The sequence below is a fragment of the Lissotriton helveticus genome, chromosome 3_1, assembly GCF_964261635.1.
Source record: "Lissotriton helveticus chromosome 3_1, aLisHel1.1, whole genome shotgun sequence".
NCBI classification, from domain to species: domain Eukaryota; kingdom Metazoa; phylum Chordata; class Amphibia; order Caudata; family Salamandridae; genus Lissotriton; species Lissotriton helveticus.
Window position 1 is genome coordinate 680,462,085 of NC_136061.1, and position 144,179 is coordinate 680,606,263.

Genomic DNA, 144,179 nt, shown 5'->3' on the forward strand with positions numbered 1-144,179 from the left:
TGGACATATAGTAGATCATCTTCTTTTTGTCCATTATGTATATTAGCTATGTTTTCGGCCTCTTTGGTTTTTGGAGCCTTCAGTACCCCTTTGTGAACGGTTCTTCTGAATATAAGGCCCCAATGATATTATCACTGGAAATGATGGGTGGATGTTTAGTACTAGTTTCAAGTATGTCATACCCTGGACGAGAGAGAGCGTCGGCCTTCCCAAGTTGCCTACCAGATTAAAACTGGATAATGAAATTGAAGTTGATAAAAAATTGCGCCGACTGCAATTGTTTCATCGACAAAGCAATTGTGCCACTTCTCAAAAGCAATCCCTGTCCCCAATGGAGTAATTCTATTCTGCAGGACTCAATTTATGGGGAAAAAAGTGACAGAGCGTATTTGACTCCTTATCTCCTGTGACAACACTCTACCTACTGCTATCTGAGATGCATCTTCCTTCAAAATAAATTGTTAGGAGAGGTCTGGGTGTCATAGGATAGGAATGTTAGTGAAAGCTGTCTTTAGGTGTTGAAAAGCCTCTTCAGCTTCCTCCGTCCATTGGAACCTCATCCCCCTGGATAGCAACTTAGTGATAGGAGAAGCTGAAAGCAGACAAATGGTCAATAAAATACTGATAAAAATTACTTTGTACTTCCTTAACAGATCAAGATTTTCACTGTGTGACAGCCACTACGTTTTGCGGATCCATGCTAATTCCCTCTGCAGATAACACAAACTCCAAAAAAGAGCGAGAAGGAACATGAAATTAGCACTTCCCTAACTTTGCGTATAGTTTGTTTTCTTTAAACCTCTTCAGCATAGCTCTAACATGATTCTTATGTTACAAGACAGAAGAAGAATAGATTAAGATGTCATCAATATAGGCAATGGCACAGACAACTAAGTATTCCCTCAAAACTTCATTACTAAAAAACTGAGACGCAGCTGGAGCATTGCAAAGACCGAAGGGCATAACCAAGTATTCCTACTACCCAAATTTAGTACGAAAGGCAGTTTTCCATTTGTCACCTCCCTGTGCTTCCCTCCTAGGTCCAGCTTGGTAAAAATCTTGGGTTCTTTCACTTGATCGAGAAGTGAATGTATCAAAAGCAAGGGGTATCTTTTTTAATAAAATCGATATTTTCAGATGTGCTGTGACCTGGAAGAAACAGGTAAGTGAACCGATGGCTGGAAGTTGTAGAGCTAAACACTTAAACGCCAAGCAGCTTCCTGCAGGTCATTGACACCTTTAAGCTGGCCGTGCTCGACCCCCCCCCCATATCCGGTAAATGGATTGCGGCAGGCGTAACACAGTCAACCAGGTTTTTTCAGGTGGCCCCTATGCATTGCCCCTCATATTTGGAAGACACTGTTGAAATTGGGTAAACCAGATACCTGGATGTGGTGGGCGAGAAAATCCCTAAGGTATTTTAGTCTAGTGTTCACATTACAAGCATAACTGATGTTTGAACATTGCCGGTGGAGTATCTTGTGGAATATGTTGACAGTTGTTTGTGATTCTGGTGAGAAACATGCTTGAGGAAACCTGTGCTGGAGACTCCAACTCCACTACCCTATTTACTAAAATGTTTTCAAATTAATTGCAGTATCAGACTTTCAAATCCTTACAGGTGAATGGTGCCTTTATGTAGAAAAATTCTCATCTAACCTGTTCTTTTCCAGGATTAAATAGATCCTTTGTGTCCCTTATAAGGGGGTGGGGTAATTCGCATACCCTCCTTCTTCCTCATCCTGTTCTACTTTTCTGTCTTGATTGTGGAGAGACTGAACACCCCTCCACTCTTTTCTATCCTACTCATTATTTGTTCTTCCCCAATCTTCTTTCACTGCTTTTACTTTAGCTTAGGTATCTACCTCTGCCTGTAAAACTGTCACCTATACCACATACCTTAATATCTGTACTCTGTCTACACCCTAGAATCTCTACCTACACCATAACACTTCTTTTCATGCCTATAACTTAGTATGTTTACCTATACTCTAGTATATTTACCACACTGTATAATCTACCCGGACCCCCGTACCTCTACCTCTGCCTATCCACTAGTACCTGTATAGCTGCCTACCAACAACATAGCTCCTCAACCCTTATCTATACCCTAGCACATTTACCCTACCTACAGCCTAGTATTGCTATCACAACTTTACTACTCTACCTCTGCTCCTGCCTAGGACCTCTTCCTTTACCAAAACGCTAGTACCTGTATATCTGTTTATACTTTAACCCTTCTACCTACACATGAGTACCTCGAGCCTACATAAATCTAAGTACTTGTCTTCTGGACTATTCCCTCTACTGATAACCTAGTACTTCCACCATTAACTATGACCTAAAACCTCCACCCCCCCTCTTTACGTAGTTCTTATAGGTATCCCTGTTTCCCTCTAATTCTACTTCTTCCTTTGCCCTGATGCCTCCTCTGCACCTACATACATGCTAATATCTCTACCACTGCCTTCACACCAGTGCCTCTGTCCATATGTATACCCTGGTACCTCTTCTCTAACATATATAATAATATGTTTAACCCTGCCTTCACACCAGTACAACTATCCATATCTATACCTTGGGAGCTCCACCCCTATTTATACATTAATACCTCTAAACCTGCCTTCACATTAATTTCTTTGGCCATATCAATACCCTCCACTCCTTTCTATACACTAGTACACCTTACTCTTCTTATAATCAGCACGGTTACCCCAGCATATACAAAAGTACTGCTTGCTCTGCTGTCTCCACTCTAGTACCTCTCACCTCTATCCACAGACTGGTAATTCTACCTCTGCATATGCAATAGTACCTGTTCCTCCTTCACTCTAATTTAATCTTGCCTCTTTCCTACTTTCTTGTTTTCTTTTGTCATATTCTTGTCTCCATTTTGGGTGTCCATTGTCAAATTTCTTAACATTTTCTAAGTAAAGGGTTTTCTGCATATGGGGTAGTCTTCAAAATGGAGTCCACTACCCTGGAGTTTTCAACCAGCGTTTTCCATCTTATTTTTTCTCTGAAGTGAGATTAACCCATTGTGCTTAACACCTTAAGTCCAACACACCTGAAGAACAAAATTAGGGGTATATTCACAAGAACGTGCGATAATCATTGCCAAAATAGGTTCATGCAATTTCACACATAGCCGTCTATCGGGGAAAATAACTCTGTGTCAACGTCACATTCTCAACACGGCGGTAACATGTGATAGTTTCCCCATAACGCGTCAAATGTCTGCGATAACATTACCGGGACGGCGATACAAATCCAAACCCCAAAAAATTTGCGTTGGGCCCAACTGCGATAAAAAATCAGTAGTAAGCAGCGCTAGGCCTGCAAGTCCCACAAGTCAGGCTGCAAAAAACTGCATAAAAGCGGCAACAAAAAACACAAACAGAACACAAACAACTGTGAAGCACCATGGAGGTTGCTGAATCAAGTACAGAGGTCAACCAGAACCTCACAAGCTCCACGGAGGACCAGTCTGGGACCCCGGGATTAGGAAAGGGCAAGGAGAAGGAAAACAGGATCCCGATAACGGAGGTGACACTGCCACCATCTAATTGCCATTGGTGAAAAAGCACTAAATGTTGCACTTAGTTTTGTCAGAGTGATGTGCTAATGCAGAGGAGTAACATGCACACAGGAAATCTGTTTAGGAATTACTTTGTTTGCACATGCTGTGCCTGAGGTCATTTTGTCCTGTCCCATGATTGCTAAGGACAGTCCCAATGTGATGTGCTCATGTGAAGAAATTGTTAATGATATTGTCCCTCCGGGCTATTCCTGCTGCACTGGGGTGTGGTCCACCTGCCTCATCCTCATCATCATCGTCCAGTGCATCTGGGACATGGATCCATGGGGCATTGGTACGCATACATATGTTGTGCAACACACAACATTCAACTATCATCTTGCACACTATTTGCGGGCTGTATAGGAGTCTTCCACCTGTGATGTCCAGGCACCTGAAACTTGACTTCAGCACCCCAAATGAGCACTCCATAATGCCCCTGGTGTGTTTGTGGGCTGCATAGTACTGTCTCTGGGCCTGAGTGTTCGGGGCTCGGAGGGGTGTCATCATCCAAGGGCAGAGTACATATCGTTGATCACCTGTGACAGGGGAGAGAAGTGTGTCAATCGGTGGTTCTGCATTCTGTGTTGGCAGGCTTATTAGTATATTGGTGTGTGATGTGTGGGACTTTGGGATTCATGTTTGACATGTCTTGCATGTGGCAAATGAGCAGCATCCATGTGTATTACGTTGCCTCACAGCTGCTCCTCACTCTGCCCGAGCCTATTTACTTGTGTGCACTGCGCGGTTGCATCACTTGCACTCCTAAGACACACCATTGTCATGACTGTCTGTGCATGTCCACAAGCCTGACAACAACACTGTGATATTGGCCGTTGAAGGTGGTCGGCCATGTGTTTGTAGGCCTATGGTCAGGATATGGCAGACACAGAGACACATGCAGTAGTTGCTTTGGTGGCCATCTCGGAAGTGAACCACGCCCTGAGCCCCGGGCTATTAATTTCCACTCCTACGCTGGCCCAGCCCACTCTGCTTACGCTTACAGGGGACGACGACATAGCTACATGCCTGAGGTAACATAGTTTCATCCACTGTCTATGACATTACATACACCAGCAGTAAATGTCCACATGGACATGTCTGTGCTCAGCATACTTGAGTCTGTCTGGCACATCACTGCCTCACTTGGCATTGTGTTCATTCTGATTCATGGGTCATTTGCCTCCTTTGAACATAGTTGGTTTCCACCTCTCACCACATCCTGGTATTGTGTGGCAGAGGTGCCATGACGTGGATGGTTTGTCTACATGACTGGCCCCTGTTACCACAGTTTCTTGTGTTGTCGTGTCTGGTAGGTGGGCATGTTGTTTGGCATGTTGTATGTGATGTTGTAACGAGTACATTCCCACAGTTGTGAGTTGCATGATTGTGGAGTTGAGGTGTGCTCATTTGGTACTTACCAGCCAGCAGTGTATTTTCATAGGTGCCATCCTCGAAGCACTGGTGGATGATGGACTGTCGGAAGATGTAGGAATCATGCACACTGCCTGGGTAGTTGGCTACGACATTGGTGCAGTAATTGTGTGCAGTGTTGGCAGGGGGCCCAAGTAAGACATGTGTGCAGTCAATTGCCCCCAACATGTGCAGGAAGCATAAAAGCCTTGCTTGGTCTACAGCTGTTCCTGCGCAGTGTGGGGGAAGTGAAGGTGCTGGGGTACCAAGCTGATGATGGCATCCAAGACATTTGTGATGAACTTTGATAGGGCTGGCTGTGAGACTCCTCCGACTCTGGTGGTTGCTAGTTGGAAGGTACCAGAGGCCAACAGGTGCAGCACAGCCAGCAGCTGTGTTGGTGGAGGGTTGTTGGTTGTCTGCTGTGTTGGTACCGTCAGCTGTGGGCAATGTGGGTCACTGGCGATTTTGGCAGTTTGCATCAGCTTGAGAATGGGACGATGAATATGTCACCACTTTTGCGGCGCTAAAGTGCCGATAACTCGGCGATAAGTACTTGAGAATATGCCCCACAGTGTGTTGAGATTTTAATCATTCTTCTTTTTTTTTTTTTTTTTTTTTATATATTGCACGAAATAGACCCGAAGATATCAGGTATCAGAGCGCTTTACATAGCACCAGTTTCGTTACACGAGGACACATTCATTTTTGTCAGGCATAGGGAGATTAAGTGATTTGCCCGGAATCACAGGATTGAGCGTCGTTGCCAAGACTCGAACCTGGTTCCCCAGCTTCGACGTCAGCCGCTATAGCCGTAAGGCTACATCTTCTCCATCTTCTTGTACCCTTTCATCAAAGCTTGGTAGCAGACATGAGAAGAACGTTTCAAGGTTTTGTCATGGGACATATCCACATTAATGACACTGAGATGTTTTCTAGAACAGCAGTTCTTTGTAGTACAAATGTACCATGACACCCGAAGTCACGATTCCGGAGATCGCTGCAAAACGTTTCTATGAAATAATATTCAGCTGCTGGCACAAATCTACTCATGTTGTTAATGCTGTGGCCAATTTGGTAATTAATTCACAGATTATGACTGATGAAAGTCACAGTATGTGTCTGTCAGATATTATGCCTGTTTACGGTATTTGATGGATTTACTAATCCAGATGGGTGACTAATGGCTGTTTGTTACAAAAGGCCCTCTCTGCAGGGTCACCCCAGATGTTTTGTTTTCCCCTATTGCTGAATTCCATTTTGTTGGCTTTAGGACTCTGTGCTCTTTATCACTGCTAACCACGGCTGAAGTGCTTGTGCACTCTCCTTAAAACAAGGTAGAATTGGCTTCTTCACGAACGTATAAATCCCTAGTAAAGTGGCATTACATGTGCCCACGTTTGGAAAAAGGGGGACCCCTACACAGCTAGTATAACTGCTATACGTAGAGCTGAAATAGTTTTAGGTAAGAAGTTTATAGCTAGCATCTAATATATGAGCCAACTAATTTTAGGTGAACACTAATCAGACAATAGTAACCATATGCTAAATTATAGAATAACCAAAAATAGACCAAAACTGTTATGTAATTTTGTAAACAAATTCATATTTTTAAATTTTGTTTAAGAGTTATTTTTCTTACAAATAGATATTTATACATTAGTTTAAATCCTTTTCTTTTTTATACAATGAAAATATACAGAACTAACTTAAGACAAAATCCTAAACTTACTACTTTTGGTATTCACAGAAGTTAGGATTTTGTCTTAAGTTTGTCTTAAGACAGACTTAAGTTAGGATGTTGTCTTAAGTCTGTCTTAAGTCTGTCTTAAGTTTGTCTTAAGACAAACTTAAGACAAAATCCTAACTTCTGTGAATACCAAAAGTAGTAAGTTTAGGATTTTGTCTTAAGTTAGTTCTGTGAATCAGGCCCACAGTGAACTGTGCAATAGCAATCAATAATATCAGTGCATCAAAATATTAAATCATATATTCCATAAACATATACAATTCAGTTTAGCACAAAAAGGAAAAGAGGGGAAAAAAATAAAGGAAAACAAACAGAGTAATTGAAGATAAGGTCGATGTGTCATTGATGTGGGCAATGCGGAAGATAGAAGCTACGCGTGTTTCGGCAACTGCCTTCATCAGGTGACCGTCATTTGCAATAAAACAAAATGAATAAAATTTGAGACCGTAGGCCTTTTATCTTTGTTCATAAACATAAAATTACGTGTGGTGCAATCCAACCGATGCCTTAGATACTGCCAGATATATGGATAGGATCGATTTCTCTGAAAGAATGGCGGTACGATTCTTGCGTGTATACGACCTTCTATTATCTTTAATTTAACAAGCTGGAGGTTTCAAATTCTTCTTTACATTCTTAAGCATATGTGCACGAAACCAACACGCAGCCTCTTCCTTCGGTCCACGCCATGAAATGTTCAATTGAACATTTAATGGCTACAACACTAATCAGACATAAGGTTACTACTGTCTGATTAGTGTTCACCTAAAATTAGTTGGCTCATATATTAGATGCTTGCTATAAACCTCTTACCCAAAACTACATGTGCCCAGGGCCTTTTTAACAAATGCTACTAGTGGGCTAGTGATTGTGCGACCAACTGAAGTAGCCCTTTAAACATGTTGCAGGCCTGCCATTGCAGAGCCTGTGTGTGCAGTTGTAAACTACCATGTCGACCTGGCAAGTCAAACCTCCTGCCAGGTCCAAACCTTCCATTTTAATACAGATAAGTAACCCCTAGGGTAGGCCCTGGGAAGTCGAGAGGGCAGGGTGCAATCCATTTAAAAAGCATGACATTAACTTTTAGGTTTCACATCTCCTGGTAGTAAAAAAACTCCTAGATTTGTTTTTCATTACTGTATGGCCTATATCTGCAATAGGATAATATTGAGATTATCTTACTACATTTTATAGGTGAAGATATAACTGGTTGACATTTGATGTCTCTGGAATCCTAATTTAAAATTCTAACTCATGGTGAAGTTGGATTTTAAATTACAATTCTGCAAATGCCACTTCTGTTCTTTTTGCATTTGTCACCCTAAGTGGAAAGGGTGTGCTCAGATGTGACTCCTGTGCTTGCTATGCCACCAGATTCAAGCTGGCCTAGCTGATGTGGAGGAATACCCCGAAACTGGTCTCAGGATGCTTGTTTCTGAACCAGGGAGAACATGGGAGGACCTGGCCTGGCAGTTAAGGATGCACTGTTCCCATGGGGAGGAGGGTCAAGACCGAATTGCACACAGCTGGGTCTAAACTGGAATGGCATGACATGCAAAGAAACAATGGATTTCACCCCGATCTGTGACTGGGGGTTAATGTTTGATTTCTTCAGCATTCCGTCCATCATCTGTTCTTTTTGCACTTCTGGAAAGTTGGAATTTTATTGCCTTAACCATTTGGTGCCTGCAGCCTGTCTCTGATCACATGACTGGATGTAGTTGAAAGTTGGGCTGTGTGTATTCCTCCTAGACATCCACACACAATGGGATCTTTGGTGTGACTGAGTGTGGTTATCACTGGTTATCACTGACAAGATGGGAGGGAGGAGCTGGGTCCAGCCTCACTTACACCCGAATGGGCTGTGTCCTTTCCCCAGTAAAAGGGCTGCAAAGCCCCTGTAGTTAGTCTGAAGCAAGGGCTGGCAAGCCAGGGTATCTGTGCACTTCCAAGGAATGACTCTAGAAGCTTCTCCCCACTTCAAAGGCACATCTGTGTATAAAAGAAGTACCTCGGACACTACCACTTCAGCACACTTCTGGACCTGTGGATAGTTTGTCAGGAAGAAGAACTGCTGCTGTGCTGCTGAAAGGACTCTGCTGAACTTCTACTCTGCTGGCCTCCTGCTTTGCTCCGCTGCCCTCTTGCCTGGGTGAGAAGGACTGGATTTGCATCTCTTGAACCCAGAGATCCGCCAAGTGCTAGATGTCTGGCCTCCTTATCTGTAGACTCAGTGACAACAATCTTGCATATGAACCTGTACTCTGCCATCTTTGAGTCTTCCCTGCCAAGTGGCGCGACCCCACTTCTGGACCCTTCGTAAGGTGCTTACCAGTGTACCCGACATATCTTCTCTGCTGATCGGCATGTCCTCTAGCCGAACCTACACATCTTCTCGGTTGAAATGTACATCCTTGGCTGAACTGATGCATTGCTGCTGCTCGGTGGATTGGGCCCAGCGCACATGGTCCACATCGCCCTCCCAGTATTCGGAATCAGCGCCTCCCCGATGGCACAGCGCATTCTCGATCCTAGTCCTCGCATCCATTATCGATGGCAGCTCTACAACGACGCAGCCTTGCAGTTCCTCAGAACTGACACATCGCCAGCTGTTCATCCTCTATCCCAGACTTCAAATCACAAGCCCGATCAATCGGATCATCAACCTCGATGCAACAAGACCTCGCACCGCAGCCTTACTGCATCTCCAAACTGACCCATCAATTTGACTGCACAATGCTACTTTGTCTCAGATCCACGCAACACTCCACAACCAGGTTTGAAGGTACTTCGTTCACTGGGCCTAACCTGGTCCCTGCAGCCGACCTCTGCTCCATCACTGTCGGCCTGAACTTGTGATTGTGTCCAGGTCCAATGTGGCCAGATATTCCTTGTTGGTGGGCGCCTTTTCGCTTTTTGCTGATATTTTACCCTAAAACTATAAATTGTGATATCTCTGTTTTCCCTTGTTAATATTGGAAAAGATGATATCAATGCATGTCATGACATACGTATGTATAATAACAAACTCGCATCACCAGTGTTAAAATCACCCAATATGACTTCCCCCTCAACCCGAGTCAGAAGTACGTGGCCATGCAGGCCCTGTGACCTAGGCCTGAAGCAACTGATAGACAGATCACAGATGGGGTGACATGTAACCCTTAGACAAATGTGTGAATAGGAAAACCCAGATTCATCCACAGATACACAGAGACACAACAATGGTCTTAGGAGATTGGCCTCAATAAAACATGTTTGACCAGAGGGGCACTTGTTCCAAAAATACTCAGGGGCTCATTAGGATGGTGTAAACCGGGACCGTAAGCCATGCATGCGGCGGTCCTGCACACCCGATCAGAATACGACCGCCACCATGGCAGTCGGATCTTGATATTTAACATTGCGGCGGGTGCTGCTGACAGCAGCACCCTACGTAATGCTAAAACAGCATGCTGTGAAATGTTGGGGGATACCATGGGTACCCCTCAAGTGCACCCTCGCCTCCCCCAACACAAGGGGGCCCCACAACCGGCCGCCAAACCCAATCCCCGCCAGCCTTTCCATGGCGGTTCCACCGCCATGGAAAGGAGGTCTACAGCCAACATCGCCTGTAGGGCACCGCCGCCATATTACAGACGAAGACCACTCTACTAGGCAATCCTAAGGATTGCCTGTGGCGGTTTTGTGGCGGACGATCTTTGCGACCCCCACAGTCGCAGTGATACTCCCCCTGCCATCCTAATTTGGCGGGGGAATCGTGGTCGGAGGACGGAAGTGGCAGTCTTTCCTCCAACCTAATAAGCCCCTAAGTCAGGAACACTTGCGACAATTAGAACACAGCTTGTGCGCTACACGCAGTAATTACATGTCCCCCATGCCAGACATTTGGACATGTATCCACTGACCCCACATTGTGTCAAAGCAAGGTCGAGACCCACCTGCGCTTTGTATCAAAGGACCAGATTTATGGTCCTGTAACTGGGCCCAGATTTCTGTCTCTAAAAGAATGTACAAATGACTTATGATGCCTCATGTAATGTATAAAATGACGCCCAAACCAATGTGGCCCCAACTCTGTTGCCTGCTCTCCTGGCTGCTGTGTTTGATTCAACCAACTGTTTCTGTTTGCCAAACATCTCTTGCCTTTTCTTTTATCAGTGTAAATTCACATTCAAGCAACATCTGGCGAGTCAGATAGGAGAGATTGGTTTTTCAAGTCTGACTGCAGCCTAAGGAACAGGACCCCACCCATACGGATTCACATCTGTGCAGCAAGAATGATGAGCAGACGCCGCAATTGATTGGATGTTCTGTTGAATCTGAAGGCAGAGGACTGTCCTGAAGCCGCCGTCAGTGGGTAAGAGACTATATCTGGTCCTTAGTCCCACCATTTGGCGCATAGCAAACTAGGAAAAATGGAAAAACCTAACCTGAGTGCCCATACACTAACAGAAACATGACTCATTGCCTCTTTTATATGTCCGAGCTGAGTAGTCGCAGGGCGCTCACAGAGGTCACCTTTTTTCGATAGTCAGCACGAGAGGAAAGGTGAGGGGTTTTTAATCGCTTAGACAGCTGAACTTGACACAGATGGTATTACTGTCTCTGAGTGTGATACAGGACCACTTAGACTGCTGGGCATGACAAAGATATGCTTTTCTCTGGGTTTGATACAGGGACCGCTGGTCAAGATACAGAGGGTTTGATACAGGGGTGAACACCTCTCCACTTGCACTCTTGGGCGTGACACAGATGGTACGCATAGAGCCAGCATCTTGATCCTAATTCTTTTGTCTAAAAGGGTTTGCTCAGTATTACCTGTCTCTAACACAGGTAGTGTCTGAAATAAGTGGGAGGTGATATTTGCTTGGACCACTGGGAATGGCACAGATGGTACACTAAGCCCCTGGGGTAGTTTGTGCTTGGCCAAGGAGGGCCTGTAGTTGTCAAGATATTCCTTCTTATCAACATAAATTGTTGCTGTCTTTTTCCCAGAGTTGATAGTGGCAGATTATTGGGCGCACTTTGCCCCATGTACCGTGCAGAGCCTCCCCTTGTCATCGGGGAGCATGCGCTTTGTGCAGGTTAGGATTTATTGAAAACTCATTCTTTTTTCTTTCTATCACTTTTTCTCTTTTATTTCCAATGAGGTTTCTCAATTTATTAATTTTTGATGTGGTGCTGATAAACTATTGCAACGGTGATCTATGTTGAATGCTGTGTCCTTAGGATACGGCAACAGGCACCCCCTAACTATCCCAGCTGGAAGTGGGTAAAATTCTCTCAGAAGAGTTTTGACGAAGCACTTACTAAAGGAGGGAGGCCGGGTGGGCTGGACGTGGAAACAGCCAGTAGTAACCTCGACAAGCGTATTATAGAGGCACTGGACTGCACTGCCCCACTCTGTTTGGTCAAGTCGGGTCGCCGCACACATAGAACGGCTCCGTGGTACAGCGATGAGCTGCGGTTGGCAAAGTCGGAATGTAAGCGCACGGAGAGGCAGTGGAGGGTAGCCTTTTCGAGCCAAACCAGGCAGGCTTACTTAGTGAAGAGGCGGGCTTACCATGGGTTGATTAGGAAATCGAAAGCAGCCTACTATGCAGAGAGGATTAGGGAGGCGGAGAATTCCGCAAAGGAACTGTTCAAAATTTATAAATCCATCTCGGTAGCTAAATACTCCGTGGTACAGGGGGATTGCTCGTTGGATTCGTGCAACCGTGTTGCGGATTACTTTGCGGAAAAAGTCGCAAATATCTAGCTATCCTTCCCTGCCCAAACCACAACAGGGTCTGAGTTTGTTGAAGCTACTGGGGAAGCTAGGGGACAGCATGGTTTAGTTAACCTCACTACCCCCCCTCCGGAGGCACTCATACAGATCTGCAGATCGGTAAAGTCTGGCTCCCCGAGGGATCCTGCATCACCCAAGCGGCTCCTTGAAAGCCTGGGGATCCTGCAGCCCTATATTAGGCATCTGTTGGATGTATCTTTTAGGACTCACACTGTACCCATAGGGTGGAAACAGGCGGTAGGACTCCCCCTACAAAAGAAGCCGAACATCAGTTTCGAGAAATTGGAGAACCGCCGCCCCATATCACTCCTACCCTATATGGCCAAAGTAGCGGAGAAGGTCGTGAACATCCAGCTGATGGAATTTGTGTTGGAGGCGGCCCTCCTTCATGCCACTCAGTTTGGATTCCGGCCTCGACACTCCACCGAGTCGGCCCTACTCATGGCAGTCGAGACCATTAGACAGGGGGTGGATGAGGGCCAAACCATGGCCCGGATTCTGCTGGACCTAAGCGCAGCGTTCGACACTGTAGCACATACCACCTTGCTACAGTGTCTGAATGGAGGCAGGATCTCATGCGCTGCACTGAAATGGATCCAGTCCTTCCTGGTAGATAGGGGTTTTCAGGTTAGGCAGGGGGACTGCTATTCCAGAGTGGTCAACTTGGGTCAGAGCGTTCCACAGGGTTTGTCCCTGAGCCCAACCCTATTCAACCTGTATGTCTCCCCGGTGGCTACCATTGTGGAGGGCCATGGGCTGCGCATAGTGTCCTATGCTGATGACACGCAGCTGGTCATCTCCCTATTGCGCGCGCCGGGTCTTGCTGCGGACAGTTTCAGAGCTTGCATGCAGGAGCTTGCAGCCTGGATGTCCTCCAACTGCCTGAGGCTGAACGGCAGCAAGACAGAGGTGCTCGTGGTGGGGGGGGCGTCTGTGTGAAATTCAGCATGGTGGCCACCCTGTCTGGGGTTGGCACCGATACCTTGTCAGGAAGCCAAAAATCTTGGTATCTGCCTTGATACTGACCTGACGTTTAGGCCTCAGATTAACAGAGTGGTGGGGGTGTGTTTTGGTGTCCTGAAGGGCCTGCGGAAGGTTCTTGAGCTCCTACCCACGGAGGCCCGAAGGACGCTGGTGCATGCCCTGGTAACAGCACGATTGGACTATGGCCATCTCCTCTGTCTGGGGGCCGCAGAAAGGAGCCGTGACCGTCTCCAGAAGTTACAGAACGCCGCGGCCCGCCTGGTCTTGAGGTTGCCTAGGAGATCGGCCTCGAAGGCAGCGCTCCGAGCTCTTCATTGGCTGCCAGTGAGGAGTAGGATTAAGTTCAAGGCTCTGTGTACGTGCCACCGCATCATGGGCGGTAAGGCACCGGTGCCATTACAGGACCTTGTTACTCGCTATGAGCCGCCCCGAGCATTGAGATCTACTGGCTCTGGGTTACTGAGGATCCCCAGAGTGAGAAAGGCTCGCATGGGGGGCAGGTCCTTCAGGTTCTTGGCTGCGAAAAGCTGGAATAAACTCCCGCTGGAACTGCGCCTAGAACCTTCAGAGTCTAGATTTAGGGGCAGACTTAAAACTCATCTTTTTGCTCGGTAGACTGGTGCTGTGTCAAGTTTCGAGGGTTCTGCCGCTACCACCCACCATAGCGCGGGGACACTCCTTTTGAAACCACAGGAACCTCGATAGGAGCAGGGCACTAGTCCGCATGTAAGAACAAGGTTGAAATGGTTTGGTTATTTCTGGTCTTGGACACATTTCTGTTTCATTAATTTTACAAAAATTACAGGTTTGGTTGTTCTTAATAGGAAACAGAAATTATAAAATGTATCGAATTGTATTTTATGGTCACTTTGACTAGAATGACTAATAGATGATTGAATCACGTCATCATACCGGTAACAATTTCCAGACCACTTGTTTGGTTGCTGACGATTGTTAAGGTAGCTTATTGTGTGTATAGGGATAGGATGCACTGTTTGAATCAACACATGGTCTGGCAACAATAAGGTTCATTGGCCCATTCTAAGATGGCTGCCATGGTGAATGTCACTTGACTCGCTAACCAGGAGTTTTGCTCAATTTGTCAGGTATTTTCTTTGATGCCTTTAGGGGATTTAATATTTTTTTTATGAACCTGGCACTAGACCGAGGTTAAGAAATCAATCACCCCTGTTTAGAATTGTTTACTATTTACTTTTAAGACACATGAGACCTAACTGCACTTAGTTAAATAATGGAAACATATTAGAGTATTCAATGTATTCTGTATTTACTGGAATGCGGAGTACAGTTGCAAAAGGCACAAATGTCCTATGTATATGTTTCCTTTATGTTCGAACAATTAATTTTGACTACTTAGTAATGGCTGCCATTTTCAAAGTCATGTGACTTATTTACAACGATGCCTCGTTTGTGTCTATTATTTAAATATGCCGTAATTGACTTGATGGTTACCGTTTGATCAAGACACAAGTTTGTGTCGAAACGTGTAGCGTTACCAAAGAATAAATTTTGCAGCAAAGACCAACCTCGGAGTGTGCGTTTGCTTTTACGCAACTTTTGGATTTTGTATATATATATATATATATATATATATATATATATATATATATATATATATATATATATATATATATATATATATATATATATATATATATATATATATAAATAGATATATAGATATAGATATATAGGTGCCCCAATAACATAAAATCTAATAAAAAACATTCTATTATAAAATAAAACATTAAAGTCTTTAAAAATCTGCAAACTTAAATTTCCCACTACAGCCAGGGCAACAGTAGGGAAAGTGTTGGATAGCGGAGGAGTAAAAATTACTATTACCACTCCAATGGGTGCAACAGTAGGGAAAGTGTTGGATAGCAAAGGGATAAAAATTACTATTCCCATGCCAGTGAGTGCAACAGTAGCAAAATAATTGGATAGCGGAGGGTTAAAATGTACTATTTCCACTCCAGTCAGTGCAACAGTAGGAAAAGTGTTGGATAGCCGAGGGGTCAAAATTACTATTCCCACTCAAATGGGTGCGACAATAAGGAAAGTGTTGAATAGCGAAGGGGTAAAAATCACTATCAATCCCACTCCAGTGAGGGTAACAGTAGGGAAAGTGCTTGATAGCGGTGGGGTAAACAATTCTATTCCCACTCCAGTGAGTGTATCAATGGAGAAAGTTTTGAATAGCTGAGAGATAACATTTACTATTCCCACTCCAGTCAGTGCAACAGTAGGGAAAGTGTGGGATAGCGCAATGGTACAAATTACTATTCCCACTCCAGTGAGTGCAACAATAGGGAAAGTGTTGGATAGTGGAGGGGTAAAAATTACTGTTCCCACTCCAATAAGTGTAACAGTAGGGAAAGTGTTGGATAGCGGATGGGTGAAAATTACTATTCCCACTCCAATAAGTGCAACAGTAGGGAAAGTGTTGGGTAACAGAGGGGTAAAAATTACTATTCCCACTCCAGTGAGTGCAATAGTAGGGAAAGTGTTGGATAGTGGCGGAATAACATTTACTATTCCCACTACAATCAGTGCAACAGTAGGGAAAGTGTTGGATTGCGGAGGAGTAACAATTAATAATCCCACTCCAGTCAGTTCAAAATTAAAAACCAATAAAAAGGCTCAACAAGCCTTTAATATTGCCTGACTGAGGGACCGCTACAGCACGTTCCAGGACAGCATTGCCAAAAAGAAATTCAAAAACCAAATAAATAAACAAATATATAAATATATAAAAAATTAAAATACAAATATATTCAATATTTAGAAAAACATATTGTATTGTTAAATACATATGACAAATACCTGCAAATATTATATTAAATAATCAAAAAAATAAATTTCAAACAAATAAATATTTTTAATTAGAAAATATTTAGAAACAAAACCACTTATTATTACATACATTCAGTCTTATTTTCTACTCTATAACACCACACAATTCATAACCCATATCTAAATTAAAAAACATTTACTTCCATAATAAACATAATTAATTACCAATTAAAGAAATATTATTAATTAAAAAACGAATTAAAATTCATAAAAGTTAACTTTCCACACTTTACCCCTATTATCCCCACAACCCACATCTGAAATGAAACTGTAAAACAATAATGTTGCTATTAAATCTTTTTTTCAATAAAAAAAATAATAGTATTTAACAACTAATTATTAAGTAAGTACAATTAATGTACTCCCCAAACTTTACCACAATAAAAGTAAAACCCATTACCCTAATTAAATATCAATTAATGAATTAATTAATTTTAATGATCAACTAATTATTAACTAATTAAACATAAATTACATTCCACCCTTTACCCCTATAAACCCCACAGCCCACACCTAAAATTAATTACACAATTTCCATAATTATTTTCAATAAATTAATTAATATCAATTAACAACTAATTATGAATTAATCAAAAATAAATTATGTCCCATCCTTTACCCCTATAAATCCCACAACCTGCACCTAAAATAATTACACAATTACCATAATTAAGTACCAATTAATTCATTTATTTTTATTAACAATCAATTAATAATAAATTAATAATACATTTCTTCCCACAATTAACACTATACAAACTCAATTAAATATTAATACATATAAATAATCATGAATTTATTATATTTAAATTACTTCCCACCCTATTCCCCTATAAATCCACAACCCACTATTGAACTAAAATCCTCAAAATGTAATAAAAATAAAATTGATAACTACTAAAAATGTAACACATATATTAAAAAACATAAACAATTATTATACAAAACAATACATGACATACATTTAAAATATATACTAAAATACATAACACTGACTAAAAATCGATAATTTAAACAACCATATTTTGCAAATGATATTAACGACTTCTACTTTTCTTAAAACAGAAGTTCTTACCTTAAAATCGATATTCTTGACCACGGTATTCTTGCTGTCGATATTTCTCTGTCACTATTATTTACCATCTATATCCAAGAGGCAGTGGAATGCTTTTTATAGAAATCTGTTCAAGGGGACCTAGAAAACAAGTCATGTTCATCAACAGCCAATGTGAGCTCAGTTTCTGCTAGAACCTAAAATACAGAAGCTTGGAAATGATGGAGCGGAGAAGTGGGATCACTGTATACAACACACTTGGTTATTAGCATTTACATCACACATCTGTTTATTGCACTATTCTTGCTGTCGATATTTCTCTGTCACGATTATTTACCATCTAGATCCAAGAGGCAGTGGAATGCTTTTTATAGAAATCTGTTCAAGGGGACCTAGAAAACAAGTCTTGTTCATCAACAGCCAATGTGAGCTCAGTTTCTGCTAGAACCTAAAATACAGAAGCTTGGAAATAATGGAGCGGAGAAGTGGGATCACTGTATACAACACACTTGGTTATTAGCATTTACATCACACGTCTGTTTATTGCACTAGACATACTTAAACAACTTAGAAGCGAATACACAAAGAACAGTGGCAGCATTTCCAGTGGTCTACACAATAAAGCATTTTAGTGCTGTATGCTCATCACAGAAAAAATGAAAATTTTTAGTCCTTGGCACTGCAACTAGTTGACGTCCTTAGGATCCTGCCTTCCCATGCCTTATAGAAGCTCTTGTCCTGTCTTATACATACTCCCAATATGATGCTCTGTGTTCCAAGCTAAGTAAGTATGCCACTGGAACACTTAGGGGTCTATTAGGATGGCGAGCGGCGTGCTGCGACCGGCAGCCAGTGGTGCGGTGCTCCTGCACCGGCAATTAGGATGCCACTGCCACGGCGGCTGTGGCATACCCCATCAACAACATTGTGGCGGGCGGTGCTCACTGCACCACCCACCACAATGCCGTGGATGCACCTTGTGCATTTGCATGCACAACGTGGCAGGCACCACGCGTGCCTGACACTTTGTGCATGCAAATGCAAGGGGGTTCCATGTGCACCCCCAACACCCTGGGGGGCCGCAACAGGCCCCCATATTCAGGCACCGAATGCCTTTCCATGGCAGCAACGCCGCCATTGGAAAGGCATTACTCCACCTGTATTGTAATATGGATGGCGGTGTCTTGCAGACACCGCCACCATATCCAGCACCTTTTCTGCCCGGTTGACTCGTCGACAGGCAGAACACCGGCTGACGCTCTTTCCATCCGCCTGGGTCCCCCCGCCATTGTAATATGGCGGGGGAAATGGGAGGCGGGCGGCAGATAATGGCGGGTGGGTGCCACCGCCATACGGGCGGTTGCAATCCGCCCGCTGTTATAATAGACTCCTTAATTTCTATTAAAAAATGCATTTTACTATAGCCACTTCTTCTTTTTTTCCTGTGAACAATAAATATGTATGTGTGGCTTTATATGCATTTCAAAGGCTTCTTGAAGGTACACCAGACTTTTCCAGATATGCTCTACTGCAGCGGTTCTTAACCTGGGGTCTGGAGACCCATGGGGGTCCGCGATGCCTACTCAGGGAGTCAGCAACTGCTTTGAAGTAATGTTAAAAGATTAATAAAGAGTATGTAAATAAAGAATCAAAATGTAAAATTAAATATTTTCAAACGTTCTGCAATTGTGAAGGAATCTGAAATTGGAGGCTAAAAATGAAGTTGGCATCCTCAGATTCTTTGAGGGAGCAGTGCAAGTGCATCAAACAAAGTATAATATGGACGATGGGTGGCTTCAACTGAAATTGGAAAAGCTCCGTCCTTCCCATTAAAATTAAAATGTGTTTTTTGTTTTAAATATTTGTTTGCGAATTAATTAAACTATGTCATCATATGTGTATTAGTTTGATGAATGCTTGTTTATGTGGCTTTGCATGTTGCTTCGCAGTTAAATGAATCAAAATTGCTTAAGCTCGAGTTGCCAAATTCCAATAATGACTCAGTAGGGTTCTTGGATTTCCATAATGACTCATGGGGTTCCTGGATTCAAATAATGACTCAGTGGGGGTCCCCGGATTGCAGCGATGGTTAAGTGGGGTCAACAGAAGTCAAAAGGTTAAGAACAACTACTCTAGTGCATGTCTTTGTGAATTTAGAACAGTTGAGATAAATCTTAGGTGCTCAGGACATATTCAAATGTTCTTTGGGTTTGAGCAAAAGTCTTTTTTCAGCTGTCATGTGCGAGTAATTAAGCAAATATATATTTACACCTTAAAGGCCGGATAAGATTCACTGCCCAAAGAGTTTAATGAGTGCTTGCTTCTATTTTACCTTCTTAGGCAATTTGGTATAACAGAAGTGGACGCAAACTATTGTATGGCTCTACTGTAATACTCTTTACTGAAGCACGAAGTTAGTGCATCTGTGTCATACAGTAGATGTTCTCTCATTTGCATAGTGGTGTGGCCCTGTGCAAATGAGAGAATACATTTAATAATGTGCTTCTGTCTGTTAATGATGCAAGTGCACACGCAGAGTCCTGGAACCTGCTGAATTTGTTCCACACTGAAAACGCATTCACCCAAGCACCTGGCGGCCACATCCTTGTACAGAGAAAGTGCAGTTATACACTGTCCTTTCCTGGTACCCCTCCTCAGGCATTACACATTACACAAGTGCCCTTTTCTGGTACCCCATCTCAGGCATTACACATTACACAAGTGCCCATGAAGAAATATGGAAAGCGCAAAAGGGCCATGCTGTTAGTGTTGTGCTGGTGCCTGAGTGGACCCTGGAGGATCCGTCCCATCAAAGTGAGTTTAGTGCTAGACTGCACCCAGTCTTGTGGGGGACATCGGGACCCAGACTCAAGGTTTGAGAGATTCACCTGCACAGTAATAAGGGCTGTTTCATATCGTGCTGCGCACCGTCTGCTGCTTTGGGACTGAGACAGGAAGATACTCAGACTGGGAGAGACAGTATGGCAAAACATACACAACCAGGTCAGACAGAGAGACTAGAGGACTGACAGTAAAGCCACAGTATGAAGCAAAACTATTGAATATCAGCTGCGCAGATTTGTCCATCATTGTTCTTTAGCTCACTTCACCAACGAGTTCAGATACAGCTATATGCAAATCAGTCTTGACCCTGTGCCTCACGAGAACAGTCCAGCCCGAACTGCCAAGCCAGGTCTTCTCTGGACCGGAAACAAGCATCCTGGGACCGGTTTCTGGTTAACACCCTTCATCAGCCAGGCTACCTTGAATCCAGTGGCAAAGTGAGCAAGGTCCCCACTTCTGGGTATACCCAGCCAACTTAGGGTGAACAAAGCAAACACAAGGAGATGATGGACGGGGCTCTGAAACTTTTCAGACACTCACCCCCAGTCACATATCTAGGTTGAATCCATCATTTTTCTTTAGCTCACATCGCCACCCCAGTTCAGACCAAGCTATATGCAAATCAGTCTTGACCCTGTGCCTCATGGGAACAGTCCAGCCCGTATTTCTTTCTTTAACCACTCTTTCCGTATTCCAATCTTCAATATTTTTCACAGAAAGATTCTCTCTCGTGATCCAGATTTTTCAAATTATGAATTTGACAAACCTGGATCATGCGTCGGGCAAATAGGTCGTCAAACTGCTCCGAACCACCGTGCTTTGCCATAGCAAGTGAAGGTATATTTATACCTTGAAGGTGTTTAGTAATGCCATAGTTTGACGTAAAGTCGGGTCTATGAACGTCATAATGAACCACTGGGGTATAGTTGTTCATAGTAAAACTAACTGAGTTCTTGGAGAAATCAATATTCAAGTAAGGGAAAGTCCCTAACGGCTTAAGCAGGTTTTCCAAGAAATCTGTATTTGGGTTGCATGTGCTATGCCTAAATAAGGGCTTCATTTATATGCCTATATAAGGACAGGGTGATTTGTACCTATATAAGGGCATGAATCGGGAAATCCATTGGAATCTAAAATGATACACAACACCTCCATCCCATGTCTCAGATTCCGTGCCTCTGTACATGGTTTTAAGCAGTGCGTGTCCCATAAAGGGACACGCACTGAGGGGCTGCTTTACAAAAAGGAAATGTTCTCTTGTAAGAAATGCTGTGGAGGCACGTGCCACCAGCCAGCGTTAACAAAGTGCAGCCATCTTGTCCCCTGAAGCAACTTCCACTTTGCGAATTTGCTAGCACCGGTGGTTGAGTGTTGGTACCCTTTCATGGTTTGACCCCATGGCTGGGGTCGCAAACCACTTATTAGTGGGACTTACAGATCGTAGGAGAACACTCCTTGCATGCCCCTTCTATTTTCAAGTCAAAATGGGTAGCATACGCGATTATGCAAGTCTAAAAGACTTCTGACTCTGGAAAAGGCTGCATTCAACTAGCGACTTTGTGGTTGCAAAATAGGTGATTTTGCTAATGGTAGGCTTTGCAACTGTAAAATCACTAGGGGGCACATTTACAAGCCACTTGCGCCAACTTGGGCCACCATTGGGTCACTTTTTATAACGCAACTCTGGCCCAAACAATGCGGCCAATTTACAATGAGATGCATCTGCGCCAGGTATTATGTTTGCAGGCTAGGCTTTACCATACAAAAAGCCATGTAGGATTGACGCAGTGAAATTTACAACATTTCACTGCGTCATTCTACACCTTCTATACTTCAAAATCCCTACGCCTGCTCAGACCAGGCATATGGAATGACCCAGGGCTTGTGGCACATTGCTGGAGTTGTGTCACTTTCATGAGCAACTCCACCGATCTGTCACTTTTGTGCCTACAGATACGTCAGTATTTCTGACTCATTTGTTAATCCTTGCACCATGGAGCACTGTATTGCGCAAGGGCATCTGGTACTGGCGTAAGGAAACTGACGCATCTATGCAGTTGCGTCAGTTCCTTGTAAATCTGCCCCAATGTATATTTGGCTTATCAGCACATCCTTGAATCGGAATAAGTTGTGACAGATTATGGTCATAAACCTGTCTGCCTCGAACATTTTGAAAAGGTTGCTTTTGAAGAAAAGCGGGGAAGATAAAACAAATATGTTTTTTTTCAGGCTTTCACGAGTAGCTGCCTGACAGTAGTGATTTCGGATGCCAAGCAAGTATGCCAATGCTGGGTCTGCTGTCCTGGGCTCATATCATGGATGAATCTTGAAGGAAAAATAATGATAATCTGTAATATGTATTCCACTTTTATTCATAAACCTCTATGAAGAACATTTGTGTATACATTTTCCCAAACAAAATGAAGTACTCACTTGAGCGACCTCGGAAGGGTGAAACGATGAGTTGACCATGCCAGGATTCAAAGCTGTGAACTGAAGATCACACACAGATCACAACAGTAAATGCTCAAATCACTCTGCAGCCTGTCAGGGGAAATGGCTTGGCCTATCCATCCCAAAGGGAGATCAATGCATGCATCAAAGAAGGCACCAGTGCAACCCCCACAAGGTGGAACAGTCCACAACAATGAGAGAAGTCTGAGGGGAGGGACGGGGATTGCAGCGCACAAGCATTATCAAAGCCAATAGGTCTCACCTTTGATACCTATTGTCTTTGTCAATCATTTTTGCTACGCTGTATAGCGTCCCTGATGAAATAAGAAAAAAGCAAACTACACATGGTCGACAATGTAATCGTGTAGATGCACATACCATGCTTGCACACGCCCATGAAATCACACTGCATTTTTTTTTCATTTTATTTGCCTAATTGAGTTGGATTGACTGATAAAAAAAAATAAAAAAAATCAAGAAAGCAACTTTAGAAGAGCTGGTAGGGGGAATAGCATAAGTAGTTAAAAGAGATCGCCGCCACCTAAAGTCAAAGCTACCACTATTCTGTAACTTCCAACCACTGTAAATCAAGATACCACTCTGTTATGCCAATGTAGTTCAACCAAGTCCATGTACACTCGAGGATCATTTCAGGTTCAACCTCACAATGAGAAGTCATTTTTGCTCGTTTGTTTGTTAAGTAGTGAAAACTCCAACACCCAGGTGAGGGGAGCATCAAACTGACACAGAGTTCAACATTCAGTGGTCCATGTCAAGTGAGATGCGATCCCTCACTGAGATTTCAGTTAAGTTGATGCATGATTCTGGGATTCTTCATATTAGTGCCATACATGGTTCTGCAGTATCTCACCTCGCTGTAGCAAGGACGGTATGGGTCTCTGCAACCCCCACCCTGAAACCTCTAGCACCGACCTGGTCAGATTGATGCTCACGACTCACCACACATGGGCTTCTGTCAAGCGACAACGCACCCAAGTGTGGGGAAGGGATCACTGTAAGCACCCCTTGCCCATCTTTGCATGTGCAGAAGGAGGCAGCCAGGGGTGTGAGTAGCAAATATGAGCTGAATTCATTATCCCATTACCAGCACTGAAGGAAGACATCCTTAGTGGGAGCAGCTAATACGTCACATACGCCTAGAAAATGACGAAGCCACAGAGGCCACATCATCCCTATTTATCTATTTAACTTTCCTATCTGAAATGGACCTGTAGATTTAAAAAACCTGTTGCCAGAAGTGTTTTTCCTTGTAACAACATTTTCATTTTAAAGCGGGAGAGATTGAACCAACACCAAAGGCAGCAGTGGCGGCTGCCGCCTATCTAGGTTGGTAGTGCAGGGGGTCAAGGAGGAGGAGGGTTGGGTAATAATATAAAAATAAAAGAAGATGCACCTGCCGCTCTGCTCCTGCTGATGCTCCTGGCTGCCTCGTTGCTCCTCTCTTCCGGCCGGATGTGGATAGGCCTCAGAGAACAGGTGTGAGAACATCCACTGCTACATCGCGTCTGACTGTCATACATTCTAACACTCACAGAATATAGAATAACTTAAACGTTCTAAACTCTACAATCTATTAAAGACACATTACTACATATCCCTCTTCTTTATTAAAAACATACTCTTATCCTCCCTCAAATAAAATGAACAAAAAAACCATAAAATAAGATTAAAATCAAATATAGGTATCACAAATGTAATCTTCAAGTTTTCTGGGTTTAACAATGTTCCTACCAAAACTGCTAACTCTGTCAGTGCAAATAGAAGAACTCTGATTTGCAGGCAAACTGTAAATTGCATTATCATTGCACGAATCTGATCTTTGATCAGACCCAATGTCAGTGGAGACAGGTACTTTTTAATTGTTGGTATGGTCAATGGTAATCTACCAATACTTGTCTTCCCAGGAACCAATTTTAGAACTTTGAGTTTTTTCACAAACATTACCTATTTTAACTATAGCTAATTTGCTTATATGGTAAATAGATCCATCTTCTAGCTGCACAGTATTTCTGTGTACTTTGACAATTTTCCTAGGTTCACCAAATCTGTTTTCTCCTTTCACAACCTTTCTACTAGAATTCACTCTTACCCATTGTCCTACATGAACATTAACATTCCTGACTCCATATTTATTGTCAATAAACTTTGTTCTTCTGTTGAGACTTTGCCATGCATTCTTTTACGTCATTAACGTCCCATTCAATTTTGTTCATCCAACCCGGATTGACCTTGGAATGGGGAACTCTACCTCTCATGATACCGAAAGGACTATGACCAATCGAATCATGTATGGTGACCCTGTAACTCCACACCATTTTCATTAATTCTATCTCTAAATCCTTCTTATTATGCATAGCCAACTGCAGAACACCTTTAATAACTCTGTTTATCCTTTCCATAACAGCATTTCCTCTAGAATGATACAGTGCTGTGAACGTTTGATTAATACCAGCATATTCCAGAAACGTTTTCATTTCTAAGGACGTAAACTGAATGTATTGTCAGTAAGTAAGGATTTAGGGATACCTTCTCTCAGGAAAATATTGTTGAGGAATCTGATAACAGAAGGAGTGTCATTTTTTGTAACAATTTTAAGTATAAGCTATTTTGAAAACAAATCCATTAATAAAATAATATATTTTTGAGAACCATCAGTCCCTAACACAGGCCCCATTATTTCTAAAGCCACATCTTCCCACGGTAAATCAGGACAAACTAAGGAACTTAATGGAGGATTTAAGGTTTTCTGAGACTTGTCTGCCGACACACACTCCGTACACGATCTAACAAAACGTTCTGTTTCAATGTCAACCTTAGGCCACCGATACAGTGATTTAATATTGCGTTTAGTTCGAGCAATACCAGGATGACCTTCATGACATGGAGAAATTATTTTGTTTCCTAAAACTGACGGTGGAATAATTTTTTCTCCCCTTACCAAAAACGTTCCCTCAATACCTAACTCATTTCTCACTTCCCAAAATGCTTTGAGTTCACCAACAAGGTCAGGTTGATGCATTCTTCCCAACCATGTTCAACACAATGTTTTACTTTTTCTAAAACAGTATCATTCGATTGCGCCTTCATCCATTCTTTTTCTTGCAATCCCTGCCAATTTTCATCAACAAAAATTCCAGCCACGCACACTTCATTCCAGAGACTGGTGTAAATTTCTGTAAGAGGTAAAGACAGTCTGCTGAAAAAATCAGCAGTGACATTCATTCTGCCAGGAACATATTGTACCTTGTAAATAAAATCTTGCAATCGCATGGAAAGCCTGGCTATCCTAGCAGAAGCTCCTGATAATCCATCAGTTGTTAACACTTTAGTGAAAGGTTTATGATCCCTTCTCACAGTAAATTCTCTTCCCCAAATACATTTTCTAAAGTGCTCAAGGGCCCATACACACGCTAGAGTCTCCCTTTCTATAACCGAATACTTCTCTTCGGTGGGAGATAAAGATCTTGAAGTGAAAGCTATCACAACCTCACTTCCATTCTCATTGTTTTGGGTGGGAAATGCACCCAGACCTTTCCCACTTGCATCTGTAGTTAGAAGGTAGTAGCAGAAGGATTAAATCCTTTCAAATTGGAAGCTTTAACAATAGCAGATTTAATTCCTGAAAAGGAAGACTGACATTTGTCTGACCAATCAAACTTACTTTTGTTCTTAAGTAAAGAACGCATTTCATGAGTTTTGTCCGAAAACTTTTCCACAAATTTAGAATAATCTGCTAAACGTAAACATGAACGAAGTTCATCTTTGTTATGTGGTGGGGGAGCTTTGGCTATTGCTTCAATAAGTTTATCTTTAGGTTTAATGCCATTACGACATATCACATGACCAAGATAAGTTACGTTGGATTCCTCAAACTTGCATTTGTTAATTTCACCAGTCAAACCCTTTTTATCAAGCACTTGCAAAAGTTTTCCTAAAATGTCATCATGGTGTTTTTTTGACTATCCCATGATTAATATGTCATCTTGAAAAAATACAACGTCTTGAATGTTACCAAATAGCTGTGTCATGAGTCTTTGAAACACAGCTGCCGCCGATGCCAACCCAAAGGGTATTCGGCGAATTTTGAAGCATCCAAAAGGTGTGCAAAAAGCAGTCAAGTGTTTACAATCAGGATCTAACATGATTTGGTGGTAAGCTGAGGATAAATCTAACGTGGAAAACCACTTTGCATCCTTGGTTAAAGATAGCATTTCATCAATGCGAGGTAATGGGAATTGATCAATGATAAGATTGTTGTTCAATCCCCTTAAATCAATCCATAAGCGGACTTTGCCGTTGGCACGTCTTGCGACGACCAATGGAGATATCCATTGGGATGACTCTACTGGTTCAATGATATGTGCGTCTAATAATTTATCTAATTCTTGTTTTACTTCATCCCACACAAAAAACTGAATATTTTGTGTTTTATGAATTTTGGGGATAGCATTTTGTTTCAACCTAATGGAGTGAAATAATCCTTTCAACTTCCCAACTTTTCCGTTGAATACATTAGGAAATTCTTCCAAGACCATTTTCTTTATAACCTCAGATTCACATGCTACTAAGACCTGTTCTGGACTATTAGGGTCCAATATAATGTTCAGTTTGCATTGGTCTTTCCATCCAAGGACAGATGGTCCATCTTTGGCTTTGTACAGTTTGCACAAAGCAGTTCTGCCCTTGAATCTGAAAATTAGCTGTCTAAAACCAATAATATCAATTTTCTCACCAGTGTAGCTTTCAGGATGAATGTCAGGTGATTCCAAATGGTTTCCAAAGGTGGAACAGAAATGGTGTAACCACACGTTTTCAGCAATGATAGTATAAGGCGAGCCAGAATCTGCTGCCACCTGTAATGATACACCACCAAAGGAAACCCAACATAAAGGTTTACTGTCTTTCATCTCACCAGAAATGTTCAGGACAACTTTCTTTTTTGTGTCACATTTAACTTTGACATCATCATCCCCATCATCTGAGGAAGATTCCTCAATATCACTCTCTCTCACTAAAGCAACTTTATTATTTTTCTTATACATTTTACATCTGCATGCTTTGGCAAAATGACCAATTAATCCACACTCTAAGCATTTGGCAGAACGTGCTGGGCCTTTGTAATACTGCGCAGAGTGTGAGCTGCTACCACAACGATAACAGGAATAGTTCTGCTTCTTGTTTTTTAAAGAACTATCACTTTTCTTGACATCATTTTTATCAAACTATTTTTGTATGTTTGAAAGGACTTGCCCTAACTTTCAGAAATTTTGTTAACAGAGTCAAAAGGAAACTTTTCTCTTTGGCGAAGTTCCATCCTTTATAAACACTGAAATCGACTAAAGAGTCAGATTCCCATGATGGCGTCACGTTAGGGTCATGACCAGGGTGGTGACGTTAGCGCGCTTAACCACGTACAGCACACCCTAACGACGCGATGAACAGAACTTCAAAGAGTATGCAGATTGCTGCTCGAGTCTCAGCAACGTTGAACTCAAAGGTAAACAATGCGTGTATAGGCGGTTAACTGTCGGGTGTTCACAGGTTAGTGATGGATTACAAGAAATGTTTTTTAAAATGCTTTCAGTATGTCCCAAGATAATCCCCTTACCCTATTGTTTTAATAGGAGCACAAACTCATCCGGTGATAATTTGCAGAAAATCCAACTGCCGTAAAAAAATGTAAACACCGTAGCTGACTTTAATCCACTGGAAGCAATCTGGTCCACTGGAAACGGATCAGCGTGAGTCCTTCGAGGTTGCCACTCCGCGTCACCAAATATGTAAAGTTCACAAATGCCAATGAAAGTAATTCTTGTAATTTATTGACAACCTCGGACAGCACAGGTGTTGAGGTGTGAGCACATCCACTGCTACACTGCGTCTGACTGTAATACATTCTATTATAACACTCGCAGAATATAGAATAAATTAAACGTTCTAAACTCTCCAATCTATTAAAGACACATTACTACAAATAGCAAAAGCCAAATTCAATGGTAAGCACGGCGAGGAATGTATTCCTAGGTCAGCTTACAGCATGCCTCAAAGAGTTATTTCGCAACCAGACCGCTGTGCTGTCAGGTAGACTTGGGCCCAAAAACATAGGCAAACTGTATGACAGCACAGCAGTACATGAAATGCACTATCGACAGCCTGCACCACTTCCAAAAGTGCATGGAAAACAGTCCATGGAATAATGTGAACAGTGCTGCAAGTCTTCAAAACATCCAAACAAACTAAGAACAGTCCAGCATAAATAGGAAAAAGTGCTGCAAGCATGGAAAACAGACAGTCCAGCATATTGGAAAACATTGTTGCAATGGTGGCTGCAAATCAGTCAAACATGCAGAAACAGTGCAGGACATATGGGCACCAATGCTGCAAGCCTGCAACCCGGCTAATGAAACCTGGAAATCAGTCCAGCATTAATGCAAGCTTTCAAATCGGTCAAACAAGCCAAAAGGATTCCAGCTACATGGGAGACTGTGAGTATCTTGTAATTCAGCTAACCAGGCATGGAAAACAGACAAACTAGTTAAAATAGTTCCAGATAATATTGCAAAATAGTCCATCAAAAAAGTCAAACAAATTAAACAACGATTGTGAACAGTCTACTGAATCTGCAAAACAGTCAAACAAAAGTAAGAAACAGTCTAACCAGTCTGAGAAAATGAAAGAAGAAGTGCTGAAGAAGTCAGACAAGGTATAAAATATAGTCAAATAGTCATGAGAAGCAGTCAAACACCCATTGCAACCAGGCATTGGAAACAGTCACTCATCCCAGGGAAACCATAAAACATGTGAAGAAAAGCCAAATAAGCCTCAGGAAAGTCAAGTAAGAGTATAAGGCAAGCCAGCAAGCAACTAAAAGCAGTTAAGTTCACCTCAGAAAGCAGTTGTCAAAAAACAGAGTAACGAAGGGTGAGAAATTAGGTTGCTGGTTTAAGAAGTGTGAGTCCTACTCAAGCAGAAGCTACAATCCTTGTCAGCGTGAACCGCAACAGTCACTAAATCGACCTGTGCTTTACCGGCAGGTAGCTTGGCACTCAAGCAGCCAGGCTTAACTTAGAGACAATGTGTAAAGAATTTATGCAGCACACAAACAGTAATAAAGTGAAAACTCAAAAAGAGCAAAATGTAATAAATTGACACCAGAATGACAAAAATCAAATCAGTGGAACCAAAGAAAAACAATTTCAAAGATTTAAGTAGACATGTTGACTAAAACCACAATGCGCCACTCGCGGTCATATGGTCGTGCTAGACCAGGGTAAAGTCACAAGTTCAGACTGTCCACGATAGAGCGCCGGCCTGACACAAGGATCAGCTTAGTCCTGCAGCATAGGTTACCTTCTCAAAGTCCTGTATGTAGAGTACAGTTCACGGTGGGGTAGGACCCGAGGAGCAGGGAGAGCATTACAGATGGTTGTCGCTGTAGCGTGAAGAGCAGGCCTGTCATTTGTGGTCACTGGGGCTGTCAAGGCTGTAGCACAAAGTGCAGATCTTGGGTTGCCGGTTGTTGCAAGTGGTTGTTGTAGAGCAAAGAGTTAGGGTCACAAGACCTTTGTATTGGTGTTTTCATAGGTGCCTAGGTCTTGCCATGAATCAGCATTTTCGCGATCCCATAAATCCCAAAATTTCAGGATTCCTCCCTTAACTTCAGAGCAGTGTACTCTGATGCCAACCAAGGGTCCAAGACCTGGGGAAGCGCTTCTTGGGGATCTGGGGCTCACTCCTGCAGAGGTAGCAGGGCTCAGGCAGGTCCAGGTAGGACCAGGGTAGCAGGTTAGCTGGGCAGTTGCAGGGAGGCATCTGGAGCTTGTTATGTCACTCTAGATCTGAACAGGAGGTCATTCAGTTGACCCTCGGACTCACTTCAGATAACCTGGGATGAATGGAGCAGGTCCAGTCTTCCTATTCAGACAGCAGGGAAGGCCTCATAGAGCAGGGCAGTCATTTGGCAGTAGGGCAGTCCTGCTTCTGTAGTGTCCACAGGTGAAGGATTTGACTGAGGAGTTGGTCTGAGCGTCCAATATTTATATCTGGTGCCAGCTTTGAAGTGGGAGGAATTTCAAAGTTTACCCCACATCTGGTTCTTGTTTTTCTATCCTTCCCCTGTCCAGGTCCAAGTATGTCTGGAGTCACAAAATGCTAGTGTGAAGTTCTTTGTGTGGGTGCTGAGGGAGCTCCTTTGAAGGGCAATTGTTGTAGTGACAGCTCCTCCCCTCCCATCAGGTCAGGAGATGATGGACCATCCTGCCAACATCAAGTCCCCCTTTGGTGATAATGTCTGGGAGGAACACACAGAGGCAACCTACACCTGGATACAGCCAGGAGGCACTAAATGATTAGTATGAGAAAATCCTAACTTTCTAAAAGTAGCATTTTTAGAACTGTGACTTAAAATCTGACTTTACCATTAAAGGGGATTTTAAATAACAACATATTAGAGACCAAATATGATAGTTCCAACCGTTCCCAAACAAAAGTTATCGCTTATTAAATGTAATAAGATAACCCATTGTTATCCTTTGGGAGAGGTAGGCCTTATAGTAGTGAAAACCTAATTTTAGAGTTTTTCACTATCAGGAATTGTAAAAAATAAAAATTCATGTCAAACATTTTTAATACACTGCACCCTGAACCATGGACTGTTTAAGGTCTAGCCTTGGGATGATTTATATGTATTACAAATGACTTTTGTTTTGACCTGCTTCCTCCTGCTTTGCTGAATTGTTTTGTTGATCTCTGGACTCTGCACACTTCACCACTGCTAGCCACTGCCAAAGTGCTTGTGCTCTCTCCTCTGAACATGGTAAATTTGGCTTACATCCGATTTACACCATAAACAACAAGAGCGAGAAGTGGTGGCCCGTTCATCTTCCCAGCCAAAATCCAAAAGAAACAAAGTGAGAACAGTTCATCTACCTATTTGTCGTTCAGTTACTTCCAGTCTTCTTCCTTCTATTCTTCTGATGTCCTTCAAGGGCTTTGAACCCACATGGTGATCTAAAAGAACCCACACTCACCTTACCTATTAGGTGATATGCTTCATCATTGGGTTCCCACACTGGTTGCCGAATGCCGCTAGGATGTGCTTTGACACTAGATTACTGTGGAGCTGGTATTTTTGGGGTGTGATTCTGCGGATGTGAAGTGGTGATTTTAAAAATGGACTCGGGAATCCCTGTGATCCTTCGTATTGCAATTTTATTTTGAAACTCTTTAGGGGTTCCTGGTCAATATTAAAAATAGTGATGGATATGCCTGTATAATTAGTTGGGACCATATATCCTTGTGGCCATATTATGTGGTCTACATGTTTAAGCCACTTATAGTAGCTCAGAGAGTCAATGTGGCTTTCTTCAGGAACAAGTATTCGTTAAAAATGCACATGTACTAAAGCATATAAAAGCAAGGATGTCTGAAGTCAATACTTACAAACTCCTCACGATTTTCTCGGCTACAGTACGTCCTATATTGTCTCTTGTGAAGATAAAACATTAGAAGGAAAGGAAGACGAGTAGGTACCAATAGGTATAATTAATGATTATGGGCTACGACGTGCCTTCCCTTTGAAGGCCCATTCAATAATAATTTGTCCAGAAAACCCTAGAGAAACCTTATCAATAGAGGCGTAAACAAACGTTAACAATTGTGTTAAACAGGCCGTGTTCCGGGCAAACAGGAGAAATTCCAAGGATACACTCATTTCCAAGGTAGATACACACACTGATAAAGCATGTCACCCACTAGGTAGGCAAATGAGGGTTCTTTTAGAACACCCTGTGGGTACCAAGCCCTTGAAACACATGAGAAGGGATTGAAGGAAGAAGATTGGAAGTAACTGAACCACAAATAGGTAGATGACCCGTTCTCAATTTGTTTCTTTTGGATTTTGTCTAGGAAGACAAACAGGCCACAACTTCTCCCTCTCTTGTTGTTTATGGTGGATATAGCAGCATACAGCTGTGAGAGTACTTAAGAAATATTGGATGCAGGATATCCAGTAATAGGAAGAAAAGGTTCAATTCCCATTAAAACTTCTAAACTGAATATTAATAAAGAACTATAAAAAGTAATGACGGAGAATCAAGGACTTACATTCATGGACACTGATGTAGAGAAAATACTGTCAGGGCCACCGTTGTTAGCTGATTTGAAAGTGGCTCAAAGAATAGCACAGACAAAAGACTGGTAAACCCTGACGAAACAGAAGGGAAATAGGATTCGGACCATGTTACATGGAGTATTTATGACAGAGTATTTGAGATTAGGTACAGCACCAAAGAGGTTAATCATAACCAATGCCCCAAGAATCTTTCTGGTTGACACGTTATTCAGAAAAGACTGGGCACAGATAGTGTGGCAATGTACCCGGGACTGGCTGATTTTAACCATTAAGACAGGAAAAAGACTATCCGACGCTTGGATGAAATCAACAAAGATATGATTCAATACAAGGACAATGTGACCCAATCCAAAATCCAAATATTCCAGAAATACTTAAAAATGTTTTCCTTTGAGAAAGTGTACCCCCTATGTGAGACCGGACTTCACATCACCAACCACAGAGGGTTACACATCAGATAATTACACCTCATATGATAGCTCATCAGACACAGGGAGCTGGTCCAGTGAAGAAAACTGCAGACTAAAAACAAGACACAGAAAAAGAGGGAAGAGATGGCAATCCCCAAGGGCAGGAAAAAAACAATTTCAGAATCAGATGGGAGGTTTTCAACAGCCCTTCTATCCACAATGTCCGCCACCCCAATATTTTGGCTGGGGTGTCCCGTTCAAGAACATACCACCCGAGGGCTTCCCTAAGATGCAAAGACCACCTTTTTTATGGAGAGCAGGAAGAGGACGAGGAAGGAGAAGATGAGAGAACCGGGTACACTGGGAAAAAGACCAGCAGAGAGTCAACACTAGGAGCATGTCCATAGGTGCCCAATCAGGAACAAGCAGAAACCGGACATAATAACACATCTATCTACCTAGACCCTAACAGAAGCACAAAAAGCAGTCCTTAACAAAGGTCCTGTCTGCATTGCAAACTATCAGAATTCTTCAGGAAGCTAAAACTAAAAGCCTTCTTTGAAAAACAAAGAACTTCACAAGAATCCCTCCAAAAAGGAGACACAGACTTGAGAAATAAATCTAACTTTTAGCCTCCTTCTTCTGGGATGCCTTCAGAAATAATGTCCTTTGAACAATTTGTGTATACAGAAATTTTGAAGGTTAACAAGAATTCACATGAAGTTTATCAGAACATGACAAAACAGGAGAGACTGGTGCTAGAGGAACTGAGAAATCAAACACACCTTGTCATAAAACCTGCAGGCAAAGGTGGAGGCATAGTTCTCCAAAATGTCGAGGACTACAGACAAGAATGCCTATGCCTCCTCTTGGATCAAAAGAACTATAAGACTATCCAACTGGATCCCACCACTAGACTAAAGGCAGAAATAAAGAATTTGGTGGACACAGCTGTGAAAAGGGATTGGATATCGAAAAAAGAATCAAAGTTCCTCTCTATTGACAACCCAAAAATGCCCTATTTATACACTCTTCCAAAAATTCATAAAAACTGAATTCCTCCACTGGGCAGACCAATCGTCTCAGGAATTGGCTCTTTGTTAGAACCATTATCACGGTTCTGCAATTTCTTTTTGAAGCTGATAGTATAGAAGACGGGAACCTACCTTAAGCACACTAAAGATCTACTCTCCACACTTCATGAGATGAGATTTGACAACACTACCCGCACCTTGCTATCCCTGCATGTTGAGAGCTTGTATACAAGTCTATCCCAGGACGCCATTTTGGGAGTCTTGAAATACACTCTGGATCAAGTAGATTGGAACTTTATGACACCCAAGTGTTTTATCTTGGTATGTGTGCATTTAGCACCAAAAGAGAACCACATCCAGTTTGAGGATAAGATTACTTTTAAACATTTGGGTCATTGATGGGCAGTACATTTTACCCCATTGCAGTTTGTCTGTATGTATTTGATTTCGAGACAAAATACATTTTTCAGGAAAGTAGCGGATACAAAAACAACAAACATTTTTGGATGCGCTCCGTCCTGGTAATTTAGAAAGGAGATGACGTCTCTGTAAATGATTTCCTATGCTGGGTCAACACATGCGACCCTAATTTGAAATTCACATACTCAGCTATCAAGGAGTCCATCACCTTCCTGGATGTCACTATTTATGTGGAAGAAGGCACCCTTTGTACTAGAACATCCCAAAACCTACAGATAAGAATACCTTACTGAAGTTTGATTACTTCCACCCAAGACACTTATGGGGGAGAACCTACCGTATGGGCAGTTCTTGTGAGTTAGGAGGAACTGCAAAAACAAAACAGATTTCACAAAACAGGCAACAGAGCTAAAAGAAAGATTAAGGGACCGGGATTGCCCAGAACGAATAATCAAGAAAACCAACAAGAGAGCTAGGAACTAAAATAAGCAGGGCCTCCTTGAACAAACCGCAAGGACTGAAAACACAATCCCCCTGACTTGTGTAACCACCTACAATCCAATCTCCAATGAGCTGGGAAACCCCCCTATTTTTCTTTAAGAAAAAGCAAGAAGTATTTAGGATATGCTAGTGAGAAGTAGACCCCTCACTCCCACTATAGGTAGTGAAAGATGCACATTGAGGAGCCTATGGGGTATACCGGAAGTAACAGGACATCACCCCTGTGGCAACTGCAATGGCTTCCATCCAACCAAGACCACTAAATCCTTACACTTGGAAAAATATGGACACAAAGAAAACACACAAACTGTAATTCAATGGGAGGAGTCTACATGATAACCTGCACATGTGGACTGCACTATGTGGGGATGATGACAAGGAAGGTGAAGACGCAGATAAATGAACACAGAAGCAACATCAGGTGCAAAAGGAACACAACAAAATTAACAGACCATTTCATCAACAAAGGACATACTTCAATTGATATGACTTGGGTGGTAAGAAAACAACTGAACAAAGGAGACAAGTTTGAAAACTGCCTATTCGAAAAAGAACAGCACTGGATCTATCAGATGTCTACAAATAAGGTCAGGTCAGATTGATAACACCCCCTGGCACAGTATCCTACAGAAATAAACAGTATGAGATACCACAGGAATGGACAACAATTACATGTTCATGTATTCTATAAATATCAGTAGAAGTATTTAACCCTGTGTGCTCGGATGATACAGAAACCAAGCAGTCCTTGAATAGAATCACAGAAAAACTCTAAGTATCTCACAAAACTGCCATTGATAAAGAAAAACATATAGCCAATTATTTTATTGATCACAACACCTGCCATTGCCATTGACAACCAATGAGAATCCACAAAACCCAGCACTGCCGCATGGGGAAGGGAACCCTAACTGAGGTTAATCAAAAAAACATAACACTGAGACATGATGAGATCAATGAAGAGATATGTTGGGGCAGCCCTACCCTAATACTATACACGTCTCCCACGAGCAAAACCAACTTAGGTACACCGATAAGCTACACAGCTCTAATACAGCTCTGAGGCCTCCTGGGAAACACCAATAAATTTACCAACGAGGGTCAAGACAAATTTGCTGTAATGTACCCTATACATCTTCTAAAAATCCTAAATATCCTAAAAATCCCTTGATAAATGGAGAGAGTAATAAAAAATGGACGATTATTGTTCGGCATGTTCCCTCAGGCACTAAGATGTATTTGGCAGAAGGGGAGGCGGCTCCTCTTACCAACCCCTTGGAACAAACATGAACCATTTCAGCATGGCCACAAAATACTCTTGTGCCCTGACAGCGAATTCCGAGAGGGAATGAGCTCTGATGGATGATTCAACGAAACTACGGTTACCAGGAACCCTTATTCGGAATTCCTCTGGCTGAGGTGCGACCCGGTTGACAGTGGGACCTCACCTTCGTGGGGTTCGGTTGGCTGTACCTTTTGTTGTACTGGTCCCATTCCATCACAAGCCACGCCCGCAAATTGGAGCCGGGGCCCGCCCTTGCGGGGACTGGTTGCATGCGGGGAGGCGACGCCTTACCAGGAAGTCAGATCGGTCCCAATCAGGAAGCATCTTTCCCTATATAAAGAGAACTAAACACAAAAGGCCATGCACACAGGGAGGCGAGGACGGATCTAGGTACCAAGGACGGTGAGGCTATATATCAAAGTTAGTGATATGGGGGGAGCCTGAGCCAGGAAGATAAATTCCGTGCTGTGGGGATCCGGAGGTCATTTACCTGTGAGTTTTTTTTAATCCCTCTTTCTGGGGCTCATTACAGAATGTTGATTACAGAAGTTCACTTCTGAAGCAGCACCCCATGAAGAATGTCATCACGATTAATAATGGTAGCGCATTAGCCTTGTCACACTTCCTTACAATTCCGGGCACACTCCCTATAAGATTTCATGGGGTGGAGAGTTGCTGACTCTGGCATGGGCACTTGTGATGGCACAGATACCGTATTGGGCTGAGAACACTTCATGGAGTTTGCATTTCGGCTTGAGGTGTCTAAATGCCTGGATGATCCATCCCCATAGGGCATTCTGAATGTGTCAGTATTGACGATTGTGAGTGTAAAAACAAACCCCTCTTTTAACTGTAGAGAGTGAGCGTGAATACCCCATTGCTTCAGGTTTTGGGATGATTATGGGTGCAAAGGGAAAATAAAAAAATAGTCTCAAAAATTTGAATATGGTGCTTGTGTTGATTACGAATGAATATGAACATCTCTCTAACAGTGTGTGTATCTACCTTGGAAATAAGTGTATCCTTAGAATTTCTCCTGTCAGCCCAGAACAAGGGCCTGTTTAACACAATTTTGAATGTTTGTTTACACTGCTATTGATAAGGTTTCTCTAGAGTTTTCTGGACAAATGATTATTGAATGGGGCTTTGAGGAAAGGCACGTTGTTTCCCATAATCAGTAATTATACTTATTGGTACCTACTTGTCTTCCTTTCCCTCAAATTTTTTTTTTCTTCACAGGAGACAATACAAGACATATTGTAGCCGTGAAAATCACGAGGAGTTTGTAAGTATTGAAAACAGACATCCTCGCTTTTGCATGCTGAAGAAAGCCACAATAACCCTTTGGGCTACTATAAGTGGCTGAAACATGTAGACCACATAATAAGACCACATAATAAGGATATATGGGACCAATTAATTATCCCAGGCATATCCATCACTATTTTTAATATTGGCCAGGAACTCCTAAAGACTTTCAAAATAAAATTGTGATACGAAGGATCACAAGGATTCCCAGTCCAATTTTAAAATCACCACTTCACAACCAAGGAATCACCCCAAAAACCCAACTCTGCAGTAATCTAGCATCATAGCACACCCTGGGAGCATTTGGCAACCAGGGTGGGAACCCAATCATGAAGCATGTCATCTACTAGGTAGGCGGTGAGGGTTCTTTTAGAACACCCTGTTGGTTCCAAACCATTGAAACACACCAGAAGGGATAGAAGGAAGAAGACTGGAAGTAACTGAACCACAAATAGGTAGATGACCTGTTCTCACTTTGTCGCTTTTACAACTAATTTACACATTTGATTTACTTTTAAATCCCTAGTAGAGTGGTACTATAAGCACCCCGGGCCTGTAAATTATGTGCTACCAGCGGGCCTGCAGCACATATTTTTCAATTAACTGACATAGCCCTTCAAAATATGTCTCAGGCCTGCCATTGTAGCCTGTGTTTGCAGTTTCAAACTGCCATTTCTACCTGCCAAAATAAACCTTTTGCCAGGCCCAAACCGTCCTTTTCATTACATATGTCATCCCTAGGGTAGGCCCTGCACAGCCCAGGGGGCAGGGTTCAGTGTAATAAAAAATTTCCTGGTAATAAAAAACCCTTAAATTCTATTTTCTCTACTGCAGGGCCTAACTCTCCCATAGGATGACATTGGGTTAACTAGTTGTTTTAGTCACAATTCTGAGAATGCACTTATTGAAAGTTGGCAATTTCTTGTCCCAACCATTTGTGTCTGCTGCCTGTATCCTGGGTCACATGACTAGCTGTAGCTGGCAGGTGGTCTTGGTGTAGTGCTACCAAACTGTGAAAGCAGGGTCATAGGTGTTGGCAGAATGGGCCATCTCTTATTTGAGGAGGGGGGGAAGCTGTCAGCGACCACACTTGCACATCACCACAGCTCTGCCTGAGGATGCTCACACATAGGGGCCGATTAGGATGGCGGTTTTTCCGCATCCTCCGGGCCGGCGGAAGTGTCCGCCGGCCTGGAGGATGCGGAAAAACCGCGGCGGAGACTCCAAAGACCCACCGCCAAATTAGGATGGCTGGTGGGTCTGGAATTCCGTCCGCCGCTTTTCCGCCGCGGTCGGCTTCCGACCGCGGCGGAAAAGCTATAACATGGCAGGTGGTGTCTATGAGACACCGTCCGCCATATATGTTGGTGTAAATATGCTTTTCCACGGCGGCTTTTCCGCCATGGAAAAGCATACGGACATTCACTTTGGGGGCCCGTTGCGGGCCCCCTGGGTGAATGGGGGGTGGGGGGTGCACATGGGGGGTACCTATGGTACCCCCCTGCATTTGCGTACACAAAGCAGCAGGCACCGTGCGGTGCCTGCCGCTTTGTGCATGTAAATGCAACACATGCATTTTTAACATTGCGGCGGGTGCAGCTTGAAGCTGCACCCGCCGCAGTATTAAAAATAGAGGATGTGACCGCCACCCTGGCGGTCACATCCTAATTGCCATGGAGGGACCGCCGCTGCCCATGCGGACGGTCCCTCCTACTCAGGGGTGGCGGACGGACGCAAGTCCGTCCGCCATCCTAATCGGCCCCATAGTTTGATACTAGTCTATTGTGACCCCAGACTATCTGGGGACAGGGCAGGGCAGCAGAAATTTCCAAGCACCACTGGGGTTGGAAACCTCCCGAATCTTCTCACACTTCAAAGTGAGCACCAGGTATAAATATTAGACACTTAGACCCAACTCTTCAGTACACCTCTGGTTCTGTGGAAGACTCAGAAGAACTGATGTGCTGCTCTGCCAGAAGGACTGCTACTTTGCTGCCCTGCTGCCTGAGTGAAGGACTGGACCTGCATCTTGATCCCATGGTCTCCAGAGTGACTCCAAGGGCCAGCTGGCTGGCTTCCTGATGAGAAGTCTCAGGGACAGAACAGGCTCCAGCCATCTTGAACCTACCACCCAGACTCAGTAGTTTGTGAGTTTTGTCCCCCAAGTGGTGCAACCCCAGTCCTAGACACTTGGAAGTGGACCTGAAGGTGCTCTGCCAACCCAGCTGTGGGCTTGTGGGCAGAACAGATGCAGTGCGACGCGTCTCCTCGCAACTGCACTTCAGAACCACTGCTGTGTGACGCATCCTCGACACAAGCCTCCACATCACAAGCCCCGCGTTCACAGCCTCCTTGACAACAATGCATGACTCCGCATCGGAAGTTCAGTAGCTTCTTTGGAACCAGTCGGTGCATGACGCAGGACTTCATCACAAGCCCCTCATGGACTGCATCCTCGACGACAATGCAGGACCTTGCATCACAGCCTCGCAGCAACTAGGAACCACCGCTGCGTGACACGTCGTCAACGCAGGATCTTACAACGCTCTACAACCAGGATTCAAGGTACTCTTTTTCAGTGGGCCTAACTTGGTCCCTGTATCCGGCGCTCCTTCGCGGTTGGTCTGATCTTGTGACAATGTCCCTGATTGGCGCAACCAAATATCCTGAGGTGGTGCCTTGTGCTTCTAGGCACTATTTTCACTCACATCTTTTAAATTGCATATCTACGGTTCTACTGAGTGGATTTTTATCTTTTTGGTGTTAAATAATTTCTTACATTTTACTCTATCTTTTTTAAGATGCTGCTAAACTCTGCTGCTTGTTTAGCCTTAATGTCTACCTCTTTAAAACTCACTTCATGAGCCAACAATATGTCTTTTCTTTAAGGCTCTCTTTGCAGCAGCACCCTCCTTTGCCAAGGATCTCTCTGCCTCAGTATTCCTCTCCTCTGCAGGTCTCGGGGTGGATGCCTCCTCTATTTTCAATGTTGCCATCTGCAGTTGGAATGTCCTCTCTGCTTTCCTTTCTGCCAGTTCCTCTGGGGAGATGTTGTGGGCTGAGATGCTGCCGCCAGCCCTGGATCTGACCCCTCTCTCCTCTGGGAGCACAAACAGGGGGTTGTCATCCCACCCTTTATATACTCCTCTTCCCCAACATCCACTACTTTCTCTGTAGCCTGTAACTGATGGACCTCCCACCAGGTTCTGAGGGCATTCTGGCTCTCCTGCTTTTTGGAACCCTTGTTTGCCGGAACCTCCCTTGAGAACCATGCTTGCTGCAGGCAAAGTCACAGGTGCACAAAGTCAAGTGGAACAGAAGAGAATTGGGAAAACACAAAAGAGGCTAATCAAGGAGAATATAAAAAGAGACTGAATCTGGTATCATATTATATATATGGAATTTTAGTGTTACACAAAGCAACTGAAGGGCACTGCACAAAAACAAGTACTGAATCCTAAGACTGAATACAAATGTGAGAAATTGGGTTCTTGGTTAAGAGGGTCTTGTAAGTCCTCAAGCAACAGCCACACTCATTGTCAGGGTGAACCAGCAGGGCTCATGTAGGTCCAGTCGCAGATCCAGGCAGACCGAGGATAGAAGGTAATCTGGGCAGTTCCTGGGGGTTCTCTTGAACTTTTTATGTCCCAGTAACTCTGAACAGGAGGTCAGTCAGCCTTGAGATAACTTGCGGTAGCCTGGGATGAAGGCAACAGGTCCAGTCTTCCCTCTCAGACAGCAGGGCAGACCTCGGGCAGCAGGGCTGTCCTTCTTCTGTAGTATCTATGGGTACAAGAGTATACTGAAGAGTTGCTCTGAGGTTCCAATATTTATACCTGGTGCTAGCTTTGAAGTCGGAGAAAATTCTAGACTTCGCCCCACATCTGGTTTGGGAATTTCATTCCTTCTTTTGCCCTGGTCCCAGGATGTCTGGAGTCACAAAAGGTTAGTCTCTAGTTCATTGCGAGGGTGATAAGGCAGCTTCTCTGAAGTGTGGTAAGTGGCAACTCCTCCCCTCCCATCAGGGCAGGAGATGGCCCGTTCTGCCAACACCCCGTCTCCCTTTGTGATACCGTCTATAAGGAATACACAAAGGCCAACTGCCTCTAGTCATGTGACCCAAGATACTGCTTGCAGTCACCAAATTGTTAAGACTAGAAAATGCCAACCTTCTAAAAGTGTAATTTTCAGAATTGTGACTTAAAATCTGACGTTACAATTAAATAGGGTTTAAAATTACAATTCTATAAGAAACCAACAGTACAGTTCTACCTCTTCCCAAACAAAGGATATGAGTTATTAAATGTAATAAGGTAATAAGGTAAGAATGATTTGCATATAGCTGGGTCTGAACTGAGGTGGCGAAGTGAGCTAAAGAATGATGATGGATTCAACCCAGATCTGTGATGGGGTGAGTGTTGCAAAGGTTTCAGTGCTCCGTCCATCATCTCCTTGTGTTTGCTTTGTTCGGTCCACTAGTAGCGTTTAACTTACAGGCCCTGGATACATGCAGTACAACTTTACTAGGGGCCTCCAAGTAAATTAAATGTTTCAATTGGGTGTAAGCCAATTTGGTCATGTTTAGAGGAGTGAGAACAAGCACTTTGGTACTGGTTAGCAGTGTAAACGTGCAGAAAGTCCTAAAGTCAACACAAACAAATTCAGTAAAACAGGAGGGGAGGCAAAAAGTCTGGGGGGAAACACACCAAGAATGTTGGGTCTAACACCATGTTCGCCTGCGTAAGAAGGGATCGCCTCCTAAACATGCCCTTTAGTAAAAGGTAGTTGTGAATGGTGCAAGACTGGACCAGGAGTGGTGAAGACTCCTATAAACACTTCCAACAACCTGGAGAAGAGTTCTAAAGAGGCACGGATTCTAGCATTGCAAAGCCTTTGTACAAGTCTTGGTAAGCTGACAATCAACGAATTAGGTGCGGAGTTGATCGGGCATGCATGTGCTAAAGAGCAACTGTTGAATGTTACTTTGTGCTTCTCATTAGGATTTACTTCTTTAAGAAGCTTTGCTGGCAAGGATTCAATAATACTTATGAAAAAATTGCATGCCGGAAAAAATCCTGTTGGAGCTGGTTGCGTAAGTTGGACGGATCCCATCAGAAACCTGAATGCATGTGTAGCTATTTCTGGAGAAGTCTCCAGCATTTTATTACATAATAGGCGGAGCTGGTTGGAGCTTGGAACACCTTGTGTTTTTTTCACCACACACCCTGTGCATGTGGCACACCCTGTGGGTGCGCACAAGGCCACAAGTCTTTGTATCCATGGGAAAGAATTCATTGAATCCAAAGTATGCTCTGTCTCAGTGCCACAGGAGGTCTGCGGGCGAAGGAAAAGGCTTGTCTAGGTACATTGTAAGAGCTACCTTGTGATTTTAAAATCTGGAGAGTTCACATGTACATGTAGCAGATCAGGGTTGCCAATATGTATGCCCCCTCCACTAATGTGAGCTGACATTTCTTTCAAGGTGAATTCAAGAAGTTCAGATTAAGTTCTTGTTTCCAACGCAAAATCATGACTTAACATTCTTAGAGCAAAACTACCACTAATGTGGGGGGTAAAGAGGCAACACATGACCTTGGCATGAAAAGAGCCTTGGGTGTTGGCTGGGCACAGCTAAATGCAAAAGTAATTTGTGAAATAGCTGCTTTAGCTGGGAGGTGAATGGTGAGGCAGAAAGGAGGGCTCTCCATGCCACCTGGAGCAAAGGGCTCAACTGCTTTGCACAAAAAGCAGACTTGTATATATTTTCAACAAATTCAGTGACACTCTTTGAAAACCAACTTATTCACCAGTTCTGATTTTGACGCCAAGTCACCAGGACGAGAATGACGGAGTTCTCCTTGACCTACTGGTGGCACTTAATTAATTCCCACGTCTCATTGACTGGGTGGTCATCGTTGTAGGTGAAACCCGGGCACCCTCTGTACTTCAGCTACTGGACACGTGTGGATGTTCAGGCTCTCTGACATCCTTGCATCTACACACAAAGAAGGGAAGAGACGTACATCTCCTTCTCTTTCCTCCCTATATATGAAATCTTGTACACACAAAAGAGGGAAAGGAGGAAATGGGAATATTCTGTAAAAACAAAAATATCACATAAAACAAATGCAATGTAAGTGCCCTAACCCACTATCCTATCCTGGGAGTCAAAGAATAAAGATTGTTTAGTCCATCCCTGAGATAGTTTAACATGTCTTCTTCGTTGTCTTTTTGTTCTGCTCAGTACATCCCTGTATACATGTATGTATTGTCTCCACCATATCCCTTAGCTCCATCCCAGGCGTTGGTCTGCGCAGGGATGTTGTACAAGTCATAGGATAAGCATATCACTACAAATTGCTGAGGGCACTTTTTAAAAAACATTGCGTTTTATCTATGTGATATTTCTGTTTTTACAGAATATTCACAGTTCCTCCTTTTCCTCTTTTGTGTGTACATTCTTGCACCTTGACCAGACTGGAGCCTCCTACATCTTTTGCCATCACATGCCACTCTACCGTTGCAACATTATGATGTGCTGTGCTCTAATGGTTGTGGAAAAGCTGGACGCAACGACGTGCCCTGGAAGATCTACTTTAGAGAAGCCACTGTGCTCTTCTACAAGCTTGATTGTAGCAATGATTATTAGGAGTTGTCCGATTGACTGGGTCATAGGAGTATTGTGTACTTCGTCCACATTGGGAATCGGGACTCCGGTGTCCAGTGGAGCAGGTAGACAAACAATATAGCCCAGAGGGCAGCTCATGTCAATCAAGCAGAGACAGTAGATGTATGACTCCATTCCATGCCTCACCCCAGAAATCCCCCCAATACCGAAGCCAACATTGAGGATTGGCCTGAGCGCTTCCTCCAGCGTGGCGTCCCATCACTTCCTACTGAAAGGGTAAAAACAGCATTGTTCATCTTTCATACAATCACACAACCAGTTTCATCTACATTTCTATACAAAAAAAATTAGATCACTTCACCCTGAATCTCAAGGGCACGTTTTCACTCTCCTTGGCACTTCACCTCCACAGTATGCAGCACTGTGCCTTACCTTCCTGAAGTATAAGAAATACGGCCCTACTACCATGTATGTCTTCACTCCTGACTAAAATCAAGTGATTCTTGGAAATTCACTGTGTGCTCCTGCACGTGCGGTGCTTGAAGCTGCCTGGCGCCTACCTACCGCTGAGAGTGGCGATTGACGTCGCTGCCTTCTGCCTGCAGCCTGCCTGCCTCGTAGGTTCCGCCTGCCGCTCTCTGCTTGCCGCTGCTGCCCCTTCCTCACCCGCTGACCGCCGCCGCTGACCCGGTCACTTCACCCCCGTTCTCCCGCCGCCGCCCCAGTCTCCTCCTTCCTGCTCCCGCCTCCAGTCCCGCCTCCCCTCCCTGCCCTTTGGCCACCCCGCCTCCCAGCTGACCCTCCCTCCCGGCTCCTTATTTATGACGCCCCCTCAGCGACCGCGCAGCGGACGCGCGCAGTGGGAGCACCGATTGAGCGCCGAAGGTGCGCCAAAGGTAAGCCCGTCTGCGCCCGTCCGCGCCTGGACCGCGCCCAGTGCCAGGACCCCTGGCCCCCACCGCCGGAAGCCGACCCGACGGACCTACGACGCCACCGACCTCAACGCACTCAACACCAGCCGAACACCGGGCTGCTACCGAGCCACACCGAGACGCACCCACGGACCCTTCAGCTGCCACTCCTGCAAGTTCACCTGCAACCGGACCCACGCCACACCAGCACCCACCAAGCCGAACACCAGCAGCACCCACCTGAAGTGCATCCTGCTCAACACCCGCTCCATCCACAGACACGCCGTCGAGCTCTGGAACCTGCTCGACACCACAGACCCAGACGTCGCCTTCATCACGGAAACCTGGATGAACGCCTCCTCAGTGCCCGACATCGCCATCGCCATCCCAGAAGGCTACAAGATCATCCGGAGAGACCGCGTCAACCAGACAGGAGGAGGCATCGCCATCATCCACAGGAACACCATCCGCATCACGACCAACACCGACGACACCCTCGCACCCGCCGAACACCTGCACTTCCAGATCCACGCCAACCCCAAGACCACCCTCAGAGGCACCCTCATCTACAGACCCCCGGGACCACGCACACAATTCAGCGAGGACATCGCCGACTTCATCAGCCCACACGCCCTCCCCTCCGCCGACTACATCCTCCTCGGGGACCTCAACTTCCACCTGGAGAACAACAACGACCGCAGCACCACCACCCTGCTGGACAACCTCGCCAACCTCGGACTCAAGCAACTGGTGACTACCCCCACCCACTATGCCGGACACACACTCGACCCGATCTTCTCTTCCAGCAAGGACATCGCCTTCAGCCACGCCATGGGACTCCACTGGACGGACCACAGCTGCGTCCACTTCAGCTTCAGAAGGACCACGCTCCACCATCACCAGCAACAGGCTCCCCGCAGAAGCTGGAACAAGATCACTTCAGACCAGCTCGCTACTTCCCTGAGCAAGAACCCTCCCACCAGCACAACCAACCCCAGCCAAGCAGCCACCAACCTCACGAAATGGATCAGCGACTGCGCAGACGACCTCGCCCCGCTGAAGACCCCGCCGAGCAGACCCGGCAGCAAGAAAGCCCCATGGCTTAGCGACTTAGAACTGCAGAGCACTTGAGAAAACCTGGCGCAGAGACCCAACACCGGACAACATGACTGCCCTTAAGCTCGCCACCCGAAAACACCACCAGCTGATCCACGCCACCAAGAAAACCGCATTCAAGGAACGACTGGACAACAACGCACACAACAGCAAGGAACTCTTCAACATCGTGAAAGAGCTCTCCAACCCCAACGCCGGAAACAACGACATCACCCCTTCGCAAGACCTCTGCAACTCCCTCGCCTCCTACTTCCACAACAAGATCGCGGACATACACAACAGCTTCAGCACTCAACCGACGCACGCCACGACCGAACCACCGCCCCCCACCACCACCCTCCGCGCCTGGACCCCGATCAGCACCGAAGACACCATCCGCACGATGAACTCCATCCACTCCGGATCTCCGACAGACCCCTGCCCTCACCACGTCTTCAACAAGGCCGACGCTGTCATCGCACCCCACCTGCGGGACATCATCAACACCTCCTTCGACATCGCCACCTTCCCGGAGAGCTGGAAGCACGCCGAACTCAGCGCTCTACTCAAGAAACCTTCAGCAGACCCAACCGACCTCAAGAACTACCGCCCCATCTCGGTGCTCCCGTTTCCGGCAAAAGTCATCGAGAAGACCGTCAACAAGCAACTGGCCGCCTTCCTCGAGACGAACGGCTCCCTCGACCTCTCGCAGTCTGGCTTCCGGGCCAACCACAGCACCGAGACCGCCCTGTTCGCAGCTACCGATGACATCCGAGCCCTGCTTGACAACGGAGAAACAGCGGCCCTCATCCTCCTGGACCTCTCCGCGGCCTTCGGCACTGTCTGCCACCGTACCCTAGTACAGCGCCTCAGCAACGCCGGAATCCAGGAGAAGGCACTGGAGTGGATCACCTCCTTCCTCGCCGGAAGGACACAGAGAGTCTGCCTCCCCCCGTTCAGATCGGAGGCCACCGAAGTCATCTGCGGCGTTCCTCAAGGCTCCTCGCTCAGCCCAACACTCTTCAACGTATACATGAGCCCCCTCGCAGCCATCGCATGCCAGCACAACCTGAACATCATCTCCTACGCCGACGACACCCAGCTGATCCTCTCCCTCACTAACGACCCCGCCACCGCCAGAGCCAACCTGCACGAAGGGATGACAGACGTAGCCACATGGATGTCGAACAGCCGCCTGAAACTGAACTCAGACAAGACGGAAGTCCTCACCCTGGGATCCTCACCCTCCGCCTGGGACGACTCCTGGTGGCCCCCCGCCCTGGGCAGCGCACCCAAACCAACAGACCACGCACGCAACCTGGGCTTCATCCTGGACTCCTCCCTCTCCATGACCAGACAAGTCAACACCGTCTCCTCGTCGTGCTTCAACATCCTGCGCATGCTACGTAAGATCTTCCGATGGATCCCCACCGAGACCAGGAAGACGGTCACCCAGGCCCTCGTCACCAGCCGTCTGGACTATGGCAACTCCCTCTACGCCGGAACCACCGCCAAACTCCAGAAGGACTCCAGCGGATCCAGAACACCTCAGCACGACTCATCCTGGACATCCCCCGCCGCAGCCACATCTCCGGACAACTGAGAGACCTGCACTGGCTCCCGGTCAACAAGAGAATCACCTTCCGGCTCCTCACCCACGCACACAAAGCCCTACACAACCAAGGACCAGGATACCTCAACAGCCGCCTCAACTTCTACGCTCCCAAACGCCAGCTTCGATCGACCAGCCACGCCCTAGCCGCCGTCCCCCGCATCCGAAGAGCCACCACAGGAGGAAGGTCCTTCTCCTACCTGGCCGCCAAGACTTGGAACTCCCTTCCGACCCACCTCCGCCTGACCCAGGACCACCTCGCCTTCAGGAAGCAGCTCAAGACCTGGCTGTTCGAGCAGTAGCGGACCCCCTCCCCCCAGCGCCTTGAGACCCTCCGGGTGAGTAGTGCGCTATATAAATGCTCTGATTGATTGATTGATTGATACCTGCGGGTCAAGCTAAATAAAACTCGGTGGAAAAAAGTACTCCACATTAATGCCTCTGTGTGCAAAGTATTCCGTTAAAGTTATCGGGACGGTGTGTGGTAAAGATACAGCTAATAGGAGTCAAAGAGGCTGTAGATTTGTTATCTATAGAATGCGTCACATCAAAGGTATACACGAATCTCTCCTATGGCGCATTTACCCAAAGGCCCATTTCAGCATCCTAAGTGCTTTTGTGTCACTAGCCGTGAAGGTTAAAAAACACAAGCACGTGCTAACCTTTGTATAGGAACCCACGGCCCCACACTGCGTCATTATGAGGAAAAGCGGCCATTAGTCTGTCGTTTCCTAGTGTTCAGGTGTTGGGGTTGTACCCAGACCCAGTGATGTGCATGAAAAGCACAGAGGACATTTCATTTGAGAGTTTTTAACATGAAAGAGATGCCGTGCAGGATGGTCGAGGCGAATACGGGTCTCGGCGCCTCCGTGCCTCCGTGTTCTCTTACCTCATCTGGCTGCGACTGTGAATTTATTAAATAAAGCAAAATTCTTAAGAGGAAAAAAAGAGTCTGGGGGCAGTAAATCAAGTCTTGAGAGCTGTTCTGCTAAAACGCACTAAAATGAACAGGAAATGGAAGTCTGAAGTGTAATGGTAGTTAAAAATAAAAAATGTTCATGTCTTATTTAACCAGAGGTCTGCAGGTCGTGCGTAATGCTTTGTCCCTCATACCTGTCCTCTGTAGTTCGGATTTAAATATATATATATTTGCATTGAATACAGCGCCCAAAGACAGTTTTATCTGTAGTGTGCGCTCTGTACATGATACCATTACATCATACACTCTAGGCCGCCACCACAGCTCATACTCCCACCGGAAGTTGAATTATTTGCCATTTGGCGTGTGCTGGCTTCGGTCAGCTGTTCCTCTGCTGCGGATGGCGGAATGTGTGAGTACGTCACTGGTCCCTCGTGAATTTTAAGTGAAGTTGCTTTCCAGCCAACTGGCTGTTTCCCTGCTCAGGATGCACGCGGCAGACCCGCCCGCCGCCTTTGAGCGACACACGAGGTGAGCGCCCAGGGCCGCCTGCGTGCACACGCCTTTGCTGCGTCCCACGTGCGGCGTTTGTTGGTAATGAGTACTTCCATCTCTGCTCACACCCCTAATGAACACAAACACCCAGACAGCTACTAGTTCCAGTACAAAGACTCTGTGATCAACAACCCGGGTCTTGTAAGAGGTGGAAGTGGGAGGGAGCATTTTGTCAAGAGTTCCCATAATTTGAGCTAAAGAATAACCAGTTTTGTCAAGTTGTATTGTAAATGTTAGTTTATAACATGGTAACATGGTTTTGTTCATGCAAAACGTCACGCTCAAGGATTCCAATATTTAGGCTGCCGCAATTTACCTCCAACGCCAACCGGAATGACCTGTAACACTTATGCCCTAAAGGAGGTCTCAGTTGAAAGCCAAAACAAGCCTAAATGTCACGAAAATACCACACTCCAGTATGTCTGTTGTACAATAGGTGCTTTATTCATGAATCCCTCTCATTGTGATTATGAGACGCCACATCCAGACAGCCTTTACTTCAAAACCAGCCAACGTGTGTTTGGAGGTAACAGTCTTTGTTGAGGCTTAAGAACACTTGGGTGCTTATTTATGAGAGCACCTGCGTCACCTTTGCACCGCAAAAAGCGGTACAAGTGTGATGCAGGCTCTCATAATGATTTATGAAGACACGAAAAGCCACCCTGCGTGGCTGCGAGTGGCCTCATCAATCATGAGTAAGGCAACGCAGCACAAATCGCTGCGTGGCCTTACTCTGCACAGGGGAGGCGTTCCATGGGCGTTGAGGTGGGATTTCCCCCCACAACACCCATGAAATTTGATGCTGCCTCTGATTCACAAAGCAATGGAAACCTGGGATGGATCAAATCCCTATGTCTCCCGAAGTGAGGCGTAACAAGGAGAAATATGTTTCTCCTTCTTTTTTTCTCTTTCCATGTGTGCTGCAGCACACATTGAAAGAGGAAAATGCCTTATAAGATTGTTGTTGTGCAGGAAGGTACCCCTTCCTGCTCAAACCTATACTGCTAACAACATGGGGTCGTACATTGGTGCTAGGACTGCCGAAACTGTTCCAGCACAGGCAGAAAGGACAGGAATTCACTGTAATGCTTAAATATGGTGCACTCCTGCCCTTTCACGTTGGCGTTGCGCAGGGCAGCGAGGTGACTTGCTGCACTGCCCTACGCCAAAATGCCATAAACAAGTCCCCCTTGGTTCCAATACAGGTGTAATTGCTTTTTGTTTACAATCATGGTCAGACCCTGTTCCTTTTTTTTTTGTTTTACTTAAGATCAATAATAGATAGCCTTTCCATTATCATCCAAATACGTTTTATAAAGTCTCCATGCTAACATACCATGAATTTGTAAAGCACAAGTTCACTGTAGCGCTGAATAACAGATATTTATTGTTACCTAACTCAATGGTACTCATTTTATTGACCTAAGGAGGATGAAAGTCTGTGGGGACCTGCCGGGATTTAAACTTGTGACCATAAGGTCAAACACAGGCCCCTACAGTAGAGGCATTAGTCACTAAGCGACCAGACCCGGTTCCTTCTTTTGCATCCATCTCTCCTCCACATTCAGTATGGAGAGAACTTGTCCTCTGTCTCACTAACTGCTCCCTGGTTGAGGTTAGCTGCAAGATAATGAAAATATTATTATCAATCTTGAGTTAAACTACAAAGAAAAGACTTAGATCTGAACATATTTGTAACAAAAATAAATTACTTGTATTAGAACCGAGGGCCTCATTTAGGAAAAGTGGCGCATCGTTGGGGAAAAAGAGCAATGCAACACTTTTCAATGCTCTCCTTACGAAACCATGGATGCAGCGTATTCACACTATGGCTCTCCATGTCGCAAGGATTGACCAGATACATCAGGAATCCTGGCTTATCCGGTGGCGCTAAATGACGCTTTGCTGGAATGTATAGGTAAACTGACGCAACTCCAGAAATGGTGCTATTACACATAGGTGAGTCCCATGTCAAAAGCACTACATCACTCCTTATGCATGCTTTAAGCAGGCATGAGGATTTGACGCAGTCAAGTCAAACAAGTGGCATCATTTCACTGCGCCACTTCTATGAGGCTTTTTTACGTGGGAACGCCCACTCTGCATACATTATGCCTGACGCAGGTACAATGTAGCACAGGTCTTTACAAAGAGATGCATCTGCTTAGAAGCATCACTTTGTAAATAAGGGGCAGTGTGGCATTGATTATATCACTGTAGCGTCACAAAAAAGTGACACAACTGGAGCCTAAGCTCTTCATAAATAAGGGCCCAATTATTTTTAAGCCTTAACAAAGAAGTTTACCTCCAAATACCTAAGCTGGTTTTAAAGTAAAGAATGTCAGGACATTGTATTTCATAATCACAAATAAATGGCTTCACGAATAAAGGAACAATTGTCTAAGAGAAATACTGGAGTATGGCATTTTGGTAGAATTTTGACTTGTTTTGACTTTTAACTGAGCCCTCCTTAAGGGCATATTTTGTTTTGTTTGCATTTGAATTGTGTGTGTGTGTCATAATCTATATAAAGTTGCCTCTAGGCGAAAGTTCGTCAATATAGCTACAGAATATTTTGTTCTGTTTAGTTATGCATCTGACCCTATCTCTCACTCACTAACTCGGTTCCCACTGTGCACAGTGCACCATCACAGTTTTCGCACCTTTTTAAACACTTCGACCACTGTCTGACAGGGAAACCAAACGGGAGACGGCAGGCCGACCCTGGCATGATGTGGGAAACAATGTTTTCTCTCAATGTTAAGATAAAGCTGTTTAAAATACAAAACAAAAGCAATTGTTTATTATCACGCACGCTCGTCTGAAAGGCGGGCGAGCCAATAAAATAACACGGAGAGTCGATCCAGAGCCGAGCCAGCGGGGTCTGGTTCCATCTTGGAGCACGTGCGTGAGCCAAGGAGCAGAGCCCTGAAAATGTTTGCCATGTCACATAAAACATCACGTAAATTATGATAACGTATCTTGGAAATTCAAAAAAAGTTTACATCTTTCTCATGTGGAAGCTTTGACATTGATATGTCACATTATAGCACCGCACTGAGAAATACTGATTAAAAGTGAACGTTATTAAACATGAACCTTTAGGAAATTAAGAAGGAAAGACAGTTGTAATGTAAACCCTTTACAGTGGCCAATACTATTATCGAGCGATGTGTCTGAAGTGTGAGACCATTGAATTAGGGCTATGCCTCGTGGCATACCTAAACATAACTGGAAAAATGTTTTTTAGGTTTTGTATCATACCTATAATGTCCTTTCGGCAATAGTTTCAAAATCCATATTTCACATGAAAGTGCCATACGCTTGAGTTTTTGTTCACAATAAATTGCAGAAAAGGCACTGTTTAAATGCACAGTGGATTTCAGCCAATGGAAAGTCAAGTAATTAGAAGCATATGCAACATACTACAATATTAAGTAGAACCCCTGTACATAGACTTGTTCCTTTTTTCCAAGACAAGTAATATGCAGTACATAACAGGTAATATGCAATGCCTCATCTGCAAACCTCTCAGTCTCTTGGTTTAATAGCATGTTAACAGAACAGTCTCTGCCATCACACAGCCACCCTTTTCTTTGTGTTTTTGTCAAAGTTATCTTTATTCATTTCTAATAGGCTCACAGTACAAACAAGCAATTTGTTCACCTCTTCGGAAGTTCCAATAATTATTTCGAAGATAGCGCGTTCCTGAATGTAGAAGGAGCCAAATGCATGGAAAGAACATGTTGCCCATAGTGAGAAAATACAAACAAAATCTCCCCGAAAAACAAAGCAATTCCTTTAACTCAACCCATCCCCCAAACTAAATCCTTCAAATAAAGCTATGGCACGTGAGAGCATCTTAAAACCAGTGGAAGTTGGGTTTCTTGTGATAGACTTCATTATAAATCTTGAGAATAGCAGATCAGCATTTGTTTACGCCCATCTCCCAAAAAGTACCACTTATTCAGAATTGAAATAAATGTAGAGCTCATGTTCTAGTAGGGCACTCACATAGGGGCAGGCCCTAAGAGATAACTCACCAAAGAACCTCAAATATTTTGTAAGAGTCCAGTAGGGTATCTGTCATGCGCTCCATTGTAACCGCTCTCCACAGCCTTGCATGCCACTGTGTCAGGGAGGGGGAGGGGCTCTGCCCGTTTCCATGCTGCGGCCAAGGCCACTTTTAGTTCCCCCCAGGCATAGCCACATAACAGACCTATCTCTGTTTATCTGATATTTAAAGGAGTCGCTCTTTAACCCTAGAAGTACAAAGTCGGGTTCGTCCAGAATTGGGTACCCCAGGATTTCTTTAAGTTGGCACAATATTTAGGTCCAGTAGGGATGGATATTTGGGCAATCCCACCAGATGTGTTTAAAATCGCCCAGCAACCCACATCGTCTTCAATACATATTGTAAGTCGGTAGGGGAAATATTTGTTTAAGTTTGGTGGTGTATAGGTACCAATGAAATAAAATTCTATAATGAGCTTCCCTTAAACCCATCAAGTGATTAAACCTGGGTATATCTCTCACCAGCCTAGACCATTGAACCTCCATAATGGGACCCCTCAATGTGTTTTCACAGTGTTCCATATCACATGGCCTAGGGGTGCACAGAGTGTCTATTAACAGGGTGTAGAGGAAGGAGATATTTTCTTTCGCACTGCTGCGATAACGAAAATGTTCAGTGTGCAGGGAAGTTAAAAGCCCTGTTGGCAATTTTCAAAAGTTCAGATGTCCCAATTCTAAAATAAATCCGAAACAGTCAGCAACCCCCCGCCGGCCCTGCCTCAAAGGGTCCTGAATGTAATGCAGTAAGAAATTCAGGATTAAAGGGAATTGGAGTGAAGGGAGAGGGGCAGGTTGTCCATGTCTCTAATTTAGTTACCTCATATCACACTTTAAGGGTAGTCCCTGTGAGGGTGCTCAGGTAGGGGTTTGGGGGTGGGTCCACTTTTGGTTTCCACAGTAGCTCCCAGATGTATTTACCTACCACAGCTCTGTCCATGTGGAGCCAGTGTTTGTATGACCTGCAAGCAGACCATTCAGGGATCACTATTAGCTGTACAGCCTTGTAGTATAAATTAATAACAGGTTATGCTAGCCCCAGAGGATTTAGGTAGGGGTAGTAACTCGTAGGAAAGGCTCGCTCTATAGTTTTGACATACAAAGCAGAGCACCAAGGAGCGCAGGGCTGAAAAGTATTTGCAGTCTATCTCTAATGGGAGTCCCTGAAATAAGTAGAACAGTTTTGGCAAAAACAGTAATTTTGATGGAATGTATTCTTCCTAGCCAGGACAGATACATGGGTGCTCACTTCTTTAGGTTTATTTTTAATGGCCTCAGTAATGGCCGATAATTAACTAGGAATTGTCCAGTAAGCTTGGCAGTAATCTTAATACCCAAATATGTGAAGAATTTAATTCTATGCAGTGCCCCCGTATCACAGCTTTAAAGACGTCTTAGTTATTAGATGGAGAGGTGTCATGCAGATTATTATTCTGAAAGTAGTCATTTATGGTTTTCCTTAGGTTGTCTCGCATTAGTCTGTCTCGGAGTAAAGATCCTGGGAAAAACCAGCTCCTGTATTTCAGGGGCGGGGCCTCCCAATCATGGATTACGAATATTGATGCATGTTCAGAAAACACTATATGGTAAAATGTGGCAGCTTGTAAAGCCTAGACTAAGGCATTGCTTACAAAGATATAGTCCAGGCGAGAATAGCTTCTATGTGAGTGTGAAAAGAAGGTGTAGTCCCGACCATTCTGGTGTAGTGTACGCTTGGCATCTAATAGCCCAGGTTTTTCGAAAGCCTTTTGAATAACTCTGGGAAGCTACCTGTAACAGAGCGATGGGGGTGTGTGCTATCTGGAGAATAAGATAGCACAACAATGGCCCCAACACCAATCAGAAGCCTGATTGGTGTTGGGGCCATAAAGAGTGGCAAAAGTGCATTGGCGTCCCTGTATATGACCCTTTGCCATAACATGCCTCTCCTCCTTGCCAGTCTTACATCCCTCCGGTATAAACTGTACTGATGAGAGGAAAAGCAATGCCACGCCATTGTGTTTAGAGGCTGCCGAGGATTTATACATCATTTGGTAACTTTTATGTCTCAGGCTGTGTTCCTTGGAACGTTTAAGATGGGTTTCTTGGAGCACCACTACATCGTGTGTTTGGTCTATAATATATTTCCACAATTTATGTCTCTTGGCAGGAGAGTTAAGCCACCGAAAGTTCCATGCTAAACAAGTGAGAACCATATTCTAGGGTAAGTGAAATGTTTCTTCAATAACACTCGACCTCTTAATATCCCAGCCAAATCCTGCCTGTTCCGTGCTCTCCTCTAGTAACCTCACTAGGATTGTCCACACATTTTTTCTACATTTCACTCCTGCTTGCATGCAAACCTCCCCATATACCAAACCGTAAAGAAAAACAAACACCATGATGAAAACAAGAACCTGAAAGTTCCCTTCCAAGTATAACATTGTCAACACTACAATACCTCTCCTCAAGCGTATCAGTCTGATCTTGCCAAAACATTCCTGGTAAAATGTCAAAGAAAGCTGGAAATATAGCATTTTGAAAAGACCTAATAATAGGGATTGCAGTCTACATCCATGACTACCATAAGTTCTATTGACATATTTGTTTCTTTAATTTATTTATTTTATTGAACAATAAGAAGATTATTACAAAAAACAGCATAGAATCATGTGCAGAAAAAGTGTAATATATAATAAATGAATGAATTAAGATTGTTAAAAAAATAATTAAATCAAATAGTACCAAGATATTTGCTCCTGTAATAATCATCAATGTGAGCGACCTTTGGCCTTAAGCTCCAAATTTTAGTTGAAATAAACAGAATATACCTATACCTATACCGTTTCCTACGTATTCCATTGTTCATAGAGATGTTGATTTTTTATGAACTTGTCCTTGCTAAGTTGTCCCCATCAACAATGGTGAATTCAGTACTGTCTCTTTTCAAAAACATTAATGTTCTAGGACTTGAGGTAACCATTCATAGGAAGGTAATGTGTATTGCCCCATTAGCATGCCATTTGTAATCATACTAGTAGAATTCCGAAGTATATGAGGTCATGGAATGCCAATAGGCCCCAACCTGTCCTGTAAGGCATTGCCATCATTTGAGGTTTCACAGAACTCGCTTCTGTCTCAAACTCCATTTAATATATGTTTGAATTTGTAGATATCTAAGAATTCCAGAGCTGGTGTACACATGTACGTCCAACATGACACCGAAGCATACATTATGGGCCTTATTACAATGTTGGGCGGACCGTTGCCGGAAAGGAACCGCCTTATCTTAGGTCGGCAGTTCCTACATCCCAATGTGGATGCGACCGCCCATAGGACAGTCGGAAACATCAAATTTTCAATGGAAGGTGGTGCTTAGGGCAGAGAGGATGGCAGCATAAGCTTCCATTGAAAAAAATATGTTTTAAAACATCATTCCACTGTGTGGCACACGGTGCAGAGATGTTTAGGGGGGCACCATGGGATCCACCCAGGCCCAAGGGCAGGAGGGAAGGGGACCCTGCTAGGGGCCCTCAATGTCGCTTTCCAACATCCTTTCCATGTCAGAAACTGACATCGTAATCCTGATGGCGGAGCCGCCGTCATAAAGGGATTATGAACTGTTTCTGATGCACCGAAGGGCACCTTGAGCCTGTCGGAAAGCATCAGACGGTCCCACTGACTACTGCCTCCAACTGCACGCATTGTAATGCGTCAGTTGGACTGCAGCAGCAGATGGTGGTCAGACCGCAACCGACAAGCCATTGGTTGCAGTCCAACCACCATCGCAATCAAGCCTTAAATTCACATAAAACATGGCCATGGTTCTCGGACAAGAAGACTAACTTTGTATGATAGAGATCTTGATGAAAATACCTATCTCAATTAGATATTTCTGAATCACAGCTAATTTTTGTTCGGCACATTCCAAATCCAGCAGCTTCAAAGAGTACAGAATGCCACACCTCTTCTGCAACCACTTATTGCATTCCAGAATACCTTTGCACTGGCTGCCAGAGAAGGATTACGTCCATTTCAAGTTGGATGTCTTAATGTTTACACACAGCCATAACATGGCTCTACAGTTACTAGCTAAAGTCAGCTTGAGTCAGAGTTGAAATAAGCTCGGATCCCACCCTGTGAAATGTATTGTCATTGGAAGTAAAGGAGATGTCCCTGCTACCTACATTTAAGAAAGATCTGAAATCCCACTTCTCGCATATAAATTAGTAAATTCTGTGCCAAAAGAACAGATTGCGTTCCACGTGCACTAATTAATTCTTTCAACAGCAGTTTGTGAGAGGACATGCCTTTAGATCCCCCACTTCCAATGAACCAGAAGTAGACTGAGCTCATTTGAGGAAGAGAAAAAGAAAAAGTCTTGGGCTTCGGCATAAAGTAAGCTCCTGCAGTCCCTCTTGGGCCCGCACAACTTAGGTGGTTCATACTCACCAATGTTTGAAGCAGGCCCCCCAAATGTTGTCTTCAACAGACCTCTCAACATTCAACTATTCTAATATAGACTTATAGCCCACTGCCGAGGACTATACCTGTTGTTAAAGGCCCTGTACCCGAGTTATAGGCCTCAGGCGAGGGATATGACGAGGGTGAGAGACTTCAACAAATGGTATAGGCTGAGGCAGAGGGGCTGTACGGCTTTTAGAACATTCCACACACTAAGGGTAGAATGTTCCAAATTAAAAAGTGAGAAACAGGAACATTGGAATGCTGGAGCTTCGCGCTTATACCAGCCATGATAAGCCTGGACCTATTCCATTGTCTTCAGCGAAATCTCAACATTCCAGGGTTCTAGTTGATATTCCAGCACTGTTGAGAACAAAGTGAAATGGCTGAGGTGCTGTTCCCATTTCATGACTGTGGTATGAGACAATGGGTGCTAAAGTTGTGACATTTTCTTACAAAAAATGCTGGCAGAAAAAAAAAAATCAGACGTACCACAATGTCCAGGATATTTTATTTGTTCACACAAAACACAAGGAAAGAAAAATTCCTGTAAAAATGATAGAGAGAGCTTTAAAACACTCTGTTCCTCTTTGCTGGAACAGCCTACCATTCCGCAAGTGGTTACATAAGGTCCCACTAAACAGGTTCAACCAGGAGCAATTATTTTGTTTATTATTACTGTGATGCATCCTATACTGTAACTCATTGTTATGCCAGTGGCGGCGAGTGACTTTCCCTAAATGGAAAACCTGCCTTATTCATAATCACAATTCATACAGCGACACCTTCTGAGGCCGATTGGCTTATAGTGAAATTCCCTTCAGGTCGAAGTCTCTGAAATGGCTGTACGTTAGTCACATGTAAGGCGAGCATGTAATTTCTGACAGTTACATGCAGAATGCGTCAGTTCTCGCGATATTTAGACTACGTAAAATGAAGCGTGTTTCCCTTCTTCGGAGGCCCATCTGCTGGCTCCCGGTTAAGGGTGGAGCGCGCTTTGAATATCGATATGAGTGTTTAATTGCTCCGATAGAATTGGCCCTTCATACCTCATACACGAAATCTAAAACTCGTGGTCGTGGCAACACAAAATGATGGAACAAGCTTCCATTGTCCATTCGCAGGGAGTAGTCCCAAAAAGCTTTCCTTTCTTTTCATCAACTCCTGTTATGGCTACCATCACCAACTTTCTTCTCAGCGTCTTAATGTGGTTTTCGTCCATGGTGTGGTCTTCACACAGATAAATAAATTCATCAATGAATAAGATCAACAATTGTTTGTTTAAAACCCACATCCTAAAGCGGGATATTTTCATCAATGCGAAAAATGTCCTGTATCTACTAGTGCAGAATATGAAAATTTTCAGACAATGTTACACCAAAACATTGTTTTGCTTTTTGCATGTCGTGTAGGCATTGCCTTGTTCTCATGAAACTTTAAAGGTTTTAAAAACCCAGGAAAGAGAGTTGGAGAAGAAAATTTGAGGTAAAGCTGGCGAGTGCAGCAGAAAGAAACAGGAGAGGGTTAGAAGGCAGGCGAGCCTGGCTCTGGTTCAGCTTGATGTCCTGTTGGAACCTCTAGCCCATGATCAGTGTTAGACCTGGCATCTTTGGCGTGGTTTCCCCTATCTTTTTGCCTCTACCTCCTGTATTTTTGATGCTGTGCTGGATTTCGTTTTTGCTGGTTTAGATGCTTTGGACACTCTGCCACTGCTGACCAGTGCCAGAGTGTAAGTGCTCCCTGTGTAAATTGTTATTCTGATTGAATATACATGTTTGGCATATTTGTATCACCATGAAGTCCCTAGTAAAGTGCATTGGGTGTGCCAGGGCTGGTGATGACAAATGCTACTAGTGGGCCTGCAGCACTGATTGTGCCACCTACATGAGTAGCTCTAAAATGGTGTCTCAGGCCTGCCACTGCAGTGCCTATGGGCAGTTTAGAACTGCCATGTCCTCCTGGTCAGTGTCCCCACTGACCAGGCCTAACCCTTCCCTTTTTGTGCACATCAGTCACCCCTATGGAAGGCCCAAGGTACCCCCCTGGGCAGGGTGCAGTGTATGTAAAAGGTAGAGCATGTACTGGTGCAGGTAACATGTTCTGGTAGTGAATTACAGCCATTTTCATTTTTCACTATTGTAAGGCTATCTTGCTCCATAGATTAACATGGGGGATGCTGGCTACAGTGGTTAACAGCATTTCTTCCCATAGGAACAAGATAGGACATAAGTATCTAGTATCCCTGAACTCAGAATTTAATAACACATCTTTTAGGAAAGGTTGTTTTTAAATCCTGTGTTTGAGAACAGCACTTTTAGAAAGTTGCTGTTCTCTTGTCTGAACCTTCTGTGTGCCTGGGCCTGTTTGTGTATTGACTGTCTGGTTTGTGAGTGACAGGGGCTGGGGAACTCCCCGGCAGGATGGATGAGTCAGCACTAGGCTGAATGACTTGAGTGGTGGGAGGAGTTAGCACCTGGGCTGAATAGGGCTGTGCCTGCCTTCCACAATGCTGGCTCCACCCCCCTGCTGGGCGGCTGAGGACCCTGCCCCTCACTCTGAAAGGAAAGATGCAGCTACCAAAACAAAGTGCTCAGGATCCACCCAGAACTGGTTCAGACCGGGCACAGGGCCCACATGCACCAAGAGAACAAAGACTTTAGGGGTATAAGTACAGGACCCCTGACAACAGAAAATTAGATCATCCTGGAAATCAAGAAGGAACCTCTGCCAAGGAGAAAGCTGACTCTGAAGAAGGAAGATTGTCTTGCTGTTGCTCTGCTGGACTGACCTGCTGTTGCTTTGCTGCCAAGGAGAGGGGAAGGACTTTGCTGTGAGCTGTGTCCCCTGTCTTGAAAGGAATCTCCAAGGGCCTGAGAAGAGCTAGCTCCCTGTTTTGAAGTCCCAGGAACAAAAGGACTTCACCCCCAGCTTCCCTGAACTCTGCTGAGTGAGTTCTGTCCCTCCTAGAGTGCTTGATCCAGTTGTGGGGCCTCTGGAGGTTGGACCTGTGCTGGGAAGCTTGAGACTAAAGCTTGAGAGACTTTTGAAATTGAAAAGTGTCGCATCGCTCGCTTGCGGAGCGCATCCCCGACAGTGCGAGAAGTTTCCCGCCGCTACGGAGGTCGAGATCGTCGCAGCGCCTGACGCCGCTGCCAGAGACGTCGCATCCTCCGTTTGCGGGACGCACCAGACCGGTGCGGGAGAATCGAACATCGCTGCGAGTATCGTCGCAGAGCCTGTCGTCGCTGGGTGAGAACGCCGCACCGCTTGCTTGCGGACCGCATCACGTCGCTGCGAGTGTCGTCGCAGAATCATCGCATCGAGGAGCTGCGAGAGAAAGGATCACCGCTGGACCGCGCATCGTCGCCCCGGAGATCGTCGCAGCACCTACGAGATCGTCGCATCGTGCCTTTGCGAGAACAGACTTCCTACGGAACCTACGCACCGGAATCCATACAAGTGGCCTTCCTCCCCATACAGACCGGATTCGTCGCAACACGCCCGCTGCTGCAGCGGGGCTGTCGCATCGCCTCCCCAGGGTCTCAGGAGCAACGCATCGCTTGTTTTCCACCGCACCAGCTTCTGCTTTTGGAACTTTGTTGCAACTAAAGGTACTGTGAGTAAACGTGACGCAACTGTGAACTTTTCACGCAACTGTGGTTTATCTTTAACGCAACCTTAAGAACTCTTTGAAACCATATTCTTGAACCGTGTATGTTGGATTTTTTATCGTTTTGGTCTTGTGTAGTTTTAGAATAAATACCTTTATTTTTCTAAACTGTTGTGGAATCAGTTTGTGGTGTTTTCACTGTGTTACTGTGAGTGTTGGTACAAATACTTTACGCATTGCCTCTGATTAGCCTAGACTGCTCAGGCCAAGCTACCTAGAGGGCGAGCAGGGGTTATCTCAGAGAGTTATCTCCTTGTCCTGACTAGAAGCAAGGGTCCCTATTTGGACAGTGGTACCTACCTCTGCCAACTAGAGACCCCCAGATCTAACATTGGTGGTCAGGCGGTGGGATTTGAACTTGTATTTGTACTTGACCCACAGTAATTGGTGTACATCACTAGTGAGTGCAGACCACTACGCCACCGCATACTACTGGTTTTTTTGGTTTTGATTTTTCTATTTTTGAGTAACTCTTCAACACATCATGTCTGTGCATGGGAAGGCACCCAGTAAAGAGGCAGAAGTAGAGATGGAGTTTGCCATTGGAGATTTGTATTCATACAAAGTTGAGCAACTTAGGAAATTCTGCCTTGAGTTTGAGTGCCCCATAAAAAGCGCCTACAGAAAGGAGGAGCTGCAGAAAATCTTGATGGCCCATTGGGAGGCACAAGAGGGAGAAGATGATGTGGATGTAGAAAATGGTTTTCAAATCAAAGATCTGCCAGTGGGCAGAGTAGGCTCAGGAGCTGGCAGCAACCACTCCGGTAGGGGCCTCACCCCAGAAGAGTTACAAGAAAATCAGAGAGTAAGAGAATATGAATTGGAAGTCATGAAAATGAGAATGCAAATGAAGCAATTTGAAATGGATAAAGAGAGAGAAAAGGCGGCGGAGGAGAGCAAAAGTGCCCGCGCCTTAGAAGAGAAGAAATTGCTTTTGGCTCATGAGTTGAGCATGAGAGAACTGGATCTTAAAGCCAAGGAGGTGGATGCCAGTTCTAATGGTGGCAGCGCGCAGCCAGTGCATGGGGGTAAAGTATATATTCCCAAGGACCTGGTACAGAATTACCATAGGGGTGAGGATATTTATGCCTGGTTCACTTCGTATGAAATTGCATTGAAGATGAATGGTGTGCCTGATCAGCATTGGGGGGCGGGCCTGTGGAAACATTTTGAGGCATCTGGGAGGAGTGCTCTAGAGCCCTTAGAATTAGCAGGTGCCATGACCTACCCCAATATGAAGGAGGCCTTATGTCTCAGGTATGGCCTTACCCCAGAGCAGTACAGACTGCAGTTTAGGAACTCCAAGAAGAAAGAGTCTGAGACTTGGATGGAGTGTGTGAATTTGTACTCGCGTGCACTGGAAGGTTGGATGAAGGGCAGTAAAGTAACTGATTTTAAGGGGTTGTTGCATTTAATCAGTTGGGAGCACTTGAGTAGTCTTTGTGTTCCAGAGCTGCGCCAGCATCTTTTAGACAGCAAGCTGACAGACCCCATTGAGCTTGCTAAGGAGGCGGACCGCTGGACCAGTACCAGGGTCCACAGAGGAATTGTGGGTACCACGGCCAAAGGTGGGCAGGGTCCCCAGCAGAAGAGTGGGGGGGACAAGGGTAACCAAAAGGAGTTCTCAGAAGGGCCCCAAAATAGTTCCCAGGGAAAGGAATCCCAAACCCCCAAACCTAAGCAGCCGTGGCCCTCTAAGGGCAGGCGGGACAATAAAGACAACAGGGGCCCACCTACCTGCTATCACTGCAATGAGGTGGGCCACATAGCTCCAAAATGTCCCAAGAAGAAGCAAGCACCCCCTGGTGCCCCCACCCCAGCGTTAGCTAGTGTAGCTTTGGCAGGGGATCTGGTTTCTAGTGATTGGGGGGAGTTAGCGGTTATGACCCTTGTCTCTCTAGGAGACCAAGAGATGGTCCAGGAAACCTTACTGCCCTCTAACACTAAGAAATATGGGCAGAAGGTGACCATCAATGGGAGGGAGGTTGAGGCTTTGAGAGACACAGGAGCCAGCGTGACATCCGTGAGGTGTCAGTGGGTGTCTGAAGAGCAAATCATCCCTGGTGTACTCCGCCCTGTAGTGGCAGCTGACAGTTCAGTGCGCCTCTGCAAGCTGGCGAAAGTTCCCTTTGCATGGGGAGGAGTCTCTGGTCTTTTGGAGGTAGTTGTCAGTGATGCCTTGCCTGTAGACTGTCTGTTAGGTAACGACCTGGAGAGTTCTCCATGGAAGGATGTAGAACACAGAACTCACTTGGAGATGTTGGGTCTGCCTGCGTGGATCTGTGTGACCACGCGTGCTATGGCAGCCAGTAAGGGTGATTCAGCAGAACTGGAGCCTGAAACAGTGGCCCAGAGACCTGCCAGGAGAGGAAGAGGCCGAGGGCGCGGGAAACCAGCCCCAGCCGTTCCCACGGTCCAGGAAGGAGCAGAACCTGAGGGGGATGCCCTGGAACCTACAGGGGAACAGGTAGCCGAACTGGGAGAATTGCCTGAGCTGACCCATTGGCAGCAAGAAGGTGGTCCCTCCAGGGAGGAATTCTGCCAGGCGCAGAAAGAATGCCCTTCCCTCGAGGGTCTGCGGCAACAGGCTGTAGACCAGGCAGCAGGTGGAGCAGCCAGAGATCACTTTATCTACTGGGAAGATGACTTGTTGTATAGTGAGCCTAAGTTTGCTGAGCCCGGTGCAACCCGTGTGCTGGTGGTACCCGAGCGCTTCAGAAACTTCCTAATGGGTCTGGCTCATGACGTGCCTCTTGCAGGACATCTGGGGCAAGACAAGACCCTAAACCGGCTTGTCACCCACTTTCACTGGCCCCAGATGAGAAAGCACGTTGGTTCCTTTTGCAGATCTTGCCAAACCTGTCAAGCCAGTGGCAAGACTGGAATGAAGCTGAAGGCCCCCCTTCAGCCCTTCCCAGTGGTGAGCACCCCTTTCGAGCGGGTGGGCATAGACATCGTAGGGCCCCTGGATCCCAAGACAGCCTTAGGCAACAGGTTCATCCTGGTCTTGGTGGACCATGCCACTCGGTACCCGGAAGCAGTCCCTCTCCGGACAATCACAGCACCCGTGGTGGGCCGTGCATTGATGGGGATCTTTTCCCGTGTGGGGTTCCCCAGAGAGGTGGTCTCCGACCGGGGTACCAACTTCATCTCTAGGTAAATGAAGTCTCTGTGGGAGGAGTGTGGGGTAACTTATAAGTTCACCACTCCTTACCACCCGCAAGGAAATGGGTTGGTTGAAAGGTTCAACTGGACCCTGAAAGGTATGATTATGGGCCTAGCGGAGCCCATGAGACGTAAGTGGGACGTCTTGTTACCATGCCTGTTGTTTGCCTACAGGGAGGTGCCTCAGAAGTCCTTAGGGTTCAGTCCCTTCGAACTCCTGTATGGCCACCCTGTTAGAGGACCTCTCTCACTGGTGAAGGAGGGTTGGGAAAAGTCCCGTGGGAAAACCCCCCAGGATGTGTTCAGCTATGTGCTGGCCATCCGCAACCAGACACAACGCTTCAGGAAGCTCGCTCAGGCGAACCTGGAAGCAAGCCAGGAAGAAATGAAGAGATGGTATGACCAGAATACCACTCTGGTCGAATTTCAACCTGGGCAGGAAGTGTGGGTGATGGCACCAGTGGAGCCTTGTGCGCTCCAAGACAAGTGGACTGGGCCATATGAGGTGGTGGAAAGGAAGAGCGAGGTAACCTACCTGGTTGACATGAAGACTCCCAGGCAGCCCCTGAGAGTCTTGCACGTGAACCGCCTCAAACCCCACTTTAAGAGGTCTGAAGTAACCATGCTCCTGGCTACAGATGCAGGAATGGAAGAGGATAGTGATCCTCTCCCTGACCTCCTGGCAGTTAAGGAGCAAGATGGGTCAGTGGATGGTGTGGTCCTCTCGCCCACCCTGACCCCAGAACAGCAGAGTGACTGTCGCCAAGTGTTGGGTCAGTTCTCCTCCCTGTTCTCCCTGACCCCAGGAGTCACCAACTGGTGCGTCCATGATGTGGACACTGGAGATAGTCTGCCTGTGAAACAGAAATTTTACAGGGTAGCTGACAAGGTCAGGGCCAGCATCAAGGAAGAGGTTTCCAAGATGTTGGCGCTAGGGGTGATTGAGCCCTCCAGCAGCCCCTGGGCTAGCCCAGTGGTCTTGGTCCCCAAGAAAGCTGCTACCCCCGGTGGCCCCACAGAACTCCGGTTTTGCGTGGACTACCGTGGGCTCAATGCGGTCACGAAGACTGACGCACACCCCATCCCCAGAGCTGATGAGCTCGTGGATCGGTTAGGAGCTGCCCGCTACCTCAGTACATTTGATTTGACTTCGGGGTACTGGCAGATTGCCTTAACTGATGGGGCCAAAGAGAGGTCTGCATTTTCAACGCCAGAGGGGCACTTCCAGTTCCGTGTCATGCCCTTTGGGTTGAAGAATGCCCCTGCCACATTCCAGAGGCTGGTTAACCAGGTACTGACCGGGCTGGAGGAATTCAGCGCCGCATACCTGGATGACATTGCTGTGTTCAGCTCCACGTGGGAGGAACATCTGCAACACCTCTGCGAAGTGTTGAAGGCTCTGCAAAGGGCAGGCCTCACTATCAAGGCCAGCAAGTGCCAGATAGGGCAGGGATCTGTGGTGTATTTGGGACACCAGGTGGGGAGCGGCCAGGTGGCGCCCCTACAGGCCAAGATTGATACCATTCTGGCTTGGGAGCCCCCCAAGACCCAGACAGAGGTGAGAGCCTTTTTAGGACTCACCGGGTATTACAGGCGTTTTGTCAAGGGCTACGGCACCATTGTCGCCCCTTTGACAGAACTCACTTCCAAGAAGTTGCCCAAAAGAGTTGACTGGACTGACGCCTGCCAAACTGCTTTTGAAACCCTGAAAACTGCTATGTGCACAGCGCCGGTGCTCAAGGCACCTGACTTTTCTCGTGAGTTCATAGTTCAGACAGACGCTTCAGAGCATGGTGTGGGAGCAGTACTCTCACAGATCACTGAGGAGGGAGGAGACCAGCCGGTAGCCTTCATTAGCAGGAGACTACTCCCCAGGGAACAGAGGTGGAGTGCGATTGAGAGAGAAGCATTTGCTGTGGTCTGGGCTCTAAAAAAGTTGAGGCCCTACCTGTTTGGGACTCACTTCCGTGTTCAGACCGACCACAGGCCCCTCAGATGGTTAATGCATATGAGGGGTGAGAACCCAAAGCTGTTGAGGTGGTCCATCTCCCTACAGGGAATGGACTTTACGGTGGAACACCGCCCTGGTACGGAACACGCCAACGCTGATGGTCTGTCCAGGTTTTTCCGCCTTAGTGAAGAGAACTCCCAAGAGGGTGGGTAGTTCTCCCCATTTTCAGCTGGAGGGGACACGTGTTAGACCTGGCATCTTTGGCGTGGTTTCCCCTATCTTTTTGCCTCTACCTCCTGTATTTTTGATGCTGTGCTGGATTTCGTTTTTGCTGGTTTAGATGCTTTGGACACTCTGCCACTGCTGACCAGTGCCAGAGTGTAAGTGCTCCCTGTGTAAATTGTTATTCTGATTGAATATACATGTTTGGCATATTTGTATCACCATGAAGTCCCTAGTAAAGTGCACTGGGTGTGCCAGGGCTGGTGATGACAAATGCTACTAGTGGGCCTGCAGCACTGATTGTGCCACCTACATGAGTAGCTCTAAAATGGTGTCTCAGGCCTGCCACTGCAGTGCCTATGGGCAGTTTAGAACTGCCATGTCCTCCTGGTCAGTGTCCCCACTGACCAGGCCTAACCCTTCCCTTTTTGTGCACATCAGTCACCCCTATGGAAGGCCCAAGGTACCCCCCTGGGCAGGGTGCAGTGTATGTAAAAGGTAGAGCATGTACTGGTGCAGGTAACATGTTCTGGTAGTGAATTACAGCCATTTTCGTTTTTCACTATTGTAAGGCTATCTTGCTCCATAGATTAACATGGGTGATGCTGGCTACAGTGGTTAACAGCATTTCTTCCCATAGGAACAAGATAGGACATAAGTATCTAGTATCCCTGAACTCAGAATTTAATAACACATCTTTTAGGAAAGGTTGTTTTTAAATCCTGTGTTTGAGAACAGCACTTTTAGAAAGTTGCTGTTCTCTTGTCTGAACCTTCTGTGTGCCTGGGCCTGTTTGTGTATTGACTGTCTGGTTTGTGAGTGACAGGGGCTGGGGAACTCCCCGGCAGGATGGATGAGTCAGCACTAGGCTGAATGACTTGAGTGGTGGGAGGAGTTAGCACCTGGGCTGAATAGGGCTGTGCCTGCCTTCCACAATGCTGGCTCCACCCCCCTGCTGGGCGGCTGAGGACCCTGCCCCTCACTCTGAAAGGAAAGATGCAGCTACCAAAACAAAGTGCTCAGGATCCACCCAGAACTGGTTCAGACCGGGCACAGGGCCCACATGCACCAAGAGAACAAAGACTTTAGGGGTATAAGTACAGGACCCCTGACAACAGAAAATTAGATCATCCTGGAAATCAAGAAGGAACCTCTGCCAAGGAGAAAGCTGACTCTGAAGAAGGATGATTGTCTTGCTGTTGCTCTGCTGGACTGACCTGCTGTTGCTTTGCTGCCAAGGAGAGGGGAAGGACTTTGCTGTGAGCTGTGTCCCCTGTCTTGAAAGGAATCTCCAAGGGCCTGAGAAGAGCTGGCTCCCTGTTTTGAAGTCCCAGGAACAAAAGGACTTCACCCCCAGCTTCCCTGAACTCTGCTGAGTGAGTTCTGTCCCTCCTAGAGTGCTTGATCCAGTTGTGGGGCCTCTGGAGGTTGGACCTGTGCTGGGAAGCTTGAGACTAAAGCTTGAGAGACTTTTGAAATTGAAAAGTGTCGCATCGCTCGCTTGCGGAGCGCATCCCCGACAGTGCGAGAAGTTTCCCGCCGCTACGGAGGTCGAGATCGTCGCAGCGCCTGACGCCGCTGCCAGAGACGTCGCATCCTCCGTTTGCGGGACGCACCAGACCGGTGCGGGAGAATCGAACATCGCTGCGAGTATCATCGCAGAGCCTGTCGTCGCTGGGTGAGAACGCCGCACCGCTTGCTTGCGGACCGCATCACGTCGCTGCGAGTGTCGTCGCAGAATCATCGCATCGAGGAGCTGCGAGAGAAAGGATCACCGCTGGACCGCGCATCGTCGCCCCGGAGATCGTCGCAGCACCTACGAGATCGTCGCATCGTGCCTTTGCGAGAACAGACTTCCTACGGAACCTACGCACCGGAATCCATACAAGTGGCCTTCCTCCCCATACAGACCGGATTCGTCGCAACACGCCCGCTGCTGCAGCGGGGCTGTCGCATCGCCTCCCCAGGGTCTCAGGAGCAACGCATCGCTTGTTTTCCACCGCACCAGCTTCTGCTTTTGGAACTTTGTTGCAACTAAAGGTACTGTGAGTAAACGTGACGCAACTGTGAACTTTTCACGCAACTGTGGTTTATCTTTAACGCAACCTTAAGAACTCTTTGAAACCATATTCTTGAACCGTGTATGTTGGATTTTTTATCGTTTTGGTCTTGTGTAGTTTTAGAATAAATACCTTTATTTTTCTAAACTGTTGTGGAATCAGTTTGTGGTGTTTTCACTGTGTTACTGTGAGTGTTGGTACAAATACTTTACGCATTGCCTCTGATTAGCCTAGACTGCTCAGGCCAAGCTACCTAGAGGGCGAGCAGGGGTTATCTCAGAGAGTTATCTCCTTGTCCTGACTAGAAGCAAGGGTCCCTATTTGGACAGTGGTACCTACCTCTGCCAACTAGAGACCCCCAGATCTAACAATCAGCCATTCTTTAATGTGGACTCTGCCTCTAGCCAGGATGTTGTGTTACAGCCATTGCTGCTGATTTTGGAACTGGGGAAGTAGATTCAAGTCTCGGCGTCAGCTCACAACCATTGATTCTTGGCAAATCGCTTAATCTACCCATGCCTATAATCAATGAATGTGATCTTGTGTAATGTAACTTGTAGTCATCTAAAGTGCTCCAATTTGTTCTTTGGGTGGAGGTCACAAAGAGGTAAAAACAAAGCCTTAACATAAGGAAATACAAAGAGATACCTATTTCCTGGCTGATTTGTACAAATTGAAACCAGGAAATCTTGCTAAATAGCAGCTTCACTAATTAAACAGTGTGATCTTAAGCAAATATTTCATTTCACCAAAATTCTTTCTCCTACATATCTTTTAATACATTCTTGGTGCAGCACTATAATGTGATGTATTAATATCAAAGCTTCAAATGTTAAACAAATACACTTTTTACAATTTTGAACAACGTTATCATATTTTTACGTAATATTTCTTGGGTGATTTAAGTAGCAAACATTTTCAGGGCTCAGTTCTTGCATGGGCTCTAAGAGCTGAGCCAGGCCTTTGGTTCAGCTCTCCCTCTATATTTACTGTTGCCTCTAGTGACAACACATGGCAAGAGCACAAATGTGAATAACACGCACAATATTTACAGAACCTTTATAGGTCGTATGACCACACTTCATCCATAGCACTCTCACAGCGTCGCAAACTTTAGCGTCTCATAAGGTGTACTAAGCCTTATAGAAGTACAATTAAAATGCAGTACAATATGCTTGAACCCCTCAGCACTACTGGGCTATAATAATAGCAGTACAGACATGAACAATTCTCTTTTAACATAACATTACCTAGCTACCTTCTATAACTTTGTAGATTTTACTCAAGCCCTGATTTCAATCTGTGTTTTTTTAAATTTCCATCAAAGTGCAAATAGAAGTTTGTGCACCGATCAGATTCGGAATTGTGTGTCTATAACTATACTGGACACTTTTTCCCTTGACAGATTTTGCTGCAAAAACATGGTCAAATGCATTATGAGAAATGCTCATAAATAAATGCTAAACACTACTTCTGTTTTGTAGGTGTTTAGCTTGAGATAGTCAACTACATCAAGTTGGGGAGTTCGGTCATACAGGCTGTGAACTTTTTCCAAGCATTGTGGCTCCTGTCTGAGAGGGAGATTTTGAGTTGCATGTCATTGGCTTAGGAGAGAATGTTGATGTTGTGGGCGTGGATGACCCTGGCTAGAAGGATCATGTGCGCATTGAAGAGGGTAGGGCTGATGGACATGTTTGAGGCACTCCACAGACAAGTTTGTGAATTTCAAATGAGTATGGGGCTAGACGGACAGCTTATTTTATGCCTGTCAGGAAGGGGTATATTTAGTGGAGGCAGGTCCTTGGATACCAATCTCCTGCAGGTGTCAGATAAGGATGGGGTGCTAAATTGCGTCAAATGCTGCAGAGAGGTCCAGGAGGAAGAGGGCTGACTTGTCTCCTTTGTACAGGATCACAAGAATGCCATCTGTGGCAGTAATGAGCGTTCTTTCTGTGCTGTGGTTCTTTTTGGTGATGCATGGCATGCATATGTTTTCATTGCGTTCAGTAGTTGCCTACCGGTGCTAAATGCCGGACTGGTGGTAATGTTGGAATAAATCAAGCAGTAATAGTATTTTGTGTCTCTTCTCTTTTGGTGAAGAAGCATTGTCCGGAGAAGGGCAGCTCAGGTGTTTGGTGCAGGAACTGAGAGACAGCATGGCTATGTGAATGCGGTATATATAGGCTATATGGTTTTAGGTTTGAACCTTTAATAACTGATAAAACTCCACCAAAAGGAACATAGCCATCACTGGTGTAAACATATAAACACTAAAGAAACACCTTTGCAACTACAAACTAAGTGCCATTCAAAGAAAGGAAAAGATGAGTGAAAGAATCATTTTTATTTCTTCCTAAAGGGGCCAATACAATGCAACTTTGTTATACAAGCCAGCAGCAAGAAGACTGGGCTAACATTAAGCTGCTTGAGTTTTGTTGTTTAGGGATGTCACTAAAACATTGTCTCTTCTTCCTTCTGCTTTTTTCAGTTTTGTGGTCTTTGGTCTAAAGGTGCAGTGTTTCGAGGCATGTTTTAGATCTTATTTAGTTATTTAAAAAACTGTAGAGAGTCAGGAAACATCAAAATCATATTTGATATTTTGGCTACATTTGATTACACTGATAGGTAAAATGGCTGGTTTCATAGGAATCTTCCCAATATGTACCATCACATTTACCCACAGACAGAGAATAGGTGAAATCCTTTGATACATCAGCCCCCTTTTCTAGCGAGTCAGTAATGATTGTAGGTGAATTGCCAAACACCCCAGGCTTTAAACATTCAATGCAAGGTGTAGTGACAGGTATATGTAAAAAGAATGTTGTCACCAACGATCTGAGATAGTGGTAAAAACATGACACCAGACATTGGTAAACATGGAATGCAGTGTCACTTGGAATGCTGCTGGAAAAAGTTCCTACAAGGTTAAATAAAGATTGGAGTGATATTGGTTGTATTTGCAGTAATTTAGCTATGTAAATGAAAAATGTGTATGATGACCTTTCAAAATCGCTACCTGAGCTGAAGTGCTTCCCTGTAAGAGATCCTTGTCACTTGCTCAATAGTATGCTGAAAGCATCTTTACAATCTTCAGAGTTAATGAAGAATGCTGTTGAGTCTGTAGTCTATTCTGGTATACGGTTTTGTTATGCCTGGGAACTGAGATGCAAATATTTTTTCATTTTGTGCTTTGTGTGGCATCAAAGAAAGAGTTATCCTAACTGTGACATTTACCCGGTGGTTCTCAGTCCTAGAGGCTGTGAATGCCATATTATCCACGTGGCAACCTTTTACGGAATTTTTGATTAGTGATGATGCCAAAGGCAAGAAATGTGATGATCTTTGGTCACATATTGATAGTGATGTGAAAAATTACTGCATGCTTCGCTTTTTACAGGAAAACATGACCCCTGTAGTTGACTTAATCAAAATACTTGAGTCTAAAAACACTGTTGTCTACCAAGAGTTCAGCGTAATTGGTGTAGATGTGAACCTTCTCCTTGAGAGTAGGCTGGGCTACACTTTTAGTGACTTTGGCACTGCAACATGTTCCATGTTAGAATTCTTGCCACTTGGTAAGCAAAGAAATATTGAGGAGCAATTCAGGAAATTTTATTTTACAGTCCGCGGTAAATGGCTTGCAAAGACACATAGAAATGTCCCTTCACCAACCATGGCATTTGAAGTTATTGAAGCCTCACTGAGGTACTCCACACACGTTCTAGATCTCTTCTGAATTTTTAACAGATTTTGAAAAGTACTGCTTCATTTTTGATCGCTTCAATAACTGAGGCCATATGTGCCCAATTCAACACATATGTTGCAGAACATGTCCTAGACAATCACAAGATTCAGGTGTACTAGTATTGGCATGGAAAGTTATGTCATTGGCCAGAGTTAGCAAATTGTGTACTGGCTGTTTTGGTGTTGCACATCTCAAGTGCCAGTGTTGAGAGGGCCTTTTCTCAGATAAACGTTTACATAGGAAGGAAAGAGTGAGCGTGCATGATCAAAGACTCTCTAAAGAAGTATTGTATGGTGAACTACAATAAGTTTGATTTGTAAAAATGTATTTAGACCTCATATACCCTGTACACATGCTGTTTATACACATGCACTATCAGTGCAGAAAGCAAGCAATTATTAAAAGTAAAACATTCCATAAACATCTGAAAGACACTGTTTCTGTTGTTTTTAATGGCGTGAAAATGTGTATCGATTGATAACCACTGTTTTTTTAAGGTACTGAAAAAACAAAAACAAAGCACCAGAATTTACCAAAAATAGAAACTGAAAACAAGAAAGCCTAGGTATATAAAACGTATGTGTAACCGAAAAACACAGCTGCTGGTAAAAGCATGAACCACTTCGATCTGTTTCTCATAGTGTAAACAGATGTGGAAAATGCTGGCATATTGTCTATGGAGAAGCAGTACAGCGTAACATTAGCCCTTCTCTTGTATAGGTATTGCATCACCATGTCGTGCCTAACTAGTGTAGTGTAGCAGCAAAATACTTGCAAACCCTAACTCTACTGGCAAACTAAACTAGGCCTTGGCAAATATAGCATAAATCTGTGCATAATAGATCACCAATACAAACACATTACACAAGGAAAATACACTTCTTTGTGCACAACGCGTTTCAATGTGTACATCACACTTTTTCCTGTATTAACTACACACATTTAAGAACCACCTTTACAGAGTAACAAATTATGCATTTTATCAAGCACACCACCCATCCAAGATTTAACACTAATATGTTTGAGTGGTTTTGACACTGTATGTGCTGTAGGTCTTACAAAAGAATTGGAAGTTGGTTGTTATAATGTATGTCATTACGAGACACTATTTCTGTTTCTCTCGGAGTGACTTCATCACAGGACAAAGCATCAGCTTGGTGGCTTACTGCATGGTGGTAGCTCAATCATGCATTGCACATAAGAAAAGCTAAATGTGGGGCACTAACAACAACTATGTTGTGTTTCAGATAGTGCAGATTCATGGCAAGGAAAATAGCATGTTGGAATATTGGCCATTGAGTGGTGTTCAGTCATTTTCATTAGGAATGAACAAAGATTCAGGAATCAAACATGTCACTTGCCAGTCATACACCCCAAACAGATGTGTTAACACCCTAAGCTCAGTTTTGTGAGAGCTGTGCATGAGTGCAGCCTCTAACAAGCATATGTTGCTACATCCTGGTGAGTGGGCAGTAAACATACCTTTGGACAACAATCAGACAAGAGCGCCTTTCTAGACATGAAATCATAAATACTTCATGGAGCATGTTATCCTGTCAGGAAGGAATAGTCGGAGAATTGGCGATAACTGTACTTTTCGAAAACTTGTTTAATGCGATTTGTACTGAAATCTGTTCAAACTGCTTGTTACTTCACTTCTCTTTAACTCCTTATTTAAAGTTATTTGTAAGTAGTTTATAAACTTTGTCAAATCCACCAAATCATGTTTGTTCTAATAGTATTGGGTTTTTCCAATATGTTTAAAATACACAGTTTGTCACTATCTTGTTGTATTGACTCTGAGGATAAGTCCCCTATTAATTGTTTGAAGTATTAGCTCTGCCTCCATTGCTTGGTTTGCCAGCCCCCCAAAGCTTAAGTCTAGTTGCGGCCCTGTTGGGAGGTACATAAAGTGGGCTATTAATTAAAGATGGGATTGTGAAAGTATTGGAAAAACAGCAATGAGTGTTTTATTCCAATTGTTTAGTATAGCGCTTTGAATGCCATTCTGGGTGTTTTATATGCCCCTCTAGAGAGTAGAAGAGGGGTTTAGGCATTCAGATCCCATGACTCGGTGAATTCAAAGACAGAGTAGGGGTTCTAAGGACCTATGGCGACTATGAAAAAAGGCAACTGAGAGTTGAAGTAAAAATGTGGAAACTGGGTGGGTGTGGGGTAGCTGTTGAGACATTTTGCTTCAAATCTGAATCACCTGAAATATTGGCCGGTCTGGATTTACTAGAATTATCTAAACTAATTTGAAATTTGAATTGTGGTATATGAAGTGAGCCAATGGTATTTTATAAAGCAGGGAGCCGGGACAGTGTTACACCAGCACCTAAGCTACAGTAATCAGGCCCCGGCACCCCCCGTCTCTCTTCCCTGCTGCCCCAAGTCCCAACCTCTGACCACCTTCCTGGCACCACAAACCCGAAGAGACAGGTGTGTGAATTTGGTTCAGGGCTACAGAGAAGAGTTACACAGACCTCTGCCAGGTGAGAATGTTCAGCCACAGAGTGAAGGACTTGGGCACAGGGTCACCTGCTACTGAGCAAGACAAGAAATGCCTGCTCAACACCTTTATGGCTGGTGCCCATTTTGTTCCCTCAGTGGAGGATGAGGTACCAGTGATGGAAAATGGCAGGTGAGGCAGAGGACAAAGGGCAGAGTGAAGCCCCAGAAGGTGGAAAGTGGAATGGCAAACCACAGGCACGCCCATATGCGCATGGAGGCAGGATTGAACGAGCGCGCATATTCACCATGCATTTTATGCTGCAATTTAGCGCGGATGGGTCCCTTTTTCGAACATGGACCTAAGAACTCGTCATAGAGCATGACCAGGCAATGCAGTACTCCTTCATGGAGTGAAAGACTATGCCACTCACAAAAGAGGAACACAGCATAACATGAACTGCGCCTTGCATATTTCAAAATCTACATGCGTTCAGCTTTCTCACCTGTGGGTGAGCCCATTTCTCCAGGAGCAATTCTGGGATCTTCCAAGGCCCCCTCAAGTTTCGTTACGCCAATGGCTCTATCAGCTCTCCAGCCCAGGAATTTCTGGCAATCCAGATAGGTTCCTGTATCTCAAAAAGGATACAGCACCGAGCGACCCCCCGCCCCCCGCTACAGGGACCAGCTTTAGCACTCAGAAAAAAACACACAGCCCACTCCGAGGCTAACCTCTCATGCAGAAAGCCCCTTGCAGAGTAGTACAAGTTATTTTGTGACTTGAACTCGTTCCATGCTGTGTTAGATGTAATACAAGGACAACCAGCTGCTGTGTATAACTAGTTGCTAGCCCTTATGTCAACATAGAAGAAAGACTACATATACGAAAAATTGTCATATTTTTCTGTTCATGATGCTTCATGTTGAAAAGGATGTTTCCATTCTCTGCTGAATGTTCGTAGTAGCTGCAAGAGCCTTATGCGGAGTGATTTTTGTAGTTCCTCGTCAGAATTCAAAAGGAACAAGGCTAATTGTTTCCACACTTCTTGATATTTCTAATATCAGCGTTGTTTCTTGTGTTGCAAATGCTGGTTCTGAGCACCTTTGTCTCACCTGCTCCATAGATGTATTAATTAGAAAAAGTAATTGCAGTCCCTGGCAGCAGGGGTAGGGCAAAGAGAGAAACCGATTGCTGGGCGCGATGCTGGCAGCCAGTGACCCAACTTGAGGGCTTCTGGTTCAATGCAGGAGGTTTTACATGGCTCGGCTAATAACATCAACACCCATAACAAAATGCCACAGGCCATCTAGGGCTTCAAAGACATGGGATTTAAGGATGTGTGAAGAGCAATGTTTCGGGTGTATCATCCACTCAGCTTATTTTACGTCTCTGAGGTGTTCCTTACCAGGATGATACATTTTACTCTCATAATCTGTAGATGAATGGCACAAAATAAAACCTCATCATTATAAAAAAAACTGTGTTTGTCAGCACACTGATTTTGTGAGTTTGGGACAGTCCCCTTAATCCTAAACATGCAAGAGCGAAGAGATTCCCAGAAAAGTGTTTTTAGAGTCCAAGCACCCTGTTTTTATTTATAGTGGTGTGATTTTAAACAATGATCTAACCCCAGGTGTTTCATGAATATGAGATGATAGATTGAAGACACAAAAACCTGTGGAATAGGAGGAGTACAGACTGTGACCGTCCAGAAGGGGGCACTACAATACCTCAGCAGCGGGGGGCCTCAGAAGGTTCGCGGATGAATGGTGAAGGGGAGACCAATCAACCTCCTCCACATTGTCTGCTATTCTGAATGATACCCTCCATGTTTGGGCACCGAGTGGACCAGGGAGACACATGACGTATGGGTGGGTATATCCTTCTTGCATATGGGATTCTGAGGAATGTCCTCAGCTCCCACAAATGGTCCCCATCTAAAAGACCGAAAAATGGGATCCCTAACCGAATGGATGCAGATACATAGACCTTGGTTCATCATCATCATAATACCATACTGCCGGAAGGTTTCTAAGCATCAATGATCAAGAATGAAGAATAATTGGGCAGAAAGCCTTGCATCCTCTTCACTTGAATGCACAAGAAAGGTATACATGCACCCTTATGATCAGAAGGGTTGCCTCACTGCCTGAGGACAATCACTGTGAGGAACCTGCACAAGAGCATGCGTTGCTTTAACACTGTCAGCAGAAACGCTGTCCCTGCATATTCATGTGAGCCAGAGGCCCCTAACAAGGATGAATGAAAGGAAGGATGCATTTTAGTACCTTTGACTAAGAGGATGATGAACACTGATGCACATAATAAATATTGATGGACACAAAAATGTCTGCTCGCTGTTTTATTCCTTGACTGGGTTAGAGACCTTATGTGAATAACAAGCAATTAGATCTTATATATTGGGGTGTTCAACTTAGTTCCCTTAACTCTGCATTTGTGCTAGATTTATAGACAATCAAGGACTATGCAAATGAGCTCCATTTAGATTCATTGTATGCAAATACACCTAACAAGGATATCCTGAAAACCTCGAATAAATCTGGCACCTTGAATCTACATTTGACACCCCTCCTAATTGACACCCCTCTTATAACTCACAGAAGGAAGGTGCACGTACCAACATTCCCACAGCCCTTAAAAGTACCAGGATTGCTATGACACAGAAATGCATCTCAGGACTCCTGGCATGTTATGTTATCTTATGATATGCTATATGTTACTTTTATCGACGTTTGTGTCAAGGTGCTTCTCTGTACCTCCACTGTAGTCATCAGTGTTCTTTTTAAATATTCCCAATAGATTTTGTATGCACAGATGCCATTTTTCTGTTCCAGTATTGCGATCAGTGTTTAATGGATAACTTTGGTGATGACCATCGATCAGCTTCACATGAGGATAGCCAGCCAATGCTACCCCTCGGTTGGGTATCCCTTGCTTCCCTTGGTGTCAAGGCTGGTGAAGACAGTGGCATGAAACAAAGGTGAAGAGGGTTCCAGTAGCGTATTAGCTCATTGGGACTTGTTTTGTTTTGGAAATAAAGTGATCCAAAATCTACAGTAGAAAGGAGTGGGGCACACCATATTTTTGGGAGATGATTTTGATTGTGCACCTAAGAGGGTGAGATATGATTCACTATTATAAATAATGATATTGAATTGTATTACAGAGAAGAGTAGAAACGATGAATTACCTGTGTCTGAAGGAGCACAGAAACATGAGGCATGCAGAGACTCTTAGGGCCATATTTACAAAGAAATGACAGAGCATGGCGTTAGCCTATTTGGCTTAAAGCCCCCCTCTGCCACTTCTGAAATGCAGGATTGCACCGTATTTACAGCATTATGGTTACCCTTCCTGCACATAAACAATCTTAAATGGTAATTTGTAACTTCTATGTCTGCTGTACTGTGCAGCACACATCAAAGTTGCAACTCGGCTTATGTGCACATAAACAATCATGCATGGCGTTTTGATGTTTCTGTGAGTGCTGCACAATGCAGCACACTTAGACACAGCGAAAGCAAGGAGAAATGATGCATTTCTCCGTGTTTTGCCATGTTAAGACCAGGTTTTATTTGGTCTTAATTGTGGCGTTGCCTCCTATTTATTCCACCCTAGTAAATAGGGGGCAGCGTCAAAATCAATGGGTGTTGGGGCAAAACGCCCACTACAACACCCATTGCCCACCCCTTTCACGCTAAGTATATTGTGAACAGGTGCCTTATTTACAAGTTAGCGTTATTCCACATTAACACTGCCTTGTAAATAAGGCAAAGCCCATATCGCCACAGGAACATCTTTAAAAGTGACATTCCTGTGGTGATAGGGGCTTGTAAATATGCCCCAGTATGTTACGATGTGGTGCTAACTGTGAGAAGCACTGAATGGGAGAAGTGGTGATGAGCAATGAAAAGCTAGGTTTAACAGCATGAAATAGTTGGAAGTGACTATTAAGATAAGAGTTATATGATGCTTTCAAGACCCACTATAAGAAACATAACTAAGGAAGGGATTCTTTTTTTAAAGCGGTTAGTCTTGTTAAAACGACTTGATGCACATATTAAACCGAAAGCTCATACTTAAATAGGTAGGATCGATAATAGGTTGGGATCCATGTTGAAACTGAATAGAGTCCAAATTATGACATAGTAGATTACCTTGTTTTAAGTGCGTATATATAGGATATTATTTAAGAATTTTGAATGTGCATTAATGGATTATAATTTTGCCCATTACACTGAAGACGTTTGTAAGATCGAAACTGATTGGCTATGATTCAACAAGCAATGTGAAGGAATACCATTTTTGAAGAAATCATCAATATCTTTTTCCTTGAAATGGGCTCCTGTGGTGCAAAGTGCTATGGAATGAGACTGGGGAGGGTGCTGAGCTCAATGGTGTTATGTATTTATGAAGGTTGGTCCAAGTGAGGAGAAACCTGGTGGAAGAATGTGGTGACTGGTCTTCTGGTCTTGTGCACCAAGAGGAACCACTACATTTGGGACACTACTGTGTGCATTGTAATATTTCGATATTGTGGCCGAATTAAGCAAATGCTGGATAGGTGCGGAACTTTATTTGCCTCAGTCACTAAATTGAGAATTTGTTGTGAAACCTGTCAAATCTATTTAGGGGCTAATGTGACTGAGAACCTCTTGGGTGAATAGGGAAGAGAAAGTAAGAGGCATAAAGCTGTGCATTAGACAATCAAACTCAACAGACTCTTTTGTGTGCTCTCTAATGACAACAAATGGTTGTTTATACAGCCTGGAAAATCAGTTTTCCTATTCCTTGGCTCTGTACAGATATTTGTTATTGTTATTCAACTTAATAGAGCCGTTTGTATTGACTTTCTTTGTGGTCGGAACTCTGTCACTGATTTGACCGTCTCACACCTGCCTGGTCTTTAACACACTGCTGTAGATGAAGAAGCTCTGTGCTACTTTTAAGCCTCCCTCGTTAACTTACCTCTCATGACTTCATGCTGTTGATGGAATGTGGTTCGCTAATGTACTCAGTTTATTGCCATGTGTTACGTAGATAGATCTATCAAGCCATCTTTCACTCTTTTCTGCAACTGAATTCAAATATAAAATTCCTTATGTATTCCTCTACACACTATAAAAGCCAAAACAAAAAAAAACGCCCAAACCAATTCAAACTGCGTAGCACTATGGATGCAACCGGACCGAGTTCAGAGGAGAAGCCCAACCCCACAAGCCCCACGGAGGACCAGCCAGGAACCCCATGTTCGGGGAAGGGCCAGGAGAAGAGGAAGAAGAAGTCGGGGTTCAGTCCGCAGGAAGACCGGATCATTGTCACGGAGGTGATAGAACACTACCAACAACTGTTCATCACCTCCACTGCGGCCCTGAAACCCCAAACTGAAATATAACAGACCACCAACACCATCGTCAATGCAGTTGGAGTGGCAAGGAGGTCCATGGAGGAGGTCAAGAGGCGCTGGCATGATGTGCAAAGGCAGACCAAACAGAAACTCGCCGCCAACAGAAAGGCAGCAAAGGCGACTGGAGGTGGGAGGCCTGCGCCACAGGAGGAGCTGGATGAACTGGAGGAAATGGTGGCCACAGTCACCAGTGTGGAGACGGTGACAGGAGTCGGGGGCCTGGACACAGCTCGATATGACCTGACCCAACAGCAACAGGGTGAGTGACTACCAGGGACCGGGGTGACGGGGGGAGATGTGAACAATGGCACACATGCACAATCATGTGAAGCACACTGCACGCCCACATTGACAGTGGAACATGTCTCTGGTACCCTTGGTACAGTGCAGCACACATACAAACACCAAGTAGGACCCCGTCCACCATGTGCACATATGGGATCCCTCTGAATAACCAATGATACTACCAATCCATGCACATGCACATGTGATAAACCAGAACAGCAGCGGCTGTGTGTGCCACACTGACTAAGCAAGTGACACTGCCTGACCGATAACATGGCAGCAGGCCAAATAAATGAGCTCATGCATGAATCAACATGGAGGTGGCCCAGTGTGGATCACATCCGTAAAGGAGCAGGTCACACTCTGACACATCCACGTGCACCTACAACCCATGCCGTCCAATACACGCAGCAGATATACAATGCACAAGGCCACAAAATCGGTGCAAGAGCACCAATGACCCCAGTAGTAAACATCCTTGCCCCCGAAAAGCACACAATTCAAAGGCACACCACCTCAAAGGGACAAGGGTCTACGAAATCAGAGCTGCAGGGCCGACTCCCCCACAATGCAGTACAGGGGAAGTCGAGTTTAGCAGTGCTGCGAATTTTTCCGGCATAACCCACGGATTTACGCTGATTGATTGAGCTAACGTTGGGCCATAATTAAATGCTCTCCACGGACTTTCCTTCCTGCTGAGATATCCCGGAATGCAAGTTTTATATTATTCCTCAATTTCTGCTATGAGGATATTTGACTTACTTATTACATTTTAACGTATTGCACCTGCCGTTCAAACTCTGAATGGTCTGCTTCTAATGCTGTTATGGAAAACGCTCAAATCACTGTCCGTCCTGATGATGACCGCATAGTCAACCAGCGGTTGAAACGCCGTTGACGCATTTTGTGGCCATAATTTGTGAAGGACACATTATATTTGTTTTTGTTGTTCCTTTTGTACATGTAATGTCTGTATGTTATCCATGTGTTTGGTAATATGAGTTGACTGTTTTTGTTTTTGCCAACACTTTTCTTTGAGCGTTTGTTTTATCTGAAGTGTGTTTTATCTGAATTTACATGTTTAATAAATTAAGAGCATTTTTCTGAAACTAGTTTGGGAATATAGGCTTCTTTCTTTCTTTTTCTTTACGAATCCTCTTTCATGTGAATCTGTATTTTGTTATTTAACTTTTGTACCTGAACCTTCTGTTTGGTGTTACTATCAATTGTCCCTGGTTCAGGGTTATTGGACAGCCTCTGTTGTTGCTAATTATTTTTTTGTACACACACACATAGCAACCACGGAGCATCACCAATGAAGGCAATCTGGGACAAAGTGCAACACCTACACCACAGGACAGAGGACACAACAGGTCCCACTTGTGCGTATTAACTGGCCACTCACATCTGGCATTGCCTGACACTGTGTGATGACAATGTATGGGTACCACCACACATCCGTAATGTACTCGGAAAACCTACTGTCTGCCACAAAAAAAGCAAGCTTCACCAAAACAGTCACAATGTGCATTGTCATGCAGTCTGCATGTAAACATCTGAAAAGCGGCAACATACATGACCTCTCTGACTCTGTGAGAAGCGGTTGCTCCCACGCTCCCTGCCTGGATATCGCAGCGCTTGGCTCTCACTGCTTGCCTGTAAAAATATTGCTGCTTGGGTATCGTAGCGCTTGTTAGCATTACTCATAAAGATCCTTGTGCCTGCTATTGTCCTTTGCTCGCATTTAATTTGTGGCGCTCGCATTGCTGGACTTTATAATTAATAATTATTGCCTGATTGTGCTGTTACCACTGCCCATAGCGTCTGCCCCAATCTCGTCCTGTTTCTGTTTTGTTTTCGCTGACATTTTGATGTTGTGCCTCGTAGCCAGCCTCTCCACCCCGCTCCCGCCTCCCAGCTGCTCCTCCCTCGCTCTGCCCCCCTCCACTAGCCACTTATGACAGATGCATTCGCGTGCAGCATTCACGCGCAGCGGACGCGCCCCATGCACGCCGAAGGTGCGCCAAAGGTAAGCCCGTCTTCGCCCGTCAGCGCCTGGACCGCGCCCAGGGCCAGACCCCCTGTCCCCCGCAATATACCCCCTGCCCGCATAACGTACGACGCCGCAACCCTCTCAGCCCTTAACCCCGGTCGCCCACCTATCTGCTACCAAGCAGCCCCAGGACACACCCATGGACCCTTCGGCTGCCACTCCTGCAAGTTCGACAGCACCAGGACCCACACCAAATCCACAATCTCCAAACAGAGCTCCGACACTAACCACCTGAAGTGCATCCTACTCAACACCCGCTCGGTCCACAGACACTCCATCGAACTCTGGAACCTACTCGACACTACATCGCCGGACGTCGCCTTCCTTACAGAAACCTGGATGAACGCCTCATCAGCTCCCGACATCGCCATAGCCATCCCGAACGGCTACAAAATCATCCGAAAGGATCGCACCAACCAAACAGGAGGAGGAATCGCCATTGTCCATAAGAACACCATCCGCGTCTCGACCAGTTCCGATGACAACCTCACTACCGCCGAACACCTTCACTTCCAGATCCACACCGACCCCAAGACCACACTCAGAGGCACCCTCATCTACAGACCACCAGGACCCCGCACACAATTCAGCGAAGACATCGCTGAATTCATCAGCCCACATGCCCTCCCCTCAGAGAACTACATTCTACTGGGAGACCTCAACTTCCACCTGGAAAAGAAAAACGACAGCAACTCCACCACCCTTCTGGACAACTTGGCCAACCTCGGACTCGAACAACTTGTCAATACCCCCACCCACTATGCCGGACACACGCTCGACCCAATCTTCACATCCAGCAAGCACATCTCCTTCGATCACACCACAGCTCTCCATTAGACGGACCACAGCTGCGTTCACTTCAACTACAAAAAAATCACGACCCACAACCCCCCACAACATATTCCCCGAAGAAACTGGAACAAAATTACCACCGACCACCTCTTCACATCGCTTCACCAAAACCCTCCTGCCAAATCATCGGATCCAAACCAAGCAGCCACCAACCTCACACAATGGATCACCTACAGCGCCGACGAACTAGCACCCCTGAAAAACCATCAAACCAAGCAAGGTAGCAAAAAAGCCCCCTGGTTCAACGATGATCTTAAGAAATCCAAGAAGTTCTGCCGTACCCTTGAGAAAGCCTGGAAAAAAAATCCAACCACGGACTACCTGGCCACCTTCAAGAACGCCACCCACAAACACCACCAACTGATCCGATCCACCAAGAAATCAGCATTCAAGGATCGACTTGATAACAACGCCCAAAACAGCAAGGAACTATTCAACATCGTCAAAGAATTCACCAACCCCACCGCCGACACCAACGACATCACTCCCTCCCAACACCTCTGCGACTCTCTATCCTCATTCTTCTACAACAAAATCGTCGACATACATAACAGCTTTGAAAACCAGTCCGAAGACCAGCCCACTCCACCCACCTCCGAACCAAAACCGCACTCTAACAACCTTAGCGCCTGGAACCCAATCACCACTGAAGACACCATCCGCCTGATGAACTCCATCCATTCAGGATCGCCAACCGACCCATGTCCCCACCACATTTTCAACAAAGCAGACTCCATTATCGCACCCCATCTCCGAGACGTCATCAACTGCTCCTTCAACTCCGCCACCTTCCCGGAAAGCTGGAAACATGCTGAACTCAGCCCCCTTCTGAAGAAACCCACAGCAGACCCCACTGAACTTAAGAACTACCGCCCCATCTCGCTCCTCCCATTTCCTGCCAAAGTCATTGAGAAAGCCGTCAATAATCAGCTCGCCGCCTTCCTTGAATCCAACAAATCCCTCGACCCCTCACAGTCCGGCTTCCGAGCCAAACACAGCACTGAAACCGCCCTCATCGCAGCAACAGACGACATTCGGACTCTACTGGACAACGGAGAAACTGCCGCCCTCATCCTACTTGACTCTCCGCAGCCTTTGACACAGTCTGTCATAGCACCCTCATACAACGCTTCAACAACGTCGGAATACAAGGAAAAGCATTAGACTGGATCATCTCGTTCCTCGCCGGAAGAACACAAAGAGTCCGCCTCCCCCCTTTCAAATCAGAGGCCACCGAAGTCATCTGCGGCGTACCACAAGGATCATCACTCAGTCCCACCCTCTTCAACGTATACATGAGTCCCCTCGCATCCATCGCGCGCCAACACAACCTCAATATCATCTCCTACGCAGACGACACCCAGCTTATCCTCTCACTCACCAAAGACCCAAACACCGCCAAAACCAACTTACACGAAGGAATAAAAGAAGTAGCCGAGTGGATGAAGAACAGCCGCCTAAAACTGAACTCAGACAAGACGGAAGTCCTCATCCTAGGATCATCCCCCTCTGCCTGGGATGACTCATGGTGGCCACCGGCCCTGGGAACCGCACCCATACCTACGGATCACGCACGTAACCTGGGCTTCATCCTGGACTCTTCCCTCTCGATGACCAGACAAGTCAACGCCGTCTCATCATCATGTTTCAACATCCTACGCATGCTCAAAAAAATCTTCCGCTGGATCCCCACCGAAACAAGAAAGACGGTCACCCACGCACTGGTCACAAGCCACCTGGACTACGGAAATACCCTTTACGCCGGAACCACAGCCAAACTACAGAAAAAACTCCAACGCATCCAAAACGCCTCAGCCAGACTCATACTGGACATCCCCCGTCAAGCTCACATTTCCTGTCACCTGAAAGACCTCCACTGGCTCCCCGTCAACAAGAGAATAACGTTCCGTCTCCTTACCCACGCACACAAAGCCCTCTACGACCTAGGACCCGAATGCCTCAACACGCGACTGTCCTTCTACACCCCCACCCGCCATCTACGATCGTCCAATCAAGCCCCCGCCGATATTCCGCGCATCCATAAATCCACCATGGGGGTAGATCCTTCTCCTACTTAGCGGCCAAAACCTGGAACTCTCTACCCACCCACCTCCGCCTTACACAAAACCACCTCTCCTTCAGAAAGCAACTTAAAACTTGGAAATTCGATAAATAAAGCACCCCCCCTCCCTCAAGCGCCTTGAGACCCTCTGGGTGAGTAGTGCGCTATACAAATTTCTGAACTTGAACTTGAACTTGAACATGGGAACCTCTGTTAACATGCATCTCCCCTTAACATTGCAGGGGGACAAACAACACTTACTGCAGAGCAGATCACTAATCCCATCAGTGACGATGAAGAGGACAACCTGCACATCTGTTCAGACATCCTCCAATGGATAATGGACAGCCTCCACACACCTTCCCCAGGAGCAGGGCAGCCCAGCTGCCTCGAGGTGACCCCACCACCTGCACAGATGACACAGCAGGAAACACACACCACCACGGCTGTGTCCCAGGACCCCTACGAACAACACATGGAATTCCAACGCTGTGTGTTGGGTTGCCAGGTGGAGTTGGCTGATCAGCTGCGGGTGTGTTTCGAGCTCATGGCAGCAAAACTTGATGCCATACATGGGTGTCTGAGTCCCATCAGGGACCACTTACAGTCCTAGATGGACACACACTGTCCGCACCATGCTCCACGACAATCCTTGACTGATATTGCTGGAGCTATCTCTCAGATACTGTTGTGAAGCATTTTAGAATCAAGCGTAATTTACCGATTCATGCCCTTATATAGGTACAATTCATATTGCCCTTATATAGGCATAGAAATCCTGCCCATATTTAGACATAACCCATTCAGTCCAAATACAGGCATGGCTACTTCCACTAGTTCCAAAAAGCCACAACAATTTCTTGGAAAATTCGGAATCAGCAGTCAGGGACATCCCCTTACTTGAATATTGATTTGTCCTAGAAATCATGGTGTTTTCAAATAACTACCTTTCCCTTGGGGTTCTTTGGTGACGTTATTATGTCCAACTTTACGTCAAACTAGGCACCTTCAAACTATAGATATGCCTACAATTGCCCTAGCAAACACACGGTGGTTCGGAGCAGCTCGACTATCTACTTGTCCGACGCAGCTCGCTACAGCAAGTGCCGAAGGAAGCCAACCGTCCAGCTGACGCTCTCTTGCTGAGAATCCAGCTCCAGTGTTTCCAAGCTCCCCTTGCGGGGTGTTGGGAAATCGAGTCCCGAGACAGAGATACCAGACCTCCGACATTCTAAAACCAAGGTACGGAGCTGAATAGACCCTAAGAGAAATCTTGGTTAGATTCTTGGCAAAAACAGATTAAACCTATGCTACACCTCACTTACTTCTTCCCTCGTACTAGGCTTAGGTTAGGTACATTTGGGGTAGGCGTATTTTAGAAGCACCAGTTGAGTACTTTTAGTCTTTGTTATTTATGTATGTATTTTATGGCTTAGAAACCATACCATGCTTTTACAGTATTATTTTATAATACCCTTCTTACTGTACGCATTATACTTTGCAACCAGTATTACGATTGTAGCAGTTCACTTTACTTGCTTGAGAAAGAAGACTGTTATATAAACCTTTTATTCAAAACACCTGTCTCTCTATTTCTCTTCACCACTGTTGAAACGAAGCATGCACGATTGACTGAGTAAAATATCTATCTATTGTTTCCACGACTCTGAAGGTACGTTTTATCTTGGGGAAATAAAGTTGTCATGTTTATGCGGTTGTCAGAAACGAATCCCTTCTTGTGAATTCGAGAACGTTTCTAGTGACCTCTGAGCTAGCTGGCACTCACAATTAAGTCTGATATATTCAATAGAGACCTAGTCAACCTAAGTCCTATGTCAAATCTATAGGATATATCATTCCAATGCGCAGAGCCTATTGGGAATATAGGAACTACACTACAATACAAGAACTGTCCAGTCAGACTCGCACAAGTGATGACAGCACACAGTTTGCACAAATGCGCAAGGCAATTGAGACCATGGGGCAGTTGCAGGCTGTAAGTATGGCTGCCACGGCTGGACACCAGCGAGATGTAGCTGGGATCTTCCATGCCTTGCAGTTCATCATCCTGCCATTGCTGCCACTGAGACGGGCCCAGATGACTGCAGCGGGAACTACGACACACACCTCTCCGACCCCTGATCTGTCAGTGGCACACAGTGATGCAGCCCTATCACCATCGCACCCTGATGTGTCAGTGACACCCAGTGATGCAGCCAATACCCCACCACACACACCGGACACTGAAGAAGTATCGTAGGACTAAAATGTGGATGGTAATTAGTATGTGAGGAAGGGGGTAGTAGCCTCCATCACCTCCATATGACCTGTCCCTGCCTGGTTGTTCCCTATACATCCTGCCCTGGTACAACACCTTCCACTGACCCCCAGAACATTCAGCGACATACACCTAGACTCCAACATGGAGTGGCATATCTTCACTGGTGGACAATATCACAGCACTCCTGCAGCGGACTGCACTCTCCCTCTCCCAAATCACTTTTCAATCCCCAGAGGACTCTGACTGGCCCACCACTAGGCTCCCAAGTAATGTGGGCCTGTCATGGCCATTTACAGCTCCAGCTCCGGAATGCACCAAAATGTGAATAAAACATTCAAAATCACACAGATGTGTCATGGCTATGTTCAATCAAGTGTGAAAGTATGTATGTATGCATGGACAATGATTGCACAAGAAGGTACACCTGTGTAAATTACATCAATGCGCATGTTGAACCCTGAGCCACATGGCCAGTTTGATGTCTGTGAAGGTGAGTACTGGCTGTGGCCTCGTTGCACATTAACAAATATCTCGCAATCCCCCAACGTAGGCACACATCCATGTATTGAATAGCGCTGTGTGTAGGACTGACCAAATCGGTAGCAGGCCAAAGTGGTGTCCTACATCACATGTGTCACCAGAACTGCATGTTGCATACCTACTCACACACATCTGTGTGGACACAATCTGTTTTGATTCATTGCATTGCTCCACATTGTCAGAGGTTGGACACCATACTCACATTGCTGGAGACATGTAAGTGCACAGGCCTGCCAGCAACAATTCCAAACACAGAGTTTGGCTCACAGAGGTGGAGCAGGCAAAAGGGACCCATCCCCATTGTACAGGCGTCACTCAGTCCCTCTCTGTGTAGGGACTGTGGTAAATAAAATATTACCCTGTCATAATTTCTATACATAAACAATGCATCATGCAGTAAATGAGAGGCAGAGTCCGTGGTATCCGAGTGAAAGGGCTTTATTCCAATAACTCGAGTTAAGGGAGAATCTGTTCCATCACCTCTAAGGTTCAGGAAGGGTCTTCTAAAACATTATTTTCTGATTACATATTTATACGTGCAATCTTGTACATAGGGTGAAACGCTCCAGGCAGAGCAAGAGAAAGAGAGATAAGAGCATGTGGGCGTGAATATGGGCGTGCATTAGAGGAGGAGTCATAGGTGGGTGGATACATGGAGGGGGGTTGCATGGCAGGCTGGAACTTTGCCCTACTTGTGCGTGCAATTTGATCATGACGTGCAACTGACGTGTGACTGGGGGGAAAGCTGACATTCTGTCTAGTAAAGAGGCCTTTAGTGTCAGGGCGACCAGCACGTCTGGTATTATCTGATATCTTGAGTCGGGGATGTATTATCTGAAGCAAAGGTTGCTCATCACTAAGAGCCAGAGAGGGCATATATTTCTTCGTTCATTGCATGGGGGCCGTGGGCTTTCTACGGATGCAAGCTCTGTAATTTACTTAAACGGAGACAGAAAGGCTAGGCCCTATCTCTGAAGACGGGTCTGTTTACCTTTTTCACTGGGCAGGAATGTAATTCTGTACAACAAGCAGATAACTATTTTGCAAAACACTATCTTGGCACCTCTTTCGGCTGAGCCACAAAGTATGCGAGGTCAGGGATACGTAACTGTAGCTCTCAGAGTGTCTGAGCCATGAAAACCCTAATTCAGAAACGGGCTCAGGCTGAACCACAAAACGGGTTCATCGTGATTTATTTAAAAGTGCACAATGCAAATACATGGGCCTTAAATGCTAACTTAATATTTCTTACATGGGAGACTTGAAGACTGGTATCCTAATGCAGGACGTAAATGCAGAGGCCTTGTGATTCAGGCCACTTAAGGGAAAATGCATGGATGACATGCACATACATTAAACATAGGGTACACGCAGGGGACATATTGGTCATATAAAATTTCATTTTCCTCATTCCCTCCTTGTCCCCTACTTTTACCCTTCAGGACACATCTATATTCATGAGACCGTATAGTTGATCATACAGCATCATTTGTTCGTCTTTAATCCTTTGTACACGTGGATGTGGAACACAGGCAGTCGCACACAGGCCGCAAATGGCCGGGCCACACTGCAGACAGAGACAACAACCGAATATCATAAGCAGTATCATTCCTAGGAACGACAACACTTTCCATCCCCAAGCCGATATTACACCCCAGAGCCAACTGGACCAAGTCCATGTGCCTGGGTCTTGATGTATATCATGAGCAATCTTGTGGAGTCTTGTTATTGCTGCGTACACAGATGGCGCGTTATTAGGGATGAAAATGCAGCAACTGGAGCCGATCACTCTACAAGCCCCGCCCCTATCCGCCAGGATGACGTCAAGAACAAGGCGGTTCTGAAGAACAACAAGTCTCATGGCAGACTGCTCCTGGGTCAAATTCGCCAGAGCAGAGGCAGTCACATTCACTACTGCTTCCAGAGTCCTTGTTAACCTGCGTATTAGTTTACTGTTTTTGACGGGACCTATGAAGAAAAAGAATCCTTTATTGAAATCTGTATATTGCTCCCAAGCTGTTTCAGTCTGATCGATCTCTGAGGCATCGGTCTCTCTCCTTTGTCTAACATGCTCTAGTCGTGAATCTCGATGGTAATGGGATGGGGCCAGAAAGACTGGTGGCAGCAGGAACGCTATATAACATGTCCCACCCCAGTCTGGGGGCAGTTGTACATAGGCTGTCTGACCGCAAATGAAATAGGTATGGCGTGATGTTTTGAAAGAAGACTGTCCTTTATCGTTAAACTCTACTACAGCTTTACACTCGCTGTGTCCCATATGTACTGAACCTTTCTTTCTAACACATAAATCACCTTTTACCGGTAGGACTGAAATAAATGGTGGACCTATATTTTGCATGGGCTGAGCGTTCAGCATTATAAAACTAACGGATGCATTTCCTTGCTCGTACTCTTCATTTTCTAGATCTGTTCCCTTCCTTTGGGGAAATCCGTCTTTGTCTGGAAAACATGCTTCATTCATTACTTTATTCAGGTTTCCATATATCCATTCATCTTGGTAAACTATGGACTTTTTGTCTAGTGAGGTCATTAAGGCAAACCATGCTCCGCACGAACCATTGTGGGAGAACGGTAAAGGGAAGAAGGGCAGAACTCCCTTCGTCTTTTGATAAGGTGGCAGTTGGCCACATACCCAGCAATCAGTCGCATTGCTGGTCTGATGAGAACGGTGTAACATTCGAATGAAAGTATTGTTACGCAGGGCAAGTCGATATGACAGTTCATGAGGTGGCAGATCACTGAATGTATGCTCTACGGTGTTGTTAAGGGAAGGTCGCATATGTGAGGCAAAAGGAGGAAAGAAAACATGTAGTATTAAACTAACACAGATTATAACGATGCACAGAAAAAATAGAATAATCAAAGAAACTATACATCTACTATGTAATAGCTTGCAATATTTTTCTTTCATTATGCTCTTCTTATCATGGTCATATGTGATCTTATACATGTCAGAAATCTAGGCTAACCGATTCACCACCTAGTGGACTTAAACAATTAAACCTCGTCTGACTTACTTGATCGTAACTTAGACCTATACTCTTGCTGTGTAGTCTTTTCTAGCAAAGGCGGCGCAAGCGGCGCAAAGTCTTTAATGTCTTTAATGTCTTTATTCTTTTCAAAAGTGCCAGATTGTCCAAAGTATCTTTTGCAGTGATGAGCGTGAAGCCATCCTTTTCTTCCTTCGATCTTTATAGCAGTCCTCGTGGTCAGTAACACCGACTTCGGCGTCTTCCAACGTGGCTCAAGGGGGCTTAATCGATCAAAATTCCGGACAAACACGAAATCTCCAGGGACTATGGCGTGTTCCTTGACCTGGGTGTTGTCAGGGAAGGTGGCAGCAACCTGTGAACGACAAGAGAGTAGTGCAGACATCAAGGAAGCCAGGTAATCTGTCAGCATGTTACTGTCAACATCAGCTATTTTCTTAGGCATAGGCGTACCCCACATATTTGGCGGTCTACCGAAAACTACTTCATATGGAGATAGGCCTGTTCTGGAATGAGCTACCATACGCATGTAAAAGAGGGCAACCGGCAAGGCTACCATCCAATCCACGCCTTTGTCGGCACAGATCTTCGCTAGTTTTGTCTTAATTGTCTGATTATGTCTTTCTACAAGGCCTGCTGCTTCAGGGTGTCGTACACAATAGAACTTCCAATTATATCCTAACAGAAGAGACACTTGTTTCATTAATTCAGAGGAAAATGGCTGGCCATTGTCTGAGTAGATGACACGGGGCAATCCATATCTGGGGAAGAATTCGCGCACCAATTGCCTGGCGGTTGTCACAGCAGTATAATCTGGAACTGGATATGCTTCTGTCCATCTAGTTAGTGCACACACAACTACCAAGACATACTTATAACCTCTACATCTGTCCATTTGGATGTAATCCATCTGGAGGACCTCAAAAGGGTGGTCAGGAGGATGAAATCCGCCTTGTTCCACCGGGATGCCTTTACCTGGATTGAACTGGCAACAGATCATACGTGTTCGTACTTTCTGTTTCGCTGCTGCACGCAGGTGCTTGTTAAACCAGATATTCTGTAAACTGTCTATCATTGCCTTTTCTCCCAAGTGTGCTGGACTATGTGTTGTGTTTATGATTACTTGTACCATGGAATCTGGAAGAAACCATGTGCCTTTTCCCTTAGTCATCCAACCTTGGTCAGTCTGGACCCCTCCTTGTTCAGTCCATTTCTTTATTTCATCTGTAGTGGCATGTGTCTGTATGTCGAGTACATCTTGAGAAGGATCTCTGACTGTCATACTTTTTGTCAGTAATGGTACTTCTGTCCTTGTCGTGTCTGTTGGTGTCTGGGCTGTAAGTTTAGCAGTTCGGTCTGCCAGGTCATTACCCTGGGAAATGGTGTCTGTAACCTTGGTGTGAGCTTTGCATTTCAGGATAGCTATGGCTGTAGGTAAATGTATTGCATCCAAAAGGGCTTGAATAAGCGGGCCGTGCTGAATTTTGGCCCCATGAGAGGTCAAGAAACCTCTCTCCCTCCATAGTACTCCGAAATCATGAACTACGCCAAAAGCATATTGTGAATCTGTATAAATGTTCACTCTTAAGTGCTTAGCTCTTATGCAGGCTTGTGTCAGAGCGATGAGCTCTGCTGCTTGTGCTGACAGTGTGTCTATTCTTTGTGTCTCTATGACTTCAGTAGCAGTGGTCACGGCATATGCTGCTACTAACTCTCCTGCATTCGTTCTCATGCATGATCCGTCTACATAGAGTGTTAGGTCAGGGTCTGGAAGTGCAATATCTGTCAGGTCTTGTCTTGGTTTTGTCACTCTATTCATTACTTCCACACAGTCATGTGGTGGTGCATTTACTGTACTTGAGGGCAAAAGTGTAGCAGGGTTTAGAATATTACATCGTCTGATCTCTATGTGTGGCTGAAATAATGTCAGTTCATATCCTGTCAGTCTCGCTATAGTCAAATGTTGTGTCTATGTCCTGTTTAAGAGAAAAGCATAAAAGGTTTACTGTAACTAGGAGTCGCTAGAACTGGCGCTTGACATAATGCTCTTTTCAATTCCTCAAATGCCAAGGTATGTTCTTGTGTCCAAGGGAGGACAGTCGAAGACGCTGCCTCCTGTGTTGTCAATTGTATGAGTGGTTTGGCTAGATAGGCATACTGGGGAATCCATTGCCTACAGTATGAAGTGAGGCCAATGAAGGCCCGTACTTCCTTTTGTGTCTTAGGCTGTGAAAGGTTAGAAATGAGTTGTATTAGCTGTCTACCATCCTTGGACAGCAAGTGTACACCACTTGCTGTTCACAGATTTGTAACTTCGAAGGGGACACCCTGTGCCCCTTGTCAGCCAGAAAGTGTAAAACTGTCAGTGATGCAATCTCGCAGTCTGGTTCTGATCGTGCTGTAATTTGGAGGTCGTCTACGTATTGGAGTAGAGCTGTGTTTGGAGGCATGTAAATACTGTCCAGCTGTCTTTTCAATGCTTGACTATATATGCCAGGACTCATTGCAAGAGCGAAACTCCTGCCAATTATTCTGTTTACACTGCGAGGAAAAAACTATACATTTGCAAGCATGCCTTATCTGCAGCCAATGAAGCTTTCAGTGCTGGCTGTAAGGAAGAGCAACTTGACCCCCCCCCCCTTATATAAACAATTTCTCTGTGGCTCATCAAGTTTTTTTTTTCTCTACACTGCCTTCCCCTTCATCGTGATGTCACCCACAGGGCTGTTCCTCCACCCTTTCAAAACTCTGAGAGCTAAGAACAGCTGCCAAGTTACTGAAGAGAGAGCTTGGTCAATTTGCAAGCATTCTTTATCTGCATGCGAAGGAAGCCTGAGTCAGTTGGAGGACTGCCAACAACTGTCCGCGGAAAAGAATTGGAGTATGGCCAATAATAACAAGACAGGCACTGCTCGGCGCTCCAAGAGGGAAAAGCCCTCCCTTTACAAAATATCTTTCCCTGGGAGTCAGGCCACCTCAAGGTCGAAAAACACATTCTCTGTAATTCAAAACACATCTGTACCCTGGCCAGAGAGCTAACCAACATTCTCTAACTTAACTGAAGCAAATTTAAAACGTGATAAAAAGCATCCTAAAATCAGTAATTAATAAGGACATATTTTATTTCGTAACCTAGACACATGCTAGCATTTCAAAATAATTATATCATAAAATATTGTCACTAGCTGCAAAGGAAAAAAAAGAAACAGAACAACATGACATGGAAACACATCACATTTTACTTTTTGAAAATAACATGTGAAACACCATAATTTTGCATTGCAGAACCAAGAGTTTCATAATTAAGTGTGCAAGCTCTTCTATTCTAGCTATTAAAAGGGCCAGATTCATCATTTTTCAAAAAGCCATGTTTTCTAATTGAGTGGATTAACTGTCACACGCTATTCTAAAGGGCAGCTTGCATTGGGAAACATAATAATGTATATTTTGTAGAACAAATTTTAATTTAAAAAACACACGAATGCATTACACTAATTAATTTATATTTCTTTCTCAACCGTGAAAACATTAAAGCACCCTCCGTGCAAACCCTTATCTCAATCCGACTGGTTTATTTACAACTTACCGACCTCTGAGTCAAACACATTAAATCAAGTGTTCCAAGGCAAACCCACACAAATACACGACGCATTTGAAATAGAATGTTAAATGAACACTTCTTTACTCTCCATGCAAGACATTACCATTCAGTCAGCAAACTGACAAAGCACATAGGCAGACCCAGCAACCAATGAAAAAGTTAAATCAAACCATCAATCAACTAAATACTCACTGACTTTTAGTGTCAGCTCACATAACCATGCATGTTAAACAGCATGTTAAAACAAATACTGCCTTCTCAATACAAGATATTAACTCTTTGGCAGCTGAAGCACAATCTTTCCCCAATGACTGCAGTACATGGGAAAGTCATGAACTCATCTCTCCACGTTATCACATAACACGTACGCACATCTTCAAAACGTTTTCTCCAAGCACTTGAAAGAGATCCAGCTCTCTCCTGCCTAACGTAATGATAACATGCTCTGCACAAACCATAACTACATGGCGCTATTCACAAGCCATATTCACAAGAAACTCCACAAGTTACAATAATGACATGCTCTTCATAAACCATATTTACAAGGAGCTATTTACAAGGAACTCCACAGCCTCTGATGCTGTCGGCCTCTTTCTACATACTCTAAAGGGTACAGGTGGTGGCGTTCGCGACCTACTGGGTGTTTCTGAGGGGGTCACTCTAGCTAGTTCTTCTGAGAGGACGGGGTAAATACCAGTAACAACGGCATTTCTTTCTCTATCAACCTGTTCTAATTTGACCCGTTCCATAGTTCCTTTTCTTTGGCTTTTTCCCCTGCTTGTTTATTTCTCTCTGCTTTATTAAATTCTTCCTCTGTTCTCCTATGTGACTCTTTGCGCCATAATTCAATGGCATCTTTCTGAGAGGGTCTTAATTTCTTTTTCCATAGCGCTTCCTCTACTCTCATAATGCATTCAGGATCCCATGTTCCCGAGACAGGCCATCTATATTTCTCCTCTAAGTCCTTTGTGTAATCTACCCATAAATCTAAAAACAAAATGGCGTCTAGCCCGTGCTTATTATACATAAAATGACCAGGTGTGTCTCTAGGCGGGATGTTAACTGACTCTTCTAGTATACCTTTCCTGGTCCCTATTTGACGTAATTTCGAAAACAGTGGCATGTTGAAACCAACATAATGGAAGTACACATAGAATAGACTGAAACAATCAACAATCATTCACACTACAACATTAAAACACTAAAACAGATACAGTCTAACCTGATACATGGAATAAAACACATACTTGAAAACAGTTAACTTTATGCACTGGAATACAGTACAACCATACCGGTCCCAAAAATGAGACACGTCTTTACCGTGCCCACGTTTTACCGTGGACCCGTCTTTACCGTGCCCACATTTTACCGTGGCCCCGTCTTTACCGTGTCCGTGTGAACGGACACGTCTTTACCGTGTTCAAATAAATGAACCCGTCTTGAACTTTATGCGGTCCCCATAGTGGTACTCACCGGGAAGCAGAACTTGAAGGCCTCGGAAACTTGATACTTGATACCACGTCTACTTCTACTTCCACGCATGCGCCACGGAACAGGTGGGCTTTCGGGACCTCGGACCTTGCTCTCTCACGGGTTGGGCTCTGGTTGGGATGATCCGCGATCCTCACCGCCTCGTGTGGACGCCTGGTCGCAGTCCGTCTCCTCCGTGGGCCTGAGGGAGTAAGCAGGAAGTCCCGCTGCGTGTACACTTCGAAGTCCGTCACGGCTGTAGAAGGGGGCAAAGGCTGGACCTACGTCTCCGGCGTGTGGGGAAAGGGATTAGTACCTGTTCGGGCGCCAGATTAATGTGGTGAATAAAATATTACCCTGTCATAATTTCTATACATAAACAATGCATCATGCAGTAAATGAGAGGCAGAGTCCGTGGTATCCGAGTGAAAGGGCTTTATTCCAATAACTCGAGTTAAGGGAGAATCTGTTCCATCACCTCTAAGGTTCAGGAAGGGTCTTCTAAAACATTATTTTCTGATTACATATTTATACGTGCAATCTTGTACATAGGGTGAAACGTTCCAGGCAGAGCAAGAGAAAGAGAGATAAGAGCATGTGGGCGTGAATATGGGCGTGCATTAGAGGAGGAGTCATAGGTGGGTGGATACATGGAGGGGGGTTGCATGGCAGGCTGGAACTTTGCCCTACTTGTGCGTGCAATTTGATCATGACGTGCAACTGACGTGTGACTGGGGGGAAAGCTGACATTCAGTCTAGTAAAGAGGCCTTTAGTGTCAGGGCGACCAGCACGTCTGGTATTATCTGATATCTTGAGTCGGGGATGTATTATCTGAAGCAAAGGTTGCTCATCACTAAGAGCCAGAGAGGGCATATATTTCTTCGTTCATTGCATGGGGGCCGTGGGCTTTCTACGGATGCAAGCTCTGTAATTTACTTAAACGGAGACAGAAAGGCTAGGCCCTATCTCTGAAGACGGGTTCTGTTTACCTTTTTCACTGGGCAGGAATGTAATTCTGTACAACAAGCAGATAACTATTTTGCAAAACACTGTCTTGGCACCTCTTTCAGCTGAGCCACAAAGTATGCGAGGTCAGGGATACGTAACTGTAGCTCTCAGAGTGTCTGAGCCATGAAAACCCTAATTCAGAAACGGGCTCAGGCTGAACCACAAAACGGGTTCATCGTGATTTATTTAAAAGTGCACAATGCAAATACATGGGCCTTAAATGCTAACTTAATATTTCTTACATGGGAGACTTGAAGACTGGTATCCTAATGCAGGACGTAAATGCAGAGGCCTTGTGATTCAGGCCACTTAAGGGAAAATGCATGGATGACATGCACATACATTAAACATAGGGTACACGCAGGGGACATATTGGTCATGTAAAATTTCATTTTCCTCAGGACGATGCTCATTGTGGCACACGATTCGTACATCTAATCAACACTCATCACATTTGGACAGTTGTGAAGTTGCGGGGACTTTATTGGCATGTGCGTGTCAAGGCAAGGGCCACAACATGCAGGGACATGCTTGAGACAAGTGTCTGTCGAGGTGCAAGACATGGTGGTGCAAAAATGCAAACCAATCGTTACGGATGGCAACGGTCTTAGCCCACCTTGCCTTGCTGTACGAGTCATGTGATGTTTGGCGTCTGCCCATTGCCCCGTGTCAGGGTACACGACTCACAGCCCATGAGGTCTGTATAATGCTGTGCCACCGAACTGCGCCAACTTTCTGCTCTGCTGACAGTGATCAGGTGGAAGGGTCCGACAAGGTCACATGTTGTGCTACATTGCCATGTGTGTACTCCCCCCAGCAGTATGTCTGATTTGTGAATGCAACCAAACGACGCTGTGCTGCTCTGACCTTGGAAGTGCCTCACCTTGCACAGGTTTGTGTACACTTGCAGAGTTCCTCGCACATCCATTCGGAGTCCTATCCGCACAACAGCCCAATAGGGTAGCGCCTCAATATGGTCACTGCAACGAGGAGTTGTGCAATCTCCCATGCACAACTGCCGGCACATTCGCCAAAGATTAGTGCATCCCATGCTTGGGTATCCAAGTGACACTCCTGTTCGTGGACCCACAGGGAGAGCACTGTCAGGTCAAAATCCAATTCAGCTACCATTGCGTTGGCTAGGCAGACCTCCATAGGCTACTTGAATGTGCATGATCGACAGTGGAACCAAAGCTGGCCGCAGGTGACGTAGGCAAGACGAAACTCAGACGGTTACTGATTCGCAACGCTGCAGCAGCATTCGTGCACGGTACAGTTCCACGTGACAGGGGTTGTGCATGTGCCCGGGAATGACTGCAATTGCGTTTGTTCGTCTCGTAGCCCCGGCACTCCTCAGACCGGCGACAGTTCTGTTGACGATATGCTACAGCTCAGGGCAATGAGTCGTATGTGTGTGCAACCTTTGGACGTATGAGTAGTTATTGACCCATATGTCAAGGGCATCCCTTGCGGGTGTAGGTGGTGCAGGAACCAGTGTGTGTGGGGTGTGGGCAGGTTGGTTTTCCATTAGCATTGTTCATGGTGTGGGAGTCGTCAGAGACTGGTTTGGTGTCTCACGCAGGGTGTGCCAGCCGCATTCAGGACCAAGGTCGGAGATTCGGTTGCCTTCTGACGTGTGTGTGAACAATGGAGCTTTCATTCCTGGTTTTTGCTGACTATTGCTTGCATTTCTGAGATGTGATGTGGCCTTCGCACTGACTTTGATGCCAGGCCGGTGATTTGGGGTGCACGAATTTCGAGACACATGCAGAGGTTTTCATGTTTGCATGGACCAAGGGCACAATTGGCATTGCGCTCCTTGTTCAGTCTCTCTCTTACTCTCTCTCTCTCTCCCCCCCTGTCATTTGCTATGTGCCTGACACAACTTCTCATCTTGGATATTGTCTTGCAGGTTGTCCAGGGATGCCCCGCCATGACTCTTCACAATAGTTGTTTTCAGACAAATTAGTATGTGGTATTTTGTTTGGTCTTTCAATGGTGCATGAATGACTCAGTATTTCTGTACCCACATGTGTGTTGATTGCTGCAATTGTGCAACATCGGGCGGGTGCTTTTGTTTCATGTTTTTGGGCCGTTGATGTGTAGAGTCTTGGTGGTGGCGGAGAGTGTTGTGGCCCTCTTGGGTGTCTGGCCCGCATGCTCAATGTCTCCTTGGCATCTGTTGTTCTTCAAGTGAGGCTTTGGGCTGGGCTCCCTTTTGTGGTGCAGGCTGTGGTCTGACTTTGCACCAGGTCAGAGCAGGTGTTAGTTTCCTGCTGCTAACGGTCCTTATCGCATGTTTTGTGTTCTTATCGCTGATGTGGCTGGTTGTTGAGAATGTTGGGGAGTGGTGTTGTTGCAGCTTTTGGCACAGGAACGCTTACTCTGCATCTCATTAGCGATAGCTGCCGAAGTCATCTGTGGCGATGTTTTTAGCGGCTGCTATCGCAGATAAACTGGTGCTATGGGCTGTTTTTCACCAGCTTGTGAATGTGGTGATATATTTATCGCGATTTTAGCTGTGATAAAGTGACGTTAACTCGGCAATAGCTCCTTGAGAATATGCCCTTGTGTTTCTTTTAGATTTCTCACTTACAGAGCTACAGATGAAACTCGATATGCCAGGGTACCTATAATGCCTGCAGTAGTAGCACAACCTGTGTTTTCTCTACATGCACCAGAACCTTTCCCTCTCAAGGCAACAGTGCACCCCTCCCTTTAGAGAGTGCTTGAAGATGTTGAAGTCATTGAATGGAATAAACCCAAGATCCCTTCCCTAATTGAGAACATCCCATATTTCCCAGCCCTATTCTTAGGTGATCTTTGTTTATATCTATGTCAGGGCAGAGGGGTAACAAAACCTTAGCGGGCCCCCTTAAAGATATCCTGAGGGGGCCCCTACCACTTTTCCCCTTCTATCAGCAGGGTTTCAGCAATAGCGGTACCGTCAACGGGAAAACTATTCTGCCCCTGACACTAAGGGCCTCATTTAACTTTTAGTTAGACTATTCCCTCAAAACAGCTCTGATGTATGGTAAGCTAGACCTTCAACACATCCTGATCTTCAAAAATAGCTTAACTAATGTCCCCAATGCAGCAGGGGCAACTTTGGGAGTATTTCTACCAGGACTGCTTACGTACCTACTCTGGGTACAATGTTAGCCAGCTGCAATGGCTTTGAAGGGCATTCCTTAATTGAATGGCCTCCATTCCATTGGTGTTTGCTAAGCCACAAGTGTGCTTTTCATGGCGAAGCCAGTGGCGGCTCTACCATTAGAGACATTTCGTTCCTGCACAGTCTAAATGATCCTGGGACCATCTGCCTAAGTTCTGTTTGTCCAGTCTTTGCCATAGATTATATAGTATCTGAATACTCTTTGGATCAAAGTTGTGGTGAAGTCATAGGGATCACTTCAACACTTGCAAAAGGATGCAATAGCAAAAGCACCAACAGAGCAGGTTTCCCCTCTAGGAACCAGAAAGAGCACCAGCAACTACAATGCGAGCTTCACTCACACCTATAAGATGTACTACATAAATGGCAGCATTGTTAACTTTAGGCAGATACAAACGTACAACACATGTGGCAGAGCAAATTCTACACAGAGCTCTCAAAATAGCTTAGTGATAATTTGCAAAGTCTGCAAACCAATGGATCCAAATTCTGATACAGCCTCTGATAAAACGACCTTGTGAAACTGGCCTTGAGAGCCCTTCATTATCTTAGAGAGTAAATTAAGTTTATATTTAAAATCATAGGCATCACCCTCCCTGCTGACTGGAACAAAGAATCCAGTTATCTTCAGATGCTAGCCACACATTTGGTTCCAACCATCAGCCTTCAATCAATGGACCTGCACCTAATCCAACAAAAACATTCAAATGACAGAAACATTTGAGGCAGATTCCTGGGTATCCAGGGCTACAATTTCTTGATTACAATGGTCCCCCACGCGGAGATCAGAGTCCAACAATCTCCTGTTCACAAAGTTCATGAAGAATGACCTCTTTAGATAGGCATACTGCCGATCATCTCAGAAAAGGAAGTATTAGTTGAATACTGAATAGGGTCGCTTCACCACACATTCGGTCGCACTTATCCTGTTTCATTCTAAGATTCCTCAAGCTGCTGAGCTTTCTTTGGAGCTTTGTTGTAGCTACAAGTAGAGTGGCCACCTCAATCCATATCATCATAGACACTGCTTTCAATCCTTGGCTTTAAACCCGCAAATCAATAGTATCAGGGCTGTTAGTCTAGATCCATCACCAGAGGCAACTAAGACTACAACACCCAGAGTACTTTTGGGTACTACATTAAAGCTTAGGACTGAAAACAGTATCTGGTATGACATAGAGTGAGGTGGCCACTTTAGCCACAACACTTCTGATCTAGCACTTTACAAAACAAACTCCTAAATAAATAAAATCACACACAAGCACAGGTCCAGACTCAGTTGAGATTCCAAATGCGATGATCCTGTGTTCTTACAGCATGGCGAAAAACTTTAATTACACGTAAAGGTTTTAAAAACTTAGACAGATTTCCAGACAATCCTGGATGTTTTACCATTAACCAATCTCCCACTTTTAGCACCATTTTCTGTACCGCTTTTCTGTTATCAAAGTTTTTTTCTGTTAGCAGCCCTCAATTCTTCTCTCTCTTGCATTCAAACACTTTACAACATGTATAGTGTCAATGGTAGAAGAAAAGAAAACATCAAGAATACATATCCATGATAACCACAATGAAAACTTGCAGACCATTACCATGGACAGGTCCTAAAATATCCAATGCAATGTCTTGCCAGGGGCGTGAAGGACGCCTTCTCACAACCATGGGTTGTACTCATTGACACTTGGATTTATCACTCATGGCACACATAGTCATTCACGCACCATCTGCTCCACCTGCTTGTCCATACCGGGCCATCAGTAAGACATGCGTAATCTTTCCTTAGTATTTGTTATGCCCATATGAGTCTTGTGTGCCAACTCGATCAGTTCCTTTCTGAGACTATTCGGAGGGACTAATCTTGTTCCCCGAAACCTTCAAAACCAAGTTCATCTTGAAGGCTCCAAAAAGGTTTAGCAAGTTCAGACCCTGAACTTTTACTACTCCAACCCTTCTGTATGAAAGACATCACTTCAACACTTCAACACATCCTGCTCTTCAAAAATAGCTTATCTAGCACTTTACAAAACTCCGAAACGGGAAAACTATTCTGCCCCTGACACTAAGGGCCTCATTTAACTTTTAGTTAGACTATTCCCTCAAAACAGCTCTGATGTATGGTTTGCTAGATCTTCACCACATCCTGATAGCTTAACTAATGTCCCCAATGCAGCAGGGGCAACTTTGGGAGTATTTCTACCAGGACTGCTTACGTACCTACTCTGGGTACAATATTAGCCAGCTGCAATGGCTTTGAAGGGCATTCCTTAATTGGATGGCCTCCATTCCATTGGTGTTTGCTAAGCCACAAGTGTGCTTTTCATGGCGAAGCCAGTGGCGGCTCTACCATTAGAGACATTTCATTCCTGCACAGTCTAAATGATCCTGGGACCATCTGCCTAAGTTCTGACACCTTCTCACGCCACCTCTCTTCAGGAATGACACCATTTTACAACACGTATACCCATTCACACCCCTCATGCGTCCATCTCTTCATCTTTAGAGATAAACGTCCTCCTTAGGAGAGAGGCGTGATAACGCATCAGCTACATCGTTGTCTGTGCCCGTAATATACTTCATAGTGAAACTATATTCTTGTAAAGCAATGACCCATTTAATGATTCTGCTGGAAATTGAATCAAGACCCTTCTTTTTGAAGATTTCAATCAATGGTTTATGATCCATTCGGATCTCAAAATCCAAATGCCCATAAACATTTCTTCAACATCCTAAAAGCCCAGTTAACAGCAAGAGATTCCCTCTCCACAACATAATATCTGGATTCTGCATCTCTCAAGGTCCGAGACAAGAACATTATGGCCAACATTCCATTGGTACCATGTTGTTACAGTACTGCACCCAGACCTCTTTCACTAGCGTCAGTTGTCAGAATGGGCTTGATCTTGGGGTCAAAACTTTTAAGAGAGAGCAAAATAGAGAGGTACCCCTTAACAAAGATCAAGGGAAGTAGGGTTAACCAACCAATGAGAAAAGGAAAAATTCCCTTGAACAGAATTGGATTTGTAAAACACAATTTTGATTTAGAAACGAAAATGATTGCAAGATTTGCATATATAAAAGGACACAATTTATTGGTTTACACAATAATTAAAAAAGTGGACGGTTTGAAGACCACTTGATATAAGTTTAAAAAAAACAATAAAAATGCCTGACATTCAATATTGACCAGCAAGATTGATACATGGAGACAGAAAACAGTAAGACGTAGAACTTGTGCAATACTAAGTGTATATTCTAACTCAATTTCTGATACCAATGTTATGCACATTACAGTACAGTGTATCGACAGAGATATCCGAGTCGTGAATTATACTGAAGGATGCGTCGATGCGTTTCGGTGGGTTCCCAAAATTCTATCCACCTTTATCAAGACTACAAATGGTATCTGACGTGGTACAGGGGTCAATACAATCTCCCTAAAATGGATACACAATAGATTAGAAATGATACATAATGATTCAAGACTTTTAAAAAAAAAAGATTTTTTTCTAATCTCATACAGTAGGAGGTATACATTCCTAACGTCTTACATCAATGTAAGCATTCTTAGTACATTGGGAGAGGGGTTGGCCTAACGGCTAAGGCGCTTGACCTCGGACCTGGGGATCTGGGTTCGAGTCTCGGTAACGACGCCAAAAAACCCCTGTGATTCTGGGCAAATCACTTAATCTCCCTGTGCCTAAAATGAAAGTGTGTCCTCATGTAACGTAACTGGTGCTATGTAAAGCGCTCTGATAACTGGTTCGGTACTAGTTCGCGCTATATAAAACTCTGCAAAAAAAAAAAAAAATTATTGCAGTTTCATTATACAATTCTATTTGTACATTGCGATTTGGTTATACAATTCTATTTGTATTTGTATATACCAAAAAACAATCGTATATAGTCTGGATAAAAAGTACTTTTGCAAGAAATACAATTCATTTTCTAATGTGCTTGAGCAGTGGTTTCAAATACATACATTCCTATGTATCTAGGAGCTAGCTAATCCACTAAGTTACCTTCAGTGTCTAATTAAAGAGGCCTAAACTAGCGGTATATTCAGTAATACTAGACATCTCTGTTCGAATATTAGATAGTATCTTATAGTATGAGCGGAGTTATCGAATTATAACTACCTTCTTTATAATCTTCGTTGGACCAAGTTAGATAAGGACGATGTTTTTAAAAGAAAGGGAATTTTTATTATTAAAGAGGAATAATTTATATTGTTGTATACCTCTAGAGCCAGTGGAGCTATTACGTGTCACTCCTATTCCCGCTTCATCTTCTTCACGGGTTTTAGCAGAGAACATCTAGTTGTGTTTGGCGTTGCTCTAGTTTGCACGTGGAGTTGGCATTCCTATTTGGTGGACAAAAAAAAGGAGACGGGGATTATGCCCTGTATCCTGTATTTTTGGACCTGCTCCGACACAAATATTTAGCTGTTGTTTAATTACCTCTAAATCCGTTTTTGTATGCTGGCAGTTTTCACTTTTTTCCACGATTGCATATAGTGTGGATAAGATAATGTTGGCTTCATATGTCCATTAAAACTGTGTATTTTATCGAATTGCAGGTCCGTTATCCTACAAATTAGAATGGTAATTGACAATTAGAGGGGGGCAAATGTATTATAACTGCAAGGGTTATACACTGGTCATAATTGTGAAAGCTCTCATGCTACCTCATCTATATTTATTAGAGGGCTGGCGTACCTGTTGTTAGGGCGCTTAAACACTGGCTGCAGTAGCTCAACATAGTCGAGCCTCGTGGCGCGTTTCTCTTTACTTTTAAAAGAACCAGGGGCGCTGGCGTCATGCCCTTGCGACGTGAGCGAATGCTTCACTAAAGATCGAAACAAAAGAACAAGCGGGGCTGTTAGAGATGGTGCGCTAAGTCTACAAAATAACTTTAAAACCGTCCTACATACTACAAGACACCGCTTACCTGTAAAGTCACGAAGGGCTGCCTACTTCTCTGGTTGCGTAGAAGCTACCAGGAAGAGGACGGGAGACGCCCTGTTTAAATATCCTATCTGGCGCGTGATAGGTCCATGCATAAGCCAATCAGGATTTTGTGCATGGATCAATGGTATTTGCATACGCGGGCTTTTAATGCCACAATCCCATTGGATGAGGTCCCTGGTTTGTGTGATTTCTACGTGAAGTCGACATGTTGCACTTCCTGTTAGTATGTTTACCTTGTGCGCCGAACTCACGGTGCTAGTTCCAAGTATCTGGCTACACTGGTAAGATTATTTAAACGATACACCGCCCAAAGAAAAGGGTGGGAGGGTGTAAAAAAATACCAGTTTTCCTCTTTTATTGAAAAGACGCGGACGAACTATCACGCTTCCTAATACTGATGATAAAAAAAGGCCGTAGCATGGAGATAAATGTCTACGATGAATTATAAGTTGATACCTAATATAGGGGGAGTCATATTAGGGACGTGAGAGGTTGTGGGCCCCCACTGTCATGGGTACTTGGCAATGATGAGCAACAGGCCTATCGGAGTGTTCATGTTTTAGACTAATGCGGATTGCTTTAGATGCATTTCGTCCAATCCTCCTTAGTATTTAAGCCTTTGAGAATGGTGTTTAGAAAACAGAAGTACCATTGTTCCCGGGTTTTTCTTAATTTGTCAGTGTCACCCCCTCGTCTGGTGGTTCTAATCTTCTCCAAGATGTTCCACCGCAGGTCATTGCAAGAATGGTTGAACTGTGTAAAGTGCTCTGTTAATGGCGCATTACATTTATTTGTGCGAATGGCCGATTTATTTTCCAAAACTCTGAGTCTGAGTTCCCTACTAGTCTCCCCAACGTACCCCAAATTGCAGGGGCAGACTAGCAGGTATACCACATTCTGACTCCTACAGTTGTTGAATGTTTTTCCGTTAAATTCAAGGCTAGTGCCCACAATGCAATGAGGGCAGATAGAACAGGTTCCACATTTGTGGTTACCTGATGCCCTACTACCAGTCAATGTTTGTTGAGTTTCCATAGGTGGCCTATAAGTATGTACCAGACAATTACGGAGTGTTTTATTTCTCCGAAATGAGAACAAGGGTTTGTTAAGTTGGTTATCAGTATTAAAATTGAGTATGCGCCAATTTCTGTTGACTATATTTTTAATCTGGTTGCTTAAATGCGAAAACTGGGTCATAAATACTATTCTGTCTAGATCATTTTAATTACGAGTTTTGTTTTGGTCAAGTAAGCTATCACGATCGTAAAACCGCGCTCGCTTAAAGGATTTGTTTGATTAGTTTATGTGGGTAACCTCTCTCCTTGAGTTTTCTCTTCGTGTTTTCTGAGTGTCAGTAGAAGTCTTCCAGATTGGAACAATTTCTCCTTAGTCTGAGAAATTCACCAAAGGGCACATTGTCCCTTTGTGCCTTTGGATGATTGCTGGAATAATGTAGGAGTGAGTTTTTGTCAGTTGGCTTAGGAAGCAACAACCTCAAAACAGTTCCAGGGAGTACATAGCCACCAGGAGCACTCAATATTGGAGGTAGGCGAGTTCCCTATAGTCAATCTTTCAAAAAGGACCCTTAGTAGTATAGAACAAACAGTACTACAAAAAGGCTTTAGCTTCGCTCCTACCAATGCACCTTCCATGTTTAACATTGAAAGTGACCTCAAAGCATTTTTTAGGAAGATTCGGCTTAACCGCTTCTTTGAAAATCGTGACTATAATCCCCCTCCCAGTGTCACGGGGCTTAAACCTAGATCTACTTTTCTCCCCAGCATCCATCAGGTAGATATAAATGTGGAAGTGTTCGAAAGAGTAGTGGAGGTTGAAGTCAAGAATTTATTTTCTAAAAAAGTCATAAGTAACAACAACTTTTCGAAAGCACAGAGAGAAGCCCTTCCGATAAGGGTGGGTGAATAGTTGTTTTCGATACCGAGAGATATGATAATAAAATGGGAGAACTCCTCAGTGTCAAGGAACATTATGAGAAATCCAGATTTCAAGAACTCAGTAAATTAAAAAGTGAAGTAGCCCATCTTTTGAGTGAAGGGAGAGACAGGGGTGCTCTCAGTGAGAGTGAATACAAGTTCTTACTTAACCAACACCCGGTCACCCCTGCAATGTACGGTCTCCCGAACATCCACAAAAATCTCACTGATCCACCAATGAGACCTATAATCAGTGGAATAGGGTCAATATTAGAGCCCCTCAGCCGGTATGTAGATTTTTTCTTGCAGCCGATTGTGAAAAAACAAAGATCCTATCTAACAGATACCTCCCACGCAATATCTGTATTTGAGGGTAGAGGGCTCAACAGGGTGACCCAGTTCCTGGTCACCCTTGACATAGAAGCCCTCTACACGAATATCCCCCAAAATAATACCATGGAGGTTATATCCTCCATACTGGAAACAGAGGACCTTAACGGAGGGGAGGACAACTTCATCATGTCATGTATCCACCTGATCTTGAAGAGAATTTTTTTTCTCTTCAAGGACGACCTATACCTCCAAATCAAGGGGACCAGCATGGGGGCCACATGTGCCCCCAGTCTGGCTTGTCTATATGTGGGAAATTTTGAATTAAAACACATATTCAACGAGGCAGCGCCATTTTTTGAAAATGTCTCCTGCTGGCACCGCTACATTGATGATATCATCTTCATCTGGAGCAGTGCCAGCGAGGATCTACTTTGTTTCTTGGAGTGGCTCAATCTTGGTGACCCTAATCTTAGGTTCACAGGACACCACAGTAATTCAAGGGTTGAATTCTTGGATATCGTCATTAAAGATGAGGAAGGGAGTTTAAAAGTTGAGCTTTTTACTAAGCCAACTGACAAAAACTCACTCCTACAATATTCCAGCAATCATCCAAAGGCACAAAGGGACAATGTGCCCTTTGGTGAATTTCTCAGACTAAGGAGAAATTGTTCCAATCTGGAAGACTTCTACCGACACTCAGAAAACACAGAGAAAACTCAAGGAGAGAGGTTACCCACATAAACTAATCAAACACTCCTTAAAGCGAGCGCGGTTTTACGATCGTGATAGCTTACTTGACCAAAACAAAACTCGTAATAAAAATGATCTAGACAGAATAGTATTTGTGACCCAGTTTTCGCATTTAAGCAACCAGATTAAAAATATAGTCAACAGAAATTGGCGCATACTCAATTTTAATACTGATAACCAACTTAACAAACCCTTGTTCTCATTTCGGAGAATTAAAACACTCCGTAATTGTCTGGTACATACTTAGAGGCCACCTATGGAAACTCAACAAACATTGACTGGTAGTAGGGCATCAGGTAACCACAAATGTGGAACCTGTTCTATCTGCCCTCATTGCATTGTGAGCACTAGCCTTGAATTTAACGGAAAAACCTTGACCTCCAAAACATTCAACAACTGTAGGAGTCAGAATGTGGTATACCTGCTAGTCTGCCCCTGCAATTTGGGGTACGTGGGGGAGACTAGTAGGAAACTCAGACTCAGAGTTTTGGAACATAAATCGGCCATTCGCACAAATAAATGTAATGCGCCATTAACAGAGCACTTTACACAGTACAACCATTCTTGCAATGACCTGCGGTGGTACATCTTGGAGAAGATTAGAACCACCAGACGAGGGGGTGACACTGACAAATTAAGAAAAACCCGGGAACAATGGTGCTTCTGTTTTCTAAACACCATTCTCAAAGGCATAAATACTAGGAGGATTGGACGAAATGCATCTAAAGCAATCCGCATTAGTCTAAAACATGAACACTCCGATAGTCCTGTTGCTCATCATTGCCAAGTACCCATGACAGTGGGCGCCCACAACCTCTCACGTCCCTAATATGACTCCCCCTATATTAGGTATCAACTTATAATTCATCGTAGACATTTATCTCCATCCTACGGCCTTTTTTTATCATCAGTATTAGGAAGCGTGATAGTTTGTTCCGCGTCTTTTCAATAAAAGAGGAAAACTGGTATTTTTTGACACCCCCCCCCCCTTTTTTTGGGCGGTGTATCGTTTAAATAATCTTACCAGTGTAGCCAGATACTTGGAACTAGCACCGTGAGTTCGGCGCACAAGGTAAACATACTAACAGGAAGTGCAACATGTCGACTTCACGTAGAAATCACACAAACCAGGGACCTCATCCAATGGGATTGTGGCATTAAAAGCCCGCGTATGCAAATACCATTGATCCATGCACACACTCCTGATTGGCTTATGCATGGACCTATCACGCGCCAGATAGGATATTTAAACAGGGCGTCTCCCGTCCTCTTCCTGGTAGAGTCTACGGAACCAGAGAAGTAGGCAGCCCTTCGTGACTTTACAGGTAAGCGGTGTCTTGTAGTATGTAGGACGGGTGTAAGCTATTTTTTAGACTTAGCGCACCATCTCTAACAGCCCCGCTTGTTCTTTTGTTTCGATCTTTAGTGAAGCCTTCGCTCACGTCGCAAGGGCATGACGCAAGCGCCCCTGGTTCTTTTAAAAGTAAAGAGAAACGCGCCACGAGGCTCGACTATTTTGAGCTACTGCAGCCAGTGTTTAAGCGCCCTAACAACAGGTACGCCAGCCCTCTAATAAATATAGATGAGGTAGCATGACAGGTTTCACAATTATGATCAGTGTATAACCCTTGCAGTTATAATACATTTGCCCCCCTCTAATTGTCAATTACCATTCTAATTTGTAGGATAACGGACCTGCAATTCGATAAAATACACAGTTTTAATGGACATATGAAGCCAACATTATCTTATCCACACTATATGCAATCGTGGAAAAAAGTGAAAACTGCCAGCATACAAAAACGGATTTAGAGGTAATTAAACAATAGCTAAATATATGTTTCGGAGCAGGTCCAAAAATATAGGATACAGGGCATAATCCCCTCTCATTTTTTTTGTCCACCAAATAGGAATGCCAACTCCACGTGCAAACTAGAGCAACGCCAAACACAACTAGACGTTCTCTGCTAAAACCCGTGAATAAGATGAAGCGGGAATAGGAGTGACACGTAATAGCTCCACTGGCTCTAGAGGTATACAACAATATAAAATATTCCTCTTTAATAATAAAAATTCCCTTTCTTTTAAAAACATCGTCCTTATCTAACTTGGTCCAACGAAGATTGTAAAGAAGGTAGTTATAATTCGATAACTCCGCTCATACTATAAGATACTATCTAATATTCGAACAGAGATGTCTAGTATTACTGAATATACCGCTAGTTTAGGCCTCTTTAATTAGACACTGAAGGTAACTTAGTGGATTAGCTAGCTCCTAGATACATAGGAATGTATGTATTTGAAACCACTGCTCAAGCACATTAGAAAATGAATTGTATTTCTTGCAAAAGTACTTTTTATCCAGGCTATATACGATTGTTTTTTGGTATATACAAATACAAATAGAATTGTATAACCAAATCGCAATGTACAAATAGAATTGTATAATCAAACTGCAATGTACTAAGAATGCTTACATTGATGTAAGACGTTAGGAATGTATACCTCCTACTGTATGAGATTAGAAAAAATTATTTTTTTTAAAAAAGTCTTGAATCATTATGTATCAACTCTAATCTATTGTGTATCCATTTTTAGGGAGATTGTATTGACCCCTGTACCACGACAGATACCATTTGTAGTCTTGATAAAGGTGGATAGAATTTTGGGAACCCACCGAAACGCGTCGACACATCCTTCAGTATAATTCACGACTCGGATATCTCTGTCGATACACTGTACTGTAGTGTGCATAACATTGGTATCAGAAATTGAGTTAGAATATACACTTAGTATTGCACAAGTTCTACGTCTTACTGTTTTCTGTCTCCATGTATCAATCTTGCTGGTCAATATTGAATGTCAGGCATTTTTATTGTTTTTTTTTTAAACTTGTATCAAGTGGTCTTCAAACCGTCCACTTTTTTAATTATTGTGTAAACCAATAAATTGTGTCCTTTTATATATGCAAATCTTGCAATCATTTTCGTTTCTAAATCAAAATTGTGTTTTACAAATCCAATTCTGTTCAAGGGAATTTTTCCTTTTCTCATTGGTCAAAACTTTTAAGACAAGGTGCAGCATTCAAACACTCTTTAATGTTGGTAAATTATTTTTCACACTGTTCTGACCAGTCGAAATCCACACCTTTCGCTGAAAAGAATTTCTCCGACACACTCAAACCTGCAAAGTTTTTGACAAATTTGACATAGTACTCTACCATGCCAAGGAATTTCATTAATACATCCTTACTAGAAGGGGAACTCATATTCTGAATAGTGGAAATCATTCTTGGGTTTAATACCACCCGTGATATTATGACCAAGGTAATTAGTAGAACCTGTGTGAAATTTGCACTTTTTAACCTTAATGGTGAGATTACATGCATGCAACTTTCCAAGCACCTCTTTCAAACGTGCATCATGCTAAACTTTGTCTTTCCCAAAGATTAGGATGTCATCCTGATATATACTGACACCATCTATGCCCTTAAGCCCCTTCTTCATGACCTACTGGGAGACAGAAGAGGCAGACAGAAATCCAAAGGGTAACCTGATGAATCTAAACGTTCCATATGGAGTAATGAACGCTGTATAATCCCAACATGACTCCTCTAACTCAACCTGATGGTACGCCGAGGTGAGGTCGATAGTACAAAAAAGTTTTGCCCCACCTAATAATAGCAACAGCTCTGTAATATTCGGAAGGCAATACCTATCTATGATCACATCCTTATTCAATTGTCTTAAATCAATGCAAAGGCGTAAATCTCCTTTGTCTCTCCTGGCAGCGAGTACTAAAGCAAGCCATTCTGTGTCCTCCACCTCTTCAATGATTCCATTACGTTTCAATTTAAGAATTTAATTTTGCATGCCATCCCTAATTGCAATAGGCACATTTCTAAGCTTAATACATACAGGTTGAGCATCCATGCAACTTTATGGGTTCACCTCCATACGCAAATGGAGGAATGTCAGGTTTCTTTAACACAATTTTGTCTTTCAACTTCGTGCAAAAAAAATCATTTGAGATAATGGTGATCTTAGCACCACTGTCAAACAAGACACGGGTAGTTTCACCTTTAACCATAATGGTGTCAAACGGACAAGACCTAAAGCTACCTGGATTTTCTATTTGCACCACAATTTAGCCACAGTCAAAGTCCTCTTTGCTACTATCCCCATAGTCATCTTCATACACATCAATCTTTCTGATCCTTGGCTCATATTTACTTCTACACACTATAGCAAAGTGCCCTTTCTTAATACACTTGCCACACATCTGACTTAGTGCCGGGCATTTTATGTCATATGCAAGGTGACCTTCCTTTCCACATTCATAACACTTCTGTACAGCTACTTTTCCTTTTTGTACATCTCTATCCATTTGATGCTTTACCTGTACCTTATTAAACCTTTCTTTTACTACTTGTACCGTTACATCTTTATCACACTCCTTTTTAATAAGCGCAACGCACTTCATTGAATACTCAATCCTTTTTTGCAACACATAGAACTTCTTCAAGAGTTGACTTTACAAAGAAATAATATTTGGTAGTAGCCATCCCAAAAGGGATACACCACACCTCAAGATGAAGAAGCAGCAGTTATTAACTAAATATAAGTGTGAATTTTGTTCAACGATATAAGATGTCGGGGTGCTGAAATAACTGGGAGCACCAACTACCACATGGTGCTATCGCCAAATTACAAGCACATGCACATAAACATATCTAAAAGTACAGTTGTGGCACACCCTTATATGGGATATATGATCTGATTGAATTTATTGTGACTATTAAGAGTGTGCTACAACTGTACCTTTAGATTTCTTCAAGAGTTGGTTCATCCGGCCAACAGCGGTTCCTCCCTTACTTTTTCCATATTGCACCCAAATATGAATTGATCTGGAATGTGATCTTCTACTAAAATATCAAATTTGCACATTGACTCAAGTTTCCTTAAGTCCGTGACATATCCTTCCACACTTTCATCATCCCTCTGAGTTCTCTTCGCAAAGTGATACCTTTCCAAAATTGTGCTCACCTTAGGCAAGTAATGTTTATCGAATTTTTAATACATATTTCATGCTCAGTCATGTCCTCCGCCTCCATAGCTAGCAGATCAGGAAGATGATCAAAAACATCTTGCCCTTCAGAACCCAGGCAATGAAGGATTAACAATGTCTTTCTCTCTGCACTAAGTGAGGCACCACATACCTTAGCATACCTCTCAAATACTTTCTTCCACTTCTGCCATTAAATTGGTAGAACACCCGGACTTGACAAGAAAAATTGAGGTGCAGTAACATTTTGCATTATCGTTGAAAATTCTGTTATTCACCACGGTGTATAAAATATAGCAAAACTGATACAAGAATAGTTGTAAGGTTTCAAATGACACAAAAATAAAATGTTGAAATGGCAACGTGAAGTAAATATAGCAGTAGACACTATAAATGCAAACACTCTTGCGCAGTATGTGAAACCGTGAAGAACAAGAAACTCATAAGTGTTGAGAAACAGTAAGCTATCTGATGAACATAAATTACTGAATTGTGTTCAGTATAGTTAGTCCCATACAGTGTGTGCATCACTGAAATGGCAAGCACGCACTGAAAATAACTAACAGTGCTTTCCACAAGTAAGGGTGTGCGTGTCACTGAAGAAATTAATCCTGAGACCGATGTAATTCTCAACTCCACAAATTGTGTGTGTCAAGGGAATGACACGCAAAGGTATTGAGTATAGCATCAATACCAGGATTGACAGAAAAGTGTGTGTGTCACTGAAACGACACGCACATCCAGAGAGCAATGCAACTTTGAAAACGAAAACAAGTGTGCCCGTCACTGAATTGACGCACGCATTTCATGCATCCCGGATTTAACTTTTCAGGCAGCTGTATGCGTGTAACTGAGATGACACGCGGGGGGCAACCACCAGAATTTTATTTCTTTACTGGCAATAGTGTACGTGTCACTGTAATAATAGGCACCAGCATTCTTACTGGGCCAATTGGAACTGCAGGCTCAAGAACCAATGAGACGTGAGCTTAAACTGAGTCGGGACGCAGAGAGAAGCCCAGACAAGCAGATTGTTTCCAAAAAGTGTCCCCTTAAATTCACCACTTATTTTAATTTTCTTTTTTCTTTTAAATTACAACAACTTGGTGGGCTTCTTCAGAGTCCCGCTAGACAGCGCAATTGCCACCAACCATGCATGGCTGTTCCAGATCGCTCGTGCTCCACCAGCACATTTATTGCTGCGCAGCTGTCTGAGGTCGCTCGCGCTCCGACAGTTGCTCTCGCTGACCTGAAGCAGAGATAACAACAAGTGCTCGAGCTCACCTCACCATTAAATTACTCCAAATTGCTTCCACTACACAAGCTGCCTCTAGACAACCAAGCTAGGCAATGTCCAGACAAATTAGTGTAGGGTACTTAGTAATACAGCTCCTTAAGACAGTTGCCCACCACAATCGTTACTCTTCAGCAAGGTTTTAAACACAGTATGAGGAAGCGAAAACATCAAACTACTTAAATAAGCATTGTTCAATTCCAGAACTGGTTATCTCGCACCCAAAAGTAGCTTTTAGGTTCCTTTCGATTAATTCTCAGTTAATGTCTTAATCTTCATGTCTTGAGATCTTCCTGATGAAATATTACGCCTGCCGACTACACCAGTGTGACATTCTTGAAAGAGGAATCCAACCAGGTTGAGTTAGGTGAAATATATAAGTTTATTCTGTAGTAGGGAAGATCCCTTCCAACAGGGACAGCCAGGGCCGGACTGGCTACCGGGCAGTTAGGAATGCTGCCGTGCTGCTGCCTGATTTTACTGCAGTGGAGGCTGATTTCGTCCATGGAGACCTGCATGTGCTGCGAAATACTGAAAGCAAAACGAATTTCGTTTAGCTCACGCAGGTCCCCATTAACGAAATCACCCCCCAGCTCAGCAGCATTCCTAACTGCCCGGTAGCCAGTCCGGCCCTGCAGCTGCTAGAAACAACTGATACAAACTGCCTCAGGTTAAACACAAGTCTTATGACATACATAAGTTCCATTGACATACATAACATTCCAATGGCTTGAATGAAGGGATTACAACATACCACAGACTGCCCTCAAACAAAACAGGTACAACACAGAAGGTAGCACTGGAGGCTGCCCTCAAACGAAACAGATACAGCACAGAAGGGAGCACTGGAGGCTGACCTCAAACAAAGCAGGTACAGCACAGAACGCATCTGTGCAGTCCACGCTCCCATATATCATGGGCTGAAACATCATAGGCCTCCCTCAAAACATGTCTATCAGGAGATGTATAGTCTGCATTTGCACAAAACGTGGAAAGATGGGCAACAGAAATGCAAGTCACTGTCATGCTAAACAGGTTCAGTACAGAAGGCAGAAGTGCAAACCTACCTTACAAAACATTGTACAGATCCAGCAGCAAATACCCAGAAACTTAGTGAAGGTATTGGCGTGCACCACCTGGAGAGGCCCCATGCAATAATTGACAACTCTAACCAATCCTTGGTTTTTACCAATAATGCAGTGCAAGGTAAGAGTTTTTGATCCCATGCTCATAATGGTAAAAACAACATAAGTCCTATAATTCAAAGTAAAGTTGGTTGGAATACTATGATTGGTTACATGCTGATTTGGCATAGTGGCCAAAAAAAAGGTTGGACTGTGATATGTCCTTGAGTATTTACCGGTAGTTGAGATTCAGTCAAGCCTTCAACACATCACTTTTTGTAGTCCTAAGTGAAGTGTGACACCCTAAGTGTGACAGGTTTGCCCAGACCGGGGCCCCATGCTCTCAGTGCTACCTGCACGAAGTTGCACCCTGTTGACAAGCCCCAAATAGGCTGTAATCATTCCTGGGTTGCTCTTATTCTGGGTCAGGAAGGACGTGTGCTTGCCTTACGCCTTGGACTGTTCTTATTGGCACAGGTCTAAGGCTGACTTGTATATGTCTGGTTCTTGTCTTAGGTGGTAGGGTGGGCAAAAACAACGGATTGGGGGTGAATCACAAACTAATTAGGAATATTTCCTCAACATCACTGGAAATGGGATTGCATCACTTTGAGCTTTGAAGACGACCATGACATTACAGGTAATCACCGTGACACTAGACTCAGAAAAGGGTTGACATCAAGAAAACTACATGAAAAGACATAAATGAATGACTTTTGAGCACTGCCTCACTAAATTCATTTGCACCTCCTTTCGCCAAGGTATGAATGTAGTGAAGTGTTGTTGGTCAGTCTAGAAGCAGCAGCGTGTCATGCTAGGTACTACAGGGCTTTCAGATAAGCATTGGTAATTCTCTTAGCACACGTGGAGCTGCCTTTTATCTTCAGGTTCTCTAAAAGAAGCAGACCTACTTTAATAAAACTGCCAGCTTTAGTTTAATGGAAAAAGAATTAGCCTACCTGATAAATTAGCACTTTGGAATACTTTTCAGAAACCCTTTGGGATATAGAGTTTTTTTTCTACCAATGAAGCCTGCAGGACAGGGCAACAAATTGGACGGGCCTATGAGACGTACTTGCTGGTCCATCCTGCACACTTCCCTGGGTAACGCTTGTAGAGAAGCCACTGATTGAGTATGCAAGGCAGCTTATGTCCCACCATGCTCCGAGAAACAAGACATAAGAAGCGAGACTGAACAGCATGTTCGCTTTGCCTCAGAAGCTGAGGACTTGGCTCTAACAAATAGGAAATCTATAATGAATTGATTCCAGAATTAAGTGAACCTGGGGTCCCATCAGGTCTACTAACCAACTGGCACGGATTCACAAGTGCGAGGTTAAAGACTCAATATGTCCACGGACTGATCATCCCACTCAAACCACTCACGGCATATATTGTTGTGATTTGCCATTTTTGTCATTTTATAATTTTGCATAGCGTTGCTATGGCACTGTGAGAAATACCTCTCCTGGTGTTTAAGGCTCCACCAGGCGTAGGCTTTATGACCGGATGTACCGCCTCTGCTGTGATCATTGGCAAACAAACACTGCAGGCAAAGCATGCTATATGCATGTGATGGTGCCCTCGCTGCAACTTCTGCACCCAGCACTTAATTACCATTTAAAATGTAATAATTACAGTCAGTGACTGACTTCTGTCCTTAATGGGATTAGAACTACAAGAGCTATAACTGTCAAGCTGCATTCATTAGGGGCCCTTCACCTCACCCTCCACTGTCATCTAGAAGGGCAACATCACAATCCACCGCATATGTACCATTTAGCAAGTCACTCAACGATGTTGTACTAGCCATGAACCACACAGCCACAGTTCCTTCCCAGCTTGTCTCTTCCACCCATAGTATCTATCTGACCTTCCAATCACTGCAGCTGCTTGGCTAACCTCACTGTTCACTCTGCCATCTCACTGTCGTTATTAGGCTGCACTAAAGTTTATTTGAATTTTTTATTTTTCATTGGACTTCAGATGGATTTGCATTGTGTTGCCTGAGTCTTTTACAAAGTGGTACGAAGGGATATTTACAAGTATTTACAGTAGGACTGAAGCAAAAGAACCAGCACACTGCCTCAATCAGTGGGGCTTCAGTATTCCTAAGTCCTCTCTTCAAAGGGACCCCTGACCACACGCTTCTCTACAAATAAGGGTTCATACCACAAAGCCGCACACCACAGATCCTTACCTGAAAGAGCATCACACTGTAGGGTCTCACCACAGAGCTACTGCAAAGCCCAGCAATAGTACAAAAATAGATACAAGCGAAATAAACAAAGAAATGAGCCTTGTTTCACGTGAAAGTATATTTCTAGTTGACTTCAGTTGGGGTGTCATAACAATCCCCAAATCCCCCTTGCTGCTGATCTTTCGCCGTCTGCTTGGGCGTGCATGCTCTGTAACAAGGAGATATATTGGCAAGCCTTTCCACCAGTTCTTCTGTTCGCAGTAGGAATAAGGAGGCTTTGGTGGGCAACTGACCGAATGGAGGTTTGCCCGCCAGGAAGATTGGGGAGTTGGTGCAGTCAAATTACTGCAACTGGATTTTGGGCTGTTTGGGATACTTTGTAGCCCCTATATATATTAATTTCAGTAGGTAACACGGTAGCTGGTACTGTCAGGGAGTGCTTTTTGCCTTTAAAGTTATGTAGTGCATTTTGAGGTAGTGTAGTTTGGTTAGCGCCGTCATCTGTTGTTAGTTAGGTTCAGTGTGACTGCGGCGTTAAGGCTGATAAGGTGGCCCAGTCGATTAGGCTGGCAGACCGGCTTGATTTGTTGGGAGAAGGTGTAGGAGCATAGGTGTCAGACGCCCGGTGTGCTGGGCGTCTGAAGGGGTTGCTGCCATGGTGCTGGTGTGCTCGCCACCACGCCATGTCCATAGTACGCAGCAAGAAAAGGTGAGCATTAGCGGACACTTGAGAGGGAGCAGAGCGGCTCATAGAAGCTCTAATGCAGGCGGGAGCGCAAGCCTTCACAGCCAACCGCATTGAGCCGCAGAAGAGGAATGTGCAGCCAGGATGCCCCGCTGGCTGCCGCTGGCCAGCAGAAGGCATGGGTGGCCTCGGCAAGCATATTGCAGATGACACAGGCAGGCCACGTTGTACGTGGTGCTAACAAGAGAAGCTTTGTTGAAGTAAGAGCTTTGTTGAAGCCTGCATTGAAAGTGTTGCAGAAGTCCTGGCCAGGAGCAAAGTGACACATGTGGAGAAACAGGCAGGCTTGGACGCAGTAGACTCAATGGATGAGGGGGCAACAACCAGATCTGAGGTAGAGCGTGGGTACTGGCAGGGGCAGGACAATGCTAAGGGAGATTCCCGCTGGCAACTAAGATCGCTAGAGCAAGACGGCTGGTTAGAGAAAGCACTTGAAGGGGTGCGAGCTATGTAAAGGAAAGGGGTCCCAGTGGGGGAGGACCAGGGAATGGTGGGGCAGGGGAGAACAGGGGAAGGGATGGGATCCCAAAAAGGTGCTGTTGGCTAGCGTGGTCAAGGCACAGGTGGATGAATGGGGTTTCAGTTGGTGTAGAGTGAGGAGCATGGCAGTTGGTGCTGTTTGCCAGAGGTGGGGACAATGCAGGCTGTGCAAGCTGGAGGGACCAGCACACCAGGACTATGTTCTTCCTTTTTGCAGGCGCGGCCAGGTAGCAGGAAGGCAGACTCAGGAGAGCACTGTGTGGCTCCAGTGTCCATAGGAGAAGTGAAGGCAGGGTTGAAAGGCATTGTTGGACCATACGATCACCGATCCAAGAAGGTTCAGGGTGGTCTCGTTAGTGCACCCGGCGAGAAGGTTCTGAACAACCCCAAGAGAGATGCAGTACAGGATACGGCGTCCCACATCAGCAGGCAGGTTTGGAGGATATGGTATAGTCCTCTAGTGTATCTGACAGCACTTAGCATATGTAAAGCTTTAAATACAACATAATTGGCAGGCAGCTTGTGATGAACAATGTGTTCAGGTATTGAAGAATTTGAGAACACAATACTGAATTTTTGAGAGGAAAGCTAGAAGAAGGTGTAATATTGGATGCTGACGTGCAGACTGAGGAGAATTGTTGGTGGCAACAGGGGTCGGGTCGGGAGGGAGGGGTAGATTCTCATAAGAATATGCCTCGTTTCCTACAGGAGTTAAGTTCCAGTCAGCAATGGTACAGAGGACCCAGTGTGCTGGAAAAAAGGGAACAGCTGGCGTGGCGGCAGGCTCCAGAGTGGGCACCTACCTTGGCGCCAGGTAAGGAATTGGTGGACAGGGCAAAGGCCTCAAGAATGGTTTCAATTGGTGTGAATGTGTGAGAGGCACCGGGGAGCGGGGACACTCGGCTGAGGAGGGGCCTTTATGTGAAAGACACCAGTGTGGGCATGGAGGAACATAAGAAGAAGGTCACAGGTGACTTGGCGGGGTAAGGGGATAGTATGCAGAGTGTTAGTAAACCTGAGGGGGGCACAAAAGGGTTTCCAGAGGACAGCTTGCAGAAAGCAAAGACTGTGGAAAGAGCACCATTGGAGACACAAGGAAGGGGATAGTGGAAGGTAAGACAGATGGGCTTGAGCGATAGGAGCAGAAGATCAAAAAAACTGCCAAATATGGGCGTGTCCAAGCTTTTGGGCATGTACTTAAATGCTTACCACCAGTGAAAAAATATGGAAGGAAGAATATGTTGAAATGCTAAAACTTTTACACAGGGAATTGAGGGCCAAATAAGGGTCAAAGGAAAAAGAGTGGAAGTTATCCAAGAGGCCTAAAGTGCCTCTGACCATAGAAAACTGGACGGCAGTCTTCTTATAATCGCCAGCATTTATTGTGAAAAGTACCCAGAGAGGTGTGTTGCGCTGTTTAAGTACATGGATGTAATAAGGAAGGTGCAGATTAATGATGGGGGTTATGCGTGGGCTGAATATGATGATGAGTTCTGGGCATGCATGGCACTGCATACCGAGATGCAATGAGGGAGAGAGATTCTGATTTATAGCAACATATGATGGGACCATCCACATTCAGGAAGACAATCTTCACTGCAAGTGGGCTGCCGATAAGTACTGGACCTTTCAGGGGTGCCACACCCGGGGAAGGGCCACATGTAATGGACAAAGTAGTCTGTTGGGGTTTCAATAAAGGCTTGTGCATGAGGGAATATTGAAAATTACAACACAAGTGTTCCAAAAGCTCAGGAAGACATCCCCATATCCATTACTTCAGGGCAGGGAGACAAACAGGCTGAGACACAGGACAGTGGCAGCCACACAGTGACTCAGCAGTCCGAACAAGCCTCTGGTGCGGTAGGGGGATACATGGATCTAGTGGCAAGGGCTTGCACACCAATGAAATTGGATATTTTGGATTTCTGGCTGCAACTATACGAGCGATAAGAGGAGGCAGGATTACTGAGGAAAGGGTTCCACAGGGAGTTCAGACTGGGGTACGAGGGCATGAGGGTGCGAAGATGGGCACACAATTTGAAATCATTGAGTGCGCACAGACAGGTGGTGAGGGATAAGTTGCTTAAGCAAATCCAAGATGGTGGGATTACTGGACTGTTTAGTGAGTGGCCTATGCCTGATTTGATTGTGTCCCTAAGAAAGAAAATGGACAGTTCAGGCTCCTACAGCATTTATTGTGGCCTGAGGTAGCCTTGGTGAATAACTTTGTTCTGGAAGATCAAGTCACAGTGACTTACTCCTCGTGGATGTAGAACTTTCTCTGGTAAAGAATGTGGGAAAAGGGGCGCACATGACAAAAAGCGACATGAAGCCAGTTTTTTGATTGCTTCCAGTACACCCGGAGGATTTTCTGCTGTTGGTCATACAGTTTGAAGGGTATTGGTATGTGGACAAGGCTGCACCCATGCTGTGTTCTACCTCTTGTGACCGTTTTGATTGTTCTAGTACATTCTTATAGTGGCTTTTCTCTTGGTCCAAAGGTCCTGTGGGAATGACACATTACCTGGATGATTACTTTTTTGTGAGTGGCCTCAGTTCCACGGACTGCCAGGGGCTACTGGTAAGTTTTCAGGAACTCATGGGGGATCTGAGGGTGCCATTGGCTCCTGAGAAGACAAAGATATCCCCCCTTCTCAGACCCTTGTAATCAGATTTCTTCCTTTTTGGAAGAATTTTTTTTAAACCTCCAAAAAGATGTTAGTACTACTACATCATCTCTTTTAGATCTAGATCTGGATCCCTCTCACATAGGACCAACCCTCCAAGCCTCTCATAGTATTAGCCTTGATCTGTCACGTCAAAACAATTCTCTCATGTAAATCTGGCTCCCCTTTTGACGCCTGCCCACCTGTTGTTCTCCATGCTATTGTGGACATTGTCAATCCAGTAATTAATAAGATAATAAACTCTTCACTAGCTACAGCAGAAGTCCCTGCAGATTGGAAGCTCGCTGCAGTCAAACCACTTCAGAAAAAAATAGATTGCAGACCTCTCCACCCTCTCAAACCTCCGCCCTATCTTTCTACTTCCTACCCGTGGCAAAATTGTGGAAAAACTGGTTAATAACCAACTAACAAACTTTCTGGAAGAGGCTAAGATTCTACACCCCCAACAGTCAGGTTTTTATCCCAAGCATTCGACTGAATCTGCATTATTAGAAATCGCAGATACTTTCAAATTAACCCTTGACTCTGAGAATAATGCAGTACTGATCCTGTTGAACCTATCAGCTGAATTCAACACCATCTACATTGCTTAAAAGGTTGTGGCATATCCCATCTTGCCCTAGCTTGGCTGAAGTCATTCCTTTCTGAACGTTGGCAAACGGTTACTCTAGGACCATATCTGTCAATTGAATGATTCATTACCTCAGGTGCAGGGATCTTCTCTTAGCCCTGTACTATTTAATATTCACATGGCCCCATACATCTTGTTGATATCATCTTTTGATATCGATACAACGTCATACGCTGATTACACACAGTTGATCCCAGTACAAGATAAAGATTTAACATTTAGAATACAACTTTAAGCTATGCCTACCAGAAGTCATCCGGTGGATTCAACTCAACCATCTTAAATGTAATACAGACTAGACGAAGATCATACTAGTAGGGAAATCAAACCCTCTTGAACCGGCTTTATGGTGACCTGAAACTGTCCCCCACCCAATACCGCTAAGATGGTAAAAAACCGTGGCGTAAAATTTGATGCCTCTCTCTCCTTCCGCCCTCAAGCACTCGCAATGGCAGGGATGTGTTTTAATCCGGGAATATCTCTGAAAAAGTTTTTCTACTTCATCCCCTGCTCTGCAAGAAAGACAGTGGCAGTGACACTAATTACATCAAGATTAAACTACTGCAATGACCTGTATGTAGCTGCCACCAAACAAGTGCTATGGAAGCTTCAAACAGTACAACATCCAGCCGCTCATCTAGTATGGAAATTGCCCTCCCTCTCCGTGCCCTCAGCAGCCCTAAATATTTTGTACTGGCTGCCAATTCATAAAAGAATACTATTCAAGATCCTGCTAATCACTTTTAGAACATTTAGAGCATCAGGGCCATACGTTTCCAGATTTGCGCCTTATGTTACCACTCGCATGCTCAGATGTTCATCAGCATACTTGATTTAACCTCCTACCTTTAGATACAAGACTTGGGGCCATATGTATCAAGAACCCGATTTGCGATTCTGAATTTGCGAATTTTACCGAATCGCAAAATCAGATTCGCAAATCGGCATGTATCAACACAATCGCAAATATTTAGCGATTCGCCCAGAATCGCTAAATATTTGCGTGAAAGACAATAGCGATTCCTTAATCAGAAAAAATCGCTAAAATGCGAAATCGCATCAAGAAAATCACAAAATTGCGATTTTCCATTGGGAAAAATCGCAAATTTGCGATTTTCTGGAAACATCCAATCGCAATCCTGATGCTTTTTGATGACATCACCATCCAGGAAGTGAGTGATTTCCCATGGGGCTTCAGGATTGATTGTGAGAGAGTGTGAGAGTGTTGTTTGCTATTCAGGAGCCATGGCAGAAAGTGGGAATGAGGATGTGCCAGCAAGCCAGCAGGAGCAGCAAGAAGGGGAAGCAGCCAGGAAGAGAAAGCTGAAGTTCTCTGAGGCAGAACTTGAAACCCTCATCACAGAGATGGTGCCAAACCATGACATTTTATTTGGGAGGAGCTCACACAAGGTGCCTGAAGCTACAAAGAGACGCATCTGGGAAGGCATACAAGCCAAAGTAAATGCCTTGGAGTGACACACAGGAGTGTAGAAGTTTTGCGCAGGCGCTGGTACGACCTACGCCAGCGCTCCAAAGAAAAATTGGCTGCCAGGCTGGAGCAGTCCCAGCTCACCGGTGGGGGAACTTCCAATGTCTCAGACTCAACACCGCTGGAAGAACTGGTAGAGGGCACACTGCCTCCACAGAGTGTTGCGGGCGTGTCCGTGCTAGACAGCTCAGCCCAACCAGCTGCAAGACCAGGTAAGAAGCATGCCTTCCCACCCTAAACTACAGCCAGCAACCCCCTGCAGCGACCTAGGGATAAGGGGAACCACATGTCAGCCTAGAGCAAGTACACAGGCAGTCACAGCAATGCATTGTGGGAGATGTAGTCACAATAGTCAGTAATGTTGGAAGTAGCATCCATCTCTCGCAATTTTCACATGTGCAGGTCAGGAAAGGTAAATGACACAAGTAAAGTTAGGGAACACTGTGAAATAATTTATTTAAACTTCATATGACAGCAAAAAAATTAATGTGTGCTGTTCTATCCACAGCACCTGCAACTAAAAAGGCAACAGCCAGTGCAAGTGACACAGGACCCCAAGCCTCTGGAGAAGCTAGCCAGGGCCAGGACACAGATGGGGAGGACAGTCCTTTCATCCCACCACAGGGACACGGAAGGAGGATTGTGAGGCCATTGAGAATCATGGAAGAAGAGGATGAGGACAACATTGAGATTGTGCAGTCTGATGCACCAGTTTCTCAGTAGCAGGAGTCAAGACCACAGGTCACAGGCAGGCGTAGACCCCGCACGGGCTTCAGCTCCAATGAGCAACATGATGATTCTGTTTTTGCTGGGCTGGAACTGCACATGCTCCAAGTACACCGCCTACAAGCAAAACATATGAAGGCAATTCAGCGAGAGATTAGGGCAGGGTACAGGGGAATGCGCGAAGAAATCAGGGGGGCTGTTCAGGAGCTAACTGCCGAGTTGCGTGCAGAACGCGCAGCCAGGCGCAAAGAGATGGCCCGCATGGACCACTACACTTGCGCAATAAACCGGCTGGCCTCATCTACCAATATGCTGGCAAGGCGTACCATAGAGACCCAGCGTGAGTTCTCTCACGGAATCCAGGATATCGCCACTGTTGTAGTGCAGTCAACTTCTGCCCTGGATGAACTGCGTGCCCTGCAAACCGCTGGTCCAGGGGTGCTGACCCCCAGTGTGGAGGACTCCCAGTCAGTGCGGAGCTCCAACACCCCACCACCCACTGTTGAGAGGCGCCGTAGTGGCAGGAGCAACAGGCCTGCCACACACCAATAGGATCTGCTGCCAAATGACAATTACTCACAGGGGTAAATTGGGCCAGCAACAGTGTTGCCTTTGCTGTCATTACACTAAAATTGTTGCACTGTGATTTCAACATGTGCATTGGATTGGGAGAGTTTATTTCTGTATATTTGGATGTGTGACATTGTTGCTATAGCAAATTAAACACATTAGCAAAGGCTTAAGTTGTCATTGTCTTATTATTACTCACCTAGAAGTAGTTGCGCATGATCTCATCATGCCTCAGTCACCCAGCTGTAGCAACAGCTACACCAGCTTCCATGTGTACAGGTCCAGGTCCCTCCACGTCGGAGGATTCTGAGTCACTCAACTCCATTGGTGTCCCTTTCCTGGTTGCGATGTTGTGCAGCATGGCACAAGCTACTACAATTTTGCAGCACGTTTCAGGGCTGTATTGGAGGGCACCTCCACTTTTATGTATGCATCTGAATCTGCTCTTCAATATGCCAAAGGTTCTCTTGATGGTGCCTCTTGTTGAAATGTGTGCCCGGTTGTAGCGCCGCTCCAGAGCAGTGGCAGGATTTAGGTAGGGTGTCAGGATGAAATCCCGGACTGCATAGGCACTGTCCCCTGTGGGTGGAAATGTTAAACGTCAGTCACTGTCATGCACATGCTAGTCATTGGATATGTGACCTATCATTGTGTGCTTTTACCTAGTAGGTATCCCCCTCCAAATTCACCTCTTGAGAGTCTACGGTATAGCCCACTGTGACGGAATATAAAGGCGTCATGTGTGCTTCCAGGATACTTAGCCACTATGTCTGTGATGATGTTTTTGGCATAACACACCATCTGTATGTTGAGTGAGTGGTAGCATTTCCTGTTCCGGAATACATACTCTACGTTTGAGGGGGGTGAAATGGCAACATGTGTCCCATCTATACATCCTATGACGTGGGGGAATTGGGCAATGTTGTAAAAGTCCTGCTTGGTCTGTGCTAGTTCCTGTGGGGTGCTGGGGAAGTGTATGTGGTGTTGCATCCTATGTGTAATGGCGTCGAGGAACGCATGGAAGAAGCGCGACAGGGCACTTTGTGACACCCCTCCTGCTGAGGCTATGACCCCCTGAAAACTACCTGAGGCCAGCAGGTGTAGGGAACACAGGACCTGGATGTGTGTGGGTATGGCTTGTGTCCTGCGGGTGGGGTGTTCTGGGTGGGGCCTGAGTTCCTCAATTAAATCGAGTATGCTCTCTTCCTCCAATCTGTAATGGGTGTAGATGTCCTCCTCAGTGCGCTGGAAGATGGTGGTGCGCAAACGGAATATCCTCTCCTGCCGTCTCCTCCTCTGCGCGACAGCTCTCAGTCTTCGCCTCCTCACTATCATGTAGAGCCCAGACATTGTGGGAAAGTGTGTATTGCATTCTGGGCTTCATTTTATACTTTGCACCTGGTTACCACCTGCTCCCACTTGATGGTAATTGTGATTCCTTAAATTGCGATTTTTCTTAAATCGCTATTTGCGATTGGTTGATATATACTATTGCGAATTCTTAATTGCGATTTCCAGATTAGCGATTTTCGCTATCCGGTTTCAGCGCAATTTTGGGATTCGCTATGGAATTCGCAGTTTTGCACTTTCGCAAGGTTTGGAACTCGCTAAATAGCGATTCCTTCTTTTGCATGCATTTTTGCCTTCATACATTGAGATTAGCGATTTTTTTGTCGCAAACGCTATTTTTACCGATTCGCAGCGTTTGCGACAGGATTTTCGCTTCATACATATGGCCCAAAAGGTGGTAAATCCCTTGCCAATCTTGGGACTAGAGCATGGAACCTTCTTTCAAGCCATCTTAGATCCACTCAATCAGAACTTCTCTTTAGGAAATTACTGAAAACCTGGACTTTGGCACCCCTGACTCTTTGTGCTTCTCTCTTATCTAGAGACCTGACTCTGTTCATGTGTGCTCTGAACTATATTTCCATTGCCGCACAGCACCAGGACGCTCCATTTGGAGTGACGGCAGTGTTCTACAAATGCAGCATTCATTCAATTCAAGTGGGATCCAGTATGGTCCTTTCTTTCTTAGGAATTGAGATCGATTCAGTGGCCATGGAGGCATGACTCCCAGCAGATAAAACATTGACAATGGATTTGTTTTTGGATTCCATGTTGGCGAAGACTGTAAAAGAGATACAGGTGTTGCTAGGATCTTTGAAGTTCACCTTTAGAGTAGTGAGAGCAGGGAGGACTTTCTGTAGGCATCTGGGTCTATCTATGTCCGGTTTATGGCTGCCGCATCACCATGTATGCGAGAGGATTTATGCATGTGATGTTTTTTCTTGAACTCATTCAATGGCATGCCACTGTAGAGGCCAACTGAAGTGGAGGGGGATGCACAGACAGATCTACTCTGATGCCACTGGGGTGGGATAGGTTTGAGTCTTTATTGTCAGGGAGAGTGGTGTACAGAAGAATGACCTCAGGAGTGGACACAGGGGAGGAGCATTGACATTTTGGAGTTTTTTCCCCTATTGGTAGCAGTACTTCTATGGGGGATGTTGTTGGCACACAGGAGGATGTTGTTTCAAACTGACAGCATGGCTGTGGTGCAGGTAGTGGACTGACAGTCTGCAAAAAAGCAGGTGTCAAGGCTGCTCAGGGTTTTTGCTTTGAGGTGCCTGAAGGACGATATTCTGTTTCGAGCAAAGTATGTGCCAGGGGTGGACAATGACATTGCTGATCCTTCTCTCGTTCACAGTGGGAGAGATTTGCATGGGCTAGCCAAGAATGTGAACAGTAACAGGACTCAAATGTCGCAGGAGCTTAGGACAGTAGGTGACAGAAGTATGCTTCAGTTGGTGGTAGGATCGTTGGCAGTGGGAAGTCCTATGGGCAGGCCTGAAAGGAAATTTTGGACGGGGAGTGTGAAGGCGAAATGAGGACTGGGCCAGGACAGAGGACGTAGTGCAGTGAGTTTTTTTACAAATTGATAAAGGACTCTTGAGGGTCACAATATCAGGGAAATTGGCGGGCATCGAGTTCATGGGCTAGCTTTTGTGGGTTTACGCTCTATCGGCAGGAGAGTTAGGAAGAAGAATGTTGGAAGGTTGGGTCAAGGAAGCAGGGGGCCAATGAGGAACCACTGATGTGGGTTTTGTTTTGTGATGTGCTTTGCTGCCTGCCAGTCATCTGTAGGGGAGAGGACAAATCTGTGTTGTTTTCTGTGTGGATAACGTGGATGTTCTTTAAGCTTTTCCTGTTTCAGAGCTTCTAGGTGATAGGGGAAATAGGGGTTTGTTATGGGACGACGTGAGATGCTCCTGTTTGGTGCTTGAAGTCTGGTTACAGAGGTCCAAAATAGATCAGAAGGAGAAGAGTAGTAGGTTTTTGATCGGGAGTATCCAGTTGTCAGGTTTTGCCCAGTGAAGTGAGACGTCTCTTTACGGGACAGCATCACAGCCACCTTAGGGTCACTTTTCTTACATAAAGATGGTATGGCAGTGACAGGATTTTGGCTTTTAACAGTCCTGTAAAAGGCACTTACTCATTTGGGAGTCAAAGCGAGAGGGTATGGAACACATTCCTTTAGTTTAGAAATGGCTACAGAAGTGGGTAGCAGTGGTTGGATCGGGGAAGGTTCATGGACCTTGGCAGGTGGTTTTCAAGTGTTTTCGGATGTATGTTTGGGGGCGACAAGGATTGTTGAGCTATTTCCTTAAACTAATTTGTATTTGCTGTGTTTGGGGTTTGGTTCCTTGCCCAGAGGCTGTGTATTTATCTATATGGATTGTGGGTCACTCATTTGAAAAATGGGCAGAGAGGAAAGTGTGCCAGGGGAGTCATGGAGCAAACTCAGGTCTGGATTCCAATCTGTTCAGAGTGTGTTGGCATGGCAGGAGAGGAATTTGTTGGAAAGAATTGTTGTCCTACCTTAACAAACTTTTGGTAGGATGAAAGTGTCTGCATGTTCTAGTCTTATATGTTGGTGGTGGAGAAGGGGTTAGTATTGACGAGGGCAATGAAGGAGGACTTGAAGGAGGTAAAACAGCAGTGAGTAGGGTGCTTTTCTTTTTTGGATGAAGTTCATTCTTTGGAGAGCTTGGTGGGGGGCTATCAAGTAAGCCACAATAGATAAAGAGAAGAGGAAAATGTACTAAGGAATGAGGGGCTTTTATAGGGACATTGGCAGGATTGGGCATGGGGATCTGCAGTACAACAATGTTGAGTTTTTCAGGGGGGACGGAGTGCACTTATCTTATTATGATATGGAGTTTAAAATGTTGCAGCTTAGAGAGGTGTTGGCCTCCACATTGAACGTGCGTTTTTAAGCAACAAGGGGGGGGGGGGGGGCAGAACAAGCCCAGCTATGGTATTTTTCTGGGTGGCAGTTGGCAGAGAATTTGCCATGAGTTTTAGTGAATTTATTGGTACTAACAGCGGTGAGTCAGACTAAAAGGAAACAATCTCACACCTGAACGAGGCAGGAAGTTTAAGGTTCATCAGGAAGTTAAGTTAGGTATAGAGATTAATAGACATTTAGGGGTGGGAGGTAGTTTAACATAGGTGAACATCTCTGTATACTAAGGTTTTAGTTTTGTAAGGGAAAGGCCCTGGGATTCTATGTGATGTACACCTGTTTCAAAAAAGTGCCCCTTTTCACACAAAGCTGGTGTCAATTGTCTGTGCGGAACTCCCTCTCCCCGAAATGGGTTTTGGGAGGGCAGCTGACCGAAGGGAGGTCTGCCCCTGGGAAGATTGGGGGAGTTGGTGCAGTCCCATGACTGCAACCAGGTTTTTGGCTATTTTGGGCTACTTTGTAGCCCCCATATAACCCGCCATTTCATTCACCAGCCACCATTTTTCCAATAGGTGACATGGTGGTTGGTATTGTCAAGACGTGCTTTTTAACCACCTCCCACTCCTTTTATATCTGTATAGTGAGGTTTTAGTTTTGTAAGACGAAAGGCCCAGGAATTATATGTGATGTGCACCTGTCTTAATATAGCGACCTTTTTCACACAAAGCCGGTGTCAGTGGTCTGTGCTGCACCACCTCTCCACCAAATCTATTGCTTTGCAAGGGTGTTTCCCCGCACTCCACATGTCCTGCATTGCTTGCTTGCAAAAGCAAGGCAGGTGCTACCGCTCTGAGAGAATCTTTGTTTGCTAACTATGCAAGGTAGGAAGAGGGGGCCCCTCCAGGGTGGGGATGCCTGGGAGGCCCCTTGTATTGCTGGGGCTGTGGTGGTGACCAGCATTACGCCTCTCTGTCAGGGGCTGGACAAAGAATCAAAGGCTTTTCTCTCCCTGTTCTTTCCTCCTCTCATCCACTTCCCCTCTGCTCCTTCCTTCGCCTTTCTCTCTCTTCCTCCACCAGCCCATCTTACTTTCTCTCGCCTTCACTCCCCCTTTCTCTCTTGCTCTCTCTCCCTTACCCTTTCTCTCCCTCTCTACAAGCCCCCACTCCCCCATCTCTCTCTCTGCCCCACTCCCGGAAAAAGCCCAGATAAATAAATGGCCGATCCCGCCCGGATCCCTGTTAAAGGTTTTCTTGCAATCCAGGTAGACCTCATCCATCATTGTCCTTTGATCAAAGTCTGCGATTTGTTTAAGTCACCTCACCAGATCCCGTGTAGCGCGCATCCAACTTTATTTGTGCCTAGGCACTCACTTACAAATATCCAGGTCCTTAACATATGCTTCTGTTATTGAACTTAAGACATCCATCACTTGTGCATGCCTGTAACGGCAAAACTGGTTTCCTCCTATTGCCAAAACTGGTTTCCTCCCGCTGCCATGGTTGGCATCTTCAAGCACCAGTTGTGACTTTTGAGTCAATGGCTCATTGTACGATGGAGTTTATTAAGACGCCATGTTTAGGGCTCCCGGTTTTATGGTATTTATTTTTTTAACATTTCCGTCTGTATTTATTCATATTTATTTTTTGGCCATCTTATTGGTATTCATTCATATTTATTTTGCGTTTTGTGAACAGTTAGGGTGATTTAACATATAAACGTGCACTCAAACTTTGATGCCTGTCAGGTTTTAGCACATTACACAGCCAAAAATAATAAAATAATGAACCCACATTAAAAAATATAGTATAACAGCACATGTCCATGTCGAGATATGCAGTAATTTAAGCAAATTTCAGTGAGCTTTGTAACTCTCCATGGTGCCAATATGTACAGCTGTTGGCCTGAAAGTCATTAACCTCAACATGGAGAGTCACTTAAAATAAGACAAATTATATGGATTTCTCTGCTTTTAAAAATAAATACTGACAGGAAAGACAGTGTTTTCTGTCTGTATTTATCTGAAAAAAATCTGTAAGAACGGAAATCAGGGAGCCCTGCTTATAATGATAAAAGCAGAATCAAAAGTATCCAAAGTGGTTCTAGTGAGTAAGTTAAGACTGACACAAGTTGTCACTCAGCAGGCGGGTCACTTAGCAGATGTGAGATTAGGAAGGTTCAAAAGCAATAGCAAACATACTTTTTCCCAGAGGAGGGAGCATTCTAGAATTTTATCTAGATACATTGTGGCAGATTTACAAGCCCCTTGCAGCACTTTTACGCCACGTCGTAAACAATGCGCCACGTTGTGACACATTTACAACATGACGCATCTAGGGAGATGCGTCACATTGTAAAGCCCTTCATCACATTATACCTGCGTCCGGGTGGGCCGTACGACGCAAGAAAACCTTGTAAACGTGACGCAGTGAAATGTAAAAGATTTCCTTGTGTCACTTCTACGACGCCACTGCGTCAAAACCTTACCCCTGCCTGAAGCTGACATAAGGAGTGATGCTGCACAATAGGAACAGGCATTTCTGAGCAATGCTGGAGTTGCGTCATGCTTGCAACACAACTCCAGCAATGCGTCACCTTTACGTCAACAGATGCGTGACGCATCTGTCAATCCTAGCGCTGCATTGTAAATGCGACGCATCCATGGTGGTGCAAGTTTTTTTTGTAAATATGCCCCCTTGTGCTTAAATGTGTGGAAAGTGTGTTGAATAACGAGCCTTGTGATTGCTTTCTCTGCCCACGAAATGCTCTCTGAACTGGTCTCTGACCTGCTTTGCTTTGAAAGCGAATGAACAAACTTGTGCCTTTAAAAACGCATTATTTGACGAGCTCAACAATGAGGGTTTTTGGTCCTTGCTTGTTCTTTCTAGCGAGCGGCAGCTTTGATACAAGAGCAGTTGGACGGTCCCTTTTGAGCATTTTGACTGCGGGTCAAAACAGACGGCTTTCCACTCCAAGAGTCCAAAGACTATCGATTCTCCATCGAGAAGTTATGAGTCTTGCTGTAATCACCCTCTGCAGCGGTCACCTAAGAAGTTACACATTGGAAAAACATTCCTTCTTGTCACAGGGCGTAGTGCATCTTTAAAAGCTATAGCCTTGGTACGTTTCAGAGAAGAAATCGCTCTTCTCCAATCTAACTAAGCGACAACCAACCCTCGAGGGTGGTTCTGGCTGTGCAGAACATAAGAAACAAGGCCTCAGCAACGTCTGCACAAGTGCCCCAAGCCTGTTGAAGTACAGGAGGGCAGCAAGGGCTTTATGTGCTACGGCAGAATATTTACTGTACATGACAAAACTAATATATTTACAATTCAAAGAATGGCATAGTTTCATAGCGTAAGTAAAGTGCAACAATATAATACAAGCCACATTGAAAGCAATGTGATCTCAAGGCAGATCAACAGAGTGCTAGAAATGGAAAAATGTACTTTGGGAAGCCATACATGGAAGGTCAAGGTGTTACAACAGAAACGGGGGTAAAGGCATAAAAAATGTGTCTGACAGTCAATTCAGCTATTTATTTTAATCTGCTACAGAAAAACTGGCAACAAGGACAAATGTGACAGTAAACCTGTTCTGGCTTACTTAATTGCCCACAAAGAGACTAAAGTTGCTACATTTTAAAATATCTTATGGGGTTAAGGTACCTGCTACAGAAATCTTTGGGTTTGATTTAGAGTTTGGGGGACAGGGTACTCCATGCCAAAGGCAACCAAGTTCCCACTCCATCAAAGTATATGAGTGGCAGAGACGATGTTTCCACTGTCGACATACATTTCCGATGGCCCAAAGGAGTAAGGTTTGTCAGAGGTTTGGCCATTTGACCACTTGCCCAATTTAGAGTGGTTGGCCAAATGACCAATTTTCACTGTCTGTCACCACCTGGTATAATGGCAATGGCAACGTTTGATGACCCCCATGCTGTGAAAGAAATCACTCAGGGAGAGGATGTCATTGCTGTTTTATTTTCAAATATGAAATCCTGCTTTGAGATTTTGTTTTTTGAATGTTTGCCGCACAGCTCCGTCAGGTTGAAGGAGCTGTCCTTCAAACTGTCAATGCTTTGACAGGAACTGCTGGGACAGAGGTTCCATCCAATGCAAGGAATGTCTACTGGGCTTGCATACATCTCTAAATTCAGTGGGTGGATACTCCTTCTGGGTGATGGAGTAATTTACTTTGTCGTCCTGATAGAGCACGGATGTACTGGATTGAGTGAACCTGATCTTATCACAGTATTGATTGAAGATTGATATCGTTTTTAGGCCTCGTGCCTAGCAATGCACTGCGCAACAGAGCTCGCACAGCGAGAGTCCTTTTGTCCGGGGTTCAGAAATAAACCCTGTAATTGCACACGCTCGTGCATGTGTTTTTACTTTTGTGGCCTGCTATTGGCCTTTCCCTGCGTGTCCGTTTTGAAAATAGCACACAATTGGCCACTGCTCCGCCCATGGCCTATTGGTGTCTATTACGTGCATTCCTGCCATATGGTTTCAATTATCGTGCCCAGACACAGGCGCGATAATTGAAAACATATGGCGTGCGCGCCCACCACTCGCAGCTTTATTTTTCCCAAAAGCGATCGCTTTCAGTTTCGCTATCACCTTCCTCCTCCCTCCCCACTCCCCTTTGGTCTCCTCACCTCCATCCCCTCCTCGCACCCCTCCCCTGTCCACCCGCTCAGCAGCCTGAGCCGCTATTGTTTACTTCTACAGCCGTATAAAGCTTCAGTATGTAAAGCCTTGATCATGCCTCTAAAACCTGGAACAAATCCTAACTTTGACAACTCTAAATCTAAGCATGGCCAACTGCTTTCATCCACAACGTTCTCCACTTCAGTGCCTACAGTAGCTAACAATTGTACTTTTCCGGAACAATTACCCTGTACAGTCAGCGTGTTCCTATTGCAGATCAATGCTCTGTCCATTTTCTCGAGCTGCAGAGATCGACATGATGAGACACTGGGAAGCTGACACTCATGGAAAACAGGAAGCCTTGCAGGCGAGGGTGGGGGCCTACTTGTGCCAGCAGGGCCCCCACCATCTGAAGCCACGCCCTTAATTGCATAGGCCACGCCCCTTTGAGAGACCCTCCAGTTTTTCCATCCCACCGGGGATAGAGGGCGGCAAACCTTGAATTACCAGGATGAAAGGAGGAGTGCGGCAGAGTTCCAGGGCTTTGACCCCGGTGAGCAGACACGGCTCGAGCGAACTTCATCTGTGTTTGGGGCTCAGAGCCGGAAGTGGGGGCTGCAGCTGGTGCGGGGTGTCACCCCCAAGCACAGAATCAGTAGGCGCCATTCACTCGGCGAGGCCCGCCGCCTAGACACTATACATCTCCTGAAAGAGGTATTTGATTAGAATTGAAGGAGAGCGTATATCATTTTAAATAAAACATTTCTTTCTTCAGGGAACCTGCCACCCCCCCTCCCCACACCTCCCCAAGCTGCTGGCATGAATTCACAGTTCATCCCATTTATAGGAGGGTTTCCATAAGTGGGGTACTTTAAAAAAAAATATATATATTGTATTAAATGTCATGTTTTACTTATGCTAATTTATTTTACACATGATTTAGGGGTTCATACAGGTTAAACGGCAGGACTAGCTGCTCCAGTTCAAGTTTCTTTCCCTTTGCATTCTGGGACTTGTAGTCTTGGTTTTGTGATCGGCTAGAGAAGACTGTAGAGAGTAACCCAGACTGGAACAGCTAGTCGTGAATGAGCCCAGAAACCCTGCTGGGCTGGAAGCTAAACTTGAGTTTTCGTTGACCATCTACCCCTCCTCTTCTCTTTAAAATGGCGATGCGGTGTTGTGCTTCCCCACACCCCAATTAGCAACAGACTTTTTCATCACGGACATTGTCTTTCGTTTAGTATCAACATTTTACGCCATATCACAGAGACACTATCTTCCAGCCCTGGGATTTTACTCTAGTGCCCGATGCACACTGGGAGTTGTAGTGCTGGTTCACCTCTGAGCCACCTGGCTGAGCTCACCTGGGAGCAATAAAGCAATTAATTGTTAAAGGGAAACACTGCGCCCTCTTTACGCGCAGCGCTCTGGGAACTCTGCTACTGGCGCCCCCTGGTACCCCATCATCACCCGCTGAACGTCTTACAAACACCCCCACATCCCAGACCCTCGCAGCAAGGCTGCAGTGATCCCACCTGCTCCGTACCCCTCCACCCAGATCCGCGCTAGGGGCGCCGTGCATCGCTTTATATGCTAGCTTTAGAGATCCCAGCATGCAGCACGTATTGGAGGGAACACCAGGCCTGGCGGGGGCGCTGCGCTAGGCATGTGGCCACGTGGCAGCCACCAGCATCTTGGCTGTCCAGGTGTGTGGGTCCCAGAGCAGGTAAAGGTCACTGGGGTCCGATGCGACCACTGCATTCATGTACCACTGTTGTCCTGGGTGGAGACCACCTTACTGCTAAATCCAAACAAAACCCCCCCAAACAAAACCCCAAATGCAGCCCTTTACCACCTTACCTGCCTGTCAGGGCAGGGAGAGGGTGCAGACAAAGTCTTACCCAGGGAGAGGTTGATGCCATCAAGAAGACAAAATATACTTGAATGTACCCACAACTACATACTACATGTAATGCAGAGATTTACATTGAAAAATCAGAACTCCCTGGCCCCTTTCTAGCTGGAATGTCTTTCTTGCTGTATGAGCGTTGCACAGTAGGCTGACCATTTACACCGGTTTTATGATGGAGGTTGTGAACCCCAGATCCGCAGGGCCCAGAAAATACACATCACTGGAAAGACCCTGCTGGGGTTCTCTCCCCTAACAAAGCCTAGCGCACACAGTGGGCCCTCGGGAAGAGTTCATCAACACCTTCGGTGGTCCCCACCACTGCCCCCAGGGCAGGAGAGTCCCATGAGGTCCTTTGTGTTGTTGGTGAGATTGGACAGTCCTTGGAAGACCTCACCTCAGTCCGGAAAGAGAGGCCTATAGATCAGGCTCAGTCAGGGAGGGGTGCCCAACCTTCATGACGGTCAAAGAACAGCTGTAGCTTCCTCATCCCAGCAGGACACGTCAATCGAAGAGTACTTGTATAGCATGCCTAATCACCTGCGAGAGTATCCAGGTGCTGGGTTAATGGGCTTAGTTGTCGAAAAGTCAATCGAACATCACTCCGTGGAAACAGTAAAGACACCCCCCAGACAATACTTCAGAAATGTTAACCACAGTCGCTCAATGACTCTTACTGTAAGCGGCCAATGCAGATACAGACTGTAGCTCTTTCCTAATATCCCTATGGACCCCCTCTAACTCGGTCTTACACTATTGCATATTTGAACAAGAATTTGCAATGCAACAGGTCTTGCATTCATGCGAGTTTGAGCTATTGACATTGTAAATGACAATGCCTTTTATTGATTTTAAAAAAAAAAACATAAATAAAATGCATTGTCATTTACAATGCCACACCAGACGCTGCACACAAATCACGCTCGGACACTGCACACACCCACAAGAAACTGACAGCCCAGGCACCCATGTGCCTGCCGACCACAAACCTACTCCTGCTCCCTCATCAGTGTGCCAGGAACTCGGACCTGCCTAATACATGCATTATTCCGTCGGGTGGGGTACCTCCGCGCCGCCCCACCGCAGCTTGCCGTCTCCTCACAGAACTTAACCTCTGTACCAAATATAACCTCAGCCAACAACATTAGAGCTGAATAAGGGGGCCCAGATACCAACATCATATCAACTGACTACCCCATAACAAAGCGGTGACATACGGCGCTACTGATGTCAGCAGTAATTACCACTGGAGTATGGTTAAAACCCGCCACACCTTACAGGTGTAAAGTTTCCCTTTCTTCAACCCCCACTGAGCACTGCACACATAAGAACCCGAGCACGGCACACTGGCCTGTGCGGAAACTGTGCAAAGAACCACTCGGGCACTGCACGCAAACCAACCCATGCACTGCACACTGACCTGTGCGGATATGTGCAAAGAACCACTCGGGCACTGCATGCAAACCAACCCGTGCACTGCACACTGACCTGTGCGGATATGTGCAAAGAACCACTCGGGCACTGCATGCAAACCAACCCGTGCACTGCACACTGACCTGTGCAGATACGGTGCAAGGAACCACTCGAGCACTGCACGCAAACCAACCCGTGCACTGCACACTGACCTGTGCGGATATTGTTCAAAGAACAACCCTGGCGGGAAACATCATTTTCAACGAAGGTTTTTCTACGCGTGACGTTTACTACGAGGCACTTACCTCGCAAACGTCTTTTCCACGCGTATGCCTTCAACGACAGTCTTTACCACGCATATACGTTCTGGCTAGGGGGAGGCGTGGAATTCCTTCCAGTCGTTCAGCGTGGGATTGGGGGGTTGGCGGGGGTCGGCTGGGGGAGGGGCTGGGGGGGCCTGGGGGGGTCTCCCCCCCAAAAATAAACAAAGGAGCGGGTTAATTAAATTTAAAAAAAACGCACTTCAGTACCACCGAGGTAAAAGGAAAGTGCCTCCCCCAAAGACGTGCCGTTACGTCAAAATAGTAGTCCTTTTTTAATTTTGGCAGACGTGTTTTGACGCTTGTTTCGATGGTGGATGGAAGTACGGGCTGCTCGTGAAAGACGGGAAGGTGTCAGGTAAGAAAATATTCTTTATTATTTGTGTTTAAACGAAGGTTAAAATGCGTGGTATAATCCTTCGTTGCAAATTCCAGCGTGGTAAAGCCACTTGCGAACTAAAATTCGCGTGGTATTGCCATGCGTGGAACTTGTATTCGTGGTAACATCATATATTCAACTCTGGCACTGCACATAAACCAATCCCTGCACTGCACACAGTTTATCAGGACACTGCACACAGACCTTCCCGGACCCAGCACACAGGTCACACGTGAACACTACATACAGAGCCAAGCAGACACTGCACATAGAATATCAGGACACTGCACGCACACCTACTGGGGCCCAGCACTCAGCTCACACCGCAGACTGCAACAAGCATTTGCTATGCAATAGGTCTCGCATTTGCGAGAGTTTAAGCTATTGGCATTGTAAATGCCAATGCCTTTTATGTTTTAAAAACCAACACGTAACAAAAGGCATTGTCATTTACAATACCAACAGCTCAAACTCTCGCAAATGCGAGACCTATTGCTCTGCAAATGCTTGTTAGTATTACCAAGGACTATTATACAGCGGTGTGATAAAAGTCCTTTCCAAAGAGTAAGCCACAATAATGCTAGAATAAACTCGACATACATCATCAGACAAAGATTTATGGACATGTGTCTGGGTTGAACGTCTGATCCAGATGGAATAACGTATTTAACACACTGTATAAAGTATTCCTGAAAACAGAGGCTGCTTTCCTCGGATAGTGGAGCAACTTTTTCCATTTAACATGTTCATTCTGAGGAGAATCATGGAGACCCCGAATCTTTGTGCTGGGTGAAGTATATTGCCAGTTACTCGTCTAGCATATCTAACTAGAAGTTTGTGGGATGTTTTAAAAAATACTGCTATTAATCTATATCCTAACGTGTATTTGTAAAGCACACGTTCACCCGGAGGCATCTTTGCGCTGAATAACAAATGTTTATTGTTACCCAACGGTACTCATTTTATCAACCTCAGATGGGTGAAAGCCTGAGTGGACCCTCCAGGATTTGAACTTGTGACCATCAGGTCAAACACAGGCCCCTGCAGTTGGCGCATTAGTCCACTGCAGGGCCACCAGACCCATATATCGATGGAAGATATATATGTATACTAATCCTGTAGCATGTGAAATTCATAAATTAACCCCAATGGAACACATCGAAGTACTGAGACAATATTTACAGACACTGAACATTCTTACATGACAATAATTAAAATGTATGATTGTTCATTGATTTATGCAGTAGAGGTGTATATGCTTAAAGACAGATCGATTTGTTTTAGAAAAATCTTCCTTCTTGTGATGAATCATAGTATATGTTTTTATGTGCATGTATTTGTTTTTTTAAATAAATATTATCAGATTAAAATAATATATTTTGGTATTCAAATTTGCTAAAAAAATTTGAGTGAGGGGTTGTGTATTTGAGCTATGGGACACTGAATGTCTGTGGAGTATAGATGATGGCACTGTTTTGATGTACTCTAAGGGGAGAATTTATAGAATGGATCTTGACAACCCTGTCTTAGTTTGAGTGGCTACTCTCTATTTTATGGGATTACCTCATTATATCACCATCCAGTCCAGAAGTAGTAGGGCTGCCTCAATGGGAGTACTGCAGCACTGCTCAGAATGGATAGCACCGCCTCAGGTATTACTTCAGTATTTTAAAATCATGCCCGTAAGTGCTAGTGCTGCCTTAATGGAATCATATCAACACTACACATAAGTGCTAGCAGTGCCTCAGTGTTTTATCTCAATAAAAGAGAAAGTTATCCCTCAGGCCAAGGGGACAGGGTTATATGAACCAAATATCTAAAAACTCCCCTAAGTGAACATAAAGACACAATACTACCTACACAGCAAAGGCAATCAATCTTATTTCAATCACTTTTATTTTGGAAGAAATCCACTTTCTATTGATGCGATATTTCCCCTTCAGATGCCTAAAGAACACATGTGGTATTCTGTATTTTTTATAATTATGTGTGTAAATGTTCAGAGTGAAATAAGATTGATTGCCTATGAAGTGTAGATGGCACTGTACTTTTAGATTCACAAAGGGGAGTTTTTTTATATATATTTACCTCAGTATATTACCATCCTGCCCAGAAGTGCTAGCACTGCCTTAATGGAAGTACTGCAGCGCTACATGGAAGGGCTGCTTCAGTGTATTACACCAGTACATTACTATTGAGCCTAGAAGTGCTAGAGTTGCCTCAATTATAGCATTGCAAGACTACATGGAAGCGTTGGCACTGCCTCAGTGTATTGCCTCAGTGTATTACTATCAAGCCCAGAAGTGCTAGCGCTGCCTCAATGGGAGTATTGCAAAACTACATAAAAGGTGGCACTGCCTCAGTGTTTTACCCCAGTATTTTACTAGTGAGCCCAGAAGAACTTCTGGTAAGTTTTGTTGGGGTTTCCAAGTCAGCCTATTGTCGTTGGTGTGTCCTGGGTATGACCATTTGTCTGGCATTGAAAGCACAATTTCTATAAAAACAAACATTGACAAAGCCAAGCATTTTGACAATGTACAGTGGAACATTTTCCTCAAGGTTCAGCAAAACACAGAGCACAGGTATCGCATGGTAACCAGCATTGTAAGTTTCCCTCACATGCAGAACAGGTACAACACAGATATTACAAGCACTTGTGAAAAGATGTGCCATAAACATGGGGTAAGTCAAAGAGATCCCTTATTTGTCTCAGTCGCCAACAGCTTCAAGCTTAATTGCTACCCCTAGAATCAACACGTTCATGTTCTAGAATGTCATGACACAAAATGGAATCATAGTACAATGCATTACATGCTAAGATATCACACATCTTCCCTTTATGCATGGCTAAAAGGAACGAAATAAAAAGCACATAATAACCCTGTAAATGTATACTGCAGAACAACCCTCAGAACAAATGTAAATATATTTAATACAACAACTAAAAAGAAGAGAAAATAGACAACAACATCTTACACAAACTCTTTAAGATAACTTGGCTTCCTCCTGTACTTTCATTTCTTTGCACCAATTCATTTTAATACATGCATAACTTTCATCAGCAGGGTCATGAAAATCCAACTCAGAAACGTCTTTATTCAAGGCAACCACTCTACTGCTGTGCCAAATTCTACCATCAGTTCTAAACACATTCCTGAAAACATTTTACTACTTTTCTTGGATGGGTATGTTTTGACCTGTGTTTGTTACCCAATGGAGAACTAATCAACCCAATCACCAGCTCACACACAACACTGAGGGCCATATGTATGAAGCCAAAAATCAGTCGCAAACGCTGCGAATCGTTAAAAATAGCGTTTGCGACTAAAAAATCGCTAATCGCAATGTATGAAGCAAAAAACGCATGCTAAATAAGGAATTGCAAAATAGCGATTCCCAAATGTTGCGAAAGTGGTAAATAGCGAATACAATAGCGATTTCCAAATTTGCGATGAAACCCGTTAGCGAAATTCGCAAAAGTGGAAATCGCTATTTAGAAATAGCAATGGAATGTATCAACCAATCGCAAATAGCGAATTAAGCAAAATCGCAAAATAAGGAATCGCAATTACCATCAAGTGGGAGCAGGTGGTAACCAGGTGCAAAGTATAAATTGAAACCCAGAATGTAACACACTCCCTACCACAATGTCCGGGCTGTACATGATAGTGAGGAGGCGAAGAGTGAGAGCTCTGGCGCAGAGGAGGAGATGGCAGGAGAGGATATTCCGGTTGCGCACCACCATCTTCCAACGCACTGAGGAGGATATCTACACCCATTACAGACTGGAGGAAGAGAGCATACTTGATTTGATTGAGGAACTCAGGCCCCACCTAGAACACCCCACCCGCAGGACACAAGCCATACCCACACACATCCAGGTCCTCTGTTCACTACACCTGATGGCCTCAGGTAGTTTCCAGGGGGTCATAGCCTCTGCAGGAGGGGTGTCACAAAGTGCCCTGTCGCGCTTTTTCCATGCGTTCCTCGACGCCATGACACATAGGATGCAACATCACATACACTTCCCCAGCACCCCACAGGAACTAGCACAGACCAAGCAGGAATTTTACAACATAGCCCAATTCCCCCACATCATAGGATGTATAGATGGAACACATGTTGCCATTTCACCCCCCTCAGACATAGAGCATGTATTCCGGAACAGGAAATGCTACCACTCACTGAACATACAGATGGTGTGTGATGCCAAAAACATAATCACCGACATGTTGGCAAAGTACCCAGGAAGCACACATGACGCCTTCATATTCCGTCACAGTGGGCTATACCGTAGACTCTCAAGAGGGGAATTTGGAGAGGGATACATACTAGGTAACAGCACACACTGTCAGCCCATATTTCTCATGGCCAGCATGTGCATCACAGTGACTGACCTTTAAACATTTCCACCCACAGGGGACAGTGCCTATGCAGTCCGGGATTTCATCCTGACACCCTACCTGAATCCTGCCACTGCTGGGGAGCGGCGCTACAACCGGGCACACATTTCAACAAGAGGCACCATCGAGAGAACATTTGGGATTTTAAAGAGCAGATTCAGATGCATCCACAAAAGTGGAGGAGCCCTCCAATACAGCCCTGAGATGTGCTGCAAAATTGTTGTAGCTTGTGCCATGCTCCACAACATTGCGACCAGGAAAGGGACACCTATGGAGTTGAGTGACTCAGAATCCTCTGACGTGGAGGGACCTGGACCCATACACATGGAAGCTGGCGTAGCTGCTGCTGCAGCTGGGTGACAGAGGCGTGATGAGATCATGTGGAACTACTTCTAGGTGAGTGAAAATGATACAATGACAACTTCTTGCTCTGCAAACGTGTTTAATTCCCAATAGCAACAATGTCACACATCCAAAAAAACATGGATGAACTCTCCTAAACTAAAGCACATGTTTCAATCACAGTGCAACAAAATCAGTCATTGGTACAGCAAGTGCTACAATGTTGCTGGCCCCATATCCCCCCTGTGTGGAATAGTCATTTTGCTGCAGTCCCTATGGTTGTGTGGCAGGCCTGGTGCTCCGGCCACTACGGCGCCTCTCAACAGTGGGTGGTGGTGTATTTGAGCTCCGCACCGACTGTGAGTCCTCCTCACTGGGGGTAAGCACCCCGGGT